Raw genomic sequence first — 144,179 nt, 5'->3', positions numbered from 1 at the left:
ATGGACTATATTTAATGGGGTAATTATAATAATATTACCACCAATTTTTACAAAATTACACTAATGCAAATGGTTAATAATAGGAAAAACTGCATTTGTGATGGGGGTGTATGGGAACTGTATATTTTGCATGAATTTTCTATAAGCCTACAATTTTTATAATGCAAAATTAATCAATCAATTAATTACACAACAAAAAAAAAGGTTTCTTTGGGATACAGTTACAGATTCAAAGGAAACCCCACAGGGGTTGCTCTGGGTTTTTGCGTGGAGCAGATGAATTGGAATCCACACTGGATGGTCATGAGAGAAAGCAGATTTATTAATACCAACAGAAAGACAGGAGATAGGGATTCTCAAATCTGCCTTCCCTGGACATGGTGATCAGGAGTTTTTTACGGATTCCAACAAGGGAGAGTAGAGTGGTTATAATCACAATGGCAAGTGTACATAGGGTGAGGTTAGTCTAGAGTAACCATAAACTGGGGAGAGACCTGTTTGGAACGATCATCACAATAGGAGGTCTAGGCTAAATCCAGCCAGTTTCAGCAATTTCAGATTTTATCCTTTGCTATTTTATAATATAAAGGTAATTATATAATGATTTTTAGCTATAATTATATGTTAATTCTTAAACTTCAGATACAGTTTCAAGTTGCCTTTTCACTTCAAAACAAATTGAACACTTTTGTTTATCAACTATTAAAACCATTTTAACGTTATGTTTTGGAGGACAGGACTAATTCAATCAAGATCCTGGTGTTTGCAGAAACCAAAGTGGGGCTGAATTCAAACTGCTCTAGTTCAGATTTAATATGAGACTAGCCGGTAAGGTTATGGATTTTTTTTTCATTTCTTTGGACATTTATCACAGACATGGCATTATTAGAATTAAATAGTGGTAGGGTTTGGCAAGTGAGTATGGATATAATGAATTTTCTGATTCTGTAAAACTTAATAAGACTACTATAGAATAGAGTTAGGTAATGGAGCAGAGACCTCATCATTGTTGTCCTCTTTAATCCTAATGTTGAACTTGGATGTGACCTTTGCAAAACCTTCTATAGATCAGAGTTAACCCCTCTCACACCAAGGTAGACCATCCTCCTTTCTGGAAGCTAAGAATTCTGGAGTATGCAGAGCAAAGATGGTGGCAGGGCAATGGAGAGCAGCACAGTCTTTAATCATACCCATAGTGTTGGTGAAATTAATTTTCTTCTAAACTGTTCACCAAAGTTTTCTTTTTTCATTGTGGGTTTGATTTTGGATATCATAACTTTAGGTTTGGAAAATTGTAATAATAATAAAAAACAACAAGAGTAATTCACAGACATACTCATTGAAATTATGGAAACCCCAAGAATAAGTGGAAAAGACTGAGCTCCAAGTATTTTCAAACCCCTTCTGTATAGAATCAAGTACTCTTAATTTCTGTTTTTGAAATACTTTGAAAGTTCCCTTGAGGGCTGTATTTCAAGTACTCGTTTTTTGTTTTTTTTTTAAAGATTTATTTTTATTTATTTAATTCCCCTCCCCTCCCTGGTTTTTTTTTTTTTTTCGGTGTCTTTTTGCTGCGTCTTGTTTCTTTGTCCACTTCTGTTGTCGTCAGCGGCACAGGAAGTGTGGGCGGTGCCATTCCTCCGCAGGCTGCACTTTCTTTCACGCTGGGTGGCTCTCCTTAGGGGGCGCACTCCTTGCGCGTGGGGCTCCCCTATGCTGGGGCTCCCCTATGCGGGGGACACCCCTGCGTGGCAGGGCACTCCTTGCGCGCATCAGCACTGCGCATGGGCCAGCTCCACACGGGTCAAGGAGGCCCAGGGTTTGAACCGTGGACCTCCCATGTGGTAGACGGACGCCCTAACCACTGGGCCAAAGTCCATTTCCCCTCAATTACTCCTTATCCCAGTGAGAGCTGGGCCCAGAGGAGGGACACTTTGAATTCTAAATATCATTGTGCTTACTGACCTGTTGGCAACCTGACCTTTTCTGGTTCTTAGTGTTTGAATTACTCTTTATAAACACATAAATATACTTTAGCACCCCATGGTGTTACAACTGAACAGTGTTCAGTCTTTTAGAATGTATAAAAACATTATCACTGCTAAAAAAGGGAACAATTTCATAAATTTCACAAAGGAACAGATGGTTATCTGAACTCACATCCATGTTTTCCAGGTATTTTTCAAAATTTAGCCATTTTTCTTCATGTTGTCCTTTTCTTCAATCAGCACTTTATAGAAGTGGTTTTTCTCCATTTAATGTTGAATGTTAAAATCACAACTGATTAAATAAATAAATAATGAATATTTTACCTAATTTTGAAAACGTGATCCTGTACTCTTTTTGCTGTTGTTTGTTTTTGTTTTGTTTTGTTTTTGCCTTGACCAGAGTAATGAAGTTCTTTTAAGGGGCCAGAAGTTTTAAGTAAATAATTATGTTCCTTGGGGAATAGACTCATGGCCAGTTCATATGTAACCAATTCCACCACATTATCAAGTACAAATTTTCACTTACAGTTGTTCAATACATGATGGAATAAGAGATTAAGGGGTAAGTGAATGGTTATCAAAAATGGTTTATTTAGAAGACTAAAGTAGTTATAATTGATCAACCTTTAATTAATTTTTCACAAGGAACCAGAAATTCATATTCCATCCCCACAAAAACATAAATATATCCACCCACAAACACAAAAGTAACTATGGGATTTGCATATTCCTATATATACCCTTACAGGAAGTATTTGGCCTTTGGACACTCATAGCTATTTGGATTTTATCTAGTCTACCAGCTTTATTTTTCAAAAATTCAGCTAAGGCTTAAATAAGGGTACCCTGCTTCTTATCTGGTACTTTCTAGTAGTCGATATTTCCAGTATTTTACATGCTCTCCACGTTCTCCTTCATTCTCATACCTGATAAATAAAGGGTTGGAATGACAAAAGAAATTCAGGCAATTAAATAGAAAGAAGAAATGAAATTTTTTTTAAACTTCTATTACTATAGATTTCAAATATCCCACTCTCTCCCCAATCAATAACAAAATAAATTCCTCACGTACTAATTTTTTTATTTACATTTCAAAACAAAACTGTCATTCTCAGGTCAAGCATTCTACTTAAAGTGACTTTTAATTTCACTTTCTCTGGGTTCTAAACCTGCTTCAGCACTTGATAGTGGTGAAAAGACAAGACGTTATTTTTAATGTCATACAGAATCTAATGCGAAGACATAAAAGTTTTCATAAACTCTGTTAACCATTATCTCAAGAGCAATTAAGGATTGAACATGACTCTGTAAATCAGAGCAAGAGAAAGGCATTCACTTTAATTCAGGAGAGGCCAGAAGAGGTGTCTGTATAACAAGTAACCTTTTAGATAAACTCCAGCTAGGTAAGGATGAACATTAACAGTGTGTGGGTTTGGAGGCTGGTAATGAGAAAGCCGGGCATAGGTATAAGAAATAGACAGTCTATGTTCATCTAATTGAGTATAAAAGTACTCTGAAGTGGGAAAGAGTTTGACTTATTAGCTAAAACTTGAAAGTCATGATGAGTTATATGGTGGGCACACTGGAGAAGTTTGGCAACCAAGGAAATATGGGTGATCTCAAAATGTAAGGACACGCATGGGCCACTACTTTAATCTCACGGAAGATGTTAAAGATTGTAAGACAGATAATGGATGCCTGGGAAAGAAACAAAAGAGGATGCTGGAAGATAAATTAGGAGGCTATTCATAGTTCAGACCTGAAATCAGTGACTTAGATTGAGATAGTGGCAGGAGTTACGTGGGTAAGGTCCCCAGGCTTATAAATCCAAGCCCTTCAAAACAGTACTGTGAAATATTGGTTCAACATTAATTACTGTGGGTTAAAAGAAACATTTTCTATTAATCTAATTATATGACTTTAGATTCAAAATAAGAGATTTTTTACCATGTACTGACTCTAACACAATGTCATTTACTTGAAATTGATCCTTTATTTCAGAGTTTTGTGTCACTCATAAATAATGTTAGTCATTCTACCCACCAAAAATAGTGACTTCGATGAATATAATTATAAATCTTCTTTGAAACATGTTTAAGAATTATTTTATCTGCCTGTCAGGCCCACAAAATATGTTTTGCTCTTTTTGCAGTTTTATTCAGAACATCCTAAATGAGACACACTTGAGAAGTATTTTAATTATTTAAAATTTCGGTAACAAAAGAATTTACTTCTTACAGGTATCCATCACTTCACATGGCACTATACAGTTTCAGCATTCCAAATAAATTTACTTATATGGGCATTGGTAATGGTTCTGTAGAGCATATTGAAAACTAAAACAAAAAACCTACAAAAATCATCAATGAGTATCAGGCAATAGTTTGCTAATTGCCTTTAGGATTTGAGTCAAATTATCCAGGTTTTTACTTTAAAATCCAACTTGGAAATGTACTTTGGAGAGCAAGGTCAGTTCAGATTAACTTATCTTTATTTTTTCTGATATCTTTGTCTGTAATGGAGCATTGAATCTTCATGTTTCTCCACAGCTCCTGCCCTTTTTAATTTGTCTCTGAGTGGTGGCACTAGTGATAGCGATTAGCCAAAGAATTTGAGGTATATCTTAGAGGAAGCATTGCTTATATTCTTCAAGTTTTTCTCAGTGGATGTGGATAAGATAGAGTTTGTCTTATGAAGAACAAGAATATTTTTAATAATGTGCATGTGTTTGGTGAATCAGATATAAAGTTGGAAAACTACACACAAATTTAAATTTCCAAATGTATACCATTTCTTATACGGTTGTATAAGTTTGGCCAGTTCATATTTTTAAGGCAACCAAAAACAATTTTACTTATGTGGTTAAAGACTCATTCTACTGAACATATTAAGATAAAAAAACAAAACTATCAAAATGAACAAAAATATTTTGTAAATCATCCAATGATGTCATGATTATTAATATGTCACAATCTCTGATTAACTGACCTAGGCTTAAAATGCTATTTTTATAAAATATTATCAAACAAATTTCCCTACTAAAATAGTAAGAATATAAATCTGCTATTATGCAGGATTTTAAATTTCATTTATTTAAGCCTGGCTTAAGTATTGGGGAAATGTTCACAATTTATGAGATATTGGAAATGTAATTACATCAGGGTAAAGTTTCTTACTAAATATATCAGGGAAGAGATATTAAAAAAAAGAAAAGACTGGATGCTGAAAGCAGCTTGATATCTCCTTTGACAAGTCATACAAGTTATTATAGATAGTAGAGCCTTAAAAATATTTTTCTTCTGTATACACAGCAAGAGATTTGTCCTATAGTCCTTTGTAATGAATTTCTGATGAAAGGGAATGTCAGTGTATCTCTACCCACATATAAGCTATCAATATTCTAAATAATTTTGTTGTTTTTTAAATGGGAGAATAATTAGATTTCATACTAAGAAGCTGAAACATGAAAATAATTCAGTTAAATCTAGGGAGTTGAATCCAAGATTAAGACATCATGGGATTGTCTTAAAATTCAAACAAAAGAGAAAAACCTTGTCTTCACAACTGAGGGAAAGAACAGTAATTGAATGGGAAGAAAAGTCAGATGAGAGATCCAAATATCTGGGAAGGTATAAACTAAAATGCAAGGTTACATCAGGAAGATGGCCAGAAGCTAATAAAGGAGACCCCCACCAAAAAATTAGAAATTTAAAGAGAGAGAGAGTAATAGCATGAGCAACAAGGCTAGAGAATCAGCCCACACACTCATACTTGCCAAAAAATGATAATGATTGAATACCTATTTTTCTCTCCCTTTCTTTGAGACTAATTAAATTTATGACAAATCATTCCATCCTGACGCACCTATTCCATACTTACTTTTGTGTATTTTCAATTCAGTTTGCTGTCCAGGCTTGAAATTCTATTTCCTTCTGGCTCATTTTCTTTTCATTGATCTTTTCCTTCAGCTTTGCCAAATCTATTATTATCCATCTACTTAAATTCTCAGTTTCAATTATTATATTTTTCATTTTTTAATTTCCAATTGATTCTATTTTTCTCCATAGATTGCAGTTTTCTGGTGAAATTCTCTATCTCATCACCTATTTTCTTGAATTTTATTAGTGCCAGCTATTTTATGTCTTATATCTTAAATACACAGGCTAATTCTGGGTTTGTTTCTATTGCCTTTAAAAAAGAGCCTTGCTTCTGTTTTTACTGATTACTCTATTAAATGCCAGTATTCATTTATCAAAACTTTGTAGTGATTCTAGATGTAGTTTTATTCCTTCAGAGTGAGTGGATTTTTCTTATCCTCTGACGGGTATCTGGAGTGGGGATAAATCTTCTCAATCTATTCTGGGACTGAACAATTTCCAGGTTATTATAGTCTTTGTACATCAAAATGACCTTTGATTCACAACCTTTTCAATGCAAAAGTCCTCCAGGACCAACTGAGAATCTGATTTTTATTTAATTATTAGGGTCCTAAATTCAAATTGTAATTTCCTAAACACTGTGAGATTCACAATAATTCTCTTTTGATTCCCAATTGTTTTTCTGACTAGCTTCTTAGCCCCTCATCACACACAGCTTAAGAATCTCAAATGTATCAAGGATGTAAAATGTCAGAATCAATTATCTGTACCTCTTGTCTTTCCATGATCTTGGCCTTTCAAATCATACTTATCTTGGAAACCATAAACTTTAGTGTTAATCACCATAGTCTGTGAGATTGCTGAAATCTGTGCTGGTTTCTCTGCCCTTTGGAAAGAACCATTTCCCTAAGTTTCCTTAGGCTAAGTATTAGAAAATACCCTGAGGAAAAAAGAGTTATGAAGAACTACGAGCTCACCTCAATGAACTTACCTTCTCTCTCTAGAGTATCGACCCTTTAAGTCCTAGATGAGTGGCATCTGAAGAGATTTGTATTGGGTATATTTTATCTAGCATCTCTAGAGGTTACCAGCATTGGTGTGCTACAAGATGCTCCATTATAATCAGTGTTACAGTAGACTTATGTAATTCATTTGCCTATGTTTTTAGTAAGAGATTCACTAGCAAATTCCCTTCTTTCAATTGCATTTTGAAACAAACTAAATAAAAAAATAAAATAACTGACTCAAGTAGCAAAATCAAGTAACTTAAAAGAATCTTTTAGACATAATTAATATCTATATATGAACACACCATCAATATCTTATACCTCCAAATTAAGAGAATTGAAGGAATTCAAGAGCAAACATGCAGGTCTGTTTGCCTCATATCCAATAAAGTTTATAAAGATTTTTAAAAAATGCAATGAGTTGACAAACTATCAATTCCATTTCCACCGATAAGAAAAATTCCACACATGCATCAGTGAATGTAAATTATAAAAAGTTAGTAATATCATCTTCTTTATGTTTTCTACAACTCTGGTCTATTTTAGATGGTACACAAATACCAAAATACCAGTCAATCAAAAAGCTCCTTTGTACCATCTTATTAAAATGAAGGAAACCACATCTGCATGTGTGAGGGGACTGCAATTTTAACTTTCATTCAATGTCAATTTAATTTCAGTATCCTTCCCACACCCAGTTTATGGTTTGTACAAATTACAGCATTGATGTGTTTGCTAGGGTAATGGTGATGATATGTCATTAATTCCCCAGAGCGTATCATATTTTCTGAACACATGGTGTAGGGAAGGTCACATTGAATTCATCTATTTTCCAATATTGAAAATATGCCATCATCACTAAGCTGCTGAAACAGAGGAAGGATATAGAGCAAAACTGAACACATTGTCATTGTGAATGTTTTATATCTCCCATAAATTATAACAATTAGTTTGTTCTTGCATAATAACTTCATAAAATATGATTCTATTGAATTTTGATAATTTTTAAAAGTAGGGGAAAGAACAAAGAACATTGGCTAATAAAGTTTTCTCAGTGTATTAGAAAATCCCTATATGCTTTGATAAGGAAAAGAGGAAGTTATCACTTGTCACTTGGGCTTTGAATTGCAACAATGACAGATTTCCTCTTTTCATAGGACTATCAAGGTTCTCTACAGCTAAATAGCATATGAATTGGAAATCTCTAATATGTTGCAACTCAGATTGAAGAGATAGTCTTTAGCTTAAACCTAAATCCAGTCTTTTGGGAAGCTGACTTGGCCCAATGGATAGGGCGTCTGCCTACCATATGGGAGGTCCATGGTTCAAACCCTGTGCCTCCTTGACACATGTGGAGCTGGCCCATGCGCAGTGCTGATGTGCGCAAGGAGTGCCCTGACATGCAGGGGTGCCCCCCGCATAGGGGAGCCCCACACGCAAGGAGTGCACCCTGTAAGGAGAGCTGCCCAGCGCGAAAGAAAGTACCGCATACACGGAAAGCTGACATGGCAAGATGGTGCAACATCTGACAACAACAGAAGCGGACAAAAAAAGAAGAACATGCAGCAAATGGACACAGAGAGCAGACAACTGGGGAGAGGAAGGGGAGAGAAATAAATAAATCTTTAAAAAATAAATAAATAGAGAGATTTTGTGATAGCATATTACCATTGAGATATTCCAATGACAGGGGTCAAAATAATTCTTGCTGGGGGTGTAGGAATGTCTCTAATTCTCCTAGTGACCAAGTAGTCACTCTTGCTTAGCTTTGCTGCTCCCGACTGAGCTATATGACTAGAATTACATTGTTTCCCACATTAGAAATTTCAGTCTTTGCCTCCAAGTTACTTCTCTCTCACCCAATTTCAGTCTTCAAGGATTTTTTAAAAATGATGAATTCCCAAATTTAATTTTTTCAGAAAAATGGAATTGAAGCAAATGAAGATACACTTGACAGCCTATTTTAGTTTTGTGTGACGATGCTTGGCTGAGAATTACTGTTGTTGGCATTCAAGGGCTTCATTAGCCAGTATTTACTTTAATGTTTCCTTACTATGACACACGAGATAGGGCCGCTCAGCACTCTTCTACCATTGTCAATGCAGTGCCACCATGGATAACTGCTACTGAGGAAAATACCTTTGCTGCATCGAGTGTGCTGTATACCTGAACAATACTTGGGTGCCTGCTTTGAGGTGACAAAGTTCCAGTTTTATACTCAGGCTGTCGTCTGTGAGAACTGAAGCATGCCCTGTCTTGGCTTCAGCACCTCTTTTGACACTCATCCTTGGATAGCCTACCATCTTTCAGATCAAAGGCATTTTTACAGAAAGAGACACTTTAGCTAACGTCTCACTGAGTGCCAAGGAGAGCTCCAAGATGCCACAGCAGTACGGTGTCAGCGTTTTATTAGCCAAAGGCCAGGCAGATTTTAAGAAGTGATTAAACTGACATCTGACTTTTGGTAGGAAATAAACAGTGATTCAAGTAGAAATTCACTTTATGTCAGAAGACCCTCAGGGTAAGTAGCATGGTCCCAGTTTCAAGTATTTGGTCAGATGTGGAGAATCAGGTTCTGGAAGGACTGGTCAGAGGAAATCAGTGCTTGCTTTCAAGGTTTATGAGGTAGGACCAGAGCAGCCTTTAGTCAAAGAATTGATACTGCCATCAGACCACTGTCTCTGCGTACTCTACCATGTGACCCATCAGCTACAAGTGCCACAGTCTGACTGGTGGGAATCATTACATCCTTGGTCCTGTACAAGCTCTGGGCTCCTCCAGGTGAGTAGTTCTCTGAGCCCAGGTAATTTCTATCCAAATAAATGCTCATTACTCCTCATCTGCCGGGCCCTCCAGTCATAAGTAAATCACAGGGCTCACCTCATTTTATCCACTCTTTCAGAAATCACTGTCCTCTCTTGTCTGATGTCCAAAATTAGAAAATAAAAAATTTTTTCCCATTGATTTTGGTTTTGTATCTTTAGCTGTTTCGATTGTCAGGATAAATGTAATTCCTATTACATCTTGGAAAATTCTTCCAGAAGAGTTTAACATATTATTTTTACTCTAAAAAACATCTAAATCTTGCCTTTCTCTAAGTTTTAATTGTCTATATTATAAATATATCCAAGCTCAAGATACATGATTTCTTTGGAAAGTAAGGAAAATGTTACCTGAAAAATAATTCATTTCTAAAACCTGCTTTTCAACCTATATTTCTTTCCAGTCCCTTCAAGTAGGTTAATTCATTCTCAATTCACTTTTTGAAGTATATAAATGACTAACTTAATTTTGGATAAATGTTATTTCCTTCTTTTTTTTATACAAAAAATTACATTAATTTTCTTCAATATAAGGTGACTGTGTACCTAAGTTAATTTGGCAAATTATACAATAAGAGCTAATTTAGAACCAGGCACTTATGAAACTCAAACTATTTTAGCATGGCAGATCAAAAAATGGTGTCCAATATTTAATATTTTATGTTGTTCCAATGAATTTTAACTTTATATCTGCCACTCTAATGTGTCTGTGTCAATGTGTTTATAAATAAGACTCCCTTGGAGACTTACACCTTTATTTTAGTGAAATAACATCAGCATTTCCTCTTCTGTATTTTTTAAATACCCTGAATTTTCTTCTTTGATTACACTCAACAATATTTTATTTTCCATTAATCATTCCACTTTATCCTTGAAATATTTCTGTTAAAATATGTATTATGCATAAATTTTCGATGTTCAATCTAAGGGCAAAGGGAACACTGATAATTATATAATATTTAACTCCTTTCTTAAAAGGAGTAATTGTTTATCTTTAATGTGCTATATTAATATAATTCTTTTAAAAATCTTTATGTTCAAATGCATTTATATTTATAAATAGGGTTTTTTGAATTATCTTTTGCCTTTATATTGACTTTTTGCTTAAATTAGATTAAAAAGAATAATAATAAATCTCCTATCTGTTCACATATACTTATACTCCACTATGAGGAGGAAGTGTCCCATCTCATCCTTTAGTTTAAAGCGGAAGCTCTTAACTGGGGAGCAATTTGAGCCACAGAGTATGTTAGGCAACGCTTAGAGTCATTTTCGGTTGTTACGAATGGGTGATAGGGGTTGCTAATGGCATCCAGTGAGTGCAGGCAAGGGATACTACCCAACTTTCTATAGTTATAGGTAGGCCTAACAGCAAAGAAATACCCAGTCCAAAATATCAAGAGTGTCAAGGCTGAGAAATTTTGACTTAGAAAGAATGATAGTTTCCAAACACAATACCAAATGACTTAAGTGGGTACTGTTCGCAGGAAGTTTACAGTATAAAACACTTATACTATTCATTATATTCATTAAGTTATGAATTTAACTGAACCTTGTGAGGTAAATATCATCTTGTTCTTTTAACAGCAAAACCTATTTTAAGAAATTTATGCCAACGAATTAAACATTTAGTCAAAAAGAGACAATTCTTTGAATAACACAGACTACCAAAAAAGTGAATAACTGGAAAAATTTTGTATCTATTAAAGAAAATGAATTCTTCATTTAAAGTTTTCTAATAAAAAAATTCTAGGATGAGGTGATTTCACAAGCAAACTCTCCTATTCAATTAATAAATAAATCTACTGAAATCTACTCAATACACTCATTCTACATAATCTCTTGTAGAACTTTGAGGAGGAGAGAAGTCTTTTCATTCACTTTATCTGGTCATTGCAATTATATTCAATAGTATTTTTGGCATTTTTTCAAACACTCTTAAATCTTTCTTCCACTTATTATGTAAATTGAAGTTTCAACCTTTTAAATAAAAACATGGTTCATTGGAAAACATCCAGATACAAGGTTTTAGTGAGTCAAATAATATTAACTGCCAGACTTAAAATCAGAACATGATCAAAACCTGAAGCAAAATAATGAATTTAAACATGGACATGACAGCATATTTAAATAACTGTCTTATATGTTCAATATTTTCACAATTTTTTTCTCATATGGTTACAAATTTGACATTAAAAACCTTCAGCATCTGGCTTAATATACAATTATTTTATAGCCTTGTGTAAAAAAACATGCTAAAAAATTCTCTACCTTTCCAATTTTCTTTCTCTGGCCACATAACAGCAATAACGTTGATGAAAATCCTGAAGCCTAATACTATAATTCTCTGGCTTATGGTCCAAAACCTACCAGCAGAAAGTCCCTTATTAGAAACTTCTTTTTTTATAAAATAAAACAAAAACAATTTTGATAATATTGATAATATTGATTAAAACAACAGCAACATCAGCAATTTTGCCTTCCTGGTTTGTGAAAAATCTGTATCTCTTGACAGTGTTTAGCCTGCATTAGATTGTTGCATTGTTTTCTGGCACTAAAGAAATTCAACTCTTGAATGCCTATTTATATACATTTATTTGATTTCATCCAAAGCAACTATTTTCCTATGTACTTAATTTTAATCATTATCTGTAAGCCGTCTTTTTAGAATTCTTCCTACCATATCATGTACCCATTAAGGTTAGGGTCGGGTGAGGCAGCAAAGATATACAACTTTAGGAAGTAGATTTTAAAAAGAACTGTATAAGTAGCTATTGTCACATGGAGCTGACTGAAACCAAATACAGCAGAAACCAACAAGATTTTTGAGAGAGTTGTACAGCCAAATTATCCATCTGCTTAGACTGAAATAAACTGTGACAGTTTAAAACTTAAAATGGCCCTTCGGTCCCCAGGTGTCTAGAGGCAGGAAATGGCTGAGAAAGTTGATTAGCCCCCGTGAGGGTACAGTCTCCAATCCAATTTAGACCTAGCCAGGGAGAAGAGTGGGGAGAAATAGAAATTGCCAGATTGATGCCAGCATCCACAGAGAAAAATAAGCAGGAAGCCTCTAGGGAGCAGAATTAAGGTCTAATCCAGGAGCATTTCTTATCTCTAGGAGAAGAGCCTTTGCAAACCCTGCCAGAGAGAGTTCAGAATTGCTACATAACAGTGACTTCTCTCTACCACCTTTTTGGGGGCTGAATCATATACCTCACATAAACCACCACTTAAATCTTAATCTGTGTTTCAGTGGTCGTGAACTCATTTGTAAATAGGACCTTTTGAAGATGTTAATATCAGTTAAAGTGTGGCCAGATTGAATAAGGATGTATCTTACTTCACATTAATGGTTGCCTTACTAAGAGAGAAAATTTGGAAGAAATCAGAGAAAGTCACAGGAAAGAATGAGAAGCTGGAAGTTAGAAACCAGAACAACAAGTGACAGAGAGAGAGAGACTCAAACCAAGGAATCTCAAGGACTGTGGCAAGCCAGCACTAGAAATCTACAGACTTTGAGGGGAAAGCATAATTCTTGCCAACATCTTAGCTTTGGACTTCTAACCGCCAACTCTTGAGACAATCAAATTCCTGTTGTTACGATAACCACTGTGTGGTATTTGTCATAGCAACCTTGGCAAACTAAAATGCACCTATTATTCTTTCCAAGCCAAAGAGTTTATCATGTGTTCTCTAACTGTTCTATTATTGTATGTTGGTTCGGGCTTTGAGAAAACTTATCTTGCTAATATATATATGTATGTCTCTAGACAAGAGGATCCACAAATGGATATGATAAAAACAATCCATATCAATCAGAGTTCTCAGAATTTGAGCTGCATCAGTGAATAGAATTTTGCATTCTCCCATAGAGGAGAGAATATGACTGGATATGATAAGGAGAGGAAGAGTGAAATATAGCCTGGGGTTGTCCCACTACCGGTGCTACGTCTCCTTCTAGGAACCTAAAATGATTTCACTCTCCCACCACAATGAAGGACCAAGAAATGTTTAAGTTCCATTTGTCAGGTCCAGGTCCAGGTGGAAATGGAAAGAACCAGTGGATAAACCATCATTCTTCGTATCCTTTATATCTCACAGTGCTGACCACAGGCACCGTTCAACATAACGTTAAACTATTGAAGTTATTTCTGGAGTGAGTATACAGGAAGTAAAGTCCCAGCCTACCCTTTATAACTTGAAGGAGATGGAATCATCTGCTTCTTTTGTTTTCACCATTTGTTTTTAAATTGCTAATATTTTGGGTGTTTTTAACTACAGTCTAATTTAGTCTATCCTCATAGAAATAACCATTTACAGAAATTTACTCACTGTATTAGTCAGGGTTCTTTGGAGAGGCAGAATCAACAGGAGATATCTGTAAATAGTATGAGATTTATAAGATTCTCTCACATGACAATGGCGATGCAAAAGTCCAGGTTCCACAGGCAGCCTGCAAACCAGGGGCTGCAAGGTAAGTCTAATGAAGGTCCTTGATGAGTTTCTGGGAGATGTTGGCTATCCAAAGATGAGCTGGGAAATTCTCTCTGAATGCTGGAGTCACTTCCCCTTATAAGGCATTCAACTGATTAAATAAAATGTCACTCATTGTTGACGACAATCTCCCAGGTTGATCTCAGATGTAATCAACCATCTGATGACTAAAGCCCATAAATGTCCTTGCATCACAATTTGCCCAGTACTTGCTTAACCAAAAGCTGGGTACAATTACCTGGCCCAGTTGACACATTAGCCTAACCATCATACTCATACAGCACAGCAATTTTTAAAATGGTGTGTATTTTTGTTCAGCATGCTTTTCCTTTGTAATTAATTTAAGCATTTTCTTTTTTTTTTTTTTTTAGGCAATACCAGGGATTGAACACAGTATCTTGTACATGGAAAGCAAGCATTCAACCACTGAGCCACATCTGCTTCCCAATGAGAGTTGGTTTTTCATGTTTGTTTGTTTTGTTTTTAGGAGGTACCTGGGATAGGACCCAGGGCCTCTTGCCTGGGAAACAGGCACTCAATCACTTTAGCTACATCTGCTCACCTTAAGCATTATTTTAAGGTTAATAATAATTTTATATTTAGCACATACCACCTTACATCACATGTAGAAGAAACTAACACAGGTGCTAATTTTTAAATACAATATTAAGGAAAAATTCATTCATTAATGTAAAAAAATTGTTATAAAAAGAAGCAAAGCATAGTGAATTGTGCTCTTGATTGTAAGTGCAAACGAGCATTCCAGATTGCCACCATGCCAGTACAACTTTGCAAGAATGTCAAAGTCGTACATTTGCATAAGTTTTCCCCCAGTGACAATGTGGTTTTTAGGCACAGAAACTATCTTACATAGTATATTTCCCATTTAAGAGTGTTTCCTAGTGAGATGCAATCAATACAGCAATTGTTATCTTGCTGCAACAATTCCTACCTAGAGAATATAGAGAGAAAAAATGTAGCTTACATTGTAGCTATCAATTTTATTGATGAAAAAAAACTACTATTCATTGGTTTAGTTTAGAAATACTTTGCTACAGATTTTCTAACCTGAAAATGTTCTTCTTGGGATTTTCTAGAAAAATGTATTGAAATGTAAAAAAGTAAGTGCTTGGACATGAATCAATCTCTAAAAGTGAGTTGCTTCCTAGGAACTGAATTTATTATTTATAATATATAGCAAAAGAAAAATTTACTAAGACAGGTCAAAACAATTTTGTGCAGTAGAGTTAGATTTAGTTTATCAGGAGACTAAGAAATTTTCAGATAGACTCTTTTCATTTGTTTCTCCAATAACATCACATGCAAAATAATATTTGAATTGACCAGGTATTTAACTTCGTTTGAAACTTCAAATGTTTTGTGATTGAGTATATATTTATAAAAGATACTTATAAAATAATTTGTTTTTCAGTAGTGTTAGATAAATGCACCCTTACATTAATGTAGTTGTAGTTCAAATTTTAATTTGCTAAATAGTAGAAATTATCAATTTCATTTGAACATGAATGTAAATGTACTACAGTATTTGTCTCTGCACAAATTTTAAATAATTTTTGGAGAATAATTTTATTTCTAACCTTGAATATTTACAGTAAATGTAATATTGATAAGGACATACTCAAAATCAAACCCATAAAGCTAGAAAACTTGATAATGCATCATGTTGGATAACCCATTAATGTCTGTCAGTGGGATTGCTCAAATGGCCCATTGCCAACTTTATAAAATATAGTGTCACAGCATTATACAGAACTGCTCTTATCATGTTTTGTAAGTTGACATAATTTTGATACTTTATTGAATATCCTGGATGCCACTAGAGCAATTTAATTATTTGTGCCATCCAACTAAGTCAAGTGCCTCTTATTTAGTTGTGGAGGTCAAATACAAATACCCAAACTAACAAATTAAGACATTTGTGGAAACTTTCGCTACATATGCGTTTTTGAAGTGTTCTATTACCATTTTAATATGAAGTGAAAGTTAAGCTGGTAAAGTGGCACTAACTGTAGTGAGAACGCTTTTGATAGTACTTGATATCAAACTAAATTGCAATAACATACTATTGAAACACTGGCAAAATCTTGGCAGTAAACTAATTGAATTAGAAGTGAATTTATGAGGGTGGAAATTCTTGCGTGCTGGAGGTTTAAGGAAAAGTCCAAGTTCTAAGATGCTTAATGTTTACATTTCCTCAGTTTTAATTCTGCATTAAAATTGCCTTTTAAGTAAAGAAATGTTTGTAGTCTGTGTATCTTTTATTTTAGGCTTAAATAGGCTTAAGGGGAAACAAAGACTCTATTTTACTATCCTCTCAGGCTTTAGCTGAAAACAAGTTCCATTCTTGTGGTCACACTAGAGTTCTGCATGAATTAAGCCAACAAGCAGCTCTACTGGTGGAATTTCAGTAGAGGGTATATGGACGATAGACAGTAAGGAAATTATTTTTGAATTAAACTGTGTTTAAACCATGCTGTTTATATAAAGTGTAATGGTGAGCAAATAAATGACTTTATTTTTTTTTAAATACTGAAACAATACTTGCTATTTAATATTTACTTTATGAGTCACTATACAGTATTTTTCACAGGGTAAAAAATAAAGTATCATTGCTTCTTGCAAACTTTTTCTGTTATGGCCATTGTATTGCCATGGAAACCCCCATGGAAACATGGACCGCCAATATATTTTTGTGCTAAGACCATGATTTCTCTAGGTTGCTTTCAACCAATGATCAATTGTAAAAGAGCCCTAGTAGTTCTGGCCCATTCTAGTGGTGAATGAGACTCTCCTATCAAGGTATTTTGACTTAAAGACCTTCCATTACTCAGGCAAAACTTTACTAGAACTTTGCTGTGGACTGATTTTTCTCCTATCAATCTGCCTCTTTCCCACTCTGCATTCACAAGCATCAAACATGCATTGCCATCTCCCTGCCTACTTCCGGTTCCTCACTTTTGTCCTTCCCAGCAACTTCTTAATATAATAAGCTCCTTGCACATCTAATTCCATCTTGCTGCCTTCCTCTTAGAAGACCCAAACCAACAAAGTCATGCGCATCCTCAGCAAACTTCTGATAGGTGACGCTTTCTTGACTTCTCATTGGCCATTGTGTATCCCAAATAATATCAGGATAGATACAAGCAAATTGTCTGGTATATAGACGGTTTATTTACCATAAAATACTTCATTATATACCATGTGATCTATGAGTGTTACTTTTATTCACACCTTAGTGGAGTTTAGTTAACTGTAGAAATACTCCTTCAGAAATCTATGCTTCGGACATGATTAGTACATGACAGCCTAAAAAGGAGCATAAAGTAAAAAAGAAGACTATGAGGGGAGATGATTTCAAGGTAGTAAGTTTATCTGTCAAGGAAATAGCAAGAAAAATGACAAGAGTCTTGTTGGAGAGAATGGCAAATTGATAAAGTTAAAAACTTCATGATATAAGAGAAAGTGATCTAAAAGGGCTCGTGCATGGTAAAGTTGGGTTTGGGGAATTAGAGTGACCATCTTTGAGTATGGCATTTCTAGAGGAATGAGAAGGAAAATGAAATTTGAGAAGCTACATGGGAAGTAGTATGCTCAGGGAGAGCTATGTGTGGTTAGAACAAACTACTGGGAAAAAATGTTTATAAATATGTATTTGGGGGATTTTGTTGATAACTCTCCTTGAGATCAAGGAAGGATAATGGGATGACAGAGTTGTGCACTAATGAAAGTCGGGTGACAGGGACAACCTAGCAGTGTTGGAGTTCTTGTGGCATGACCAGCACTGGGCAGAGTAAGGCTGAGTCTCGCTGGCTTCCAGGCAGAGAAGGGTGATGAGGCTGCCATTGTGGTAGGAGGGAACTGGAGTGGGCATGCCCAAAGCCTGATATCCTCTTCTCTTCTTCCTTTGGTGCTGAGGAGTCTGAAAGAAGCTGCCTTCATCCAGAGCATGAGGCCATCCAGGGCTTTCCTTTAGTCCTGTTGATAGCAGCGTAAAGTCTATGTGAGGAGTGGGCTTACCCATGAACCCTGTCCTTCCTTCAATCTCTGAAGGGCATCTAAGTTTATTTGAAAAATTACTTCATACAATTCTAAAGCAAATTGGTTGGGTTAATTTGAAGCACCATCAATCTATCATAGTACTGGCAGATAAAACACTGGCTTTAATCCAGGGCAAAAGTAACAGTTTGTAAGCATGAACAAGGTACCTGTAACTATTATATGTAAAATGTATAGCAGAAGAGTCACAGAAATATAGTAAAAAAGACTTCATTTCTATTTCATGGGGGACAAAAAACATAAATTACTCTTACTCATGTACTTAAAATATGAAAGCCAGAGTGAAATCTAATCATAATACAATGAAACAAATGATAATGCTAAAGGAGTGATACAAATAATAATTTCATTACTCCAACAAACCCTCTTCTATTGGAAAACAAATGATGGGAATTAGCTACTGTGATCACAATATGAAACTATCATAACATTGGTGTTAGATGATAATAAGGATACTTTACTATGTAAGGTATTGGTCTCATGAGACCAGCATTCCAAATTTAATGCAAGGCTCAATGGCAGTACCAAGAAGCCTGGAAGCTGGGAGAGGGGTTAGATGTCTCATGATGTTACAGACCACCCCAAAATATATAAAAGAGATGTCTAAATAAAAGAGATCTCTTATCAAATCAAATGCCCTTTTCAAGCAAGTTTCCAAAGCAACACCTGGCCCGACTTCGAGACAGATTGCCTCAGCAAACCTCCTTCTTACAAAGGAGTTTTGGAGTCTCCACAAATTCTGAACTGAAGCAAAAGGTAGTTCTGTTCGGTTGATCTTCTAAAAATTGTATTTAAAGAAGGAAACATTGATGAATTCAAATTTTCCTACTTATATGTATTTTCAATTTAAAGGTGCACAGATGTATATGGCGGGGTGAAATATTTGCCTTAAACATATATTAAATACCTGAGCTACATTCTTTTAAGAAATGATTTATTCAAAAAAGCAAAAGATCGACTTCAAAACAAATCAGAAAGAAAAAAATGCTACTTTCATCAACCAGCAACATAGAATAGGTTGATTCTAATGGAATATATTGACTGTAGATTATGTTGATTGGCTTGATCCAATAGTTCTGTAGAACTCTGAAGTCACTTTTCAGTTGTGACTATAAAAATGATAAAATTAGAGGAGTTAGCAAGGTCGAATCTGTCCAAGTAGAGGATATCATAGAAGCATGATTTGTTATTAAAAAACATTCAGGTTTTGATAGAGTTTTTGGGCTAAATGTTCCAAGAGAACCTGATCCACCTCTGAGTTGCACACCTTGTTCTGGTACTTGGTGCAGGTTCATGAACAGCTTTTGTGAGCAACATCAAATAAGTTACTGTGGGCAATTTTCAGGCTATGGGTTGCTCATCACTTTTTAAAAAATGAAGATCTCCAAATCACATGGTTTATCTAATCTCTTTAAAGTATACAGGTTGAAGCAAAGAAAACACATGGGACAGGCCAGGACAGGCTAGAAGTAGGGTAGAAGAAACACTAGCTGGATCATGGGCTTCCCAATATTCCTATCTCTGCCTCCCCTCTCTGACCCCTCTCTGACCTATCAGCCATCTTTGCTGGTTTTCTGCTTATGAAGGCTAGAATTTGTTGGATATGTTTCACTTTACCAGAAAGATGCAGGGCCAAGTTTGCCTGGTCTCAATGGAAGGTAAATTTGGCTTGTCCTTCTTCCTTCCCTCTCTCCCTCCTTCCCTCTTCCTTCCTTCCTTTTTGAAGATAAGATAATTGGGTGAGAATGGACATCACCAGTGGGTGACCCAATTTAAACTTCAAGCACTTGGAGATTTTCATATGCCTCCAAGTTGCATATATCATGAATATTGAGATCTTGTTGCCTCAGATACGCTTACCATATTATCAATACTCAGTGCTTGTTCATCTTTTCATCTCTTTCTATCTATGTTCAGCACATATTAAATCTTCTTTAGTTTATGTAGTTTACCAGGTCTCATTAGTTGCTACTTTATCATGTTTTTGTGAATTCTTCCTATGAGTCACAAGCTATTTGTTTTACGTAGTTTCATCTACCCTTCTTACTTATTTTCTTGCCTTCTACAAAAGACTCGATTACTGTCAAATAATAGAGTAATTATACATTACAGCTAGATTAAATGACTTCTCAGATAAATGTAAACTATAATTTCACTATGAGGTTTCCTCTTTTTTTTCTATTTTTTTCCTATTTCTTTCATGAAAATTTCTATCCTTATAACAATAAAATTTCTTTTGAAATCCTGTTGCTATATTTGAGGCTATGAGTTTGGTTAAGTGAACAGAAATATTGAAATTTTCAGGAGACTTCAGGGGAGTTAGCACTCCAGATACATTGAGACATACATTCAACAAATTGACTTAAGTCCTACAATTCAAAGATTTGCCTGAAATACAGAAGAGAAAAAATGCTTAGATATATTCTCTCCAAGTTGGCATAGGCAGCTATGAATTCGCCACATAATTTCTTCTTCCTAGGAATACAGAAAGGGCACGTTTCCCAGCCTTCTTTCAGGTGTGTTGGGGCCAAGTGACCAAGTTCTGACTAATGCAATGTGCGTGAAAGTGATATGTCTCTTTTAGACCTGGTCCTTAAAAGGCATTTTGAACAAACATTTATTCTTCTCTTCTGCTGCCACAAATATGGAAGTCACTAAAGTATTCAAGAAAGCATAGATGCAAGAGAGAAGAACCCTGGATTCTTTGGTTAAGTTTGGAAGAGAGCTGGTTAGGACAGCACTGTGTGAGCAAGAAATGAATGCATTTACATTTCAGCAGAGCCTACTATTAAACAATATTACTAATATATTCTAATTCAAACTAAACATTGTTGTGGAATATGTTAAGAATAGAACTAGTGCTGGAGAATTGAGAGTGGGGAGATTGTTCTTCAAGGTGGGGATCAGATATGGATTCACAGAGGAGATGTCATTTAGAATCATATTTGACAGATTTGGGCATGTGGAGATGGGATGAAAGGTACTGTGAGTGAGGTAGAAGTACAGATAAAACAGTATGGTTGAAAACCTGAGGTTTTTATTGAGGCCTAATAGTGGTCTAATCAGGTAATTAGAAAGAGGTATGTTTAGAAGGTACAAATGTGTTATTGAATGACGGAGTACATATTTTTGTTGAGGATATTTTGAATAAGAACAGGGAGGTATTAAGAATTTTTGAGAAAGTAGAAAATAGAGTTATTGTTAATAAAAATAATCTAATGACTTCAGGATAAGCTACATAATTTGTGGGCTTAAGTACAAAATGAAAATGTAGGATCTCTTGTGCAGATTATTAAGAATTCAAAAAGAACCAAATAGAGTTTAAACTAAGCAAGGGGTCCTTTTAAGTTAGCACCCCTTTGATATTGCTCAGGCCATACTCATGAAGCCAGTCCCACAAAACCCTAGCTGGGGAAAGAGAGGTCATCTGTTTGTTTTGTGTTTAGGTAGAGAAGCAAAAAAAAAAAAAAAAAAAAAAAGTTAAGGTGTATAAACAAAAATTGTTCACATTTATCAGAGGAAGAACAATATTTGTCAGTTAAGAAATTCTTTGATAAGCCACTAGGTATAGAGGCTATGGCCACCAGTTTTATAAATAATGTCTAAACCTAAATGTTTAAAACTAGGGCAAAAAATGTGAAAGTAAAATCCATGTCTTCTTTGTGCTTTCCAAGAGAATGTTTTATTTCGTTGTTGTTGTTTCTTTCTATATTAGTCTTATTAAATTGTATAGTGTGAATAATGTAAGAACTTAAAAAGATACCTTTAGGTGAAATGAACACTTAATTCCTCCATATGTACTCAATCGATCACAGAAACAAAAATAAGGTCGATCATAGAAACTGGTAAATGAACAAATTAGTTCAGCTGAAACATGCTATAGTCATATAAAATCATGTAAATATTAATTTTCTATTGCCATATTCAAAAGTCTTACATTAGCATATGGTCCCTTCTTTTTAAATTCTAATTCAAAATATGTTTAGAATAGTTTTTGGCTGTTGTGACATATTTAATTTCCTTCTCAATCACTAAAACATTTTCATTCTTTCATCAGTGTCATGGTAGAATGCACAGAGAATACAAAAGCCAAATGGCAGAAGTGATTTTCCTAATTTTTCTCAAGACAAAATTTGGGGATGTATGAAAATAAAAGTCCCAGAGACCTTGCATTTTCTTAAGAACAGATTCTAGGAACAATAACAATGATATTTTCCCCTAAAATCTTGCAATGTTTCTAAATACAAATTTATAGAATTGCCGTAACAGGTGAAATAGACTTTTTATTCTTTTTATTCTTGAGTTTAACAAGTTGACTTTCACCTAAACATACTTCTCATTATACAGGTTTGTGTACTTTCCAACTAGCTCTCACACAACAAACTCATTTCCTAGAGGTTGGCAATAAATTATTATGTTTTAGTCAGCAATAACAAGATCTTTTTTTATTTGTTTTGTTAACGGAAGTTAGAGAAATTGTGGAAATGAGGGGGTAGGAGAAAAAGGAAGGAATAAAAGAAAACATCTTCCCCAGACTTTGCAGATTAACCTGTGTGAGGTCTCTCCTTCGAGACTTATCCCTTAAATGAGTTTGGAGGATAGCTACAGGACAACGTGAAAGGAACTCCCGGTTCTTTCAGTGCACGCTGCATCTTGTCTTGGGCATTATGTATTTGGCCCCAGGCACTCATCCATTTGCGCAGCATAAAAGTGCTTTCTCTCCTGGGCACTGCAGTGTATGTTCAAGCAATCCCTTGGTCCAGGCATACACTTGGCTACTGTGCCCCAGCATTCCATAGGAGAGCTCTGTGAGCCACCTTCTACATGCGCGCGTTCACGTTTTGGGATAGCAGGCACCTCAGGCCACTACAGGACAGACTGGGCCAAACATGCATGCTCCTAGTATGTGCAGGAGGGTTTCTCTGCTCCCTTCAGTACCTGGACCAGGAGTCTACTCTGGAGCAGAGGCTGGCTCCTTGCTGAGCCAGTAAGAGGTAGGGGAGGGGCCTGCTGGGGTTCCACAAGATTCCACTGCTTTTGGAAGGCAGCTGTGCTAACCACTATACCACCACCGCATGATTCCACTGCTTTTGAATGGCCTTTCTCTTCATTTGTCTCTCACACTGTTACGGAAGTCCTTTAATTGTTTCCTGAAGATTTGATAGATACGTTTCTGCCAATTCTTGCTGGTTTTTCAAGATTCTGTATGGGGTCAAGGCCTTGAAACTTCTCTCTCCACCATCTTGATGGGGGCCTTTTAGCTTTATTTATTCAAGTTTAATTTACATTGCTCTTTCCCTTACTAAAGATGTTACTCTGTTTTTATCAGAGAAATAATATCCACTTTTCTCTATCCATAAGAAAAAATATGAATCAACATTTTAAACACTGAATTTATATTATTGTTTTCATATATATGTTAATGGTATTAATAAAAGCTTGTGTGGATGTGTTTCTAGGGGAAAAATACAAAGGGAATTAGTTAAAATCAGGTACATTCATAAAAGTGGAATACTATGACATCATTAAAATTCAAATTTAGGTAAAGAAATGTTGCCATCGACCACATTTACACTATGTTATTCAATGAAAAGGCAGACTCCAAAATATATATATAACTTGATTTTTTAAAAAATATGTACTTATATAGGGAACATTCAAATATACAAGTCATTTATTGTCCAGAAATAAAAATAAGGATTTCCAGTACAATGTTGAATAGGAGTGGTAAAAACAGACATCCTGGCTGCATCCTGATGTTAAGGTCAAGCATTCATTCTTTTACTACTATGTATTTTATTAGCTGTAAGTTTTTGGTACATGTCATTTATCAAGTTAAACAATTTGACTACCATTCCAAGTTTTCTGAACTTTTAAACATGAACAGATGATAAATTTTGTCAAATATTGTAATTATTTCTTCTGGAGATATTAATTTTACCTTTCTTCTTTACTGATCTGATAAATTTATTGAAGAATTTTGTGTCTATGTCTTTGCTTTGTCTGGTTTCATGGTAATTTTGACCTCATAAAATTAGTTGGGAAGTGTTCACTATTCTTCTATTTTTGAAACATTTGTTTACAGTGGGTGTCAATTCTTGCTTAAATATCTGGGGATATTCACCAATTAAGCTTCATGGAGCTGACATTTATTTGGAGGTGTTTAAACTTTTTTCCCCTGGTAGCATTCCCTGTTTTGGAGCCCACATTTTCTAATGTTAATATACCACTCAAGCTTTCTTCTGACTAGTGTTGTATAATGTTTTACTTGTCTAGGCTGCTGAAAACAGATACCATGAATGGGCTGGTCTAAAAATGGGAATTTATTAGTTTACAGCTTTGTGGGCAAGAAAAATGTCCAAATCAAGGCACCATCATGGCAATGCTTTCTTCTAAGAGACTGGCTAGTGGTGTTCCTTGGCTCCTCTGTCCCATGGCAAGGCACTTGGTGGTTGTCTTTTGGTCTCTCCCTTCTCTTCTGGGTTTTATCGATTTCAGCTTCTTGCTTCTGTGTCTTTCTCTCTCATGTTTGAATTCTGTACTACAGAACAAGAAGCTGAAATAATTGAAACCCAGAAGAGGAGGTCGAGACCAGTAGACGCCACCATGTGCCTTGCCGAGGGACAGAGATGCTATGCACCACCTGCAGCTGTTCTTCGGGGAGAAAGCATCACCTTGATTTTTGCTTTGGACATTTTCCTGGCCTCAAAGTGGTGAGTGAATAAATTCACTTTATTTATGCCAAACCATATGATGGTAATTGCCTAAGAAACTAAAACACCATGCTAATCAATAAAGCAGTTAACCAGCCTTCTACAGAGTGTGTTGTGGGTTTCAAGCTCATGTAGCAATAGACCAATAAGACTGAACTTAAAGACACTTTTGAGAAATTATTTTTTGAGTCATATTTGCAAAAAATGTCAAGAAACAAAAACAACCAAATTAAATGAAGATGTGATTAGGCAGAAATTATTTATGATGAAGACATATATGTACAATTTTCAACCTAACCGGAAGAAGGCAAGAGGATGGGAAATACAGACTAATGGTTTACCTTCAACTAAAACTTTAAGAAAATGTTCTCAGAATAGAAGGGTTTGCGAGTATTTACACTTGCCGATCCTTCATAGGATAATATGGGGTGGTTCTTTTCATATGAATAAAGTTTTCCCTTTTCTGAATTTTTCTTAAAGATCTTCATCTACCAAATCAATTAAATTTATTACTCTAGGGGATAGGTGGACCCAGGCAAAACAAAGAAGTTGATTGAGTTACTGAGTGGGTGTTTTAAATTCGTAGTAAAATCAATAGTTTTGAAAGCCAGAGATTTTGATTTGCAATAATCTAGCTCTCTGAAATTAAACAAGTTATTACTCATATAATTGTTGTTATTATTTAGCTTTCTCACTTGGAAGGAGGTAGAACAAGTATTTATAATTGTGTGAAGATTAGATTTTACATTACACAAGAGGCTGGTGCATGGAGTATAATATTTATGAAAAGGATGCATGATGAATATCGACTAGATTTTACCTTACCCTAGGTTTGGGAAAGAGCTTGGAAAAAAGGAAGAGAAAAAGCACTCAGTTGCTTTCTTTCTCAGGCTCTGCCTCCCCTGGTGAAGTCGCACTGTGCTTGGGTGACTATAAATATTACATTGTTTAGCATCTTTCAAAAACAAAGTTTTTCTGACTGACTGGGCACACTGAGAGACACTAGGATTCCAACATGGCTTAAAAATAAGGGGTCGCTTAGAGCTCAGTGGTAGAGTGCCTGCTTCCCATGTTCGAGGTCCTGGGTTTACTCCTAAAAGCAAAATAAACAAACAAAAAACAATGGCTTGTGTAAGGGCCATGCTAAATAAACCTGAATGCATACTGGTGATGTGAAACAATGAGCAAAATCTGTGCCTCTGAGCCCCATTTCCTAGAGTGTGAAAGTGACTAAAGCTGTTCAATGAACCCACATGATCCCAGGTTAGTACCAGCATTAGTACCACAATCCTCCTACTATACAGAGCAGAGAAAAGGTGGTTTCTCAGGGCCATGAGCTATACCCTCGTGGAGAAGGCTCATGAGAAGACTGATGGGGAGGAGCTGAAGCACAGGCATTCCTCTGATGTCAGGACAATATTTAAATGGTCCTAGATATTTTTATAAACATCGAGTGGGAGAGCAGTGAGAGAATACTTAGCTTAAGGGACTGGGTTGTTCAAGTGGACAGAAATAAACATTATGTCATAAGTAGAACGAAAGACCTTTGAGCTCATATAAATTGTTACAGGGATGAAAAATAGATTTTCTTTTTTTTTTTTTATCTAAAAATCTTTCTTACTGTTATGACTGTGAAAATTTATACCCAATTAAAATATGCATGAACCCAGTCATTCTAGAAAAACAAACAAACAAAAAATGTTTTCAACAAATTAAAAACTCATCCTGGATATTATTAAATGTAAATAAACTTTACTTGGCCATCAAGGTCAAGGTAATAGGAACTTGAGTGAATAAATTTAGGTAAGTAGCACTTTCTGAAGAATGGTTATTGAATGACCATCTTTGACTGAGTTTGCTACGTGTTACAAAGACAGCTAAAAGTTTACTTGGAAAATGGTAACTAATAAAATTTAGTTATTATGAATTAAAAATAAAGAAAGAATAAACCCAATATCACATACTCTTTCTAGTGCTCACTTGTCATTAGCTGCAATCACTTTCCACCATCCTTTCCTTATTATGAAAAAAACAATGGACATGCACATGTCCAATTTTATACGACTCAAGTGTCTTTCTGAAATTGGAGGTTGACTCCTCACAATAATCACATATTAAAATTTGGGGGATATTAAACTTTATGGACATAAAGTGATTTTTACTATAATAGCTTGAGTAACCATCAAAGAATATAAAAAGATGTACAAAATAATAGCGATTTTATAACAAAATATTTATAATATAAATAAAAGAATATGTATTCTAGCTATTAAATCAAAGAACACAAGAAGTATAATTTAGACATTGCTCTCTCACTCTCTATTCTACTTGATGTCTGAGCAGAAAGGACTGAATTAAGCAGCAGCCAGAAGACATAGACTTACTGTGGAAATGTTCTTCTCTTTTTAGTAACTTTTGTGCCTGCTTTCAATTGATGATTTGTTTCTCAGCTATTCCCCAAGCAGAGGGCATGTTCTTTCCACTTGTGGGATTCTCTTATGTGAATTGAATTCCCTCCTTATCACCTCAAGCCAATAAGTATGTTGTTTTATTTTTGCTTGTTGTTAGGAAAAAGGAGAAAACAAACAAACAGAAAAACAAGTGGTTAAGCAGTTCATGCTACTAGCTGAAGCTGTCTACATTTTAATCCCAGAAAATGAACGAACATCAGACTGCCCTTATGATATTTTACACAAAAGGCTCAGTGTTTGTGGCTCTACTCAGAGAACCCAAAATAGCTTTCAGTTAGCAGTGACATACTGACAGTGTTTCACTAAAAGCACAGGCGTCTGTAAAGAGGAGCAATGTGGCATATCGAAGATTTGCTGAGAAGCCAGTGGGGAAGCAAAAAATAAAAAAGAACTAACTTTCCTATTATTCCTCATGTGTTTAACAGGAATTTTGAATTTGAATTTTCACAGAACTCCTAGGACTCGAAGCTATACAGGTAAGACTGATAATTAGGCATATTTCGAATTATATAAATTACCTGTTAATGAAAATGTAGGAAAAAAAACTTGAAAAGCTGTTGCTAGCTTCACTTCAAAATAAAAAAAGAAACAAAAAAATGTTTCTAAAGCCATGCAATGTGTATTGAACTTTCTCTAAAACAAGTGTTTGTGAAAACAATTCTCCATCTTGTAAGGCAGATTGAGAAAAAAAGTTGTTCATATCTTAGGGCATTTTAAACTTAAGCTTCCTGGGATGAATGCACTGCAACTGCAACTTTTCTTTCTCCAGGACATTACTTATTTATCTTGTATTTACTTCTGTACTATCAGGTGCTATGAACTAGGAAGTGGTTATCATTAAAGATAGGAGAAAGATAATTACTTACAGAGTAATTTTTTTTAATATAATAATTTATTTCTTTTAAAATGTTATGCATTATGGAGCTTTCCACATATCTGAATAATGGCAATTATTTTTTTGAAGGGTAATCTACTATACTGGTTGACATATGATTATTTGTTTTCTTCCTCTATGCCAGGTGTTGTTTTTTTAAAATCAAGCTTTCTCTTGGTATTTGAAAACTCTTGGAATGAAAATTTTGAAATAATTAATAATACTATAATAATAGCCTTCATAAAAGTAAACGATTGAGCATAATTATGAATAAAAACATCATTAATTAAACATACACACATACATCGGATATATAATAAAAAGTCTAATTCATCGAATAAGAAAAAAATACAAAATTATAAATTAATAAAAATACAAACTATGGAAGGCATTTAATATTGTTTCAATTCTAATTTGGCACATGTAAATTTAATTAAATAACTAATTTCAATTAAATATTTAAAAGTTCTCCAAAAGGATTTAATAAATCTATAACTAGACTATAAAAACACACAGTATAGGTTCAGCAGTAAAATAGTATAAATGGAATGACAAATTTCTCTCCATTATATAAATTTATACTTTAACTCTATGAATTTATTTCTTGAATTAATATTTTTGTAGGGAAGATATTATTTAGATAAAGTATCTGCACATTTAGTAATGTGTTTATATTTTGATATATTTCCAATATCAAGTAACATGATAAAATTATATAAATTTAATATAATATTTAAATATTTAAAATGTTTTAAATATTATAAGCAGGTAAACATAGTTATAATTTTTTAATTTGAAACTATTTCATTTTCAACAAACACTGAAAATTTCTGTTTACCAAATTTCATAACCAAGAAGTGTTTCTACAAGGAATAAACAAAACAGAATTTAAAGTTCAGAATTAATCAAGTTTTTTAAATGACCACTTTCTGTAATCTCAATATGAGACCTCTTATTCTTCATATATATTTTCTACTTTACCAACACTAAATAACAATGAATGAAATGTATCAGATCATTATGTAAATTATATTTGCAGTTTTGAGATTCGTATTTTGGTAAGTTCTTTAGTCGTGGCTTTGTAAAATATTTACACTTTCATGATTAAATGAACAACACACAGACCCACTCACACAATTGCAGAAGTCTTAAAGAATATGCTATCTACTGACATTTTTTGTTTTGTTTTCCCCTTTGAAATCTTTCAAAGGCATTTACCCCAGGAAAACTTTTCTATTAATAAAATTAAGTTATCATAAGTTGGAGATGTTTTGAAATGATATGTGTACAAGCTTCTCATGCTTTCTTAAGAAATCAGACCCATCCTTTAGGAATTTAACACTGTGTAGCTAGATATCATTTGATAAGTGATATCCAAAGCTGAATGTAATTGATACTGTCCTTTAAGCTTTCATGGTCTTAACATGTACCCTTTAAACTTCCTGTTATATTCAAAGTGTTATAAAGTAGTATGTTACATGTTGTAGTGTAGTAATGCGCTGGGATCCATGTGTTTCATTGTTGAAAAGGACACCTTGAACTTTTCATAGACCTTCCTTTAGATTGGCATTTATAGTTCCCAACCTAGTGATTGAGAACCATGCAAATGAAGAAGAGAAAATGAAACTTTCATATTTTGTTTTTATGATCATTTTCTTCATTATTAATGATAATCATCACTTGTATCTTCCCTTTGTAGTAACATGATATAAATATGGAGTCTAATAATCCTTATGGATACTTTCCATTTATTAATACTTACAACTTCACTCTCTTGAGTTGCCTTTGCTAAAGTGATCAGAAAATCTTTGAACCTTCTTAAAATTATATCCTCAGAATTTTTTTTGCCCAGTCTCATCACCAATCAGTTGATAGAACTCAGCTAAAATGTCTTAAAACGTGCCTTTCCAAAAACTTTTAACAAATAAATTTCTTTTTCTAATGATACATGCACCATTGAAGATTCCAGTAAGATTCATTAAGAGAATTTTTGGCTCACTTAAAAAGTGCTCTATAATTAGTAAAGCCAAAATGTGTTTCATGTCAGAATGTTGTCTCGTTAATTACTCAATAAAAGACATTCATAATCATGAAAGTATGCCATTAGATTAAAGCATACATATAATTTTGAGAAACCCTACTTTGATATACCAATTCAAATTTAAACTGTTTTTATTGGACATTTACTTATTAAAATCCAAGACCAGTATGCTCACAATTTATCTTTTCCTTTATTCTAAGAATTTACATGATAAATAGCCTTTGTAAGTGTGCAAGAGGATACATTAAAGTGCATATACTTTGGCACATCAGCAGTCATGGATTAAAAGTGCCTATGTAATTTTCTCTATGTGCAAAATTTAGAAATGTCATTTCAATGGAAAGGATCAAACTGTACGTAAGTCACAGAAAAGGAAAACGCCCCGTTTTTCTGCCTGTAAGCTTGATTATAGCTAAATTGTTTCACAGAGTTTGCGGTCCGTTTTCTTCTTAAAAATCCTGGTAGAAAATCTATGATTTCCTTTGACAAAAATGTAATACTCCAAAATTTAGAGACAAACAACAGATCAAGAGGAAAGAACATTCAAACAAATCTTTGAATTTTTGAACAGAGTATTGTTGTTTGTCACCAAGCATATATTTCTTGACCATGCTTGAAATTGCTCTTGAAATGGAAAGTCAAATATTACCCGTTCCTCTAAGTATTTGATGATAAATAAATGGGCACAATATCACTTTTTATTTAGATATTAATCCTCTCCTTCTAAATACAACTTTTATCTTTGAGGCTTTATAAGACATTGGTTTCTAGTTGTGATATTTATTTTCTCTCTTTTATCTAGTGCCTATAGAGTATGACAACTCTATGGGCATATGAGGATTTGACTCCAAAGTAACTGGTCAATAATAAATGAATATATGTAATGCATATGTATATGTGAGTTTATGTATATATGTGTATGTGTCTAGATATAGATAACTTCAACTTTATGTATCTACTTCTCTTGATAATTTTACTGGCACACAATTATTCACTGGAGCTGTGCCATTTTACAAAATGTGAATTTAATGAAGTCACTTAGATATGCAACTTAATTTAGGCTATTTTTAAAGTTACAAGATAAAGTTACCATTGTTTATGTGCACATGTGTGTGAATTTTTTAAATCAATATTAAAAGCACACAGCTCTTAATTCCTAAGAATATTTTTAGGAGTTTATGTCACATTTATTGTAATGATATCATTGAGTACTTGGTTATGGAAATTAAAATGAAACAAGGGATACGTTTTAAGGCTGTATGCTTGTGAATTAATTATTACAAATCTTAGCAACATATTAATAGTTTTCTATATTCTGAGAAACAAATATTTTAACTGCGAGTTAAAAATAAAAACTAAGGTAAAGAATTATTTTATATAAGTACATCATCTCTTTCCTTAAAATATAACTCTCTCCCTATCCATTGACAAATTGGTGGGGTTTCATAGTCTACAAAACTTAAAATTTTAGGAACAAAGAGACTTTCAAAAATTGTTTCAATAATACATTCAGACATTCAGCAGGATTGTACTGAGTATTTCTACATTTAAGTACTTAAAAGAAAGCATGATGGGGAGCGAATGTAGCTCAAGAAGTTGTTGGGACCCAGATAGAGCTCAAATGATTGTTGGGACCCAGATGTAGCTCAAGTAGTTGTATGAGGTCCTGGGTTCAATCCCTGGTACCTCCTTAAAAAATTTTAAAAAGCATGTTTGTCTGGCATTAATTTCAATTTCAAAGAACTATAAAACTTAAGGAAAAGAGCTTATCTTTCTTTTGCATCTCAAAGTAACTACATTTGTGACTAGTTTCCTTTCTTCAATCTATATGTTTTAAAATCAACCCACCTCGTGGAGGTATGTATTTACAGTTTTCTCTGATTACAAAACACTTGTGTTTTATTTTTCCCATATAGTTTTCTTTGAAATTAAGGTGATATATTCAAATTTCTCTTTTGAGGATTATATAGCAGGGATTTATTACTCTATAGGCATGCTATTCATGTTAAATGTATTTAACAATGTTCTCTATGGGAGGTTTCCATTATTACATTTTCTAAAATACATTACTTGATTGTTATTTATACATATCTTAAAGGCAAAAGATCATAAAATAATGACCCTTGAAATTGTAAAACGTTAGTATTAAACACTGTGAAAGTAGTCCATCTAGTTTCAAAATTTGTCTTCAAATATTTTCATGTCTACATGCTTTGGATAATCTCAATAAAATCAACATTCAAAAAACTAAGTAGAAATCATATCTTTTAATTTAGTAAGCAGAAATATGTGAAACAAGGCATGCAGAGTTTTTAGCATCATATGCTTTATGTAAGAGAACCTAAGGAAGTACTGGATTTTATATTATACAATTTTGTAACTAAAATAATTTTTATCTCAAAGGAATATGCATACAAATTATGTTGCATGAAAAGAGAACTATTTTTCAATTTACCTTTCAAAACATGTCTTTGGAAATGTATAGTCCATATTTGAATACAAAATTTTATAATAATTTTACTTCAAAAATTTATGATTGCAGATTTGTAATAGATAAAATAAGTTCTGATTACTTTTTTTTTAATTTTGAAATTAATTTAAGTATGTTGGCACATTGTATATTCTGTGATATTATAAATTTAAATCTTCTGAATTTCTTTCAAGTGGTAGAGATGCACAGAGTAATAATAATACGAATATTAATACTAATGCTTACTATTTCAAATATTTTAAAATAAAAATAAAAATTATTTTCAAATACTGTATTTTCTATCTTTTACACAAATACCCAAGATATCATCCTATATCTTTGTTTTCACTTTATTTACAAATACTTTGGAAATCTTGACTACTCTTGGGCATCAGTCTGTGACCTAACAATAATGTTCTATCTGCTCATTTCTGATTCCTGATAATCACATGTAAAGTTTTTCTCCAGATATTCACCAAGTCATGCTAGATGTTTTAATTGAAGAATATCATGCAAAACCAAATCATGGCATTAAGAATGCACATTAGTTCTAAAAATAGGTGAAATGGCTGAGACTATTGTTTTGGTCATTTTTTACTACAAGCTACAAAATACATCTATTTTAATAATCAGTATTAATTTACATTATTTTACATTAATACTGATTTTAAATTACTTTATTTTACATTAAGTTACATTAATACTGATTAATATTTTAAATGATATTAATATAAATTGTTAATACTGATTTTTCCAGTTAAATAAAATATGTTCTAGAATTAAAAATTACTGATAGCCTGAGGCTTGCCATCTACTAAATCTTTCAATTACACAATCTTCCAAATATCAGTGTCCTATTTATTTCCAACATTTGATTGAGTACCTATATGAAAATTTATTCATCTAGACTAAAAATATTTTGACAAAATAAACAATGCCACAGTAAATATGTTTGCCATATTCTTCTAAATATAAATTTATGTCTTTAGAATTAAGCCTCAGAAGCGAGATTAGTAAATGGTTTTAAATTTTTAAGTTTCCTGCAAGTGTCTTCTGCCACTTTCACAATATCATTGCAAATTATTTTGCTCATATAAAATCTCTATGGATTGCCACCGTAAATAATTTTACCTTTCTTAATAAATTTCAAAAAAAACTTTATTGTTAATTTTTAATAAGAGTACCAAAAAATTAAAGTTGTATTTTTGTTAAATTGAGAAGGGGAATGATTTTCCTTTAACCCAGATCTAACTTTGGCATCACTTTAATTCTGCAGTCATTCCATTTTTTTGATGACCATGCTTTAGAGACTTTTTATTTGTAGGAGTAACTGGCTAATGAGTAGTGTAGGAAGTCTTTGAGAAATGATAGAAATGATCTATACATTCTTAGGGTACACAGTTGTGTAGGTGAATATATAAATAAATAAATTTATGTGAGTGTATATGCAGTTGCTGCATGGCAGCTTAGACACAAATAAGAAAAGAATTAGTGACTTGGAAGAAAAATAACCTGAAAATTATGAATTACGCATGTGAGCATAATAGGAAGTATGTGAATAGATTTTAGAAAATAAGGAAATAGAATTGATGGTAAATGAAGCTTGGATATATATGAGAGGGAAAGTGAAGGAAACATTAACACCTTATTCAAGTGTGAGTTTCTAAATGGACTCTGGTTCCTTTCATTGAGATATAAAACCAAGGGATGAGGTGGAGGTAGATATAAATGATAATGAATTCAATATGGCACTTGAAATATCTCTTAGAAATTGGATCTGTAGGTTTGAAGATCAGGAAAAGTTAACTATTGACTATTTAGACTATTTTTTGATACATCAATATATTGATATTAATTGTAGCCATAAAATATGGATATATTTCCCCATGTATAGAATGAATAAATAATCTTTTATGAGAGAACACCAAAATTTAAGTAAGAGACAATGAAGTGTTACAGATGAAAGAGTGAAACCAAGGAAAGGATTTTAAAATGTGCAATGCCTCTGTAAGTTTAATTACCAATATTTCTGGAATTTTGTTAAAGAAAAAGGGGGATTCCCCATAACCTTGATAGATTGGCTGGATTGCTGTAGTGGGGGGAATACGGAATTGCAATTTTTTTCTCAATGAGTGAGAGAATGCTGAGACAGTGTATGAACATCACTCTTCCACATAATTTATTCTGTAATAGCATTTCCCTCCTATTAGTATGAGATCTGATTTTTGATGTTGTATTTTTTGGATTAATCTACTATTTCCTGATATTTTATTTTTTATATTCATTCCTTATTGTTTCACTTTCTTAGGGAGTTTTCTCAAATTGATCTTTTTTAAAAAATTGTCTCTTTTTAAATATCCAGGTATTATTTCCCATTATCTAAATATTCCTTTTCAGTGCAAGCTCCATTTCTCTCATGAATAAATTATAATTTATCTTCCTAATTATTTTTGTTAAAGTTTTGGTTCTTTTCTACTGCTGAAATTAGATTCTGCTTCCTTTTGTTTATATTTTTGATGCTTTTTTGTTTGTTCTGAACTTTTTCTTTTAACTGGAGGCTTTCCCAAAACGGATCTTCATTTATATATAAGTATAAGGAATGTGAATATTTGTTTGAAAAGTTTCTATTTGGATGGATTTCATAATTGAGTATTATGTTTAAACTAGATGATTTTTTTGGTAAAGACCAAGGTGACTGATTTAGAGAGCTCTGAATATCATCATAGATTTTCACTTGAGGATACATGTATCTTCATTATAGATAAATAGACAACATCTTAGTTCATAAGGTTGCTGTAACAAAGTACCACTAAACTGGTTGGCTTAAACAAGAGAAATTTGTTCTCTCATACTTCTGAAAGCCAGAAGTCAAGGGGTTGACTCCTTTAGATTCTATTGTTTGCTAGCAATCCATGGCATTCTTTAGCATCACTGTAATCTTTGCCTCTGTCTTCCCATGACCTTCTTCTCTGTGTCTGTCTGTGTCTCTGAAGTCAAATATCCTCTTATAAGAATATTAGTCATATTTAATTAGGACACACCCAATCAAGTTTGGCCTCATCTTAACTAATGACGTCTTTAAAGACCTGTTTCCAAGTAAGGTCATAGTCATGGGACTGATGGCTAAGACCTATCTTTTGGGGACACATAATTCAACCCCTAATCGAAAGGGAGGTAGGTTCTTAGGTAGGTAAATGGATAGGTAGATGAATAGATAGATAGATTTTGAATTGTTAGAAAGCATTGTTTCTAACTTTATTTTTAGATGTGATGATGGCATTCTATGGTAGTGATTTCAATCTCCTAATATGTCTGAACTATCATAGTTCCTTTACATACTTATAACTATAAATACTTAAATTATTTACAATAACATTTCTATTTCTGTCTCCTGTAAAATCCTGAAAATTCACCTAATCAAATCTGTGCTTATCAATCTTCCATACATAAACTTGAAATCTTTGTAGATGGTCTGTAGCAAATTCTACCTGTTTTATTACTCCCTTTACTGGAAAGATATTTTTCCTGAATTATCTGAACATTTATTTTGAATGCTAATCCTTTGATTTTTTTATTCCTATAGCAATGGGGCCTTACTAGATTCTTTCATGCACTCCAGGAACAGATTAATAAGAATTTATCTAGGTAATTCTGGGATTATAAATATTTAAATAGATATCATGTTTCTGTGACATAATACTAATTACCATTTTGGACATTTGATATATTCTAGGTATAGTTCTTGTTATTTTATATTATTTGTTACAGCAGCCATAGAATTTAGAATGTTATCTCATTTTGTTGTTCAGGAAACTCAATCTCAGACTATTTCCACAATTTGCCTAGAGTCATGCATCTGACATATTATAGAAGTACAATATTTACATTTAATACAGATTTTACTTAATGGCTTATTCACTTTACCTCCCATATATATCCAAGTTTCTTCTATTTTTCAAGTCTTTCAAATCTATTCACTTACCTCCTTTTACTCCCACATGTTTATTTTATAAGTTCTTGCTTAAATCCTACATCAGTATCATAAATGATCTGCCAGTCAACAGTTCTAAATCCCCCAAACACCTTACCCACCCTTATTTCTCCATTCCATTCTCCATACTGAGAACTAATATTTCTGAAATGCAAAACTGATTATATTAGACCTTACGATTGCCTTTTGCACTTTTGTGAAGTTCCATTCTTCAGGGTCTTGAGGTAGGCAAAGGTTTCTTAAACCAGATACATAAAATCATTATCAGTATTGTAGAAAGTTCTGGTAAAGTGCACTTTACCAAAATAAAAAATTTCTGCATGTCAAAAAACACCATGAGTTGAATAAAAAGATAAATAAAGAACTGTAATAATATAATCCATATTATACGTTGACGTATATGTTGTATATTTTTTCATAGGCATACACAGTAACTCATGTTCAGAATATATAAGAATTCCGACAGATCGCTAAGAAAAAATGGAAAGTATCTAAGAAAATGGGCTAAAGATTTATACTCCAGAAATAAGATACCCAAGTGGCCAATGCTATTGATACAGTTTTCATTATATTTAATCATGAGGGAAATGTAAATTAAAATCATAATATGAAACTACAACATACCCTTAAATTAAAGAGACTGTCAGTGACAGTTGGCCAAAATTTGTGACAAGAATGCACAAGCATTGGTGGAAGTGTAAATTGGTTCTGTAATTTTGAAAATTGTCTGGCACATATTGTCTTAAAAATGTTAAATAGACATCAGCCGTTCCACACCTACTACTACTATATCAAAGACAAATAAATGCTGATATTCTTCAAAAGGCATGTACCCACAGGTAAATGGTGTTCTGTAGTTAACTCTTGTTCAAATGTAGGTGTGTGTTTAGCTTTAAGATTTTTAAAACATTTTTATAATTTCTCACTGAAACCTTCGTGTTCCTTAATCTATCTTTTACATTGTACAACTTGTATTGGCCAGTCAAAGGGGTGTATTGGCCAGTCAAAGGGGTATTCTGAATACTAGAATTCAGTTGGTTTTTATAAAGGGTATATATTTGGGGTGGAAGCTTACAGTCACCAGGCCATAAAGTATAAGTTACTTCCACCACCAAAGTCTATTTGGAGCAAGATGGCTGCTGACGTCTGTGAGGGTTCAGGCTTCCTGGGTTCCTCTCTTCCCAGGGCTTGCTTCTCTCCGGGCTCAGTTTCTCTGTTATCTCCACAAGGACAGATGTAGACTATCACTTGTTTTTCTTCCCAGCCTTTTCTCTTTCCTCATGACCAAGATCCTCTGTGTGCTTACTTCCCAGCACTCCAGCTCAAAACCCCACTCCTTCTCTGAGGTGCAGTTTCTCTGTGAGTCCCTGCCCACCAAAGTCCTCTTGACATTACCTAATCAAAGCCTTAATCATTATTCAAGCAAGTAAAAGTGAAACCTCTGAATTCAGTATACTCTAATATGCCCAAAGGGACAGATCAGTTTACAAACATAATCCAGTGTTTATTTTTGGAATTCATAAACCATATCAAACTGCTATTCTCCTCTTCCCTTAAAGCAGCATTTTGTATAATTTCTTCAAGGTCACTAATTTTATGCATATCTAATATGCCATTTACCACTTGAGTAAATTCCATCCTCACCAGTTTAATCCAATTCCTACCAAGTATTATCTGTAGGAAGTTAATTTCTATGTGCTTATTTTCAGCACCTATTATATAGAAAAGTGTGAAAACATATACTATACTATGGAATTCTTGTAAGATAATTCAATTAAAGAATGTTACTCTTTGTAAAATAACTAATACAGAATAAGCACATAATACATATTGGAGAAGAAGATGATAATGATGATCATCTCTATTTCCATTCAAATCACTTTGGAGCTTGTTAAACCACCTAACTGGTAAGTCAAAAACTCTGCTGGGGAATCTACATTTTAACAAACTTCTTAGCTGATTCTCATGAAGAATAATACCTGTAAAACTTGTTCAGAAATTGAAGGAATAATCTAACCAAAGTAATCTTTAATTTATTTAAATTTCCTCTATTCTTCTATGCAACATAAAATTTTAAACTAGAAAAAATATAGTAAGCTCCAACATGGCATATTTAAAAGTAATAATTATAATCCTTATTGTCAAATAATGTGTTTTATATGTGTAGCTCAAATGTTCATTTTCTTTTGTTTTAATTTCACTGTGTTCATCTGAATCAGATGCCATGTAGTTTTGTGATAATATATGGATTTCTCAATTTTGCACTCATTTGACACACACACAGGCACAAGTAAAAACATGAACTACATGACTTAAATTTTTTCCACTCACTAAGAACTGGTATTTGTCTAAAAAACCTGAAACTATGCTTATGGTTTCTCTTTCCTTCAACAAAATGATATTTCCACACCATTTGGCAATAGTGCTTAATACGTATTCATTTTGATAGTGGAATAAGTTTATAGACATTATAGTTATAGAGAAGATGTTCTGAAATCAAAATTGATACTTGGATAAAGAAACATTTGGATGGTATCTTTGATGAGGCATTATGTAACTACTCTTACAACATCAACAGTGGCTGTCAAATAGTGTACAAATGTGCCTTTATTCTCAGAGGCAGGGGCTACAAAGATTTTCAACAAGTGATAAATGAAACAATCTATCATGGAAATTGAAGACAAAAGTAATAAATGCTACAATAAATTATAGGGACAATAGAATACATTGTTAGAAGAAAAATATTTTTCCTTCATCTTGTCTCTTATAATGTTATATATGAGTTCAATTTTCCAAGTATTATTTATGTGGTAAAAACATAGCTATCCAAAACAATGTTTTAAGAAAAAATATCTCAATTTGTGTAATTCTATTTTTGTGGAATTTCCTACTCTGTAAATATGTGAGAACTGATGATTTTGTTAAACTGCTTTGTTTTATTTAATGGTTCACATAGTCTTCAGAAGTCTACCTCATTCATCAGTTTTTTTAAAATACAGTTTTTTATTTTTTAAAAAGATACTTAGATTACATAAAAGTTACATTAAAAATATAGGGAATTCCCATATGCCCCACTCCCTACCCCTCCCATATTTTCCCACATTAACATCCTTCATTAGTGGGGTACATTTGTTACAATTGATGAACACATTTTGGGGCATTGCTACTAAGCATGGAATATAGTTTACACTCTCTTTCACACAATTTTTAAAATTATGACAAGAAATATAATGGCCTGTATCTGTCATTGCAATGTCATTCAGGACAATTCCAAAGTCCCAAAAATGACCCCACGTTACAACTGTTTTTCCCTCTCCCTCCCCCTTAGACCCTCCAGTGGTTACTGCCTCCACATCAATGATAAAAGTTCTTCCATGGCTAGAATCACAAGTCTATAGTAAAGTACCAGTAAGTCTACTCTAATCCATCATTCGTTCCCCAGTCCTGAGGACTCTGATATGGTGATGCCCACTCCTCCTCTAATTGAGAAGGGGCTCAGATCCATGGGGCAGATGGATGGGACTACCTTGCTTGCAGTTAAAGACTCTCTCTGTTCCTTGGGATGGTCATTGTGCATCATCATCTCCTTGTTAGTTGTCTTGGGTGAATCCAATGAACTGGAGAGTAGGTGTTGTGACTCTGTTGAGATTCAGGGCCCACTGACACAAGGACAGCCCAAAGATTTAAGCCTCTTGGACATATACTTATCAACTCTAGTACTAAGGATAGGTTCAAATAGAAGGGGCAGAAGAGCTATGTGTAGAGAAACCATAACTGAGTCCAGCTCTGTCACACTGGAAGCATAAATTCCAAAGTAGGGCCCACTGGCAGGGCACCAAACTCCTGAACTGTCTGCCCTGACTGTAGTGTCTGGATGTCTCCAGAGCCCTCAGCAGGCCACTATTACAGACAGTATTTATTTTGGCAGTCAGCGAGATCCTGCTGAGATGTGCATAAATGTAGACTCTGGAACGAATTCCCAACTCACTTTAAAGTGGCTTAGCCATATAAACTCATTTGTCTTTACCTGTTCCCCCTTTAGGTGAAGGTCTTTTTCCAGTTGCATTGCCAGTTGGTAGTTGGTAGTAATTCCTCGGTGCCAGGGAGGCTCATCCCTCCCATGCTGGGGCGGGGAGAGGGGGAGATAATGCACTTATATGCTGAGTTCGACTTTGAGAGAGGTCATATTTGAGCAACAATGAGGCTCACAGAAAGTAACTTGTATATACCCTACAATACTAGGGTAAATTTCAACTTCAAAAGTAAAGGTTCATAAGTACAGTCATCAATGTCAAGGGCCCATCAATGGTCCATCCTCCTTCACTAGTCACTGCCCCTGTACTCAGTGGATTCTTGCTGATCATTAGGGAATGACTGGGCTTCCCAGGATGGAAATTTAATATTCTTTTGGTTATCGTGTGACTCTCCACCCACCGTGACAATACCCATGGACACACGAGTACATTGATATGCCTTATATGTAGCTGCAGGTGAACCTCCTCCCTTCCTCCCCATCACTGACATTCTGCACCAATGATCCTCCCGTCACAGTTGTAACCCTTCTGTGATCCAAAACATCTTAAAAAATGAAGCCAAAGCTAACCAAATACAATTAATAAGAAAATGAAATAGTAATGATAGTTTGAAAAACAATAAACAGAATACAAAAATTTTTTTAAATTGGGATAGTAAAAAACAATAAAAATATAAAATTTAAAAAAATATTGACATTATGTCTTCCATCACTGTAACTGTAAGATCTGTTGTCTTGCATGTACAGTGACATTTTCATCTGCTTATTCCCCCAGTGTCTTTTTTTTTTTTTCATTTTGTCTTCACAGAAGCTTTAGGTTACAGAAAAGTGGTATACAGAATATGGGGAGTCCCATTGAACCAACATCCTCGCCCCTTTCCCCTTTCTCCTGTTAATAACATTTTACATGTGGTTGGTACATTTGTTACAATTGATGTACAAATACTGAAACATTGCTGCTAACGGTGGCCAATGATTTACATTATGGTTTACATTTTGTACCATACACTTTTATAAATTTTGATGAAATTTAACTTGACCTGTATATATCATTGCAATATCATATAGAGCACTTCCATCCCCCAAATGCCCCATGTTCCAGCTCTTCTATTCTTCCCTCCACCTCCCCTCATGACCCATGGCAACCACCAAGCTTCACTCCTTGAAGAATAAGATTCATAGTTTATTGCAACAACATTGAGGGCTTAACATACTGGCCTAGTCTCCCCTATTAGGCACTGACTGTGCTCTCGAGAGACTCCCACCCACTCTATTTGAGAACATAACAGGACTCCCCAGGATGAGAGTCCAATATCTTCCTGCTCATTTTGTGAGTCTCCAGTGAAAGAGCATGAACCATTGACAGCTAAGAGACTTCAAAATGATTCAGGAGTTCATTTCACAGGCTACTTTTTGCAATTCTAGCAATGGAAAAACTTTTATCATTGATGTGGAGGCAGTGGCCACTGGAGGTTCTGAATGGAGGGAGAGGAAAAAACGATTGTAGTATGGGGCATTTTGGGGACTTTGGAACTGTCCTGAATGACACTGCAATGACAGATACAGGCAATTATATATCTCACCATAACTTACAAAATTATGCAAGAGAGAGTGTAAACTACAATGTAAACTATAACCCACACTTAGTAGCAATGCCCCAAAATGTGTTTATCAATTGTAACAAATGTACCCCACTAATGAAAGATGTTGTTAATGTGGGAAAATGTGGGAGGCATAGGGAGCAGAGCATATGGGAAACTCCTATATTTTTAAAGTAATGTTTATGTAATCTAAGAATCTTTTTTAAAAAATGAAAAAAGCTTATTAAAAATTTTAAAACAAGAGTAAATAATCAAGTAGGAATCCAAAAGAAAAGCTTAGTATGTCAACTAATTACCTTAAGGGAGAAATGAAAATATGTACTTTAGGAAAAATAGGCTATTTTCTAGAAAAGAAATTCATTGCCTTTACATTATAGCATTTCTTAATTTTAAAAGTTGTTGGTTATAATTATGAAGACCTGGAGATTACTCATAAGTTTGAATTTTTTATAATTAAATACCTAAAACTAATTTTGTTATTTCAGATATTGTTGACATGCATTTAAAATATCACAGTGTCACTTGCCTGAGGAATGCATCCAGATCTGAATGCATCAGACAAATGAAAAAGAGATAAAGAAAGATAAAATTCAAGAAGGAAGTATCTGAGCATTTGCTTTAAAAATAGCAAAGAAATAGAATAATTAATTCAGTACCTGTTATTACTTATTTCTTCATACCTGTGCAAGTTTTTTTTATTTTAAAATCATTCCAGAATACTACTAAAAGGTAAAATATGAATACTGACTGTCAAAATGTATTTTAAACTATGAAGGAATATAAAAACACATGCATATGCTTTTAGCCTTATCTTCTTCCTACTGTTATTTGTAACCCTCTTTTCCAGGTTATCTTCAGTGTATTGGATAGGTTGACCTTTCAATAAAGTGAAGAAAATATTCTAGAATGGGAAAGACTGAGTTGAACTCGAGAAACCAAGACTTGCCATATACCTGAGAAAGAATTAGCTGAATTGTATACTGAAAAGATTTGTAACCAGTTCAACTACCCTTAATATCTGAACTTGAAAACACCTGAGTTTGTACTGCTCTCTAAAACAATGCTTTTGAATTAATATGCAAATGCCTTGACACTTGGCACACATTTCTACGCAATTCTGACCTTACTCAACCTCTTATATTCTTTTAAGTTTGTTATTTTCTTCTCTTCCTTTTGCTTGACAAGTCTTTATACCAGCTGTAATTTATAGTTTTCCCTCAGTAGCTTACATATGGTCACTTTGATCTTCTCTTTTTGAATAGATATAATCGCATCTCTTGAATTACAAAAAGGATTAACAAGAGAATACATGGAGTAACTATTTTGATGCTGGAAATATAGTTGATTTTATTAGTCAGGGTGCTAAGCTGCATTACAGTAACCAATTAACTCTTCAGTTCTCAGCAACTTTACATCACAGATATTTATTGTGAGTCACCCAGTGATCCAGGCATGCTGGTGTGTCCATTTCCTCATAACAATACCTCCTTGCCCAATCAGGAAGAGATCATAGTCTTTCCACTTAGTTCCAACATGATATATATCATTGTTACTCACATTATATTAGCAAAACTAGCACCGTAGTTCTCCCCAATATCAAGAGGGATATTGATAATCAATAGTGTGTCTAATTCAAAGATCAAAGATTTTAGTTCCTGTGGTTGCTTGGACTTGTGTACCCCAGAAAAAAAAAAAAAAAACATGTTCTTAAACTTAATCCAGACCTGTGGGTGTGAAATCCTGTAAATAAGACTACTGATGAGATTATTTCAGTGTAGCTGTGGCCCCCCTCCCGAGTCGGGATAGGTCTTGATCCTGTTGCCAGAAAGAAAATCAGAGAGAACAGCAAGAAACTGGAAGGCAACAGAGCCCAGAAAAGAAAGGAGAAGCCAAAATAGGCCACCATGGACATTGCTATGGGACAGAAAAGCCAAGGATCAAGGATCGCTGGCAGCCAGCTCCGGAATGCCATAGCCTTCTGGGAGAAAGCATTGCCTTGATGACACCTTGATTTTGGACTTCTAACCTCAAAACCATGAACCAATAAATTCTTTTGTATACCCAATCCATTGCATAGTACATGCTTTAGCACAGAGGAAATGAAAATAGTTCTTTTAACCTCTTCTTTCAGATCTAGCTCATATCCATTTCAGCTGACTAAGGATTCAAAGATTAGGGACAGATTATGAAAGCCTAAAAGAATACAGTGTAAGGTAGGAAATCATGATTACAATTGATGTATTTCTGTTAAGCTTCAGTCTGCAATCACCAAGAATCCACTTAGTATCTTCACTTGTTCAGATACTTATTAGTATGTTTACTGCAGTGTCTCCAATTTTCTCCCCTCCTGACTATCCCTACACAGACAATTGTTCATCGAACTTGTCAGTTTGCCTCCATATTATCCACTGATTCTCTTACTCATATCAGCCCTTTCCAGGAGCCAGTGTTAGTCTGAGTACTGCCATAGGGCTGCACATTACAGTTGGAAATAAATAGTCATGGATCTTAGGGTTCTAGATAGGAGAAAAAGAAGAACCAGTGGAATGTCCTAGAATCACAGATACTTCCAAGCCATAGTCAAAGGTTTGAATAATTTAATCAAAAACTAACTATTATGACTAGTAATGGAAGAATCTGTAGCACTGATGTGGAGAAAGTGGCCACGATAATTGCTGAGGGCAGGGAGAGGGAAGAAGAGATGTGATGTGGGGCATTTTCAGGACTTGTGGTTGTCCGAAATGATACTGCAGGGATAAATACTGGGCATTACATATCCCGCCATAACCCACTGAATATACTGGGGAAGAGTGTAAACTACAATGTAAACTATAATCCATGGGGTACAACAGTGCTTCAAAATGTATTCACCAAATGCAATGAGATTGTTGATGTGGGAGGAGTGGTCGGGGAGGGTGTGGGGTATGTGGGTACCTCTTATATTTTTTAATGTAAAATTTTTTGTGATCTATGTATCTTCAAAAAAATACAATAAAAAAGTGGAAAAAAGAAAAGAGAAAAAAAACTAATGTCATATTTCAAATGATTTAAATAAAATTTAAAGTGGAAAATAAAAATTAAAATATAGGTGCTGGAATGGAAATCAGAAATAACACAATATGTAATACAAATTTTCAAAGGCATTTTGGTTGAAACATATCAGCAAGAAAAGGGGTATAGTTTTCTTTACCAAACATTTTATTAGTATTGTTTTCTTTACCTCTTTGTTTAAGTACATAAACAAGGTTTTAAACAGATTCATACAAATAAAGAGTACCATTGTTTGTATTAGAAAAGTTGTAGATATACAAAAAAAATCATGCAGAATAAATATAGTTCCCATATATCCGTACAGATTTCCCTATTATTAACATTTTGCATCTATGTGGTGCCATTGTTATAACTGATAAAAATATTTAAATTATTAATATTAGTACATTCTATAGTTTATATTAGGCTCCACTGTATTTATTGTATAGTCTTATTTTTTAAATTTTTTTATTCTAATAAAATACAAACAACCTAAAATTTCTCCTTTTAATTGCATCCAAATATATAATTTAATGATATTAATTACATTCACACTGTTGTGGTATCATTACCTCTATCCATTACCAAACTTTTCCATCATTCCAAACTCAAACTCAGTATCAATTCAGCATTAAATCCCCCTTCCCTACCTCATCTTCCCTACCTACAGGAAACCTGTACTATAGTTTATGACTATAAATTTGCTTATTATAATTATTCCATATCAATGAGAGCACACATTAATTGTCCTTTTGTGTCTGTCTGATTTCAGTCAACATGATATCTTCAGGGTTTATCCATATTGTCACAGGGGTCAGAAAATCATTCCTTTTTATAGCTGAATAGCTTTCCACTATATGTATATATCACATTTTGTTAATTAATCTGTTGATGGACAGTTGGGTTGCTTTTGGGAATTGTGAATAACACCCTATGACCATCAGTGGGCAAATTCCTAAGTCTTTGTCTTTAATTCATTGTCATTAATACATAGAATTGGGATGTCATTTAATTAATTTGTCATTAATACATAGAATTGGGATGGTTGGATCATGTGGTAATTCTAACTTTAATTTTCTGAGGGACTGACAAACTGATTGCCACAGTGACAACACCATTTCCTATTTCTCTACTTTCTTTCCAACACTTATTATTTTCTGTTGATTTTTTTTTCATAGTAGTCATTCTAATGGGTGTGAAATGGTATCTCATTGTGAATTTGATTTGCATTTCCCTAATGATTAATATTATTGAGCATCATTTTATGTGGCTTTTGACCATTTCTATATCTTCTTTGGAGAAATGCCTATTAAGTCATTTTATCTGGATTGTTGAGTTGTAGAATTTCTATATACATTCTGGATATTAAATCCTTATTGGATATGTGATTTTCTCCCATTTTATGTAAGTTGTCTTTTCACTTACATGACGAAGTCCTTTAAACCACAGAACTTTTTAATTTTTTTAAAGTCCCATTTATTTTTTTTCTTTTGTTGCTCATGCTTTTTGTGTAAAGTCTAAGAAATCATTGCCTACAACAAGTTCCTGAACATGTATCCCTGTTTTCTTCTTGGAGTTTTACAGTTTTGATTCTTATATTTAGGTGTTTGATACATTTTGAATTAGTTTTTTTATATGGTGGGAGGTAGGTGTTCACCTTCATTCTTTTGTGTATGTGTATCCAGTTTTCCAGGCACCATTTGTTGAAGAGACTATGCTTTCCCCATTGAGTGGACTTGGCACCCTTGTCAAAAATCAAATAGCCATAGAGGTGAAGATGTATTTCTGAAATCTCAATTCAATTCCATTGTATTATATGCTTGTCCTTGTGCCAGTTCCATTCTATTTTGATTATTGTAAGCTTTATAATAGGTTTTAATATTGGGAAGTATGCATCTTACAAATTCATTTTTTTCAAATATTTTTGTCTATTTGAGGAAACTTACCCTTCCATTTAATAAAATGATTGGCTTTTTAAATTTTTTTTTAATCCATGAACATGTAATTATCTTTCATTTATTTAGGTCTTCTTTGAGTTCTTTTAGCTAAGTATTGCTGCTTTCTGTGTACAACTTCTTTACATCTTTTGTTAAATTTATTCCTAAATATTTTATTCCTATTATTGCTATTGTAAATGGAATTGTTTCTTGATTTTCTTCTCAAATTGTTCATTACTAGTGTCTTGAATAGTTCTAATTTTGCATGTTAGTCTTCTTCCCCACCATTTTACTGAATCTATTAGCTTGTGTAGCTTTGCTGTGAATTTTAGAGGACTTTCTTCATGTAAGACAATGACATCTATAAATAAGGAAAGTTTTACTTCTTCCTTTCTAATTTGGATTTCTATTATTTTCTTTTCTTGCTCAATTCCTCTGGCTAGAACATTCAATAAAATGTTGAATAACAGCAGTGATAATGGGCATCATTGTCTTGTTCCAGATCTTAGAGGGAAAACTTTCTGTCTTCATCGAGTATGATGTTAACTGTGCATTTTTAATATATGTCCTATATTGCATTGAGAAGTTTTCCTTCTATCCCTAGTTTTTGAAGTGTTTTTATCAAGAAGGAATACTAGATCTTGTCAAATGCCTTTTTTGCATTATTTGAGATGATCACTCATATGTGTATTTTCACCCTTCATTCCCTTAATATAGTGCATTGCATTTATTGGTCTTACGTAAAAGTAGTCTTGCATATAAGGGATAAATCCCACCTGTTCATAGTATACTATTCTTTATTTTTAGGAGGTACCAGGGATTGAGCCCAGGACCTCTTACATGGGAAATAAGCATTCAACCACTGAGCTACATCTACTCCCCATGTATTATTCTTTTAATGTGCTGTTGGATATGGTTTGCCAGTATTTTGTTGAGGATTTTTATATCTATATACATAAAGAATATTGTTCTGAAATTTTACTTTCTTGTGGTATCTTTATCCGACTTTAGTATTAGATGATGTTGGTCTCAGATTGAATTAAGGAGTGTTCCCTCCTCTTCAATTTTTGGAAGAATTTGATCAGGATTGGTGTAAATTCTTTTTGGAATTTTTTGATATATTCACCAATGAAGCCATCGGATCCTAAGCTTTACTTTATTCAGAAGTCTTTGATTACTGATTAAAACTCTAATTATTGATTGGATGACATCTTCTCTTTCTTCTTGAGTCTGTGTAGATCTAGGAATTTTTCCATTTCATCTAGGTTATCTGTTAGCTACAGCTGTTTACTGTATCCTTTATAATCCTTTTTTTATTTCTTTGGAGCCGGTAGTAATACCCACCCCTTTCTTTTCTGATTTAATTATTTGAGTCCTCATTCCTGTTTTCATACTAGCTAAAAGTTTATCAACTTAATTGATCTTTAAAAATAACCAGCGTTTGGTTTTGTTGATTCTCTCTATTGTCTTTTTAAAATTCTCTATTGCATTTATCTCACCTCTAATCTTTATTATTTCCTTGCTTCTGCTAGGTTTGAGCATGGTTTGCTCTTCTTTTCTAGATTCTCCAGCCTTCCACCCAATAGATTGGTACTGATGTTGTCCTCACAGTGTGTGCCTAGGGGTAACTCTGTTCCCTCTAGAATGGGGCTAGGAATTCCAAATGGGAGCAAAGATTAGCCACATACCTTGCCACGGTGGAGTTAGGTAAGAGGTCAGCAAGGGTGCCACAAGATTCTTCTATCATATTTTAAGCTGCATTTTCATGATTCTGCACTTGTCCAGTTGCTGCAACCTTTTAACTGTTTTCCTGAGTTCTGAAGAAGATGACTCTGCCAGTTTTTCCTAGTTTTTCCAAGATTCTGTTGGGGAATGGAAAACTAGAATGTCTTACACCAACATTTTTGTGACCAGTCAATGTGTACTTTGTAAAAATGAATATTGTGACAATGTTTGCATCATTAAAAAATTCAATGTGTGGTCTAAAATTTACCACCAAACACATGTGCTGCTGCCTTAATTTTTATTCTTTGGAGGTAATGGGGATTGAACTTAGGACTTTGTACGTAAGAAGCTGACACTCAAATCACAAGCTAAATCAGCTCGTTATTTTTTTTTTCATGCTGCTGCTTAATATGGAATTATATGGATAAAATTCTGGGGAGGAAAAAAGGAGCAGTGTATGTTAATAGGCAATTGAAGGCTTTCTTTTTGTCCTTTTTTAAGGAATCCATTAAATTAGAAGAGAGAAAGGTAAAGAGTCTCCAACTCCTGCCTCTTCATAAATAGCACCACATTTTACTACTTATGTTCACCCTGACGTTTCATAGCATGTGTTTACAACACACATTTAGAACCCCATATGAGAAGGTAAAAATGTTTCTTTAAAATGTTGTTCAGCAACACTTTTTTAGTAACGTCTTAGAAATCTTTGTTTTAAGAGCCTACTTGGAGGTTATTTTTAAAGGAATGAAAATTCCTGACTATCTCATAGTATCATTCTTTTGATATATTATTTGGCCAAGTTTATTCCATAGTTTTCTAAAGATGGAGATATTAAATTAATTGCTACCTGCTTTTCCCATAAGAAGCTGGGCATAGTTGAGCTCAATATTTCAGCTTTCCCTAAGCTTTCCAGAATGCATTATAATTTTATAAGTTTTCACAGATGAAATAATTATCTTTATGTAACCAAGAAGAAGTCATAGAAAAGATAATTTCTAATTAGATTCTGCTTCAAACTATATAAGTGCATAGATTATACATTATATATTTTTTACCCCTTAAGTCATAATTAGACTTCTCTGAAAACATAATTGTTCTGAGTCACACTGGGATCATTATCAGTGTATATATATGTCCATGCAATCTTATGTATTGCTTCAAGCATGACAATGTTTATTTGTCATAGTCACTTAGTCATGCTTAGAAAAAATAATGGCATTCAAAGCACTTGAAAGTATGTGTGGAACACACCAATTAGGGAAAATATATCCTAATCTATTTTGCAATATTCATTTATAAAGTTTTTATATGTCTGTGCATTGCTTGAAGAAAGAAAAACTTTTCAAAAAGGAGCAATAATGATCTCATTGGATTTTTCCTACCTACCTATTGGTAGCAATTTTTATGGAGTTAGTTAACACACTTAACAAGTACTTAATATCCAGGCAAAGTTCTGGGTGCATCAACTCATTTGATCAAGATAACAACTCTATGAGTTAGGCACATTTATTAGTTTCATCATTTTTATGAGACAACTGAGGCATGGCGAGTTTAGCTGATTGAAGGTGGAGATAGTTTAGACCCTAAATCATCCTTGCTCCACAGAGAGAACTCTTTAACTACAGCAAGCTGCTTTTAGAAGGACATTTGATTTCAACGTATTAGGGAAAAAGGTTCCGGAGTCAGTAGGTTGTGACATCTTGACCTTCACTATAATGCCAAATAACTCTATTTATATAAAATATTTTGCAAGTTATTATAAAATTATGTATATATAATAATAAAATATAGAGATGCACATAAGAAAAATTTAAAATTAATTTCTAATACCTCAGCTCAGAGATATTTATTTGAATTTTAGGGCATGCTATTTCACACTATTCCAGGCATTCTTCTCTGCATTTACCTACATTTTTTTCCTTAGGTTAGTGGAATTATTTTGTAGATATAATTTTAAATGATTTTCCTTCACTTAACAACACATTACAGTCATTTTTCTATATCATTAACTTATACTACAGAATCAGATTTAATGACTGAATAATATTATATAGACATGAATTTTGAAATTTGTTTTTATTCATGTACTGCTTTTTTTCTGAATATTTCCCATCCGAATACGTTTAGAGTATTCAGAGAGTTTATGGTGTTTATTTAACCTATGTTATACATTTTCACAAGAACAGTAAGGGGAAAATTGATTTCAGAAAAAGATTTTGTGGGGTTGAATGCAGTCACTCAGAAATGTATGAATTACCTTATGAACATTCAATACCTAAATTAAAACCAGATTGCAAAAATAGTAAATGTGTTATTAAGTTCTATATAGATCAATTACATTGGCCACATACAGTGAGAGATATAATCCAAAAGGAAGTTTTATGCAAATCTTTAATACAAAAATATTCAAAGATTTAATCTGGAGATGCCAAGGAAAAATTATGTTTTGGTAGTGTGGCAGCTGGTGCAGGGGATAGGCTACTGATTTTAAGAAAATGAGGTTTTGCCAGAATACATTTCACTAACTAGAATCTACCTTTTCTAACTCTGAAAAATCTTGCACCCTCAAAATCATTTTAGTCAGTGCTTGGCCCTCTGAATATTCTGCTTCTTAATCCTCATTCCAGCCCAGGCACAGAATGGCATTTGCTGTTCCATATGCTGGTACATCACCCAAACTGTGGCTTCCAAGGCTTGCAAAATGTCTGAATATAGTGTCAGGGGCTCTTAGGAAGGCAATCTGATTCCGTATTAACTTTTCTGTAGCACAAGGCTTTTTAAAGAAAATATGCAAAGTATTTGTTTCATCAGAGTACATAAATGGGACAGTGAAAAACTTTCACATTGTAGGTCTCTGGATTGAGTGTTCTTGGAGAAAGAATTGGCCATGTAACATTACAATTATCAGTCTGGAAACTTTGCTTCCTTCACACTTACGTGTGCAAGCTGCATTCACTCAATTTTCTTTCTATATTTCTTATTGGGGATCTGAGAAAGATATTTCAAAGATTTTATGTATAGTGCCTTTCTATGCAGACTGGCAAATTTCCCTTGATTTTTAAAAGATCACAAATAGGATTAAGTTTCTATATTTATCCCATCCACATTTCCAAAGCTTCAGGTGTTATCTTCTCACACGTAACCACCAAATCCATCACTCTGACTCATTCTTTCATTCCTTTCTGAACTCAAGAATCTTTAGAACAAGAGGGGGAAATGTGCCCCAAAAGAGTACTAGAAAACATTTCATTATATCTAGTTTCCAGACTGATCCAAACATTAAAATGCAATTTCTTCATCTATATCAATTAAATAAGGCAAACAATGTTACAGATGCCATGATATATCTATATATTTTATTTCTTATGTCAAGTAAAGCAACGTGTATATTGTACAATCTATGCTGTGATGATCAGTTTTCTAGTCCTAGTTCTATTGCTAAGTTATTCATTATTGGGTAAGTCACTGAACATATCTGAATATAAACTCTTTCATGTGCAAGTGTCATGTTGGAAGAAATATAATTTTCAATACCAAAATCATATGCTTTAGATAAGACATACTGATGATGCTTGTGATAAATGCATTATACAAATATGAGCATGATTATTTTATTTAATATTGTGTTAAAATTAATACCATTTCATCTTGTATCCATTATATATTTTTAAATGTATTACATTCTACATTTTATTTAATAAATATTTATTAATGTGCCTAAGTAATGGCAAAAGGATAATAAATTTAAGCACACTAACATGAGATACAAAATTAGCCTGGCTGTTCCCGTATTGAAATGTCACACAGATTTTTATCAATGTATTAAGCTGATTGGAAAATATAACTGGAGTTGCAAAAGCAGCATGAAAATGCCATTGTTTGTTTCCCTAGGACCCATTTCAGACACTACTAACTGATCGCACTTTTTCCTTATTAAGCTGGACTCACACCACAGTGTTTCTTGGCCTAGCATTGCTGACAGCAGCCATCACACTTCAATCAGATGTGGACTATTATTTGAAATGTTTATATCTAACCACAAAGCAGTTTACATCCCTAATAAAATTAACATTTCCTTGTCATCATGTAATGCCAAATATGTATTGAATTTTTTCCAGACTTATAAAAACATTATAAAAATAGATTTGTTCAAATCTATAAAAATAGATTTGTTCAAGAATCTAAAGAATGTCCTCCTTTTACCATTCTTATTGTATCACTTCAATCTCTTCTAATTTAAAATAACATTCCTCGGATCTGCCCCTCCCCCCCTTTTTCCTCAAACCAGTTACATTTTGAAAAAATTAGACCAATTTTCTGAAAGACTAATATTGTTTAAACATCAGTGTGTTTACGGATTGCCTGTAAATTGCTATAAAATTCAGATTCTTATAGTACAACTGGGTAGCTCAATAGTAAGAATTTTTAACAAGATTCTGCTATTCCACAGATCACACATTAGAATGCAAAGAGGGAAAAAGTCAGAATCATAAAAAAATGTTCAATTAAAACCGGAGACTGCAAAAGAATAAAAAAGGAAACAAAGAAACAAAGAACAAAGGCAATAAACAGAATACACTTACTTAAAGGTACATTTTAATTCAATTATAGCAATAACCACTAAATGCGAATGGTCTAAATATAAAAATTAAAAGACGGACTATCAGAATTGATAAAAATTAAGACCCAAATACCCAATTATATGTTATCTACAAGAAACTCACTTTATGTAAAAAGATATGGATAGATAAAAAATAAAGGGATGGAGAATGATATACTATAATTACATTAATGAAAATGAAGCAGGAGTAGTTATATTAATTTCAAACAAAGCAGAATTCAAAGAAAAATTATCAGGAGGGCATTGCATATTGAAAAATGGATCAGTTCTTCAAGAAGAGTGAAGCAAAAATTCACTGCCTAGAAATGCATAAAGAAATAGACAAATCCCCTATTCAACTTGAAGACTTAAACACCCTCCCCTCCTTTATCAGTAATTGATATTTCAAGTAGGCCGAAATCCAGTAAGGATATAATTGAAATGAACAGTGTCATCAATCAACTGGAACTAACTGACATTTATTGAATACTTAACCTAACCTGAGCAGAAAAAAACATGCTTTCCAGGTGCCTATTGAGCATTCTCCATTAAAAACCACATTCTGAGCCATAAAATGTACATCTTAACAGATTTAAAAGAAAATAAATCATTTAAGTATGCTCTCACACCACAATGGAATTAAACTAGAAATATAAAAAAGAAAAATAGCTAAGACATCTCCAAATATTTGGAGATCAAACAACACACTTCTAAATAACACTTTCTCAAGAAAAATTTAAAAAATATTTTGTATCAAATAAAAATAAAAATTACAACATCAGAATTGTAGGATGCAGTGAAAGAAATAATTTGAAGGCAAATTATAGTGTTATGTGAATGTATTAGAAAAGAAGAATGATTTAAGGTAATTATTTAAGCTTTCCCCTTAGGAAACTCAAAAATAGAATCACAAATTAAGTACAAAATAAGAAATATTAAACTAAAAATTCATGTACATAATAAAAAGAAAAAATAAACAATAAAAGAGCAGAAATTAATGAAATTGAAACAGGAAAATGGCAATGAAAATTTATGAAAGCAAAAGAGATCAATAAAATTGAAAAATTCATAGCCAGGCTAATCAAGAAAACAAGAAAGAAGACACAAATTACTAATAACATACACTAAAGGATAACTTAGATGAAATGGACCAATTCTTTCAAAGATAAGATACAATCAATCTAAATTTCCAAAAGGAAAAATAAAAAATCTGAAAAGGACTATATCTATTAAAGAAACAGAATCTACAATTACTAATTTTCCCAAATAGAAAACACAAGGCCCACATGGTCTCACTGATGAACATTACTAAAGATTTCAAAAGAAGAAATGATACAAAATATTCTATAAGGGTTTCCAGAAATTAGACAGAGAACCATTCCTAACTCATGTAATAAGGCCAGCATTACCTTAATATTAATTTATGCTTTATATTTGATTCGTTTACCTTATTTACATGGGATTACTAATGTGATTAATATTATAATAGATATACCATTGTGCTATGAGTTATATATTTTTGCCATCTCTTTTCTTTTTCTTTTTTTTATCTCCTTTCCATGAGTATTATTTAGATTCCATTTTATCTCTTTTGTAGCATATTTAAATACACTCTTGTGTTATTTTAGTTGTTGTTTTAGTTTTATAATATGCTCATTTAACCTTGTGACAGTCTACTTCAAATTATACTATTTCATGTATGGTTACTTGAGTTTAAAACAGTATGTACTCTGGCCTTTGTGCTATTGGTTTCATAAATTTTGCTTCTACATATGGTATAATAATATGCTTAAAGCCCATGATAGAATTTTCTCAAAGTTCTTGTATCTATGGGTTTATCATTTTGATCAGCTACTTTTAAATTTTGTCTTTTTGTCTTTGAATAGTTTTATTTCACTCCCCCTTTCCTGTCCATTCCTTCAGAGACTGCAATTATACATGCATTAGGATCTTGAAAATTGTCCTTAAGATCATTGTTAATTTGTTCATTTTATAAACTCTTTTTATTATCTCTATGCTTTGTTTTGGAAGGTGTTGGCTGTGCTCAAAAACAATAGTTGTTTTTTTTTTTAAGTATAGTGTAAAGAGTTGATTGAAGAAATTTTTCCCCTTTTTTATACCTACAAACTTGTTTTATTTCTGATATTAGTGAGGAAACACTTGGTCTTCATTTTCAAATAAGATGCTAGCTACAGATATTATGTAGTTGCTCTTTGTAATAATATTATTTTCTATTTCTAATTTGCTGAGTTTTTTAAATCATAAATTGAATTTGCAATTTTCCAAATGCTTTTATACCTATTGAGTTTATTCCACGTTTTGCTCTTTTATTCTGTTAATACAATGAACTAAACTAATAGATATCTTAGCATCATTAATAGTGTGTTGATTAAATTTAGAATTATTTTGTTTAGGTAGTTTGCATTTATATGCATGAGGGTTACTGTTTTTTAAAAAATTAATTTTGACATTCTTGTCTTGTTTTGCTGCAAAACATTTTATATTGGCCCATAAAATGAATTGGGACATGTCCCTTTCTATATTTTCTGTAAGTCTTTGAAGACAGATTAATATAAATTGCCCAAATTAAAATACAGAGATGAAGGCAACAAAAGAAAAGATAATTTTTTTAAAAGGCAGAATCTCAGAAAATTCTGGGACAATATCAAGTGGTACTCATAAATATAACCTTAATTGCAAAAAAAGAGTTAAGAGAGAGATTGGGTTTAAAAATAAATAAATAATGTTCAATTACTTTCCAAATTTTCAGAACAATATCACAGTCCCCCAAAATACTCTCACTAAAGACCAAGCAGAACAAACACAAAGAAAAAGTAACCTAAGCACATTATACTGAAATTGCTAAAAATAAAATATGCAGAGAAAAATCCTTTTAAAATATCACCACAGAAAAGAAAAAAACATAAGAATATCCATTGAATATTCATCAGAAATAATGTAAGTCTGAATTCAATAAGACAACATACTTAAAATTTTGAGAGAAAAAAAACTGTCAACTATAAATAAGTAATCTTCAAAAGAAGGATAATATAAACCACAAAATTGGAAGAGTTAATCAATAGAGTATCTTCACCACAAAACATTAAGGAGAAAATCTCAGAACAAAGGACAATTGAATCTACATGAAGTAATGAAAAGTGATGGAAATATTAAGTATAGTATATGAGTTAAATATTAAAAGCTATTAGAGTTTATTTCTTAATGTCTAAAACTAAGCTGTTTATTCAATAACTATATTATGGGATATATAACATGCATAATTAAAACTTATGACTATAGCACAAATCAAGGGAAGGATGTGGGAAATGAAATATCTGATAATCAACTTCTTACATTGTAGATAAAAGGGTATACTAGCTATTAAACTAGAATAATGTAATAAATGATAGATACACATTGAAATACTTAGATCAACCACTAAAACACAAAACACACAAAAAAACCTTAAGAAATGTAAAATGGAATCCTAAAAAAAAATAATCGATTACTACAATAGAAAAGAGGAAAGTCAAGATACAAATTAAGTTTGAATAGCAACTCAATCAAATAGAAACATTTCAAATGAAAGTCAAAGATTGTCAGATGAAATGTAAAAATTTAAGCCAACTATAGGCTCCTTATAAAAGAAACACTATAATTATAAATTCACACAATAAGTTGTAAGTAAAATGGGTAGGAAAATATATGCCACAAAATAATAATCACTTTTTACTAGCTGAAATGACTGTATTAACATCTCAGAAACAAAACCTCAAGACAAGAAGTATTACTGAAATAAAAGGGTAATTTCATAAGCCTAAAAGGGAAAATTAATCAAATGACCAAATAAGATAAGGATAAAAAGTGAAAGCTAAAGATAAAAAGGTAAATTCATCAAAAGACCCAGCAGTCCCAAATGTGAGTGAATTTTACATCAGAGCTTAAAAATTCTTGAAACAAAAATTACTACAGCCGAGGAGATTCAAAGTCGTAATTATAAGGAGTATTTAACACATTTTCTCAATATTGATTTATCAACAGGACAAAAAAATCATTAAGTATATGGAAGATTTTGAAAGTATAGTCCATTCATTTAAAATAGTCATTAATGTAAAGTGTTGCACTAATAGCTGCAGAATACAGATTCTTTTTAAGTGCACATGATACATTCTTAAAGAATGCAAGCTGAGTCATGAAATAAAAGTATGTTCTTTTCCATCTGGTGGCAGCCCATGGTTTTACCTCAACCGTAAACCATGAAGCCTGCTTACAAGCATATCAGGGGTCACGGAGGAAGAGGGAGTCCAATGTGGCTGGCTTCCTCTCCCAGGTCTGCTGCAGGCAGTACCACCTGGTCCCACTCCACCTAGCCAGAGAAAGACCGCAGACTGGGATACAAGGCCAAAGTCATGGCATTTGGATTTGCCAGGTTCCTCGGGGTGCAGCCTACAGCAAAACTGCCATGCTGGTGTTAACTACCAAGCAGCAAGCTCGATGCCACAGTGGGTCCCTGAGAATCCCCAGAGTCTTACTGGGTGGTTGAGGGTTCACGTTCAAAGTCTTTGAGGTTATCCATTCTGTAAAGTATCAGAAGAAATCCCGACACCCTGGCAAGTCACCAAACCAGTCCAAAAGCAGGGTTATTTGTGGGCTGACACCTGAAGACAACAAGAATCGTGACCTTGGAAAAGCCACAGGGTGGTCATTCTCTATTAGTGGCTCTGACCAGGCAGCTTGGAAATAGTGCAAAACCCTCAATAACACTTGTTTGTAAAATTCATACCTAACAAATAATATAAGACATATTAATATAAGACATATAAGACATAAATATAAGACAGAGAAACATTATTTTTAATTTTTAAGATTTTTATTTATACAGGCCACTTATATACTTAAACTGTGTGCATGTGTTCGTTTATCTATGGGTGTAGTTATTGCATAAGATGATATGGCATCTTAAATTTGTTTTAATAGAATACGAAAAGTGAGGTGGGATTGGCTATGTGTTGAAAAGTGTTGAGACTGAGACTGGGTAATGAATATTTAGGGTCTTATTATATTACTTTGTCTATTTTTAGATGTTTGAAAATATTTTACTGTAAAGGTAATGAAAAGTATATCATTTACCCAAAATTGCAATTGTACTTCAGATGAGCATTAGTGATACTTTTCTAAGTGCATGTACAGTTATATACTTCTTCCTCATAAAAATTGTACTTGTTCCAAATGTTTTTATTATTCATTAGGTATCAGAAATATATATTTAACAATTTCTAAGCAATGGGCATTATTTGAATGTCAAATATTCACTATAAGGATGAAAGTCACCTGTAGTTTTCATCTCTGTTGAATTTCTTCATGCCTATCATTAGGTAAACTTGTAGAAAAGGACCCATCTCTTGGAGGGGACAATAGAGGAATCACATAATCCCCATGCATGAGAATGCCTCTTTTCCTAATTAGGTATTTTTTTAATAATGTTTCCTAATAAGAGCTGATGACTTAAAGGGTTGTTAAAAAAATACATGGGGAAGATTTAAATCTTTATGCATTAGAGTCATACAGAAAACTCTAACCAAAATCGCAACTATAGCTTTTCCGTTGATTACATGTTATTACATTTATTTTTTCAAATTTCTCCCTCTCCCTCCCGACCCCCATTGTCTGCTCTTTGTGTCCATTCACTGTGTGTTCTTCTGTATCTGCTGTATTCTCTTTAGGTGGCTCTGGGAACCTATCCTGGGACCTTCCAGAGTGGGAGAGAAGCGATCATTCTCTTGTGTCACCTCAGCTCCCTGGTTTGTTGCATCACATATTGTCTCTTCTCTGTCTCTTTTTGTTGTGTCATCTTGCTGTGTCAGCTCTCCATGTGGGCCAGCACTCCTGCACAGGGCTGCACTTCTTGCATGGGGGGGGGGCACTGCTCACATGGGGGGCACTCCTGTATAGGGGGCACTCCTACACAGGGAGCACCCCTGTGTGGAGCAGCACTCCTTGCACGCGGCAGCACTCCACGTCAGCCAGCTCACTACACGGGCAAGAGGCCCCGGGTGTCGAACCCTGGACCTCCTGTAGGGTTGGCAGAAGCTCTGTCTGTTGAGCATGCTATTATACTTTATTGTCAATTTCATAAAACTATAATTTCTTCATGAGTTCCAAACAAACAAATCCAATTTTTTTATGTAATCAGGAACCATGTAAAAGTGGGAAATATAAAGCCATTAGTTAAATATAAGTATGGAAATTACCAATCAATCCAAAGAGACTTGCTCAGAGGAGCATTGGGCAAATTGAGAGGGTTAAATGTAGAACTCAGCAAGTTGAGATTTAAGTATGTATTAAATGTATATTTCTGTAGACATATTTATTTGAATAATAGAAGATACTTTTCCTCTCCACCTCACATATTAAAATCATTCAGCCATTTTTACTCAGGTAGTAAAATATTGTCTCACCTTCTTTGTTAAGACAAAAAAAAATTCCTATATCAATGATAATATAAAAGGGTACATATCTTGCACAGTCTTTCTATTCACAAAGTGTTTTCTAGCATCAGTATAACTGATTATTAAATCCCCTATGTTTCTTAAGCTGATTTGTTCTATTGTGTATTTAATTAAATACATAAAACATCATAATTTGGAAAATAGGAACAGAAAATATATTTCTATTGAATACAAAAAGGAGAAAGATAACTTTTCCCCCTATCTTGACTTTTGCTTTAACAAGATACTTTGAGTTTTACTGAGATAGAAGGGAGGAAGTAAGCAGGTTAAATAAAAGAAATAATACGAAATCTATCTCAGTGTCAGCTGTCAATCAATGAGATTGCCACAGTAAATTTCAACCTTCAAACAGATTTATGACTACTGCTCAAAATGAATGGTGCCTGAGCAAATATTTGTAATTGTTCCAGTTAAAGTATTACTGCACTACAAAATATAATTAACTAACTTAATTGAAAGATAAATCAAAGACATATATTTTGTGACACTTATTCATGCTATTTTAAGGATGCAAAAGTTATAATCGTCTTAGCAATTACATGAAAATGCTATTTTTATAATGTCTAATTTCTTTTTTATGTTTTGGGGGTATGAAATAAACTTAAGAGTAAAAAAATGTTAGTAAAGGAATGAACGATTTTTGTTTCCAGCATTCACCGTTTCTTCTGAAGAGTGCCTGTTAGAATCAAAACAGTCATCACAATGAATTGTTGGTTATTGCTACTTTTGATGTTGGGAATTCCTCTCCTTCTGCACTGCTTTACAGCAACAGACAACTCTAAAACACAGGAAGTCAAGCAGCCAGTGGAATCTCATTTGAGAGTAAAGCGTGGCTGGGAATGGAAGCAGTTTATTGTACCAGAGGAAATGAATGCGACGGATTATTTCGTAGGCCAGGTAGTTGTTCCCCCAAAAGTATTACAATAAATGCTTTGAATGAACTGTGCATAAATAAGTTGTAGGAATTTTGGTATTTGATGAAATTCTACGTTTTCTCAGCGATACCATTGGGTGTCTCAAACACCAGCATAATTAATGGTTTCAGATTTACAAGCACCTCAACCACCACTAAAAACTCAAGGGAGAGGGATAGCTGTGGTTTTCAGTCCAGTCTCCTGTATGAGAATGCAGCCCTCATTTAGCAACATCTGGAAATTTGATGCTGTTATTTTTGGTAATGGGTCAAAGGAACCACATTAAGAACAACGTCATGTACCAACAGAATTTAGCCTGATTTTCTGTGATGCTACGTAGCTGTTAATTTACCCCTCGTTAATTTTTAATGAAGCAGAGTAATTCCAAATCCTTTTGCAATTAAGTAACAACAGGAACCCACAGAGTTAATTTAATTATTGAAGTTGGAATACAAAAAATTAGTATTTTCAATTTCTTATGAGAACATATTTTAGGAAATGTTCTGAATACAACAGAACATCTCCTGCTTATGTTTTCGTTGTTATTATTATTTGGTTTGCTTTAAACAAAGGTAATTACAATATCATGTCCTTTTCTGTAAGGCTCTTTCTGAAGATGAATAAAGTGAAATAAGTTTAACTGCTAATTAACTGGCACTAAAATTTAATTGGGCCCGAAGGGTGAAGCACTTAAAATTCATTAACTCTCTTTTTCCAGTCCTTGCAGACTGGAGGAGGGTGTCGGGCTTCCGTAGCGTTTCAGCTGCGCAGTCAGCCAAAGACCTCTGAGTACATGCCATCAAAGGCTGAGTTGAGGATTTTAGTTCCCAACCAAAAGATTTCAAAACTTTTTTTTTTTTCTGTGTGCACCACAAGTACTGTTTCTCATCCCTTGTTATTTTCTATGACTACAGATAGATCACAGACACCAAGGTATAAATGAGAACCGTAGCTCAGTGTCTGCTACCTAACTAACTACCAGTCTCTCTAGCCAGGCTTGCAATGGACTCCTCAGTTCAGCATATGCTCTCCTGTCACCGAGTGGGGTGACAGGCTGACACAGCCTGGTGGCATTTAGTAAATAAGGCACTGCAGGGAAGTGCATCAATGCAATCTGAAGGAGACTACCTCCGAGGCTCGCTGTCACATTTTCTGGTTTGTTAGTCAGTTTCTGCCTCCTACACAAATCTCCTGTTTCTGTGTAGAGTGATTGATTTTCCCTATTTTTTCGTTCTCTGAAAATCTTCATGAAAAATGCTCTAACAGAAGTTTCCCCTCTGAACACCTGATTGGTCTTTAAATAACACACAGCTGTCTATCAAATACCTGGTTAAAAAGAAAGCAAAAGTGGATGTTTTGATGATTGCAACTAAAGAGCTAATAAAGATACTTTGCTCAAGATAAGTCTAGTTTTGATATTTGGCTAAAAAGATTAAGTTTGGAAAGCACAATTAAGCTAAAGCTTAAAATCCCTAGCACAGCAAACTGGTCAATGAAAATCATACTGTAAATATACTTGAAATACTTTTATTCATTGCTCATTTTAATTTACCTTCTACTATTGCCTCAAATCTCCAAACTACCTCAAAATTGATATTATTTGGAAAAAAATGGACCAAGCATTGCTTTTATTTGCTGTTTGATTGGAGCATATATTTTGTTTTCCTTGTTTTCTAATGGTTATGGCTTGGCATAGAAATTTGCTTTTTATTTTATGAGTAATGAAGTACTATCTAATTAAATGAGCTATAATCAGAAAGTTGATATGAATGTTTATTCTTCTCAATGTGGTTTTTCAACTGCAAAGTATTATTTTTAAACACATTGTTAAAAAGCTAAATTAGTTTGTTTATATGTATTCAGATTTTCTCCTCAATCACTTAAAACATTTTGTTAATTGGTCTAGAATAATGAATTGTAAATAGAATCACCAACAAAGTGATGTGTTTTCTTTAGAATTTTATTTCATGGTTAATTTTTTGTAAATTTTTAGAGAAGCTCTTACTTGAGGAGGGACATATTCAAAATTGGTGAACCAAATATAGTACAAATTGAAAATAATTAGAGATCATGGCATGCTTCCTCTACTTCTGTAAAAATGATTTAGATTATGAAAAAACATACAAATGATGTCAATTATATCAAAATGACACTGTTAATTTTGCATGTAAAACTCAAAACTTTAAATAATACATATTTAACACTATGAATGATGAGCACATTTACTTTGTTTTTGAACAATGAAAGAATAAGGGCAAAGGAAGAAAAGTTATCCTTGAGAATTGAAAATAACATGTTGGGAAGAAAGATTTTCTGTCTAGGCTGTCTAGAATTCACGAACTAAAAGTCTATGTTACATAATGGTTAGCAAAGGAAGATCTGGTATCCAAATCATCCTTATCTATAAAAATGATTATATCAATAGCATGTATCTCATAACATTATGAAGATTAATTGAGAAAATTTTAGATTTTAAGAAATGTATTAAGTACCTGATTGGTAGTTGCTGTTATTATTTCCTCATCATGTTCCTTAATTTTTTGCCTTTTATTTCCATGTTTTTCTTTGTATTTTCAATCTAGTGAGAGATATCCACATTTAAGTTTACCTAGGTTATTATCTTCTCTCTTTCTAGGTATTACACCAATATAAATATTTTAAGCATGGTTTTAGTGACCAAGATTGTAATTATAGCACAATTCTGAACCAACTTCATTGTGCATAGTTAATGAAGAGCCTTTATTTTTCAATGATTATAGTTTCTAATAAGGATCATCTAGTTAGACTAATAATATTTACTTGGTTCTTTTCTTTTACCTGGGTATAGATATTAATCTTGAAATTAATATTTTATCATATTTTAAGTTATATGGAAATTATATAGAATCATTAATTTGGCAAATAATTAAGAGCACTAACTGAAAATCCTTAAAATTGATTTGGCCTCCCCAACATATTTGAAAACTAAATTGTCCCTTTTTGCTCTTGCAGCTAAAATCTGATTTAGACAATGGAAACAATTCTTTCCAGTACAAGCTTTTGGGAGATGGAGCTGGGAGTATTTTTATCATTGATAACAGAACAGGTGACATATACGCCATGCAGAAGCTTGATAGAGAGGAACGCTCCTTCTATACTCTAAGAGCCCAGGTAATAGACATCACTACAGGAAGGGCTGTGGAACCTGAATCTGAATTTATCATCAGAGTTTCGGATACCAATGACAATGAACCAAAATTCCTGGATGAACCTTATGAAGCCATTGTACCAGAGATGTCTCCAGAAGGTATTACATATTAATTTACATCAAAGATATATTAACAATGAAAAAATATAAAATTTCAAGGATTGTTGAATATTTAAAATTCAAAACCTTTTATTCAACCCTTTATTCCACCATCATGTGTTAGTAAATTATTTGAAAAATTAGACCATTAATTTTTTATAGAAATTATACTACACATTTATAAATTCTTTGTTTTATTAAAATGCCATCTCAGTCTTCAAAGATATGGAGTAAAAAGTTTAAATATGTTTGAGTAATTTGTAAAAGCTTTTTATCTCATTCATTACTGGTTTCTTAAATATAAGATTTTCTTATCCCAAACAAATGATGTTGTATCTAAAAACATAAAATAATTCATGCAAGATAAGCATGGAAAAATAAGAAATAACAACTTATAAATTAGAAAAACTACTATATGCATCAAAAATCATGTGACATGAAGACCACTACAAATCAAAGTGACTAAACACTTCTGCATGCCTTTATCCATTTTCAATTTCCTTTTCAAAACCAAATGCTATTTCATTAGTGCTTCAAATATGATATCTGTAGACTGGAAAACTTTCCAGAAAATACATAATTGGCTTCCTCTGAAGTCAGAACTGGCTCCGCAATTGAGGGTGGGGGTGGGGGTTGGATTGTGGCTATGCAAATTTGTCCTCTCATTCATTCTCTCAGCAAATTCTGATAATATAATGTATAGTAAAATGTAATTTATAGAAATTACTCAGTTTACAAAAGTTAAATGTGATTCAGTAATGGTCATTTTGTGTGCTAACGTGCTTTAAAACTGCTTTACTTAAACATTTGTTTCATTAGGCACTGAGTTCTAAAATATGTATTGCATTGCATATTTTCTTGATTCTTCATTTTTTTAGCTTTCCAGGTAGCAATTTAAAAGATGTCATTCTACTTGTTTTCAGACTTTAGGATTTTACATAAAGAATAGATTTAACTGTATAATATATATCAAGACAAATTATCATTAATCAGAAATAATACATTAAAACTATTCATTGTGTGGTATTTAGGCAATGAAATATTTCTTCTCTTTGCCTCTTCCTTCTTCTTCCTCCTCCTCCACTTCTCCCTTCTTCTCTTTTCAGTTCTTCTCTTTGTCCTATTACTTTTCTTCCTCATAAGCCTTTTTATTAAGGACCTAACATGTGATAGGATCTTTTCTTTGAAACTGGGGATACAATTGTAAAAGAGAAATATAAGATAACTGCTAGTCTGGAATTCATATTTTACTCATAATACAAAAATAATAAATTAAACAAATGTAATTTTTGATAATATATGTTATGAAATGATAAGCATGAAGGGTGACAATGTTGACTGGAGGAAGTAGGGGGCATTTTAAACAGTGATATTTGAAGCGAATGTGACAAAGAGAATAGTCATGCCATGTTCACGTTAAAGACCTTTCTATAGGAAATGATTAGGATGGCTTATATCAATATGGGATTTATTGTCTGACATATTTATATGTAAGGCATAGTGATGGATGAAATCCAGTAGGCAGTGGGTGTAGCTAGAGAAGAGGAAATACACCAGACTAACTCCACTGTTAAGCAAAAGGGAATTGACTATCAAATTAGGAGGAATGGGATTGGCCAGTGATTTTGGAAGACCAAATAACAATGAGAAGAGAACGTTCAAAAGAAGAGGTGGGCTAACTGTGAGGAATGCTGTGGTGAGTTTGAATGAACAAAATAAAGGTAGAATAATGACTTTTCTCTTGTCACATTGAAGCCACCTGGTTATTTTGACAAGCGTAGTTGGGATTCTGTTAAGTCCAACTTTAATATATTTGAGACTACTGCATAAATGCAAGGCGAAAAAGAGGTGACAGTGAATATAGCCAAGTTTAGAAGACAGTATGCTAAAGGAGGAAAAAGAAATATGAAACATCAGGTAGAAGGAGACAAGTATCAAGGAGATGTTTCTGTTTGTCAAAGTTTGATTATTTTTTAAGATGCGAAATTTAAAAGCATGGTTATTTACAATAGGAAATGATACAAGAGAAGAGCCGTAAGCATCACCCAAGACGTGGGTGCTCTTTTAGCTTGCTCTTTAATCCTAGTTGTATGACCGTGGCACCTGTGCTTTACTTCTGCAAAGTAAACAACATATGCAGAGATTTCGCTGCTGTGTGCTTTCATTCACTTTTAGTGCTTGCTGTGCCTATTCCTAAAAGTAACCCTATTTCTATGCCCAAGTATATCCATATCCACATCCCTGGCACTGTACCGTATCTAAGCCTACCATAACACAAACTCCAAAGGCAATCCTCTTCATCCAGGGAAACAAGAGTATCTGTACCCTTACCCTCAACCAAGACATTAGCTTACTCTTTAAATTTAGTTGAATGACCGCGGCACATGTGCTTTACTTCTGGAAACTAAGCAGCATAGGCAGAGATTTCCCTGCTATGTGCTTTCATTTCCTTTTTGTGCCACCTAGGCCTATCTCTAAAAGGAACCCCATCTATATCACCAAGCATATCCACATCCATTTCCAGGCCGCTATCCCGTATCTAAGCCTAGCATAACCTATACCCCAAAATCAGTCCTAGCTCGCGAGACAGAGTTATGTGCTGTACTGGCAAAAGGAGAACGCCTTTCTTCTCAGTGACTTGTGAAGGTTTTTTTTTTTTAACATCACATTTTTCATTCACAGCATGTGGTATATTGAATTATATACCCTGATCTAGACCCTTCTTGGTCTTGATCTGCATTTCTGTGCGTGTAAACCTATTGCAAACAGTATCTCTTCAAGATGTTACCTTAGTTAAGTGTGGCCCGACTGAATGAGGGCAGACCTTAATCCAGATAGAGTCTTTTATAAAGAGAAGAAATTCAGACATGAGGGAGAAAGCCCCGGTGGGGGGGGCGGGCGGTGGAAGCTAGAAGTCAATGGAACCCAAAGGTAAAGGAGACGACATCACCATGTGACAGGAAAGCCAAGGACCCAATGTTTGCTGGCCAGCCAGCGTGCTACTTACCCCAAGAGGACACAAGCCGCAAAGTCTCTGAAACTGTGAGCCCATAAATTCCCATTGTTAAGCTAATCCATTGTGTGATATTTGATCAAAGATATATCTGCAGGCATGCGGTTCCTGAGAAGGGACGGGTCCATGATATCCTGGGCACTAGAGGGGTAGACTCAGGTAGGGTGACACATTGGTTGACAGGAAACTTGTTAGCAAGTGATTATTCCTAGTTTATCATTTACATATGAGACATTAATTAAAAGCATAGGGGTGGAATTTTAGATCAAGAAGAGGGTTACAAAACAGCCATCTTACAGAGCTGGGGAGTGAGTTGACAAGGGAATTATTGAGTGAACAATGCAATATGGATCTCACGGCAGGCAGTGTTGGCTCATTGTGTGTGACTCAGTAAAGATCAAGACAAATGCTTTGGTCTTTGCATTCTTCGGCTACACAGATCTCTTTGTGCAATGCAATTTGAGGTTCTTGTGCAAATAATCTAATTAATCTGCATATTTCAGTGCATCCAGTGGGGGTGCCCATCATTTTTCAAACTTTGGATTGAATCATACTAAAATCAACAAGCAGTTTTTATAATAATCTGATAGAAGGAACGAGCAGAGTTGCTGCCAACTGTTCCTAGAAATATTTTCTAATATGACAATAGAATGATTATCCGAATTCTGTCACCCTTTTTGGTAATAGTTTCCATCTGAAGCATCCTGGTAGTTTTTGACCCTGCTTTGACATAAAGAAACCAATTAATAAAATTATACATGATTCCTCTGTTTCTTTCAATGTAAATATTTAATGAATGGATACTTTGATTTCATTGACCCCTGTAGAATTTTAATTCATAGTCTTCTTTCCATATTACCTGGCATCCAAAAGATTCTTGGGTGTAAACTAGAGCTTTAAAGTGAAATTGAGACAAAACACTGTTTTCCCACTTGTCACTTGATTTGTGAAGTAATCCTCCTTCTTCCATGCCTATATATATATTAACCATGGGGCATAGAGTGCTCTGAAGTTTAGGGTGATTGAATGAATGAATGATGAAATAATGAGCACATGAAAATGCTGCATAGGAGATTAAAATGGTGTGGATGTAAATGGATGTAAAAGACAGGGAGACTCCAGGGTGTGGTCTGAGCCTAATAACAACCCAAGATGCTGCAGGTAACTGGTAAATAGTAATTCACCTTTCTGGATGGTCAGGAACTTCAAATTCACTTTTATTCCTTATATGAGTAATTGAGTAACAGCCTATCAAATAATCTTACTTTTCAGTGGTGATTACATTTTTACCTAAAATATCATCATGTCAAAAAAAAGAGTGTGTACATTTGAAATATTAGATTTAGTTTGCTCTTAATAAGCACTGAATCTTCCTTCAGGGGATTTGCAAACGCTAATCCCTAGCTTACATGATAGTATTTGTTTTAAATACCTATTAGTTTCACATGATCTTTTAAAAGCAGAATACCAGGTATTTTATTTTCTGCAAAGCAGTGTCAATTCCTGCTAAAAGTATATCATGCTTTAACAAATTAGGTCATTTCCCTGCTTATAGTTAGCAAGCAAAATATATTGCCTACTAAATATTATCATTCCATATTTTTCTGTCTCCACTCTTTTGGAACTTTAATCAAATAAATATCCTTCATCCAAATTTTTCATAGCAGCAGTCACTGAGTAGTTTTCACTTTAGCGAGGATCTAACTTTCTTTATACTTACAGTGGTGACTATTGTATTTATTATAAAAAATCAGCATGCTTTTGTGGGTGAAGGAGATTATTCTTGGGTGAGATTATTTGGTCACCCTAATAGTTAAGAATACCTATTGCAGCATTTTCAGATTTAAAATGCAAATGAGTTATTTTGAACTCTAATTATGAAAGGCAAATTTTACATTGCATGTGCTTTTCAGAAAAGCATGCAGAAAATTCATTTTTAATAATCTATCATCAACATAGTATAATTAGTCATAATGTACAGCATTGTGAAAAAGATATTAAATTCAATTTAATCTAAAATACATACAGATGTAGATCATTTCAGTGTTGATTTCATGAATTGAAATAGATATCAACATTTAGCAGAGATTACTAAGAAAATAAACATTCTTATTTCCTGAAACCATTTCAATTTGTAATATTTGTGAATTTGAGTTGAAAAATCATAGGCTTTTGTAGATGTATGCATTAAAAATGACAAGCTTAGGATGAATTTGAGAGAATTCATTGCCAGAAGACCTGTGTTAAATGTTAAAGACAGGACTTTAATAAGAGATAGAAACTTAGATCCCAATGGTAAAATAGAAGAGACACAGAAAATTTTTAATCACTTTAAAATATAATAGAGCATTTAATGCAAAAGTATTCACAAAGTATTATTTTAACAAATATATAAGCAAAATTTATGGTAATACTAAATACAGATGCCAACTTGAAGAATTACAACATACAGTGTTTTTGGTTCTTATACTATATTTGAAATGTTTGAAAATAGACTGTGACAATACGAGTTCTATCATAGTGGCTGAACCAGGATACTTCATATGTAGATACTGGAAAGTAATTTGTTTTCATAATTGTGGGGGCTGAACAAAAAAGTACAAAGCCTAAGATTATGGGGCAGGCCTTTGGGCAAGGAAGGCAATGGGGAAGTACAGTCCATGAGCTCAAGACGGAAGGGAGGGGCCGAAGCTCTGTGTCACAGGCCCAGATCTATCATGTCTCTGGGAAAAGCCTCAGCCTGCTTTTGAGGCCCTCCCGCTGGTTAACTTGGGTCTACCCAGGAGAACCTCACCAATAGAAACTTAACAGATGTGGGACTTTAATTACATCTGCACCTAGATTAACGTTTGATGGAATAACTGTGGGCTATAGCCTACCCAAATTGATACATCCAAAAAGCCATCACAGGCAGTAATAAAGATGTGCACTTTACTTATTTATTTTTAAATTATATATATGTATTTTTTGAAGTGTATCATTCACACATGAATATACACATGAACAATAATTATATAGTAAAAGTTGTGAACTTCTAAAAATAAACATGCATAACATCATACAAGGGTACCATACATCATCCCACCACCAACACCTTGCATTGTTCTGAAACATTTGTTACAAACTATGCAATAACATCATCAAAATATTACTAACTGTAGTCCATATCTTACATTTGGTGTATTTTTTGTATATTTTAAACCTTACAAGGATATAAATAATAAATCAACATAATATCAATTGCAATAAAAAATTCTGTTTAGGTGACTGTATTTGTAAAAAAGAAACAAAACTGTCTGAATTTTACCAATGCAAATTGTATTTCATTAAACTTGCCATGACTGCATCAGTAAATAAAACCCATTACCATTTGTTTGTCAAACTTTTTTCTGACAGTGCAATGTTTTTCAATTGATGGCTTGTAACCCATTAGTAAATCATTAAATCAGTTTAATAGTACGTGACCAACAATTTTTTGTACATACATTAAAGAAAATTAGAGAAAACCAGTACACACAGTATAGCTATACAGTTTTGGGACATCTGGATTTTGTCACACACATATATCTGAGTATCAGTGGCAATGTAAATTATACTTTCTGTTCTAGGTCATGACTAAAATATGAAAGCCACCAAGCTAGAAGTAGCTTTTCAGAATATTAACTGATTAAAACTGTTTTTCAAAACATCAAATAGAAAGTCTTGAATTGAAACATACATAGTGTAAATAAAGTATTTACAGATGGTCTTAAAAGCAGGCCGGGAATTGCAGAAGTAGGGAGGAAGTATTCTTGAATACAGAAAGTATCCCATCTGAAAAGCACAGAGGAAAATAGGGAAGAAAAACGGAAAAGGACCTTTGTGAATTGTGGGATGATAAAAGGTGTAACATCTGTTAATTCCAGAAGAAAAGGAAAGATAGAATGAGAAAACAAACCCAAACCTGTATTTGAAGTAATAATTGGCGATTGCCAAAACAAAACATGGAGAAGCTCTATGGAAAGAAATGAAAGGGAGACATAGTGGGGATGTGTAGGGGAAATGATAGATGTTTGCATGAAGGGCAGTTCAAAGAATACATCTAATCTAGTACCAACTAATTGAGCTAATGATCCCTATGAACACGTGCATTGGAAGAGCTCTGCACAGTTACCACTGGAATGCATAAAAATACATAAAAGTAATAAGGGTCTGCATTTTGAGTGATTGGGGAATTTATTTAAGTATGACAAAGAAATAGGTATTTTATAGTTCTGCTTTTTTAATCAGGTGCAAGTATTATCTATTAAAATTATATTAATAATTTTAAAGCATCTGACTTGAAGCATCATCACCAGAAATTGTTCTTAGGAAATATGCAGTGTAATATAAGCAGTTGTTAAATTCTGAACCAAAAAAAGCAGCAAAAAATAAATGCAATGGTGGGCCACAATAAAAGTTTCAGGAATTTTATTTCAGAAGAATAGAAGGTCTTCCTATTAGAGTGTCTCAGTTTATAAAATTGCATTGTGATGTGAAAATTCATGATGCTGCTTGTAAAGAAAACCAGAGTCTGTTTGATGGTGTGCCATTCTTATTGACACAAAACTGTTATTTCAACAAACATGGATTTTCAGTGAGGTCTAAAGTGTGCATAAAGAGAATTTTTAAAACAATATTTTCAAATAAATATTTTTAACTTGAGCATTAATATTGAAGTACATAAATTGTTTCTCATGAATTTTACGGCTTACAACTGAATTTTAATGAGCATGCTTAACGATATTTGATAAGTTTTTTTACTTTTTAAAATTCTTCACAGCAAGCAGGAAGGAATTAAACAGGCAAAATATTTATGGCCATCTTAACTTGATACTCTTTCAAGCTCATTTCAAAACTCTTTATATTATGCCATCATTCTATACTTTGTCTGAGGTACAAGTCATAGTATGAATTTTGAAGGAAGGCATTTTCAAGTTCCTTTTGATTCCTCCATAATAGCATACCTTGAAAAGTTCCTGATTTACAGATAATGTATTGATTAATAGTTACATTTGATTGTCATAGAGTTACATGTTTTAAATTCTACATTATATATTGAAATTGAGGCTATTTTGTGATAGGTTGTATTCTCATTTCTATGCAGAGAGATATTAGTTTTATAACTGAAAATAAGGAGATGGATTAGTCTTTCATTTTTTATCATCATGTAGCCTGCAAAGACAGAATCCTTTACAGAGCTGAATTCATTGTTGAATGTGACACCTGTCTTAATTTCTTGTTAATATTTATATTCTCTCCAGGAACATTTGTTATCCAGGTGACAGCATGGGATGCTGATGACCCGTCATGTGGCAACAATGCTCGTCTCCTCTACAGTCTACTTCTGGGCCAACCATATTTCTCCATTGAACCGACAACAGGTATTACTGAATGAAGAAAATGACAATTCTAAAGCAGGCAAATATCAGAGCAAAATTGCTGAAGAGGAGTTGCTTACAAATATAAGCGTTAGTTGTTAAGGATTACTTAAGACATTAGGCTGATCAGGCTTTAATTCCATCACAGAATCTTGGCTGAGAAAGTCTCATTATGTTTCAGAAGTTATACCACATATTGGTTTATAGCAACACAAAATGATAACATTAAAAAAAAAAACTGTGGGGAAAAAAGCAAGAAAAATACATTCTCCCTATTATAAATGACAGACAAATATTAATTATGTGAATTAAAAAAACAGGTAAATTCAACTTGTGAGGTAAAATAAACAACATCCAAGAGGAGAGAAAAAACAAGGACTACTATAGATTTTGTAGTCAAGGCAGAATGCACTGAGACCAGAATTCTGAGGTGAGCCTGTGGCCATCGTGAAGAAAGAAGGAATACGATTCCACGTTATGGGAAGAATGGATGGGAAGTCACTGAGACAGGAAAGTATTTCAGCTTTTTAGATGAACTGGAGGCCAGAATGGAAAAGCACAGAAAAGGAGAGAGGAAAGTGGGCTGTCTGATGAGACCACACTTTAATGACCATGTTAAGCATCTTCTTTTCCCTACTCCTCACAGGCTTCTTAAATTTTTTGGGCAAATTAGCTTAAATTTATCATTTCACTGATAGAAGGGAAGAAGAAGGGGCATTGAGAGAACCTGAAAGAGAGCCAGAACACCAAAGTGGTAAGGATTGGGGTGCATAAGAGCATCTGGGAATACATACCCTTTGTTGAATCTGAAGGCTTTTAAAAAGCTGAAAAATAAATTAAGCAAATTTTACTGAAGCCCTGCCATGTGGGGAGCAAAGACCCTGTGTTCCTGTCATCCACTGTTTGACTAATCTGTAAGGCTTTGGATAGAGCCTTACGAGAACCTCTAACGTGAATCTTCTCTGCTAAGACAAAGCACAATTCTCTCTTGACTCACACATAGGGAGATGTTGGCAGCATCTGGTCAAAAATATTCAGTGGTTTCTATATTGATTCATGTGGTAGATTTTAATTGTGACATAGTTTAGTCCACAATTTAAAAAATTCCTTCACAATATGATCCAGTTTTATTATTTTTTTACCATGAGCACAATTCATTTAATGAATGCCTTTTCCCAGACTCATTTGGAACTAGCCATTCTGTCTTATATTTGGATTTATATGATTCCCCAAATCTTTAGTACTATATTCCCTTTCCTTATGCACCCATCTTAAATTCTTCCCAGGTCTTTTTCAGTATAATATATTTTTAGTAAATAATTTCATAAAAGGGACATATATTACATTCGTCACAGTCTAACATGAGTTTGAATATTTGTACATATATCATATATATTGTAATGCAAACACATATAAATACAATGTATATGTAAATATATACACTGATACAAATATGAATAACTGTAGGCCAAAAAACAGACCTTCCTCTTATCTAATGACTCAGGTAGACTTTAACATCACAGGTGCACAACAATTTTTTTTTTTACTAAATTGATGATGTCATTAACACGATTCTCCTGAATAGGCTTACTTCTTCAGAATTTGGAAGAAAAATTTTAATTGGCACAGACCGATATGATAGAGAGGCTAGGAGAAAAGCTGAGGTAAAAATAAGCTATTCCTCCTCTTTGCCTATGAATTATCTTAACATGCTTTATTAATGGTCTACCAGCATTCTTAAACCTGCGGTGACCACTGTCGACGCCACAGGCAGAGTTGGTGTTCGAATTATCATTATTATTTACTTTCTCTCCAGGGCAGTCTGGCAGGCTGGCTTACTATCTGTCAAAAGAATGATTGTGTGATAGAATGCTTAATAAGAAATTAACCTAACTAGTGAATTGTCATGGCTAATAATGAAATAATAATTGGAGATTTATTATATTTTTAAAGGAGTCATAAGAATATCTTCTAAAATGGATAGAGAGCTGGAAGAGCAGTATTGGGTAACTATTCAAGCCAGAGACTTGATCGGCCAGCCCGGAGGACTGTCTGGAACAACAAGTGTGTTAATTAAACTTTCCGATATTAATGACAATAAGCCTATATTTAAAGAAAGTAAGTAGAAAACATCCTGAATTTTCATTATAATGTAAATGTATGGAATATGTGCAAATGTCAGAGTTTGCACTTCTAAAAACACTGCAACTGTACTAGAATTATATAAAATAAGTTTGTGTTAAGATTTGTTCTAAGATGTGGAAATTTTCATTAGTATGAAAGTCCAGGCAAATTAGAGTAAGGTATTCATTCTCTATTGCTTCCATAACAAATTTTCACAAACCTCATAGCTTAAAATAACAAAACTTTACTATAATACAGAAGTCTGGTAGGGGTCTCACCAGGCTAAGATCAAGATGTCTGCAGAACGTGTCCTTTGTAGGGGTTCAAGAAGAGAATCCATTTCCTTGCTCATCCAAGAGTTAACAGGATCCAATTCTTGGGGGTTGTTGCCTGTGACCAGGGGGATACTTTACCTTCTAGACACCCATATCTCACAACCTCCACATCCCAGAATCAGCAAGGCTGATTCTTCTCACCTTGTCATCCTTCTGACCCACATTTTTGCCTCTTCTTCCACTTTTAAGAAATCATATGATTAGATTAGACCCACTTGGGAACATATTCATGGATTCCAGTGGGAATAAAAATGGACATTTGGGAGAGGGGTCATTCCTCTGCTTACCACAAGTAAAAATTTTAAAGTGATTATCTGAGTTTTGTTGTTTTTGTTTTGTTTTGTTTTGTTTTGTTTTGTAGCAAGGATAAACCACATCTGCTCTGACAAAGAAATAAATACAAACAAAAATTGCATGTTATGCTTTATAAGGAAATATTTTTGGGTAACACTTTTATGGGGTCATCTTTTTTATATATAATTTTTATTTTTAAAGAAGTTTTAGTTTATATAAATGTTACATCAAAAATATAGGGGATTCCCATATACCCCTCCACTACCCCACTTTTCCCCATTAACAAGATCATACACTTGTTATAATTGATGAATATATATTGACACATTGCTACTAACCATGGTCTATAGATTACATTATAGTTTACACTTTGCCCCACACAGTTTTATAGGTTTTGACAAAAGGTATAATGACCTGTACTTGTTATTGCAGTGTCACACAGGATAAATCCAATATCCCAAAAATATCTGGTATATGAACAAACCAAAGATCTCTGGGACATATATTTAATGAGTATTGTGCTAATTATAGGTTCAAATAATAGGGGCAGAAGAGCCATATGTAGGTAAATTATAAACGAGTCTAACTGTTTCATCAGGGACGATATATTCTAAAGTAAGGTCCACTGACAGGGTGCCAAATTCCTGAGACTATCTGCCCTGTTTATAGTGTCTAAATGTCTCTAGAGCCCCCAGGGGCCATGCTGTTTGAGGCATATTTACTGTGGCAGTCAATAAGATCCTCCTGAGATGTACATAAGCATAACCTCTGGAATGACCTCCTGACTCACTTTAAAATCTCTTAGCCATAAAAATTCATTTGTATTGAATATTTCCCCCTTTTAGTCAAAGTCTTTTTCCAAATGGATCACTAATTGGTGCTTGGTAATAATTCCTCAGTGCCAGGGAGGCTCATCCCAAAAGTCATGTCCCATGCTAGGGGGAAGGTAGTAAGCTTATAGCTGAGTTTGGCTTAGGGAGAGGCCACATTTGAGCAACAAGGAAGGTTTCAGGAATTAACTCTTAGGTAATACTAGATTAAGTTTCAATTTCACAAGAACAAGTTTCATAAGTACAGTTATCAATATCAAGGGCCTGATGCATTGGTCTGTCTTCCTTTGATAGGCACTGCCCATGTACTTGGGGATTCTTGCCACTCTGTTAGAGAATTAACAGGACTTCCCAGGATGGGAATTCAATATTCTTTTGGTTATTGTGTATGTCTCCATCCACTGTGACAACATGGCATCCATCTTAAAAGTTTAAAAGAATTTCCAGAAAAAATGAACAGTTATGACATAAAGAAAACTTGAAAGGCACAGAACAAAGAAAGGAGCAGGCCAAAAATAAATATAGAAACTCTCAACCATAGGATGAGTTCTCAGATATTGACAAAAAGAAACAAAGCTGTCATCTAACTGTTTATCTTCTCAATTTCTTGTAGGTCACATCATGACCCAATTGAAATCTCATTTTCACTGACTCCCTTTGGGTAGAATATCCCATGTGTAAGCACAGGAAGTTAGAATCATGAAATTTTGGTTTCAAATTCCACATTCCACGTTTTCCACTCCTTAAATGTATATACTTGAGGATATATATACATATATATGTGTAGCTATGTATTCATATGTGTACATATATATGTATACATGTCTAAATGTATGTGTATGTGTGTATGCATACACATGTGTGTATCTATCTAAATGGTGTAAACACTACTCAGTTCATCCAATTAATGCCAGGCCTAGGGTTTTCAAATCCTTTGACTTCTCAAGTAATATTCAAAATCTGAACTTTTAAAATTTTTTATTTTATTACATTAAAAAATATGGTCGTTCCTGCATTGGTCATTAAAACTGCTCCTTTTGTGATGGAATTTAGCCAATGTGGCAGTAATTTGTAAGCCCCATCTCTGTGTAATGAAATCTATTATGTATGCTGCTATCTCTATCTCTAGCAAGAGGAGAATGTCTAATTTGAAATACCCAGGGTTTTAAAAATGTTTAGCATACAATTAGTGTAGAAAAATGGTGGTGTGAATTCATTAACTAAATCTAGTCCAAGTTTTATTCAGATTAAAATTAAAAGGCCAGCAGAAGAATCTGGAAATCAGGAGAACTCCCAGGGAAACTTGTTGAGATTGTTGAGTGAAACTTCTGCTGCCTTTCTTTGTTCCTTTTTATTTTTTCTAACTTTAAAATCATTTCTATATTTTGCATAAACCAGAATATATAATAAATAGTTTAAATTATCTTAGTTACCTAGAGTCCTCATGTAAGATAATTATACTGCTACTTTCAGTCACATTTGTCTGTGCATGAATATGGTTTTAGTGCTATAAGTTACCCAACTCTTCAAAATTATTCTCTCACACCACTTCAGAAATGTGCAAATGTAAGTATTGGCCATTCTTCCAAAACATCAGCATGCTTGCCTTCTGCTCTTGTTCACATTACTTTCTTTTACTGAAATTCCAAATGACCTCCTGCCAATTTAAACATTCAATACATTCCCGTTCTGTGTATACAACATTCCCTCCCCTATCATTTCATCAAGGACATCACTCAAACAATCCTTCCCTTCCCTTCTCAATTTCCCTCAGTGCTATTAAAATGCAAAGGTGGTATTTAATATTCTTTTTTAAAAAGAGAGAGAAAAAATAAGCACTTTCTTGACTCCTCTTTCATATCTAACTAACAATATTTCAATTCTTTCTGTCTCTTTCAAGCAACTAACTCTTAAAGTGTTATCAAAACTCATTGTCTTCAACCACTCTTTTCACATTCTCTTGAACCCACTCCAGTCAAGTTTCATCCATGCTATTTGACCAAACTGAGCTTGTCAATTTCTTCCACCTCTGTGTAACTAAATCAATGACCAATCTTCAGTTCTTGCCGAGTTTGATTTCTGAGCAGAATTTGACAGTCCATCACTCCCTCCTTGAAACGCTCAATTTATCATTCCCATCTTGTTTTCCTTCTATTTCACTGGTCAGTTTTTTCATTCTTTTATGCTAGTTTCTCTTTGTCTTGCATACTTTAAACATTGTTGTAATTCTGAGAATTAGGTTGTTGGCATTTCCTTTTACTCCCACTTCTTGATGTGATGTCATGAAACCACATGGCTTTAAATTACTACCTTTCTACTGAATACTTCTAAATACATATTTCCAATCTGATTTTTCCTGTGAATGTCATATTGTATACCCAATCGTATTAGTCAGCCAAAGAGGTGCTGACACAAAGTACCAGAAATCTGTTGGCTTTTATAAGGGGTACTTATTTGGTTTAGAAGCTTACAGTCATAGGCCCCTAAAGAGTCCAAATCAAGGTCCATAAGAGATACTTCCTCACCCAAAATCTGTTGCCATGTTGAAGCAAGTTGGCAGGTGATGTCTGCAAGAGTTCAGACTTCCTTCTTCCTCTTAAGGCTCTGTGGGTCCAACTTCTTATCTCAGGTGTAGGCTGTCATAAGGCCCATCTATTTCCCCGGTGCTCATTTCTATCCAGGCTCAGCTGCTCTATTCTCTTCACAAAGTCAGCTGTGACCTATCAGGCTCATCTCTCTTCCCAGGGCCTCTGCAGTGTCTAATGATCTGTCTCTCTTCCTCTGTGTTCTTCTTCTCTGCTTGTCTAATTTGTGTGAGAGTCTATCATCAGCCTACCACAGCGCTTAAGGCTGAGTTGCACTCTAATGATATGGCTGAATTAAAGCCCTAATCTTAATCTAATTTAATCAGACCCCTCAGCTTAATCTAATACTGTTGCAGCAAAGCCAGGAGTTCTGAACTGCAGAAAGACCCAAAACTGGCTCTCAGGAGACGTGAAGGAACAGATTTATTATGCGCGGGCCCCAAGGAGAGTTAATCTCCAAATTCTGAGCTCCATTTTTCAATTTTCACAGGATTTCAGGTGGGATCAGCATAAATTTTGTTCATTGGCTAACACATTGCTAGGCGAAATTTTGCAAGCAGGAGGGTTACAGAGGCAGAATGCAGCTGCAAGTTTGCAGGCTGATTTACAGAAACGGGGGGAAGTCACTCATTTGATATCTTCCTACTAGGCCATTTTTTCACAGGCTGATTTACAGAAACAGGGGGCAGGAGTTATTTATTTGATATTCTCTTACAAGGCCATGCCCTCACAGGTCAATCCATAGAAGTGGGGGCAAGAGTGACTTTAGATATTTTTGCAAGGTTATGCTTTTTATTCCTCAATAATACAATCAAAGGGTTATCATGCCCAGAGGAATAGACCAGTTTACAAACATAATCTATATATCATTTTGGAATTCATAAATAATCTCATACTGCCACACCAACCATTTACTCAACATCTTCATTTTCATTTATTTATATATATTTCATATTTAGAAGTTAGTATCCACTTAAATAAGTTCCCAATCTTGGCTGTCACCTCCTCTAAATCAACTCTTTTTGCATATTTTCCTCAGTAAGTAGCAAATCCAGGCTTCATGTTGCTAAGGCCAAATACTCACTTATTCACTTTTAAACACCATCATGTGTGAAGAAATACTAATTAATTAATTAATCAATGCTCAATTAATGAGTAAATTTAGATTGCACTAGGTCAGTTCCAAGCCAGTTCAGATTTCTGCACAAGATTGGAATGATAATAAGGTCTGCACAATTCCTGATAGCTTCTGATTTTCAAAATCCTGTGAGCAAATATACAAATACAGTTATGCCTCCTGATGATGCAAAATTATTTTGTTTAAAGGTTTAGTAGTTACCTTTTCCTTTGTTTATTCTCATATCTAAAATCAATCTTCTGCAGATTCAGCTTTAGTGATCTTGTTAAAGTACAAGTCAGATCATGTCACCTTCATGTCTTTCTGTCTTACCCAGAGAAAAAGTTGCAATCCTTAGTGAGGTCTCTGTATGTTCTTAAATGCCCTGCCACCATCCAGTCTTGTCCCGTGACTACTCTGACCTCATCTAATATGCCATTCTACCCCTTGCTCTATGAAAAGCCAGCTCCTCCTGGAATTCTGTTTCCTCGGATTCTCATTCTTACTTTAGTTTTTATCCAAAAGTCATTCCCAGAGTACTTTCTTGTCATCTTATAAAAAAAGTATCCTATTCCACCACAACACTCCCTTACCTTTTAACTTATATCTTCTTTAAATTGTTTATCATCTGTGTAATCCTCAAGAATATAGGAAGTAATTTTCTCTATGTCATTTCATATTATATCCCCAACCCCTAGAACAGGCCTTTGTGTAGAATTTGTATTGAAAGAATACCTTCGAATGAATTGAAATTAACACTAAGTATAGATATACAGAAATGTATATGTTTTTAATTTTAAATAGCCATAGATTAATATAAAGTTTATAACTCACCAGTCTAAAGCATCTGTTTTCAAGTTTATTGCAGTGACACTGTTTTCTTACGATAACTTGGTAGCAATTTGTAATTTCTGTAATTAAATAAGCAATTCTTTCAATTTTCCCACAATGAAAGACTGCTACAAATCTGAATTGTTACTTCTATCTCTAAAAACAGTAAAATATTTGCAAATTAAAAAAAAATATTTTACCACATGCAAAGAAGGCAAATCACAAGGTAATCTGTGAAGTAACTTACTTTATGCTTCTAAAAGAAGCAAAAACCTCTTTAAAAATATCCTTATATATGTGTTCCTCTTTTAAATTGTAAGAAGTTTAATTTTGTAGGATATTGACACATATGATTATTTCCTACATTTTTAGCATGAATTATGAAAAATTTATTTAATAAGAGTAGTGCAGTTCTTCTTGAGTTTTACAGAAATTATGGCTGAAATATAAAGGAAAAAAGCTAATTTAGTTTTATATGTATCTATGCATTTCAAATATAACTACCATTATTTTCTCATGACCAACACAATAGGGTCATTTATGATTCCCGCATAGTTTGCTTATTAAATTCACCTTCCAACTCTGGTGGATCCTTCTTTGTTTTCATTTACACTATGATTAATCTAATCCAGAGTCAGAACCTGAAAATTGAACCATTATTCATAGAATTCATCTTCTTGCCTTTAGTCTCTCATATTTTTAAGTCATGCTTTCTCTTATGGGTAAATTTAGGCATCAGACAAAGCTTCAGTGAAATTGAAAAATTCTTAGGCAAGTTTAATTTTGGATGGTTGAAGGATACAATGAATAAAACAAATCTGTGAGTTTTGAGAAGATGCTCTTATTAATAGAAATTTAGAAATTATGCATTCTGGTGAAAGGGCTTCATATGATAGAATACATTTGAGAGAGGGTAGTAGATGCTCAGATAAGATATGAAAATTTTTTCACTTTTCACAAATAAAATGAGAAAGAACATTTAAGCAGAAATTTAGAACAAATGATTAGAAGGGTGGGTGTGACTTTACCTGCAGTTCATAAATAAAGGGTGCTATAACTAGAAGTTACTTATATTAATAGCTTATGCAAAATATCTCAACTTTTGTTTTTAAAGGTTTTTACCGCCTGACTGTCTCAGAATCCGCACCCACTGGAACTTCTATAGGAAAAATTATGGCATTTGACAATGACATAGGAGAGAACGCAGAAATGGATTATAGCATTGAAGAAGAAAATTCACAAACATTTGATATCATTACAAATAATGAGACCCAAGAAGGAATAGTTATATTAAAAAAGGTAGATATATGTCGATGATTTGCTTTGAGATCTTGCACAATTAAATCAGAAATATGCACAATTATTTTATGTAGGCAGTTGATCTTTGATTCATTAAAAAATTAAAATGAAAACCTGTGATTTATGGTTTAGGGAGAAAAGGAGTTTAGAGATTAGAGATTTCATTATTTCTAGATTTCTCTAATGATAAGGAGTGTAGCTCATTTTAAAAGCTTTCCAAATAAAGGGCAATGTATTTTAAAAGGTCTTGAATATCAGGAAATTAATTCTCAATTCCATAAGGTATTTATCCTCACAGAAGTATGCTTTCAGTCTTAGGTGAAAAATATAGTTGCTATTCTAAAACATTTTATATTAGATGCAAATAACAAAACACAAACAGGGATGATATGGAACTGCTTAATGGCAGTATCCCACAGACCCCAGTTATCTAGATGAACATGAAGATTAAAACCTGAAAAGCAAATGAGGTTTAATTTAATAACTGAAATTAAATTAAATTAAATTAATAACTAATTATACCCCTAAATTATGCCTTGGGTTACTAAAGCCATTTCTTCTGTGTACATTGTATTTCCTTACAGAAAGTGGACTTTGAACACCAGAATCATTTTGGTATCAGAGCAAAAGTTAAAAACCTCCATGTGGATGAGGAGCTCATGAAATACCATGCTGAAGCTTCCACTACTTTCATTAAGATCCAGGTAGAAGATGCTGATGAACCCCCTGTTTTCCTCCTCCCATATTATGTGTTTGAGGTTTTTGAAGGAAACCCATATGGATCATTTGTGGGCATGGTATCTGCCTCAGATCCAGATCACAGCAAGTCTCCTCTCAGGTATGTCTCCTGGGTCAATATTGCCATTTGAAATTTATTTTATGAATCCCAAAAAAAGACAGATTATGTTTGTAAACTAGTCTATTCCTCTGGGTATGATACTTTTCATTGCATTAAATTCGGCTAAGGAGTCTTTGATCAGATTACTTGGTAAGATCAAAACTCGGTTTGAGTCCCCACCCCCTTGCTGGGTCTGCTATAAAGGGACTCACAGGGACAGAGAAAGAGGAAAAAAAGGAACTGCCATATTTGATTATGCAATATGTGAGAAGGGGTTGTCTAAGCACAAAGCCCCCAGGAGGCTGGGCCCATGGAGCAGCTCAAGAGGAGACCAGCCCTGTGATATGTCTGATAGTTTATAGATGAACTTGGGAAGATAGCTGAAGAGCCGAGACTGATACAGGAGACCCAGAGGGGAAGGCGAGACCAGGCAGAGATGGCCCGCCATCTTGCTTCGACATGTGGCAGGTGACATAAGTGAGAAAGCACATCTTATGGTGCCTTGAGTTGGACTTTTTACGGCCTTGGAATTACAAGTTTTTTTTAATAAATAAATTTTATTGATATATGTTAATAAAGCATAAATCCATCCAAAGTGTACAATTAATTGTATTTGGCGTAATCACGTATTTGTGCAGCATAACTTCAACCATTCTTAGAGCACTTTCATTATCCAGTAGTAATAATAATAATAGTAGTAAACAAAAACAAGACTCATCACCTTTCAATCTCTCTATGCTTCCCATGCCATACATAGCTGCTATTCTTTTTCCTTCTCTTTAGTATAGTTGTATTTATATTTTGTAAAAAAATTCCTATATATGTAGTATCACTTATAATTGAGTTTCACATGGGGTTTCACTGTTATACAGTCCCATGTTACAGTTTTTAGCTTTCCTGCTAGTAATATACATGACCTTAGACTTTCCCTCTCAACCACTATCAAACCCATATAACAGCTCTGCTAATTATAAACAACATGATGTGATTTCACCATTTCTATTTATTTCCAAAGATTTACAACCTTTTTAACCAATTCTGCACAGATTAACCCTCAGCTTTCCATTCTCTATTCTCTTTCTATTTTCTGGTGACCTATGTTCTAATTATTAACTGCATGAGTTTACACAGTATATTTAGAAACTGTAAGTTTTACCCCAAATAAATACCCTTTATAAAAGTCAACACATTGCTGGTACTTTGCATTGGCAGCCCTTTGGCAAACTAATACTGTCAGCATTGCATTAAAAAATGAGCAAAAACAACTTAGCTTGAATGTAAAGTGTCAAGTGGCCTTAAACAAGGAATTTATATATCTATATTTCTCTATATGGTACTTATCAATTCTGTAACAGTTTAAACAAACAAGTACAGCTAGAAAGCCTCAATGTTGGTTAAGATGCAGTAAACAGGAAATTTACAAACATATGCAAGTGTAAAATAAACCCTCACCAACCAAAATTTTATGCAATCAGCTCTATTAATGAAGGTAAAAAGGTGAGGGAAGAAGGCCTAAATTACCTCAAGACAGAGCAGAAACTGTGTTGATCAAAATGTGGTTCATGTAAATATGACTTATTAAAATGCTATTTAATAATTGAGAAAGCTTTTACAATATGCCATATAAAGGAGTAAAAAATTGTCATAAGTAGATATAAATATAAATATAATAGAAATGAATAAAAATAAATTTATGGGTTGAAATTAAACAAATATTTGCCATCTATTCAAATAGTCGGCTATTTTTAGTTTCAGTGTGTTGATTTTTTTTTTTTTTTGGTATTATAGATGAAGTCAGGTGGAACATATACCACACCTTACAGTCCAGAAGATTATATAAGCTTCCATGCATTCATTAAGATGCTGGTTATTGCTTTGCTCCTTGGAGAGGCTGCTGGTACAGAGAAGGCAATCTATTAAAGTTTTGAGGCTGCAGAATGTTTTCTGCTTTTCAGATGTAATTCCCAGTCACACAATGCTGCCTTCCAATAGGTATATAGACTCCTTACTTAGCCATAGTGTTAATATGGACATAATTTTAACTCAGCGAATCAATTGTTTAGATTTCAAAAACAGTATGTCTCTAAACCTACTTAGAGTTCTTTTGAGAATTCTACAGAAGACAGAATTCAAAGAATGCTTTACTATGTTAAGGTGCTCATTACACTTATAATAAGTTTTGAAAGCAATGTAAATATCTAATGTTAGGGCAGGAAAAATGGAATAAATGATGGATAAATTTACAGTGATGCTTATGCAACATAGATAAAAACATGACATGATTTTAAAGCAATATATGATACTAAAGGGGCTATATGTCCACTACATATACAAATACTACTTATATGTAAGAAAATAGTGGAGTATATCCAAATGTTAGCAGAGGTGTTTTTTTTTTTACAGTATTGCCACTGATGGTTCCTTATTTTCTGCCTAAAAAATAATGATTTTTCATGTTTATACTGAAATTAATTTCCTTGTAAAATATATAATTGCCTTTCAAAAGTATTGTTCATAGCCCTTTACAAACTTTCATTTAGGAGTACCTTTCAAAAAAGATTACTTTTAAAATATTTGTTAGGATCACTGATGATAAAGAATTGCCCCAACATGGTATAGCTTGGTTTAGTAAAATGTTCAAAATGTATGACCAAAACAAAAGTAAATGCATATGAAAATAGCAACTTGAGCACATTTTTTTTCAGGAGTCTTTATTTTTTCTTTTGTAAGCGAAAGGTCCAGAAAATGTTGGAAAACAAAATGCAAAATAAAGATTTTGACTTCAATTTTAATTTGATGATACCTCTTTGTTAGGACTCCCACCCTAATAAGAGCCATGGAAACCAAACAGAGTAAATTTGGCATTTGTCTTCAAGGTATCCTATTTTGAGGGGGAGGGAACACAGGCACATAGTAAACAAAGGCAAATTGTACTTAGATTCATATAATTCATATAACTTAGTGTTTCCTAGTGAGTATGAATCACCTGGTGTTTCTGGGAAAGTAAGATTCTCATGCTTGGTTTCAGCATATCTGGTGTCTAAATAAACTAGGTTAACAAAATATTCTTGACATTGTTAAGGGTAGACTGGCTTGAGAGGTAAGATACGCCTGATTTAAGTTATAATAATAAAGTTTATGGCAAATGTTAAGATAAAACTGGGTATAGGGATGAAGGAAAAGTGCAACATTTAGACACGGAAGTGGGATGATACAATTGTTTGAAAAAGCTTAGTGCAAAAGGATTAGAGGAAACCAGAGACTACCAGTAATAGCAATTCCATCAAAAAATTATAAGGAACTTCATACGGAATCCCCCCTAGTATTTTTGTTTTATCTTTAAGATTATGTAGTACTATTATATTTACTTTCCAGATAAATGAAATACTGGACTTTTTACTATTACTGTGCATGATTCAGTCTTTGGGCTTTATTGAAATTTCCTATAGTCAAATTTTGAAATATTTTGCATGAGAAATACCATATATTATTTTCTGTTGGAAAAGAAGAGCAAATTAAATCCAAAGCCAGCCCAAAACAAGGAAATATTAGAGCAGAAAGCAATGAAAATGAGAACAAAATGAACCCCAAAAGTGGCATCTTTCAAAATACCATACAGTTGATAAGTCTCAAAGCAAAAAGACCAGTTGAATTGAGGTGAAATGATAAATACGTAAACAACAAAACAGTTGCCATTTCACGATTAATTTTCTGATTTTCAAGTCTAACGTAAACATAAAGTAGAAGGTATGCCTATATATATCTTATATATAAATCATGTATATACATATAATGTAATTACTTACATTAAGGCCAAGGATCTTTCATCTGAGTGTGGAGTGAAAGAAAAACCATTCAATTGCCTTAAAATAACCAGAATTGGTGGTTCTAAGAAGCTCTGGAAGCAGGGAAGGAAAGAAGTATAGGTTTCACATTGGTCTTAATATGATAGTAATCTTTGGAGCGCATTTCCTTGTCCTAGGGAACTAAGTCTGCTTTTGTTTGTAATTTTTTCCATGGAGACTGAACCCACTTCTACATCCCTAATAGATGCCTAGTCATCTAGTAGAAACTGTGACTTCTTATAAAACTTTGGTTTGGGAGGATGCATTTATAGAAACAATATACTCTAGATGTTTAATGCAAATGAATTAACTGTTAAGCTATTGTTTCTTTTCATGGCCAAATTTTCTAAGTAGGAAATGTGACCACTTGTGGATGTTTATTATATGTAAATTGCTTATAAATGTTTAAAAAAGAACAGAGTTAAAACTGAGCTGCTTTAAAGCTGAATTTACTGTGATACATTCCTGAACACCTTCCCTGAACACCAAACTACAAATTAGTGAGATATTTTTAGAAACCTGTCAATTCAAGATTAAAATATTCTCATTTTATACCACGTAATTATGGCAAACCTCATTGATGCCTCATCAAAGTCGTCAGGAACATGTGTGCAATGAGAAGCCATCACTGAACCTGAGTTATTACTCTTTAATTTTTATTATTAATCATTTGCAAGCAGATATGACATGCTGAGTACTTCAAAGACTTCTTTCACTGTGGAATATTAGATGATTTTTCAGTCTTTTGCATGAAGGAGTTTTGTGACCTGGCTTCTTTTTATGTATTATCTAAGAGGACTTTAAATCTACTATCCTTTATTTTTGGGATAAGAAGATTGGTGTGCTATATACAGATATATATTTATATTTATATTAACATTTTCTTGAAAACATGAAAGGCCCATCTGCTCTATAAAAGATCTTATGTATTAAATACTATCAAATGGTCCTCTTTAAACAAACAAAAATACACTTTTCTTATATATAAGCAATTAATAGGTAAGCTAGAAACTGTGGTTAGGAAAGAGATTAATGCTTTTGTCTGAGAATGTGTTTTACTTCATTTCAAAGGAACATAAAAAGTTTTACAAGTGTTTTTATTCCTCCTTATTTGTACTTATCTTCATTTTGCAAATGTCTTTTTGCCATTTATTTTTTTACCAAGTCATTCACCTGTTAAAATTGTTAGCAGTGAGAATGAGTGATGTGTTTAGACTTAACATAAAATTTAAATTTGAAGCCCTTATAGTTTTTAAAAAATCTTAGCTGATTTGAATCTTAAATGTATGAAAGTACCTTTCTGAAAATTGCTCAGTATTCCATTAACAATGTAGAGCATACTTTTAATAATTTGTCTTCTTTTTGAAAAGACCTTGCTGTATCATCTTTATACAGAAAAAATAACCTTAAGAAATATTTTCTTTTTGGTGCAGGTATACTATTAGAGGAAGCAAATTGTTCAGTATTGATGACAATGGCACAGTCATTACAACTAACCTTCTTGACCGGGAGATTAGTGCTTGGTACAACCTAAGTATTACAGCCGCAGAGAAATGTACGTACTCATTTGCGAGCCACATGTTGGTTCATAATATTTTAAAAACCATTTAATATTCTCTATTAGCAGGGATAAATTCTATCTTCAAATGCTGCTGGAATTAGAGTGAAATGGACTATTACATGTTAATTCATGTACATGTAATTTATTTTAAATGAACAATTTTGCTCTCTCTAATTGGAACTTATGCTTGCACACTAAATACCTTTTAATAAAGGTTTCTTACTATGACAATAAACCATGTTTATTGCAAAAAAGTAAATCATAGAAAACCTGGAGAAATGTAAAGAGGAAAACAAAACTATGACATAAAATCCATTTCTCATGTGTTTATATGTGGTTTTATATCCATACATCCAATTAAAAATGTGATATACATTTGGCAAGATTCGTTTTTTTGTTTTTGTTTTTAACTATGTGGTATTTCACATGTATTCTCCCTGGGTTCTTTTTAAAACGATGAGTTTAATGAAAAAATAAAATCTTTTAATCTTTTCCAAAACCATATTCACACTGAAAAGACAATTATGGGTGGAAAGAAGCTCTCTTATTGATTTCTTATAGCAAAAGAATTCTTTTCTTACAGCAAAAATTTCCATTGATTGAAGTACTTAATTAAAGTTATACTATGGAAATAGTAGTGAACATGTTAACTGGAAATTAAATTTTAACATAAATTAGTATTGACTGGAAATTTTTCCCATTTAACCATAATAAGGTAAGACTGACTTTACAGGTTCATGAGGGGAATATTCTAGAAATCAAACACAGATGCCTGTGCCTGATTTTTTTTTTAATTTTTAATTTTTCATTGAAGTATGTCTTTCATACATGAACATGCATAAACTAAGTGTATAGTAAAGATTGTGAACATATGAAATAAACATATATAACATCACATGGGGGTCTCATACATCATCCCTCCACCAACTCTTTGCATTGTGAAACATTTGTTACAACCTATGCAAGAGCATTGTCAAAATATTACTACCAACTATGGTCCTTATCTTACATTTGGTGTATTTTCCCCCAACCCATACTATTTTCTTTTAAATATATTTTTGTTACAGTTATTATGAACTTGCAAATCAATCATACAGATGTGTAGATTTCCCATACTACTCCACATCCTGGTGGAAAATTTGTTACAGATTATCAGACAATATCATCAGACTATTATCGCCAATCATGGTCCATATCATACATTTGCCATACTTTTTTCCATACACTTCCACTATCAACACAGTACAGCTTTGCATTGATGCAAGAATATTATGGTATTGCTGTTAACCACAGTCTATAGGTCACACCAGTTGTAGTTTTTCCATGCTTCTCCATATTCACATCATCCTGCAAGAGTGATGTACATCTGCTCTAGCTCACAGAAGGAGTCTCTTGCATTTGTACCCTTAACCACAATTCTCACCTGCCTCTGTGTTCACTGTGTTATTCAATCCCTAGATTATTCTTTAGCTTTCTTTCTATTGACATTTATTTTCCCAGACTACCTTTTTCAGTCACTTGTTTATATAAACAAGTTGCTACTCACTATAATGTGTCACTATCAACTCTATCCATCTCCACACTTTTATAGTCAAGTTAATTAAAACTTCTACATACGTTAAGCATCCATAGTTCTTCTCAACCCTCCTCTTATCTCCTAATAATCTTTACTCTAGGTTTTAATTCCATGTCTTTATTGTTTGTATTCAGTTCATATTAATGAGACCATGCAATATTTGTCCTTTTGTGTCTGGCTTACTTCACTTAGTATAATGTCTTCAAGACTCATCCATGTTATCACATATGTCCCAATTTCATTTCTTCTTACTGCAGCATAGTATTCCATCATATGTATGTGCCACATTTTGTTTATCGATTCATTGGTGGATAGACACTTGACTTGTTTCCATCTTTTGTCAACTGTGAACACCACTATGAACATTGGAGTGCTGACGTCTGTTCCTGTCATGGTTTTTAGTTCTTCTGGACATATTCCTAGTAGAGAAATTGTTGAATTACATGGAAGTTCTATATTTAGCTTCCTGAGGAACTGCCAAACTGTCTTCCACAGAGGCTGCACCATTTTACACTCCCACCAACAGTGAAGGAGTGTTCCTATTTCTCCACATCCTCTCCAGGATGTGTTATAGTTTTTTTTTTTTTTAATAATGGCCATTCTATATGGTGTGAGATGATATATCATTATTTTAATTTGCATTTCCTTAATAGCTAGTGATATGGAGCACTTTTCCATGTGTTTTTTGACCATTTGTATTTCTTCTTTGGAGAAATGTCTATTTAAATTTTTTGCCCACTTTTAAATTGAATTGCTTGCTCTTTTATTGCTGAGTTGTATGATCTCTTTATATAGAAGGGAAATCAAACCCATATTGGATAAGTGGTTTCCAAATTTTCTCCCATTGATGGGGCTACTTTTTCAACTTCTTGATGAAATCCTTTGAATCGCAAAATGTTTACCTTTGAGGAGGTCCCATTTATTCATGTTTTCTTCATTGCTCATGCCTTTGATGTAAGGTTAAAAATCTACCACCTACAACCAGGTCTTGAAGATGTTTCCCTACATTTTCTTCTAGGAGCTTTATTGTACTTCCTTTTATATTTAGGTCTATGATCCATTTTGAGTTCATTTTCATATAAGGTGTGAGATAGGGGTCTTCTTTCTTTCTTTTGGCTATAGATATCCAGTTCTCACCAACACCATTTGTTGAATAAACTGTTTTGTCCCAACTGGGTGGGCTTGTCAAAAATCACTTGGCCCTAGATGAGATGTTCTGTTCCTGAACCATCAATTTGGTTCCATTGTTATGTGTCTATCTTTATTCCAATACAATGCTGTTTTTACCACTGTAGCTAGGTAATATGATTTAAAGTCTAGAAGTGAGAGTCCTCCAACCTCACTTTTCCTTTTTTAAGATGTTTCTGGCTATTTGGGGTCTCTTACCTTTCCAGATAAATTTGATAACTGTATTTTCTATTTGCATAAAAAATGCTGGTGGAATTTTTATTGGGTTTGCATCAAATCTGTATATCAATTTGGGTAGAATTGACATCTTAATGATATTTAGTCTTCTAATCTATGAACATGGAATAGTCTTCCAATTTTATAGGTATTTTTTATTTCTTTTAACAAAGCAGTATAGTTTTTTGAATACAAGTGCTTTGCATCCTTGGTTAAGTTTAGTCCTAAATATTTGATTCTTTTAGTTGCTATTGTAAATGGAATTGTTTTCCTGACTTCCACCTCAGATTGTGCATTATTAGTGTATAGAAACTCCATTGATTTTTGCATATTGGTCTTGTATCCTGACACTCTACTGAAATCATTTATTAGTTCTAACTGCTTTGTTGTAGATATTTTGGGACTTTCTAGATATACAGTCATATCACTAGCACTAAATTGAACAACAGTAGTGACAGTGGGCATCCTTGTCCCTGATCTCAATGGGAAAGCTTTTAGTCTTTCACCACTGAGTACAATGTAGGCTGTGGGTTTTTCCTATATGGCCTTTATTATGTTGAGAAAGTTTCCTTCAATTCCTATTTTTTTATCAAGAAAGGATGCTGTATTTTGTCAAATGTCTTTTCTGCATCAATCAATAAGATCATGTGATTTTTCTTCCTTGATTTATTAATGTGGTGTATTATGCTGATTGATTTTCTTGTGTTGAACCGGCCTTGCATGGCTGGTATAAAACCCACTTGATCATGATGGATAATTCTTTTAATGTGCTGTTAGATGCAGTTAGCTGGTATTTTATTATGGATTTTTGCATCTGTATTTGTTAGAGAAATGGGTCTGTAATCTTTTTTTGTAATATCTTCATCTGGCTTTGATATTAGGGTGATATTGGCTTCATAGAATAAGCTTGGTAGCATTCCTTTTTGTTCAATTTTTTGGAAGAGCTTTATTAAGATTGGTATTAAAATCTTCTTTGAATGCTTGGTAGAACTCACCTGTGAAACCGTCAGGTCCTGAGCTTTTCATTTTGGGAGCTTTTGATGACTGCTTCAGTCTTTTTACTTGTGATTGGTTTGTTGAGGTCTTCTATTTCTTCTAGCATCAGTGTAGGTTGTTTGTATATTCTGAGTAATTCTTCTGTTTCATCTACATTGTCTAGTTTTTGAGCATAAAGCTGCTCATAGTATCCTCTTATGATCTCTTTTATTTCTGTGGGGTCAGGTGTAAGGTTCCCCTTTTCATTTTTTATTTCATTTATGTGCATCTTCTCTCTTTTTTTCTTAGTCAATCTAGCTAAGGGTTTTTTAATTTTGTTAATCTTCTGAAAGAACCAACTTTTGGTTTTGTTAATTTTCTCTATTGTTTTTTGTTTTTGTTGTTCTCAATTTCATTTATTTCTGCTCTGATCTTTGTTATTTCAGTTCTTCTGTTTGCTTTGGGATTATCATGCTGTTCACTTTCTAGTTCCTCCAGCTTTGTAGTTAGGTCATTGATCTTAGCTCTTTCTTCTTCTTTAATGTAAGCAGTGAGGGCTATAAATTTTCCTTTCAACACTGCCTTCACAGCATCCCATAGGTTCTGATATGTTGTATTCACATTGTCATTCATCTCGAGACATTTATTGATTGCTCTTGAAATTTCGTCTTTGACCCACTGATTATTTAGGTGTGTTGTTTAATCTCCATATATATGTGAATTTTCCCTTTATTTGCCACTTGTTGATTTCCAACTTTATTCCATTATGATCAGAGAAAGCACTTTGTGTGATTTTTATTTTGTGGAATTTATTGAGATCTGCTTTGTGACCCAACATATGGTCTATCCTGGAGAAAGATCCATGAGCACTTGAAAATAATGTTTATCCTGCTGTTTTGGGGTGCAATGTTCTGTATATGTCTATTAGGTTTAGTCCATTTATCATATTCAAGCTCTCTGTTTCTTTATTATCTTCTGCCCAGATGTTCTATCCAATGTTGAGAGTAGTGTATTGAAGTCTCCAACTATTATTATAGAGTTGTCTGTTTCTCCCTTCAGTTTTCCCAGTGTTTGCCTCATGTATCTTGGGGCATCCTGATTAAGTGCATACATAATTATGATTGCTATATAATATATAATATATAATAAAAGGTGAATCATCCCTTTTATTAATATATAATGTCCTTCCTTGTCTCTAATAACAGTTTTGCTTTTAAAGTCTGTATCATCTGATATAAGTATAGCTACCCCAACTTTTTTTTATTTTTTTATTTTTTGGTTACTGCATGCATTGAATATCTTTTTCCAAACTTTCACTTTCAATTTATTAGTATCCTTGGGTCTAAGGTGAGTCTCTTGCAGACTACATATAGATGGCTTATATTTTCTTATCCATTCTGCCAGTCTGTGTCTTTTGATTGGGGAGTTTAATCCATTAACATTCAATGTTATTACTGCAAAGGCAAACTTATTTCATCCATTTTGATCTTGGTATTTTATCTGTCTTTTTATATTTGACACTTTTAGTTTCTATTACTGATACAGTTGTCATTTCTAGACTCTATTCCAGGCTTCTCTCTCCTGTCTTTTCTTTTCAGGCTGTAGCACTCCCTTAGTATTTCCTGCAAAGCTGGTCTTTTTATTATAAACTCTCTCATTTTCTGTTTATCTGTGAGTATTCTAATCTCACTCTCATTTTTAAAAGATAATCTTGCTGGGTATGAAATTCTTGGCTGGCAGTTTTTCTCCTGGAGTATCTTAAATATATCATACCACTGCCTTCTTGCCTCCATGGTTTCTGATTGAAATCAGCACTTAATTTTATTGGGTATCCCTTATATGTTGTGCATTGCTTTTCTCTTGCTACTCTCAAAATTCTCTCTTTGTCTCTGGCATTTGACATTCTAATTAGTATGTGTCTCAGAGTTGGACTATTTGGATTTATTTGGGTGGTAGTATGTTGTGCTTCTTGGACACGAATATCTATGTCCTTCAAAAGGGTTGGGAAATTTTCCACCATTATTTCTTCAAATATTCCTTCTGCCCCTTTTCCCTTCTATTCTCCTTCTGGAACACCCATGACCTGTGTATTTCTCTTGATGTCAATTAATTCCGTGAGATCCTGTTCAATTTTTTCTATTCTTTTCTTTATCTTTTCTTTTGTTTGTTTACTTTTGGAGGCCATATCTTTGAGCTCACCGATCCTTTCTTCTGCATCCTCAAATCTGCTGTTATATGCCTCCAGTGTATTTTTTATTTCATTTATTGTACCTTTCATTCCCATAAGGTCTGCTATTTTTCTATGTATGTTTTCAAATTCTTCTTTGTGCTCATCCAGTGTCTTCTTTTCTTCTTAATATTCTTAATCTCTTTAGCCATCTCATTGATTTTATTAAGGAGATTTGTTTGAACATCTAAGATTAGTTGTCTCAACTCCTTTGTGTCATCTGCAGACATATCTTGTTCCTTTAATTGGACCATCTCTTTCTCTTTCTTAGTATGGAATGGTATGGATTGTAATTTTTGTTGGTATTTCTGCATCTGGCTTGTTAGATATATTTATTCTGGGTGCAGTTTCTCCCTTTAGTTTAGGGATTTCTTACCTTTTCTCCCTTGCTGGTTGTGTAGTAGGAGTCAAGGATGTGGTTGGTGCTATAAGCTATGGAGGCTGAAGCTGCCCACGTTGCTTCTCTCACCTTTCTCCTCTGTCAGGAGTAGGGACAGAGCTGCAGCCATGTATAATAATCCAAGCTGGGCACAACAAGACTATCTGTAGTCACCCAGAGACACTGATGACACTTCATACCCCTTCCTCCCCTACCTTAGGCAGTGCTGGAGCTATAGTTTTGGTCAGCAGTCTATGCTGTGTGGGTCCAAAATGACCATAGCTGCTCAGGTAAACTGATGTAGCACTAGACCCTCTCTCTTTTGGGGGTGGGAATGGACCCTCTGAAGTGCCCAACAATCTAATGTCTGTGTGCCAAATATGCCTACATTTGCCCTGAGAGGTTGAGGGAGTACTGTCCCTTCTGCCTTTTAGGGGGTAGGAACTGAACCACAAATGCTCAACAGTTCAGGCCTGTAGTCTGAAAGTACCCACCATTGCCTGGAGAGGCTGAGGAAGCACTAGTTCCCTCCTATCCTATTGTGTGATAGTAGTGGTTCTATGGGTGCTTGACAGTTCAGTCCTTTTAGGCTGAGAATACCTGCTGTTGCCTGGAGAGGCTGAGGAAACACCAGCTCCCTTCTATCCTCTTAAGGCTTGGGGTTGGATCCACGGTAAACTGACAGTTCAGTCACTGTTGGCTGAATGTACCCACCACTGTCCAGAGAGTCTTGAAGACACCAGACCCCTCCTATCCTATTGGGGGTGGAGGTGGATTCATAGGCATCCAATAGTCTAGGCCATGTAGGTCAAAGATCTGCTGTTGCCCAAAAAGCTCTGGAAAGACCAACCCCCTTCTTTCCTATTGGTAGGTGAGATTTGGTCCATAAGTATCCACCAGACCAGGCTGTGTGGGCCAAAAGCACCTGCAGGTACCCAGAGAGGCTGGGCAAAAATGGTCCATCTCTTGTCCTATTGGGGATGGAGGTGGAGCCACAGGTGCCCAGCTGTCAGGCTTGTGCAGCCCAAAACTGTCTGAAGTTTTCCTGAGAGGTTGAGGCAACAACAGCCTCCTCCTGTCTTGTGGGGGGACAGAGGTGGAGATGGACTCATAGGCACTTAACAATCCCATTTGTGTGGGCTGAAAACTCTTGCCATTGCTCAGAGAGACTGAGGATACCCACCTCCTCTACTATTCTCTTGGTGTGTGGGGATGAAGTCCCAGATGTCTGACCATTCAGTCTATGCCAGTGGAGAGCACTTGCAATTGCCTGGAGAGCCTAGTGCAAGTCCCATCAGCTACCTCTCTGCTGGAGGTGGGGCTGGAGCCTAGGCTAGGGCTACAGTCCAATCTTGGTGGAAAGAAGCCAGTCCCTAACTTCACTGGATTGCAGTAAGTCAGGCTGCCTCTCATGCCAGATGGGGGGATTAAAAATGGTGGCTACCGGATTCTTTCCCACTTGGTCGTGCTCAGACACTATCTAGGACTCAAAGATTATACTTTCACCAGCCGAGTCCACTAATCAGTACCCAAGGTCAGCGGACAACTGTCACTTCCTCCACCATTTATGGGAAATGGAGCTTCCAACTCCAGCCACGGAATAGCTCCTGCGGTGGCTTGCGCCCCTAAAGCAGGATGGGCACCTGCCTCGGTGTCATGGCTTGCAGCTTCCCAGAGAGGTGGTGCAGATCCCCCCAGCTTCCTCCCTGCTGGAGGTGGGACTGGGGTTTAGACTAGACCTGCAATCCAACCTGAGTGGAAAGAAGCCAGTCCTTACCAGGACTATGATTTTCAGTCAGCGCCACTTCCCCTTGTGCCCAGGGTGGAGTCAAAATGGCGGAGGTCTCCCTCTGACCCTGATAGGCTCAAAGTTTAGTTGTTCCCAGGATTCTACTTCAGCCCACCAAATCCACTACTCAGTAGCTGAAGTCTGTGACACACTGTGTTTTCCTCCCATTTTTATTGGGGGAAATGGAACTTCCATCTCCAAACACAGAATAACACAGAATAGCTCCTGAGGCGGCTTGCACGCCATGGACACCAACCTCCATGGCGTGGAGTGCTCTACTCACAATTTCTCTATGCAGATGAGTTGTCTCCTCCTTCCACACTCTCAGGGATGTTGCAAGCTACTCCTCTGGTCTCTTGGGTCCTCCAAACAGTTGCTTTAGGTAGCTCTGAGTGATCACCACCTGCACTGTTTGATGAGCTGACTCTAGGAGCTCCTTACTCTGCTGCTATCTTGGCTCCTGTCTGTGCCTGATTTTATTTCTAAGATAAAATACACATTACCAGAAAGGTGACACACCCTGGTGTAACATTTCAAAAATGAGGCAATTTGAAATTAACCACACTTCAATGAAATTATGGGGAAGGATATGAATGTTTCAAACATACTTTCAATGATTGTCTATACATCCCAAAATGGAATAATGCATTTTCAGATTAAATTTGGTTTTAGCTATGCTGTATGGTCAAATCTTCACTAATGACTAACTAGTAATTGAGCAGGCAGAAAAATCCTTTTGCATATTGTAAAAATAGGAAAAATTATCCTCATTTATCACTTCGATATTGTCTTGAAAATTATGAGACAATCAATTACTCAATTTGTGGAATCAATTCTCACTTAAAAGAATAGATATAAGATAATAAGAAAGATTACCAAAATCTTCCCCTTTATTTAGTAACAGTAGTGCTGTAAAGGATTAAATTTGAGAATATGAAGTATTCTAGAATGCCTGTCACATAACTGATTTTGCATATAAATTTCAATAATCTTGTTTGCTTCCCTGCCTTTTTTATTGAAGGCTTTTAAATATATATCTGTCTCATTCCTCACTTTGATAGACAGTTGTCAAGTGATATTGTGGAGTGGAAAGCATCTCTCACATATTTTTTTTCATACATTGAGTATTTCTAAGGAAACTGCAGGATGACTTTGGTCTGGATTTTGAATTTTCCTTTTGACTAAACAATAAAGGATGGAGGAGCAAATGTTAACAATGGAATAAATGTCTGCTGTAACAGAAGAAATGCCAAGGCTTTCAGTGTCAGAAACCACAAAGATGTTTATTATAAAAGCAGGAAACTTTTATTCATTGGGTATTTCTAAGAACAAATATATCTATAATGCCACTTTTTACAAAACTATTGAGGGCAATAATTCAAATCAGTTCAAAGACTATGGGACATCTTTAAAAAATATATCTCTGAAAGTACCTTTCAGCTATAAAATGATCATGTTTTAATGACGTTATATAAGTTAATTCTGTACTTTAATCTTATTTTATAAAGAGAATATATTTTATAAATTGAATTCCTAGAAAGCAGAATCTTTAAAACATTGTGTATATTCTTAGACACAAAAAAATCAAATCTTTTATGAATAAATAGAAAATGAATGTATCACACTAATGAAAGAAGTTGTTAATATCGGGAAGGGTGGGAAGTATGGGGCATTAGAGCATATAGGAATCCCTTCTATATTTTTTATGTAACATTTTATATAATCTAAGTATCTTTTAAAAAGAAATAGACATGTATTTTCAAAAAAGGATAACTGAATGATTGTCCTGAATAGTTTGCAAGATAATGTATGTCCTATCTCATCAACTAGATGATTAATAATTACAGCAATGTTATTCAATATCGTTAATAGAATTTTGCAGAAACAATTCTTTTGAAAATTTTTCCTACTTTTTTTAAACAGTGAAAATGAGTGGCAGCATAACAGAGTAAATCAGAAATTTGTGTATTTACAAATATGTCATAAATAAAGTAAAGATCTAATAAATGTAACTATATCAAAGTGTTTTGTGTACAAATGTAATATTCTAGATACTTAAATCACCAGGCCAACACAACCTCAGTAATCAGACTAGACTTCAGCGCTTAAACTGTACTGGTGCTTACCAGCTGACCAACAGCCTTCCTACTGTTAAAGAATACGTGGCTCCAACTACTCTTTATAATTGTTCTATCTTTACAATTCAGTCGATAGAAGTGTGTCTTTGAAATATATCATTTCAAAGATGATTTATTCTGTGGGCTTGCACAAAAGACCATAGCTATTCTAATGCTGCTTATGCTTGGAAAATCCAACAAAAACAACTACTACAAAACCTGAATATCTTTTAGACACATTGGGAATAAAATCTAGTCCTGTCTCTTATTGTATTTTTAGATATTCCTTTATAAAATATCTGTTTTGAAAGATGGTTGTGATCACTGGGGAGTTTTGAGATATTAACACCTTTTAAAATAGCCTGACCCCTAAATTTAAAAACCAGGGATCAATCACAGTTTTGTCCGATTCCAAAACCATATATATGGTCTTAATTCTATAACACACTGCTTCTTGTTGAGAATATGAGAAAGGGTACCTGCTCTCCGTCAGTGTTTTCTGATTTAAATATATCCACTATAATCTTAACCAAAGTTTTTCTTTCCATTTTTACTCCTAAAAGACCATAAAATGTAATTATACATTTGTTTTAATTAATGACTCAAATGAAGGGTCTAAATCAGTTACATTTATGACTATGTCAGGTCAAACAATTAATAATCTCAGCAGGTTGCTCCCTAAATTCTGCTTCAGTGCTTATTATGACTCATCCCTGAGGTTTGTCCATCACACTTTGATGTTATTTTGTCCACATTCACATGACTATGGAAACATCTGGCTGATAATATTATATTGATTTGGGGGAAGTTAAAGAGAGACTGAAATTCTGTAAGTTTTCAAAACATGTCTCTGACTTTCTAAAGTATGCTAAAAAAGTCCTTTTAAAAGTCATTCTTCTCCTGAAACAGTACAGTCAGAACATTTGTGTGGAAATTATCATTTTATAAGTAAAAGGATAGGAAAATGAAATACAAATAATGCAAAAATCAAAAAGCAAAACAAAGAAAGGATCTTGAAAGCATTTTACTTTTCTTGAGGAAAAGGGAGTAAATAATCTGTCAGAGCAAAGTTAGGGGAAAAAATAAAATTGAACATGAGATTTAATAAAAACAGGTATAGAATATTAGTGAGTTTTAGAAAATGTGGTTAGACCAACGTTGCAAGTGAGCATTTGAAGCAGGAAGCATCAATTTATTTAGTACATTTTAAATTCAAAAATTATTGTTCATTATACAAAAAAACATTAGAAACACATATCTTTAAATACAAGATAAAAGGAAAGTTAAGGAAAACATCTTTTTAATCTCTGAAGGCAAGTTGAAAACAAGCTGCATGTATTTATTTTATATGTAATATAATACTTAGAAGTTAATTATTGGTTCAGGAATCAGTGATTAGAAATACTATCAATTATAGATATTAATCAATTCACGCTGATCAGTTTCCCATGCTATATAGTGTTTATTCTGAGTTTTCTTAAAAGTAGAATTAATTTTAGGTAAAAATAAATTTGATATTTCCATCACTTTCCTAATCTTAGGGCAGGCACGTTCAAGATGGTGAGTTAACTTCCAAAATAAAATGTAATTAGATAATTACTCCCAGAAAGCTCTATTGTTAAGATTTAACTCATTTCTGGAGATATAATTTTGGAAAATCTTGTTTTACTGTTAAGTGAATGTTGGTTACAAAAAAACTTACGTGAAACTTAGTAAACAATTTTGTGGATTATTTTAAAAGTCTACATTCTTAAACTCACTTTAGAACAGTGTTAAAGACAATATTTTTAAATGCTAACTTACTACCATGTTATCAGTACTGGAAATAATTACCTTGGGCCATTTTAACTTTGATAATAATATAAACAAACCACCTGGAGAACAGGAAATTCAATAACCTAGTATTGTTTTCAAAACACATGTTATGCAAAATCTATAAGCTGCTCATTAAAATTAGAGTACCGTATTTCCTAAAAACTAGCTATGTATGTTAACTACCTTGAAAGGTTTGCAAACATAAAATGGAGCTGATTAAAGGAAAGAGATGTTTGAGTTTAGCATTTTTTTCCTAGCAAATGAAGTTCATTCTGTTCTTTCCAGGAAAGCTTCCCAAATTATACAGCCAAGCTCTTTATCATTATACCAGTTGAGTGAATAAAAGTAAACTACTTTTAAATAAATCTGGGAAAGTATATGTACATTTTTCACAATTATGGCAGAAGTTTAATTAGAATTTAATTGCAAGCAAATTTTTCAGAAAAAAATAAAAACTTTAAATGGATTTTTAATTTTCCTTAAATTTATTTGTACCTAAATTGTATTTTGCTATTTCATTTACTTAAGAAAAATAGATGTTCTATGGTGGTATATTGTATGTTTAAGCCATTAATAAAAAGTATGTACAAGCCTCGTATTTTTTATTCATTCCATTTGAAATCATAAAATATAGTTTTTAATTTAATGTTTTATTTATATATTTTAATCATGAATACAATGCAACAGGGAAGAAATTCAGAATTAATTCCTTCATGGCTTCCATATTTCCTAAAGGCCAGGGATTTCTATTTTTTATATTTTAAATAATTTGCAAATGATAATATTTAAATAATTGAAACAGTTTCTTTTATAATGGCAATTGTAATTGCAATTACAAATGTAACAATTTTCCATTAACCAAATAGTATATAAATTATAATTAAAGAGATTAGGACAAACAAAAGAAGCTCCCATCACCACTCTTTAATGCTACCTTTCTGAGTTAATGGCATTGCATGTTTTTTTCCCACAGTTCTTTTAAAGAAAAGTACTGAAATGGAAAGATATAAAATAACAGAATAAAAATATACAGAATATTATGCTATAACTTGCTTTTAAAATTTCACAAAATATAAGGATTCTCACTTCTGATTAGGAGATAAAATAATATTTAATATAAATCACTCACTTATATCTTCCCAGCTCATATAAAATGTCATCTTGACCTACTAGTAATTATTTAATTTCAATATATAATTGTTTTATTTTTTAATACTTTTTTGTCTTTATTTTTTTTAATGTTACATTAAAAAAACATGAGGTTCCCATATATACCCCATCCTCCTCACCCCACTCCTCCCATAACAACTAATTAGGTTTTAATTCTCTATTTTTTGTTTAATTTTGGAGGTATACCGTACCTTGAGGTATACCTTAAGAAAGCTAACCGAACTGGCTTCTTTCACTATAGCCATGGCCTTAGGCAACCCATTTAATTATAATCTGTCAGCTCAAATGGCTTTCACTTTTCTTTTTAGATAAAGTTCGGGACAATAATAATAATATGTGCATGAGGGTAAATGAGTTAACACAGATGCTTCAAAGAGTTCCTGGGCTTTAGCAAGCTTTACTACAGGTGCTCATCAGCTTCTTAACAAACAGTTAATAGAGGGTACATGGCGCGCAATAAATATTGAGTTGAAAGTGTTGAGCACAACACTTTTCTTTCTGGGATGTATTGTTGATAAATAGATTAATCATATGACCATCCTGCTCTCTGGTAGCTTTTTATACAAACAAAATCAATATATATCACTTAGACTGTGATTGTAATTTTTATGGTTATTTTTTCCTGGAGATAGAATTAAAATCCTTTATTTTCATTCAATTTTATTCCATTTGCAGACAATTTACAACAAGTTTCTGAAGTTCCTGTGTATGTGCAAGTTCTTAATATTAATGATCATGCTCCTGAGTTCTCTGAATACTATGAGACTTACGTGTGTGAAAATACAGGCTCTGGTCAGGTAAGAATCCACAATAAAGAGCTGAAATCTGAACAGGTCCGTTCTATATTTATTACAATGTTTGCTATGTATTCATCCCACTTACAAAATGTTTTGACTGTATTTATCATATTTTTTATACTGTGAGTTCTGTAGAAAAATTTAATTTTTTTTAATAAATGACATGCAAACCTAAGTTTCCAATTCCAAATTCCTCAAATATTTTGAAAATACTCTGCTAATGGTAGCAAAGTATTTATAATTTGCCAATGCAATAAGAAAATGTCTTTGTATTTCTATAGAATAATAACATTTTTAGTAATTTTTCTTTCAATGACCCCATAGTGGTGATAAGGGCAAAATGGTATCTAAGCATAAAAATGTGGAGTGATCAAAAATGTTGAAAAATTGTCCAGACCTTGTAAACACTATTAAATACATGAACACAACTGAGTTCCATATAAATTACTAATTATGCAAAGATCTATGAGAGCATACTCATTTCAAAATAAATTTTCATTACTTCATAACTTATTCCACACATTTTCCCATCAGTAGCTCAATTTCTTCACTTGTAAAATGCAGAGTTTCAGTTATATAGCTTTTGGATATATCTCATCTTTACACTACACATTTTTAAGTGAGAACTTAGAAGCCATAGGACATTTTAAGGAATGGTCACTTATCTAAAAAATGTTACAATATAGTGTTCAGTAGATGGAATACGTCTATATGTGCTATGAGATCAATTATTCTATATAGATTTGAATTTAACAATGCTATTTAAAGACCATTAGGATTGTACCAAAAGTGAAAATTATATTTCTCTACTGATAAATAGTTATGCTTTATGTCCAATTCCCTTAAAAATTGACCATACCATTAATATACTACGCAGACATGGAAAATACCAGTGAAAACTACTGCCTATAAAACTGGCATTTCTTTGAGAAATGATCAGGCAAATTGAATCGCTATACACATACGTGCATACATAAATAATTGACGTTTTAGAAATACAAAAGTTATACACAGTACTAAGTTTATCTCTCATAGTTAGGATTCTACCATGTGAAAGGAAAACAATAATAAGTGAGGTATATTTAATGTGAAAAAATGTGGTGGAAACCTAATTTATGTGATTCCCCAGTTATGACAATTTCCAGTTTACGTGAAAGAAAATCATAAGAAAATTACATAATATACTTAAGCATTTCAGTATTTACTGACAAAATGATTTAATTCAATTATAATATAGCTCCATGATCAAAGGAAAGACAAAGTTTTCATTAATTAGTTAGTAGCTGAAGTACAGTAACAATGGTTTGTGGTGTGGGGAGGAGGGAGCAAGTCGTATATCTCCTGTTTTTTGGATTCTAAACTATTTTATACAACATTTATCATATCTAATTTTGTTATTCTGGATAGAATAGATGAAGGATGGATTTACCCACATCACATGGCTCATATGTCTGCCTCCAATGCATATAGTTATTCTTGAATCCTGAATCTAACTAGTTTTTCCAGAAGGATAATAAAAAGTGTTTGAGGTAGACAGAAAAATTACCTATGCAAATAGAAAAGTAAACACAGTCTGATAATATTCTAAGTTGACCAGTTTTTCAAAGATTCCAAATATATGAAAGCTCTAATTTTGAAACTGTTCTATTTAGAATATTTCAATGCGATGTAAAATTCGTAGTGTTGAGTTTTGGAGTTTGTATATCTTTTCTTACCTTAAATCATGCTTGACACAAGTAAAAATGATTTTGGTTTTCCTATGAAATGCTTTACAAAGTTTACATGTTTTCCTCATAGTAATTTATGATTCTTTTTATCATCTAAATTAAAAATGAATCCACACAAACTATACTTATATGAAAATTTCCAGTTTCCTCAACACCGTTATTTAAAATACTAAAAATCTTGAACGTATAGCAAATAATCAATAATAGCAAATAAAATATCTGATTTACACATATATATTTTGCGTATTTATGAATCACTAAATTTTCATAAATTTTAAATGATTTGATGGTGCATACAATATTTTAAATGCGTGCCTCATGAACGATAACGTTTAATAAAAACTAGTTTGTGCCGAGGATCCCAGGCAAACCTGTGCTATTTTTGTCATTTAATATGCAGCTGTCCTAACTTTCTTGTTAAAAATGGCAACAAAACAACACAAAAACTAAAATAAGACATCTGCACATAGACAGTGTGTCTTGAATTTCTTAGATTTACATGTAGCATTGCCAACAAGCCAAATTCTCTTCAATATTTTGGGAAAATTTCCTTACGATGAGCAGTGGGATTTGATCTTTTCCTCTCTGTCCTTTATGAAAATGCAAAAGTGTCCCCAGTATCTCCCACTTTCTTTCCTAAAGGACTATCTCATTATTTCAAACTTGTGTTCTCTTTTTGCACCTTTCAAATGTTTTGAATGTCCTTTAAACATTAAAGAATTTTGTGGGGAGAAATAGTGGAGAGTGTTACACTGAGGACTATTAATAGCTTTAAATGCGACTTTAGGAGTCCTTGTTCTTAGAAATCCTTTAGCCTCTATTACCCAGGGATTATACTGCCCACTTGACCTTTCACCACATATCTCATCATGCTTTCCACTTTCTTCTCTTTGAATCTTTGCAAATCCAATTTTTTCCCATATGTAGAAAACTAGCTCTATCTACTTTTGTATATTTTACAATACATTTTAACAGGTGGAAATGTCCTTGAGAGAAAAGAATGGCAGGTAAATACATCCACATTGTTAGACAGCAAACTTGAGGATTAGGAACATATTCAATACCACAAAATGAGTGGCGGAGTATAAATTAAAATTTTTATTTCTTAGCCATAACTCCAAAGTCTCTCACCTATGGGAATGTCAACTTCAAGGCTATATAAGATTAGTTGAACGTAATTTTTATTCATGTTTGCATTCTGTCAGAAATTTGTTGGTTCATTATCCATCTCTCCATTTTTTTTTTTTTTTAAACAAAACTGTTGTACTAGATACTGGGATGGTAAAATCGGGGTGGGCAAACTATCACCTGTTTTTGTACAGTCGGCATGCTAAGAAGGCTATTTATATTTTAAATAGTTCACCAAAAAAAAGTGAAATACTTTTTTGTGAAATGTGAAATGATATCAAATTCGAATTTCATTGTCCATAAACAAAGTCCTATTTTTATTGCAATCATCTATTTATTCTCTATGGGTGCTCTGGCACTATAGCAGCAGAGTTGAGTAGTTATGCCTGTAACCCTAAAATATTTACTATTAGCATTTTACAGAAAATGTGTGCTGACCTGTGCTCTATAATAGTACTGTCTAATGCAGCAGCCACTAGTCAATGTGTCTATTTAAATTTAAAAGTAGAATAGTCACAATAAAATAATAAAACATGCAATTCCTCAGTAGCCCTAGCCACATTTCAAGAGCTCAATACCCATATGACTGTGAGTTCCCATATCGGACAGCACACATGTAGATCATTTCCAAATTTGTGAAAAAATCTTGGACAGTATTGGTCTAGAAATTTATCTCACCAAGGAGATGGGCAAAATCCTTTTCTTGTTTGTCTGTTTTTTTATTATTATTATTTAAATAGTGAAAATGCTCTAATAATGACTGAAGTGTTGAACACATAACTATGTGATTATATCAAATACCACTGATTGTACATTTTGATGAATCATATGCTTTATTAATGTGTATCAATAAAATTAACTTCTTTTTTTAAAAAGGGGGTGCAAAAAAACCAACAAAAACAACGAAAACTTTATAATTCAAGGTAATCACATATGTGATGGAAACGTTTAACCTGGATACATAACTGAAGTCTATGGGAGCAATCAGCCAGCTTTAATAAAAAATCTTAACAATTACTGATAATTTAATCTTCCTCATTTCTCTTGACCCCGTACAGAAATGGTATGTTTTAATTGTTGTGGATCATTCAATTGTAACATATTGGAAAGAATTCATCAATGGTTTTATTAAGTTTCTATGCTCAAATATGCTTTATTCTGGCAATGATTCTCAAATTTTGCCCTTAAAAATTTCTAAAAAATATTTTTGAAAATAATAGAATGATTATAAATATGCAAATAACTTTAAATTTTAACGACTTGTTTCTGATAATGTGGGATCTAGGTTTCTTGAGCAAGTAAAAGGTGAACATAAACATTCAGAGATGTTTCACTGTGCTGCACTACTCCCTAGTTCCAAAATTAAACTGATCAGGAAACATATGGACATTCGATATAGAACAGAAAGTATCACTAAAAGAGAATGTGAACGAATTGGGACCCATGACTCCGAAAGAAACTGACTTAGATGTTTATTTGAACGTGGTATTATGAGTAGATTATATACTTAGAAAATTAACATCTGATTTTCTCCAACATTTCAAATACATCTGCATGTCTGGATGCATCAACAAATACATTAAGCAACTTTAAAACATTTACTTAAGCAATCCATGTAAATCTAGCAAATGATACTTTAAGTAAGCAAGTTTCCTTAAAATTCAAATAATTTTGGAAATAATACATCTTGCAGTTTTCTAATTAGTGTATTTACATATTAAATATAAGTTATATTTTGTAATTAGTGTAATTATGATTACATTTCATAGACATTACAATTATATAATTAAAATTTAATATAAAAACTAGTAGAGAAGATTATTTTATATGATTTACATAATATGAATGTTTTCAGATTATCCCTGATGATTAGACAACCTATTTCCAAACTAAATCATCTTCTATACACTTATTACACTCCATCTTCTATACACTTATTACAATAATTGACCAGGATTGCAAGGACATTTAAGTAACCAAAAAAGTTGCTTACTCAGCAGGCTCCATTAGGCTAAGGATTATTGGCCAGAAGATGTGAAAAGGCAACTCAATTATATAACAAGATGCTTGAGACCAGAGCACTAGATTTGGGTGATAACTACTTCTTTGTCTGAGACCAATGACCACAATGGACCTTTTCTTCTAGCTCCCTGTTGTTATATCAGTGTGAATCGCTAAATTTATGGCATTTAGGAAGTTTGTTAACTCTGGACCATGAGTCCATGGTTCTCTTCAATGTTTATAATAACCTCTTTCAACTTTTTCATGATGTGAAAAGATAGCAATTTACATTTTTAGTAGTAATTAGTTTCTCCCATTATATCGCATTAAAATCCATTAATACCTTCATGAGTGGATTGCTCATACTTTTAACAGATATTGACTCATAGACACAACTCAAAAGTCCTTATATCTTTAAGATAGTAGGGTAATTACCTTTTTTAGAGAATGAGTGTTACATTTTTCTACTCACTGCACACAAAGTGCCACCCTCAGCATGGGACACTCTGGGCATTAAGCACTGATGAATTAATAACAAAAGGCAGAGAAAATTAAAATTCCTACCATAAAGCTCTCTGATTCAATGCTCAAAAACTTCAGTGATCTTCCCAATACTAGTATATAAAAGTGCAAACACTCAGACCTGGCATTTAATACACTCTTTGATATGGACATGACTTTATCTAACTTTTTTAAAAGAATTTACTTCTCAACTTCTCCTTCACACTCTGAAAGGCCTTTTTACCAAAAACATTGAATATACCTTTCCACTTTGTTTTGTTCATATCAACCCTTCCTTCTGAAATATCCCAAGGTAATCTTGTTGACATTCTAACATTTTTGGAAAATTGAACACAAATGCCATCTAAAACATCAAACTTTCTTTTAAAAAAACCGACATATAATGCTTACAATGTCCTAGACATTGTTCTAGCTACATTATAAACATTAACCCAAAAAATCCCATGAGGAAACAATGCTTCATTTTACAAGTGAATAATTGAGGCTCAGATAAGTTACTTCCTGCACACACAGAGAGATTGCTATGATGCCACTCTATCACTTTTGTGCTAGTTTGATTTTATCTCATTCATTTTGTCCAGTAAGTCTTCTATAGTCTTCATTTTACATTATTAAACTGCATATTTTCTAGAGCATCTTCTTAAAAGTTGATGAAATACTTTTGGCAACAGAGTAAAACAAAACAAAACAAAAACACAAATAATTATGCTATGGTGAAGATTTATTACATTATTGTATTATCCTTCTTGGCAATTCATCAATTTCCTTATTATTTTAAGTATTTTAAAAGCATATTTGAAAAGAGTTATGAGTAATGTTGAAGTAATTCCCAAGGTGATGAAATAGCACAATGTTCAAGACATAAGAAAATATTATGACTAAATTCCCATAAGTCATCCTACATTTATAAAAGTGTTTATTGTGCCCTTGTAGCAATTAAAGGTAGAATTAGCTTCATTCTATTTTTAAAAATTATTTTCTCAGTTTTTGGTATACCTCTAAGAAAGAAAAAAATAATGAAATCTCAATCTTTTCAAATAGGCAGGACTTCTCAATAAAGAAACTAAAATACTAAATTTTTGGTAGTGTACCCTGATGGTATACAAGATTTAAACTCTGTTGAGGAAGTTCTATGGATATATTGGCAATGTGCTCTCTTACAAACATCTTAGAATTTAACTTTAAACTTTAAACCCATGTAGAAAAATCTATGAAATAATGTATTTTGAAAGATTTTACAGATGTTTATATTAAGCTTTAAAAAGTTTAGGTTGCTTATAGTGATTGAGCAAGGATTGTAATTTGTATAGAACTCCAAAAACTATGATTATAACAATACCATATTAATTTTAAGGGCTATCTGTAGATTATTTGTACATTCTAAGAATAAATTTAAGGATTTTCTCTTTATATATTCAGGAAGTAATTCTATTTACAATTTTAAGGGCGAAACTAAAAATAAAGTCAATATGATAGACTCTCACCTCCTATTTGGGATATATACAGCTCAAACAGAGTAAGTTGCATTTGGTCAGCCTAATTTTACTTAGATCTTCCGAGGAAGAAGACGAGAAATCATCAAATAATTCTTAGGAGGACTTGCAGATATCACTGCTGAAATCTAGAACTTGGTCTTATTTCTGTAAGTACAAAAGACTATTATGTAACATTACATGGCTAACATATAACGTTTCTGTACTTGGATCCAAGGGAAAGTAAAAATTCCCTCTAATCCCACCACATGCATTATGGTTTATGAATTGAAATCAGTGCAAGAGGTTATTTGAGTGCTACCAAATACTATATGATAGATCCTTTCTGCTTCACTCTCAGCAATGCCATCTTCTAATGACTGGGACCTCACAGATTTCATGGTTACTGCATTGTCACTTTCTGCCATCTGGTTCTGTGAATGTTAATTGTGGAGCCAGAATCACTTGGGTTCAAATTTCCAGTTTGTAACCTATTAGGTAAGCTTTCTTTAAGATCATTGAAAGACCAAGCTCCTAATATTAATATTTGCCAGGCAAAGTGCTACTAAATATTTTTTAAAGAGTTGTTAATCTCTAACTCATTCTCATTCCTAAAATTTAGATAATAATATGTGAACATTACTTAGGGAGTAAGCTCTCAAAAAAATTTAGCCAGAAAAAGTAACAAAACATATTTCTCATAGCAAAAATGTTTTTATACGCAGAAGCCATAATTATTTAAAATTCAATAGTTAAATATTACAAAGGTCATAAAAGTTATTTTATACAAGTGGCCATAAATATAGTTCAGGACATTGCATTTTTTAAATTTCAGGAGAAATGCATTTTACTCTGCTTAAAAAGAGAGAAAAAATAGTTACTTTAATAAAATAAGTGGCTACATAATGAAAACAAATTTTGAAATATATACATGCCACATGATCTAAATTATGGACTAAGCCAAGGGAAGACTCAGAACCAGCATGCACTTCTTCAGATCTCAAGCAGGGAACAGATTTCCCACAAATATGTTAATTTAAGTTAAATCTGTAACTTAAGAATTGTTAGTGTAAGACATATACAACTTAGTGTCAATATCTGAGGGAAGACTTGGAATGAAGGTAAAGGGATGATGGTCTTGTTGGGACTGTGTTCTTCGTGCTAGGAACCTCAAAATTTACTTTTTCTTCTTCACCACTCCCTTCATCCCACACTACTCTTTAGAAAAAAGTAGGACCCTTTGTTGTTCAAAACAAAAACTACACAATGCACACATTTTAGTCTTTGGCTGCTTTTGTGTTTTCTATATAGCAATATGTTCTAAATTCCACCATTATCAATTTATTGCTTCTCAGCTACACATCCATCCTTCAATACCTCCTTAAAAAGAACCTTTGCTGTCACAAAGGATTGGTTTCTTTAGAGAATTTCCCCTTTGTACTGGGTGCAAGTTTGGCCTTGTCAGTAGAGGGCACTGGATGGGCATTGCAGAAAGAAAGGGACTTCTCTTTCAAGTCCTTGGCGTGTGGCTTTGCTTTTCTCTTCCTCCTGCTGCAGTCTGCCAGTTGTCTGGATGTGTGGGGATACATGTGGAGCTTTTCCCCAGTCACATACTCAAAACGCACAGTCCTGCACAGCCACACAGCTCTGGCCAGGTCCAGTGCATGGCCACCATGCTGCAATCCTTAGGTGTGGACACTGGTTCTCCAGGCCTCACCCCTGCAGGGAAAACCCAACTCCCCCTGCATTTCCATCCACCAACGGAAGCTGCCTTGTATTGTAAAAGGCTGTTTCTGCTTACCTGAAGGAGGTGGGCTGGAACTGGTCCCAGAAGCCCAGGGCCTCAGCCACAGTGTGCGGAAGCCATACCTCCTCCAAGGGATCTGCAGCTAGCCTTAGGGAGAGGGCTTCCCTTCCAATTTGTCAGTGCTTGAATATTTTTACTGAGCCCTGGGGTACTCTTTAGAATTCTCTTTATATCCTTATAATTACTCTCTATTATAGACTAATAATGTTCTATGTTAAACTTCCTCCATTTATATTACTCTGTGGTTTCTGTCCCTTGAGTGGACTGATACATGGAGTCGCCATTTGTATTTCCTGTCCCAGATTTAAGACCAGCTATTTTTCAAGTTTCTGGATACCTTTTAGTGGGGAGTTTCATTTAAAGACCACAATTGGAGAAATAGGGGTTCAGTGCTATTGTAGTTTCTTCCTTCCAAGTTTGATTTTTTTTTCAGGATACAGAGTTAGAAAATAAGTAACATTCTATCACACAAAAATACCCAATAGATATGTTCCTCATAACTTTTCATATTCTGTTACCATTTCCTGAGTGGTTAATTAAACAACGTGCTTTCAATGAAAAGTAAATTCTTCCCATTTTGCTCTTACGAAGCGACACAATGAAAGATTATTGGTGTAATTAATTTTATGTAATTGGCAGGATGATTATGTGGTTGATTTCAAGAATTAATATTAGTTAATCAATGGTACATATTTATAAAATTTTGTTAAATATTACCAGACTCTCTTTTCTACACTCACACATTATTCTTTTAAAATAAAAATATTTACTACTAATTTTCAAAAGGAGGACACATTTTTAATAAATTTATTTTTTAAAACTGTTTGATGACCTATTTGTACAGCAATTTTAATAAAGTGACTATGTTAGAATAAAGGATTTAAAAATTTAAGCATAAAGATGGTTTAAATTAACTAATGAATAATAACCAAGGTAAAGGGTGTTTTGAATGCCTTTTACCCAGGTAAGCACCCAAAACACAATTAAAAAAAAAGAAGTCTTTGAAATTAGATATTAGATTATTAGAGCAAATAGATTAATGAGTCTTGCAGTACCAAATGAGGCAATTAGTTCTCAGAACAATCAATAGCTTATCCTATAAAAGACACACTTTCCCTTATTTTTTTTTTAACTTTGAGATGATCAGATTTTTTAAATTTGCGTTTTCAAATAATCAGGGCAAATTATTTGAAATGTGAACCTTGTTTTTATAGCTTGTATTATGAATATGGGTTTGAGACTTTTTAAGATTGTCCAAGAGTTTTGCTGATTTATTTTTTATAATGAAACACTAAATGTGGGGAGGGCAAAATTTAACATTTTTAAACAATTTTATATTCTCCAAAAGCATTTTAATGAAGATATATGTATATACTAAAACCATGTTCTACTGTCTGTATTATTTTCTTGACTATTTTATGTTTCTGAAAATAATTGGTAGTTTGTTACTGGTGATTTTATTTTGGGATATTGGAGATTGCTTAACTGTGATAGAATATCAGGAATCTAAATAGTAAGTATTTTCCTTCTACCTAATTATCATTCTTGGTTCAAAACTGACCAGAGAGTCAAAGAAGAAGATACGTGTTTAGCAAGTTCAATTTTCTCTATTTTACTTTGAGTGGCATTATCTACTACATGTTTAATTTGGTCTTAAGCCATAAATAGAAAACAGCTTTCCAATAAAAGCTTAGTGTATCTGTGTGAATTTGATGGATGTGCCTCTTTTACCCTTCGAGATGAAAGAACTGATAGTAAAATAATTTTTGTTCCATTTATTTTTATCTGTTTTGACCTTTCTTTGTTTTTGTTGCTTTTTGTTTTATTTTGCTTTGCCCCTGATTTTGGCATGCAAAATAATTCTTTATAGGGGTTTGAAATGGACAATTCTTTCTCCTAAGTTTAATTCAGGGTAGAATGACTTCCTGCTTTCTCTCATCCCTTGTAAGGGCTGATTAGTATTCTTGGTTATTGTCTTATAATTACATGTGTAAGAAACCATGCACTTTAATTCAATATGTTATCCCTGATGTAGGAATTAAACATCAGTAACAACAACATTAAACAACAGTTGCAAAAGTTGGCATAGTACAATGGTAAGAGCAGTCTTCCTGCATTCACACACTTTCCAGTTTAGATATCAATTCCTTCATTTGAAAAATAATTATACAACTTGTGCTCTAAAATTTCCATTTTATAAATATTTTGTAAGATAAAATGAATTAAATGAGAAAAGAGGTAAAATGTGATTTTGCTAAAAATTAATTTGCTAATATTGTCAGTAACATGGAGTCTTGTCACAATGTTAAGGTTAAAAGTTCTTAATAGGGGGTCCATTCCTTTCTAAAGAGATTGAGTCAGATCTCAATCATCTACAGATACTTGATATTACATAGAAACAACACTGTTATTGTTTATTGAAGATGAGAGTAGATACAAGAAAAAGATCTTTCATCAGAGGTTTGAAGAAATACATTATTTAAAAATAAAAATGAAAAGGCAAAACTCTAGTATAAAGGTATTCTTAAGGTTGTTTTTATTGGTCTTTTGATTTTGGCAGATTCTGGATTTATTTGACTAGTTAGCTACAGATTAAACTATTATTTTAAAATATTTTTAGAGCAGTAAATTGCATTAGCTAGTTTCCTTTCTAAAGTAATTTAACACATTTGTTTACTGGATTGATTTTATTATAAAACCATTGTTCTAGTATATTGCTTTAAATTTAATTAAGACTGGTGATGGGATGGAGAACCGTATTTGCCTAGAACATGTTTAAGTTTAGCGGGTCAGGGTTTTGAGGTGTGGGATTATTAAAGTTTTATAGAAGACTCTATTTCAGGAAAGAGGCTTATAGTGAAAGGAATCAGGTAACTATTTTGACATGCTACATGGATCAATGAGGAAACTTACAGCATATTAATAAAAGATGAAGGATAAATATCTGAACAAACCATTTAAACAAAAAATTGGATAAAGATTAAGCATACAAGGAAACACAAAAATAAGGAAATTATAAAGATAATTTAAAAATCATATAGGAAAATGATTTCTTAAATATGTAGAAGTACTTTTTGGTAAAAACAGTAAATGTGATACTTTTGAGGATGTTATTCAAAGCAAAGGAAAGAATAAAAAGCAGTGAGAAAATGAATTTATATTAGATAAAATAATACGAATATATTTTATATTCCATTTAATGGAAAATCTGAATGATATGAACAGTATTGAGGAGAAGATACATACATACATTGTAAAATGATGTTGTCCTCATTTTTTTTTTTCCCACAAAATGTGCTTGAGCAATTGGATAATCATGGGGTGGGTTGGGAAAGGTAACATGACCTAAACTTCACAACTTATGCATAAATTAATTCAAAATTGATCACATCTTCAGATGTAAAAATAAAACAATAAAACTTTTAGAAGGAAACACAGGGGGAAATTTTCCAGGCCTAAGGATAGGTAAAGAGTTCTTAGATGTTACACCAAAAGCATCTCCCTTATGAGAAAAATTGGTAAGTTAGACATTATCATAATTTAAAAATTGTGCTTTGTGAATATTCCTGTTAAAGGCTAAAAAGACAAGCTCCAGACTGACAGAAAATATTTGCAAACCAATGATTAGTCAAAGGAGTTGTATCTAGAATCCATAAAGAACTCTTCCAACTCAGAAGTAATAAAATAAGCATTTCAATTAGAAATTAGGCAAAAGACATGACCAGACATATCACTGAAGAGAATATACAGATGGCAAGTAAGCACATGAAAAGATGTTCAACATCATTAGCCAATTAGGAAATAAAAATTAAAAGCACAATAAGATATCAGTACACACAGAATGGCTAAAATAAAAAAATGCTAATGACTCCCAATGCTGGAAATGATATGGAAAAGCTAGTTCCTCATAAATTGCTGATGGGAATAAAACATGGAAAATAGCTTGGCAGTTGGGTGTTTTCTTATAAAACTAAATACACTCTTACAAAAGAGCCTAGCAATTGCATGCTTGGGCATTTAGGCCAGAGAAATGAACTTATGTTCACACAAAAGCCGATATATTATAGCTTATTAAAACTTTATTTATAATAGACAAAACCAGGAAACATATGAAATGTCAATCCGTAGATGAATGATTAAACAAATTGTGGTCACTCGTGATGACTGTTACGCAGCAATTAAAAGAAACAAACTACTGATACATGTACAACATGGATGGATCTCAAAGAAATTATGCTTAGCAAAAAAAGCAAGTTTCAAAGCCTCACATACTCTCTGATTCCATTTATATAACATCCCCAAAATGACAAAACTACAGAGAGGTGAAGCAGATCAGTGGTTGCCAGGGGCAAGGACAGGGTGCAGAGGTGATTGCATCTTTAAAGGTGTAATACAAGGAAGCTCACATATGGTGATGGGACATTTCCATATCCTGATGGCGGTGGTGGTAATACCAATCAAATCATGTAGAACCGCGCGCGCGCACACACGTGCATGCACCCAAACTTGAGTGCTTGTAAAACTGGTGAAAACTGAATAAGCTTTGTAGTCCAGTTAACATTATGGAACTCATGTCAAATTCCTAGCTTGATAGTGTGTTCCTCACATGAGATATGGCCATTGAAGGATTTGAGGGGCACTAAGCACTATTTTTGCAATTTCCTGTGAGTCAACAATAATTTCAAAATAAGAAGTTAAAAACCCATTAGCCTGGATAAAAGGAAGTAAGATACAAAACAAATGATGTAAGAAAAAAAGAAAAAGAAAATTAAAACAATAAATAGTAATGTTATCCAGAATATAGCACAGAAAAGCCCCCAAAGAATATCTTAGGCAAAGCAAGATGCAAAGTAATTTCAAAATTGTAAATTACAAAGTACCCATGCTATATAAACTTTCCAATAGAATTCAAAAGGAGAGAAGACTCCCTAAGTACATTAAGTAGCTTACTCATTGCAAAAAATTACAAAATTACATACCAACACACATAAATTCAAACCAAAGATTTATTAACCTTATATAAATTACATATGCAACTTATTATTTAAAATGAAATCTGAAAATATTAAAACGTGATAGCTAGGCAAAATCATGTTAATAAGAGGGTTATTAAACAATATTTTGAATTCTATTAGTATTTTATATTATATTATTAGGTCAAGTGAACAAAATGATGTGTACAGGTGTTTCATTTGATTTGAATTTAGTTTATCAAATTCGAGATATACATAAATCAAGTCAAAAATACAAACCTTAAATATAGCAAGATTAAAGTTCTATAACCAGTACACAAACCAATAGTCAAATTATCACTTAATACAAAAACAGTTGTAGTATAATTTAAGACAGTAATGAAAAAGAAATGCCTGCTTTCATAGTATTGTTTCATAGTGATCTCAAGGTTAGGTCCATACAATAAAATATAAAATAGATATGAAATAAAGTTATTGAAAAGAAGGAAAAATATTTGAAATAATAAGATTGTGTAGTATATTCCTGCCAAATAAATATAATAGAATATCAATTTTTCTTTTATGCACATTAAAATGTAAAAAAGGAAAGGGATAAAATTAATTCTAATAAAGTTTATTTAATCCAATATATTCAAAATATTATCAGGTGAAATTAATTGGAGAAACATTAGTGAAATATTTTACTATCTCTTCCCATCACTATGAGAGTTTGACATAGCACATTTCAGATTGATATTTCATTGTTAGTAAGTTGCTCCCATACTGGCCAGCATAGGTCTCCAGTAACCAAATCAATCAACTAGAAATTAATTAATGTATAGGAAATACTTCTGTAATATGACCTGAAATAAAATGAAAATTAATGTTTAAAAAGTTGGATCTTACAACAATGTATAAAATAGTGTCCAAAATTCATTTGAGGATGTGAAGAAACTGCGTGTATGTAAGTGTGTATGTGTGTTTAAAATCTGTTATAACATTTTGCAAAAAAAATTACTGCATCCATGAGCTACAGGTTGAGTCCTTGTAACACATGAATAACCATTAAAAATCTAAAGAAAAATGCCTTTGACAACAGGAAGAGGTCTACAAATAACTAGAAATTAGCTCAACAAAAAATGCCATATATACATAAAGAAAACTACAGAAAGTGCATAGAGGATTGAAATAATAATTAAAAATAGAAACGAATGCATTACTGGATAAAAAGAATGCATATGTGGAATTGTAATTTTTTCTTCAGTAATTTAAAATTATTATGCAAATTGGAATAAAATTTCACATGTGATTCCAAAGTACAAGTGGAAGTAAAATTTTTAAGAATAATTTAAAGATAAATGTACAAAATGAGGAAGGAACATTTGCCGTAACAAATTTATAATTTCTTACTAATCCAAAATTATAAAAATTATGAAACTAATACAAAGTTTGAAAGTCAAATTAGCTGAACTAGACTCTCATTCATTCACTCACTCATTCATTCATTCCCTTAACAAGAGTTTATTAAGCACATACCCTGTGCTGGCATAAAATGCTCAGTATAGAGAAGATAATGAAACAGACAAAAATGCTTGATATCATGCAGCCTACAACCTACTGGGGAATCATAGGAGAAATCTGATATATATTCAAATCGTGTATGCAATAAATGTGGTGTGAAGAAAGAATGATGTGGGAAGCGGACTTGGCCCAATGGATAGAGTGTCCGCCTACCACATGGGAGGTCCGTGGTTCAAACCCCGGGCCTCCTTGACCCGTGTGGAGCTGGCCCATGCGCAGTGCTGATGTGCGCAAGGAGTGCCCTGCCACGCAGGGGTGTCCCCCGCGTAGGGGAGCCCCATGTGCAAGGAGTGCACCCTGTAAGGAGAGCCGCCTAGCGCGAAAGAAAGTGCAGCCTGCCAAGGCGCTGCACACACAGAGAGCTGACACAACAGGATGACACAACAAAAAGAGACACAGATTCCAGGTGCTGCTGCTAAGGATAGAAGCGGTCACAGAAGAACACACAGCGAATGTTCACAGAGAGCAGTCAACTGGGGGAGGGGGAAGGGGAGAGAAATAAATAAATAAAATCTTCAAAAAAAAAAAAGAAAGAATGATGTAATTGGTAAAACTGAAACTATTATTATTAGAAAGGTAAGTTTATGTATTCACTTTACACCAAAACAAAGTACTAAGTTTAATTAGAAAATAATCTTGAAATGCTAACATAGAAAAGAATATAAACAAATGCCTCTGATAATTGTCCAGAAAATATTTTTATTGCATTAAACATGCATAGAAAGCACAGAAGTGAAAGAATCAATATATGCAATTATGTAAGAATTATTCCAGGAAGAGCAAATTTGGCTGTCATATCTCATACAGGAATTCTTGAGATAGTCAATAAGACTAAACAGCCATTATTTAACAGTATTCTGAAGCTCAGCTCCATAAAATCTATATTGAATAAATATGGCATATCTTTATTGGAAAAATTGAAAGAGAAGTTCAGGAAAAAAGTTACATGAAATATAACAGAACTTGTGGAATATCCAATCCCTGATAAAAACTGGGAAATTTCCTTTCATGACCTTACAAATCAAGGTCAATAACATTAAACTCACTTTTCTTTTTTATATTATAATTTATAAATACATTATTCATGAAAGAGCCATAGTAATTAATTGTAGTTTACACTTACAGCACGTTTCTACCTGTGTCGAACTGCAGCTTTGACATTGCTATTTGTGTGAACTTGTGAAATTTATTCTATTGTGTCTGTTTTCCAATCTGTAAAAATGGGGATAAAAATACTATCTTCTCCATAGGATTCTTGAGAAGATCAACTCAGCTTTTACATGAAAATACTTAGCATAATGCTTGGCAAAGAATAAATGGTTAAGATGGTGCAGGTAATTAGTTAATGCTGTGTAATGAAATACCCCAAAACTTGTTCATGAGTGTAAACAGCAGTTGGACTGTTCTGCTGATCTGGGGCCAAGCTTAGTGCTTCTCAGCCTTTTCATTTATGCATCTGCAATCAGCTGGCTGGCCAAGTGCCTTCAAACTGGTTGAGAAGGACTGACTCAAGTTTCTGGCAGTTGGAATACTTTTGGGTGAGTCATTGAGGATGACTGGGGTATGTACAGCTTTCAGCTTCCCACAGGCTAGCCATGGTGGTATCAGGATTCCAAAAGGGAGAAAAGATGACAGAACATCTCTTTAAATCCAGGTTTGGAAGTGACACATTGTTATTTCCATAGGATTCTCTCCACCAAAGTGAGTCCAAAGCCACCCAGATGCAATTAATAGGGAAGTAGATTTCACTCTTGCAGTGGATCTGTATTATCATACCACAAAAGTTCAGGGTCTTTGGATGGCCAAACAAAAATGGTCCCAAACAGAGTTCTACTTGCCTAGTTTCAAATACAGTTTAGAGTGTGTAGAGGGACTAATGGACTGTGTTGTTACTTTCTTGCAAAAATTTTCCAGTTATTTATGCTCCACATATTATTACCATGTTCAACACATTAATTCACTAGTGTGAATTAGTACAATTAGGAAAGGAACCTTGTGACATTTTATATTTATTTTAACAAGGGTGTCAATAATGCTCAATATAGTTCACTATTTTCTTCATGAGGACTCACATGAGAAATATCTTTCTGGGACCAGCCCCAAATGCAGTTAGGCTTCTCTGAAATAAGTGATTTGCTTTTACCTGTAAATTCTATAAACTGAGGCAGTGATTGTGCTTCCACTTTTTAATGCGAACTGAAAATATAAGAAATAGTTGGCTTTTCCCTCACAATTATGCAGGTCCTTAAGGCAAATATGTGTAAGCCTAGCTTTACTCATGGATACAGCCCATTCTTCCATGATTTATCATCTCCTTGTTGGAATTTCCCCTGAATTTTTAAAAATCACTCTGCATTATATAATTCTTGTAAACTGTCCTGCATTTGGAGACTGCCTTTGTTAATCTGCAGCTCCAGAGTCTTTCTTCTCCAGCTTCCTCCAGGTAATCATGGACTCTGTGTTTTGGGTCTTTTCTGGTTGCTCACTGTTTCCTGTCTTTGAAGTTTATTTGGGGTCTTCTTTCTCAATCCATGACAACCTTCAGGATCATAATTTCTAGTTGATTCATTACTATGCCCTAAGCTTATAAATGCCATTGATTTCTGAATATCAATGTTTTTTATGCCAGTGATTTGTCTCTAATCTCTGTATTGAATGAATATAAATTTGACACCAGAGGAAAATACAAAATAATAATGAGAATCACTGTTTCTCTCAAGATTTATTTGTATCTCATTTCCCACCGGTTTAAACATCTGGACAAAATGGCAAGTTAAAAGATGTCCTATATTTATTTTCTATGAATCAATTAATGCATTCATTATAAAAAACTAGAATCCCAGAAGAGTTGCACTCTATTTGGGTGGAAACCAGACATTTCCTCAATGATCCATGTGGGTTAAAAGAATTTTTGTTTTTCTCTTTGATGTCTAAGAGTTTTGGGAGAGGAGGAGAAGAAGGAGACAACTTTTAGTAGTTTGCTATAATATATAAATATAATAAATGAGCTGACATTAGGGTAATTTGCCTTTCCTGCTTGGTAGAAATAGTTATCATTTTTCAAATCAAAGATTCTCATTATCTTCACTGATATTAAATATCTTTTCCACAAGTAAAATATAATAGCAATTTTTAGATTCTGTCATTCCAATACCCTTGCCCAATATCTCCATGTAAAAACATCCTCTTGCCTAAGTTACTGTGATTCTACATTGTGACCTCCAGTTTTCATTTCATCTCCCTTCCCGTCTTGTGTCCCCTCCTTTTCATTTTTTCTCAAACACACTCTTTCTGGTTTGTCACATATCCCTAAGGCTTTATTATATTTCATATGTGAATGACTTCTATATCTGTTTGTCTAGCCAGTTATTTCTCCTATGTTATGAACTATATATACAAGTAACTACAGAAAAGTTCTACTCATATGTTCTAAAGTTACACCAAAGCTGTTTTCAAGCCTGGTCTTTTCTCAGCATTCCATGCAAAGTTACTCTTATTTACCAAGTTGTACAAGAAAGGCATGTGGACATCAACCTCGATTCCATCTAGTTTTTATTCTCCTCCTGCAATCAGCAATTACGTTCAGTGGATTCCATCACCTAAAGATCTCTTTCCTGTGTCAATCTCTATCTTCACCCTTGCTGCCCTAGCAGGAATGAGCCATCTTTTCTGGAGTGGACTTAAGGGAGTTCCACTGTGGGATGTTCTTATAAAAGCAAACTGCCTCATCCAGTCTCACAAACAACACACCGATATATACTGTGGTTGTTTTTCATCTGTTATCTTTATTAGGTAAGGCTGTAGGCATGTAGATAGTTTCCATGACAGTCACTTTATAGTGGTGGGATGGTGAACAGAATAATATATAGCATACTTCCTTGGGAATGGTGAAAAGATCTTAAAATGGTGACATCACAAACAGCTCAGTATGCCATAGAGAAATTTTGGGACCAGAGAAACTGCATCTAAATAAAAGAGCATGTTGCACTCTCTTGAACTTTATGAGAGCCCTACAATAATTTATGTTGTTTATCATTAAAAAATAACTTACATATTATAACTGTGATTGTTGGTGTGTGCTTCTGTCTGTCACGTCAAAAAGTTTTGATTCCCAGGCAGTCACTCACTGGGATCTTCACACCATTTCCAAGAAGCCCCGAGAATAAGCATTCTAAAATGCAGATCTGATCTTGCCTCACATGAGGTCGAATTTGAGTGGCTTTCATTACAAAGTCCAAAGCCTACTACGTCCTCCTTGAATATTCATGGACTGCCCTCTGGTCAAATCAGTGTTTATTCATCAAATTTCAGTTTATATGCCAGGTCCCCTGTCCCCAATATTTTATTTTAGGTAATATGTATTTTAGGATTTTATTAGGTAATTTTATTCTGATTTTGGGTGTTATGTTCTTATTCAACACTTTTTGTTGAATTTGCAATTCTGCTTGTCACTCTCCTCCACTAGAATGAGAGCAGTGATTGCAGAGACCTTCTTGGTTCTCTCCACCAAGGGCTTGAGATTGTTTGGCATGTACTAAGTGCTAACAAAACATTTGTTAAATGGATACATTTGGGAGATTAATCAGATATTTTTATTAAAAACTAACCTGTTTTTTATTCATATATGCTAGTAAATAATTCCGTGGTGTTTTATATGAAATTTTAAAAATTATGGCATTCCAATTAATGTAGGAGAAGAAAATCAGAATATATATTGAAAATTGGAAAATACATATCAGAAAATATATCAATATACTAATGTCTAATTTGTAACTAAATAGAGGTAGATTTCTTAAATAAGCACAACATTGTAATTTCTATAGCAATTAAAATTATATCATTTTGCTTTAAGTCCTTTTAGGAAACTTGAAACATCTCTTCTATCTGGGAGTAAAATGTTAGAATATCATTAGCTCCTCAACATTTTATTCTTAATATCAGGATAAACAAATAAAGAAAACAAACACGCTACAGTGTAGATTTTCTTGTTGACTCAAATTTTATTATTTTAATAATTTGCTCTTTCACTTGACCACATATTTGATAGCCTTTTTGAAAATATATGAGTTTATTTTGTCAAAACAGGTCCAAAATTTGGAATAATTTTTTCAATGCAGTATAAAAAGTGACTGTCCAATAATATTTACAATAATTTCTTGAGAGTTGGAGAAAGAATTTCATATACATGTTAATTCAATGTACAAAGATCTAAATAAACTAGATAAGCAAATAATGTAGATGAGATTATTTAAGTCTTTCAACTTACTCATTTATTGCAAGTCCTACTTTATCTTGAACATTTTTTTTATTGTGTGAGACAATTAAACCTATTGCAAAGAATTGGTCATTTATATCAATTGAGTCTCACTATCTTGTATATTGTTTTATACTTTATAATGCAAGTAAAGTTTACAATCTAACAATTTATTCATCTACTAAGTCTGGCAGTAGGTTTCATTGCTATATGCCATTGCAGATGAGGAAAATTAGCCTCAAATATGTTAAGTGATTGCTTCCAATCACAGTGTGCAACAGTTGTTTCTTTGGCTATTAGTAAAAAAAAATCATGTTTAATAACAGTCGTAACTATCATTCTTGGAGAAATGAGTATTAGACTGATTTTTTAAAATAGGACAATTAATTTGGGAATTTAATTTAGTAAGATGGACACATCTGTGCTCTCTTTTCTAGAATAAAGACACGAGGAAAAGTAATTATAGCAGGAAAATAACTAGCTTTCTTCCCTGTATTATCTTTTTCAAATACTATATGTCATTCCATAAAACAGTTGAACTTAAGGAAACGGCCAATATTTGACCACTTTTATCTACAAAATAACAATTTATCTTTACCTAATGTATGATTTTTCTTCCTTCAAGGTTTTTACATGCTTTTCTTTTGCCTGAATCACACTTCCCCAATCAATTCATATTTTTAATTTAACTATGAGCCCAATTACTGTGCTAGCACACTGGGAAATCTTTTCTTTATCCCACTTTAAAATTCAGATTATTTTCTTCTTTTATCCCTGTGGTTTTTTCTTTTGATCTATATTTATTTTATAACAACTATAATACTTATTATAACTATATTTCCCTGTCTTTTATGAAGTATGCTTTTGTTTGTCTTTGTATTCCCATCCTTCACAGTTTCTTGGTATGCTCACCTGCCTGGACAAAAATGGCCCTAGAGCTTGAACAATGAGCCCTGGGGATCATGTGGATGGCTCATTGGCCAAAAACATGTCAACCAGCTGTGGCGTCAGCTTTCTTTCAAATTCTCTACCAGTAAAGTTACTTGCCTAAGATATTTAGGTAACTTAAGTCTTAACATTATACTTAAAATGAGAACAAGAGTATAATTTATTAAATATGATCCATATATTAGCTAAGATAATACAAGAACTGTGCCTGGTCCATAGGTAAGTTCCCATTAAAAGTGGTTATCTTAAATTCCCTAGGCAAACACAATGTCTTTTCAAAGTCCGATAAATAGGAAATAGAATGTGCTGAGAAAGAAATTGGACAGTTATTCCCAGAGAATAAGAAGAAAAATAAAACATTATCATAAGTTAGAATTATCCTCGTTGCCTATTTCCCACTCCCTGAGACCATGGCTGTTTCTTATTTTTGTTATTTTAATAAGGCTCTACTCCTCTCATGAGTGCATAAGGCCAGTGATAGGTCCCAGTTAAGGAGATAGAGGTAAATAGCTTAGATATCGAGGGCATTGGGCCCTCCTGCCTTCTTTCTTTCTTTTCATACATAGAGCAGATAGAGAATTTTCTTAGGATTTTCTTTGAAAATTAAAACAAAAATCATTTCTATGGTTCTTTTAAAAAGAATAATGAATAACCCCTGGAAGAGATTTCTGGAGTCATTTATGATTACCTTGATGACCCTGTGATAGTTCTGTGTTTTCACAAAAAGAATACATGATCAAGGTTAGTTTAATGGAATCAATTATATCTGATATGTGACTGAATCTTTCATGTCAGAGGTTTTCAATTTTGTATGACAGTGAGACCCAACAAAACACAGGGTGTTACCAAAAGCTCAATTTACAAAGCAAATAGAATGCGAGTTTTGTTCTTGGAAAGGAGGAAGAGTGATGAAATTCTACCTCTTTAGTTACCTGTACATATGTATGGGGTAGTTAGAGTAATGAAAAGTATTTGACTATGTTACATAGTCAAAATATCTCCCGTAATCTTAAACCTTCATACATGAGGGAGACATTTCCAACATTCAGTCTGAGGTGGACTTCAGTACAGAATATAGGTAGTAAGATAGTGTTTCCTTATCCAAAAATCAAGACTGCATATGCCAACAAGATAAGCATAGATTTCTAAATTTGCATAATCTCAATTCATCAATGTACATATAATGAGATTTGTTCATAATGTTCAACATTTGCCCTTTGCAAATCCCAAGAGAATGTTTTCATAAAGAAAACACCAGTACGCATGCTGATTATGAGACAAACTGAAACCATAAAAGTTTAGCCCTAAAAATGCATTCTAAAGCAGAAGTATACTATGTGTTTTATTTAAGCTTTTAAAACCAAACCTCAGAAAGAACAAGTAAATGTCCTGAGATCATAGATCAAATAAGTGGCCAAGCCGGGATTCAGACAATCAGTCTGCCATGCCCTTAGCTTTTACCCTCTTGATTCAAAATCTTGTGATAATCCACCGGGAAAGCATAACCTCTGATATTATACCATATTCCACCTTTATTATTTTAAGCATGGATTGAAAGAAAACATGTTATTCGTTAGATTAGTTAACTGTATTATGATTTAATTAGCAATGTGCTATGAGGAAAAAGACAAATAAGTGTAGAGAAATAATGCACAAATTACATTAGTTTCACAAGGCTTTTTTTTTCATTTGCAGAGATATCTATTCTTTAAAGTATAACAATATAAATTTGCATCTGTCATCTTGCAATTGAGGTTATTTTTGTTTGACACATTGTTCAAAGCTTTTCAATTCCAGAAAATTCAAAACAATCATTTCTATAATCAATTTACTTTAGTTTCCAGAATTAATTAAAGTCTCACTATGTGATCTTGACAGCATATCTCTTCTTTGACGATAGTGAACTACTTGAGTGGCATATTCATGTCTTAAAATGAAAGAAATAATTGAGAATGCATTTGTTCATGTGTGCATTCCTTCATTTTTTTTTAGGTTCTGGGATACAAAGAAAAACTTTTTTTGATGTGGAACACTTTCCTTTTTTTTTTTTAATTTATTTATTTTTTATTGACTTTGTAATAATATTACATTAAAAAATATATATATATGAGGTCCCATTGAACCCTACCACCCCCACCCCACCTCTCCCCCCCCCAGCAACACTCATTCCCATCATCATGACACATCCATTGCATTTGGCAAGTACATCTCTGGGCACCCCCGCACCCCATGGTCAACGGTCCGGAACACTTTCCTATAATCTTTATGGGTTGACGGAAATCATGTACATTGCCCTAAGCTTTAAATGTATTTCCTCAAATCAATTAAAAACTCATTACTTTAGCAAATACTTTAGTAAGCCAATAGCTCGATCACAGTTATTATCAATATTAGCAGGCAATATATAACTTCAGCAAACCATGAAAGCTGCCATTCACATTTGTGAGGACAAAGGAATGAAGGAAGGAAGGAAGGAGGAGTGTATGAATAGAGGAAAGAAGGAACCCTTGAAATGTAGACCGCAAGGTTTTGAGAAATTCTAACGAGGTTAGTGAGTGGAACTCACTTGGTCCTTGAAAGGAATTTATACATCTATGAATATAATAAATTCAACTCTTTTTAAATGGGCAAGCAATACTGTTTTTCACCAGAAAAAGAGACTATGATATTCTCTACCAATTTGATAGTTACCTGCGGCAAGATCCCTACTGATTATGGTAGAGCAATTACAATAAAACAAATATAATATAATAATAATATCAGTGACCTGTTTCCAAAATGAAAATACTTTCCTTATGTTCTTTTAGGTAATTCAGACCATTAGTGCAGTGGATAGAGATGAATCCATAGAAGATCACCATTTTTACTTTAATCTATCTGTGGAAGACACAACGAATTCCAGTTTTACAATCATCGATAATCAAGGTAATGGCATTCACTCATACCGGTATTTGATCCATTCTGTAAATCATGTTTGACTTTGATAGAATTTATGGCATTAATTTTATACTGTTCTTACAAGGTGATACTTTTAAGAAGTAGAGCAAAGGAGTGACAATGAAAAATGGGAAACAACACCCAAAGTTAAGTCCTGAAAATGCTGGCCCCGTTTCTCCCCCCTCTTCAGATTGGAAACACTTTTTAAAGTCGTTGGTGATTGCCCAGTCCGAATGACCGGGCAAAGATAATTGCAGTTCTGCTACAATGTTCCTTTCACATCTCTATAGCTCAGACCTCAATCTACGTCTGGGGAAGAGGAAGATGTATATTTAATTTACGGTCATGCTAGCTTCATTGATTCAAAGATACTTAGAGTCATTAATGAGGAGCTATAAATATATGAAATTAGTGAGAGGTTTTTCTCTTTCCTTCGTACGCTGGAAGTCATTTTATCACTCCACAGAGAAAAGCGTTCTGAAGGAACATGCTTGGAGAGACAAGATTTCTGTACCTGCCTTGTGGGAGTGGATGAACTTTGTATAAAACCACCCTCTTCCTTTTTCCATAGCTTCAGTGAAGGACTTTAGGTGCCCTTCTATGGATTTCTATTTAAATGTTTCTTTATATCTCAAAGATTTGAAAAATTATAGCTGTTGTTACTCTGACTCTGTAAACAAATGCCATGCTGCCGTCCTTCCTTAAATCTATCTGAGTTTAACTTTAAGTCCAAGGGGGAGCTGTTGTGGAAGAGAAAAAATGTGTAACTATTTTTCTCCTTTTTACCCTTGTCAAATTCCCCAGTGAAAGGAACACAAGCATACCCAGGATAAAAATGCAAATATTAGTACATGAAATAAGCTACAACTTAGACTTGTTTTATATTAATATAAAACAATTATTGGGGCATATAAATATATTGAAACATAAAAATAATTGATTTGCTTTAATATTTGTGGTTACAACTAATTTCATAAAGTATATATTCGAAACAATCGCAACTGTCTCTCATGTCTTAACTCTGCCTAGTAAATAAAATCACAGAATTTTATAGTCCTTGAGAGAATGATAGAGAATTGTTCTTAAAAAGGTGATTTGGGAAAAGTCATAAATAGGAATACATTTTGAAAGATTCCCATTTCTCTGCATTTTACTGCAATTGTCTCCCAAAGTTGATCTGATACATACTGAAAATGTTTTGGGGGAATGATGATGATAAAAACAAAACAAAACAAAAAAACTAGAGAGAAACATAGTTCTGAGGCACAAGAAATTGTACTGAAAGGAGTATTTACTATATTCTGGGAATCATGGAAGAACAACTTTAAATGTGCTTGAATATACATTGTTCATTTTGGTTAATTTTTTAAATATTCCGTCTAGATGAATTAATCAATATGACTAATATTTAAGTATTCTCTAATTTTTAAATAGAAAATGAGTTTATAATATCAAAGTGAAATACAAGATTCTAATAGGATCTTTTCTAGCAGGTAATTTTAACCTTTTTGTGTCTTTAGTAATATATTGAGATCATTTATTGAGGTAATTCTGAAACACTCATGTATTTGCAGTATTTGTGAAAATAACAGGTTCCAACTATGAGAAAGAAACACTGTGTTGCATGTGTATTTAATCAAAATGAAACTGATACTGGCATCATAAATCTAGGACCAGTATTTCCTCTAAATATTTAATTAAAAGGCTCTTTTAATTTTTGTGTTCCACACATATGGTCCCTATCTTTCTCAAAAGACATGTTGGCATTGATTTAAATAATTATTCTAATGACATAATTGGCATTTATTGTAAAAAAAAATTAAAGTTTTTTGGTATCTATCAATTATCTTATTATCAGAAATTTCTTCTTCCTGTCATTTGGCCTTATTTGATCATATCTCTGCATTGTTGCCTCTAGTCCATATGACTGCTATGAATTCCCTTCTATTGTAAAACAATTATGAACATGGATTTTTGTTTTAGATAACACAGCTGTAATTTTGACTAATAGAACTGGTTTTAGCCTTCACGAGGAGCCTGTTCTCTACATGTCCATCTTAATTGCTGACAATGGAATCCCATCACTCACGAGCACAAACACCCTTACCATATATGTCTGTGACTGTGGTGACAGTGGCAGCACACAGGCCTGCAGTAATAAGGAACTGGTGCTTTCCATGGGATTCAGGACGGAAGTCGTAATTGCTATTCTGCTCTGCGTCATGATGGTGTTTGGTAAGTAGTGCTGAACTGAATACCGCCAGATGACACATCTGTAGACTAGTTCATTCCCATAGAGCAGTATAGCACATATGTCTCTATGCATGTGCAGTATGAGTTTAACTGGTCTTCTGAATGCATTCAAATTCTTAAGCCAAATGGAGTAAGTGAACAATGGAGTGGATAAACAAACAGTTCAAGCTGAAAATCAAAGATCCCTGAATTGTGAACATCTGTTTATGTTCATTGTGCATTGCAAGAAAATAAGTTTTAAAAAAAGTAGTAATAATCATAATGACCAGTCTCTGTTGAGTGCCTATTACACTTAGGACTGTCTTAAGTGCTTAAGTGCCTTATGCAATTTAATCCTCACAGTAATCTTATGAGTAGGGACTATTATCACCTTCATTGTATAGATGAGAAACCGAAACTCAAAGAACTATGTGTTCTGCCAAAGTCCACACAGTGGATATTGATGTGCTGAGATTCCATGACTACAACACACCATTGTGCAGTAGTACAATGCAGCTCACTAGAAGTAGAATAAAAATAAAAGTAAAATTTAGGATCAAGGAATGCAAATTTTAATCAAAGTGCTGAACAATAAAAAAGTCTCTTAAAACTGCTTCATTTGTCTTTGTTCTGCTTTGTTTTTTTTTTCATAAGCAGATATTTTACTCATTTCACAGATAGGTAACTGAACCCCAAAATGGCTTTCAAGACTATGAGTGATTCATCCTAACATGACCCCTTCCCTGTCTTTAGAACACCAATACATATAATATACACCCTGCTTTTGCATCCCTTGTAGCTTCATACCAAACCCAATACAGCAACATGGGTGTTGAAAGAATTTTATCAACCACTGGGTCTGGAACCTCAAACTTTCTGTTTCAAATTGACATAGATAACTTTTAGGACTTGCTTTGTCTTCATTCTTCTCAGCTTTCTCAGAGCTTCAAAAACTGCACATTCCTCTTTTAACAACCAACAGTATCATCCTTTGTTTCAGTTCCAGTTTCAGGTTTTCCAATTTTTTTTTTTTTTTAATAATGCTTCCCCTCTCCCTGAGATGGCTCCCTCCCCTTTTGGCTTGTCTTTGCTTTTGCTTGCACTTGTTTTCTGCTCATTGTTTTTGCTCATTGTTATTGCTCATTGTCTGCTCATTGTTTTTTGTTCCTGGTCTGTTTGTTTGTTTTTTTTTTTTCTTTAGGAGGCACTGGGAACCAAACCTGGAACCTCTCATGTGGGAGGCAGATGCTCAACTGCCTGAGCCATATCTGCTCCCTGCTCATTTGTTTTTGCTCATTGTCTGTGTCTTGCTCATTGATTCTTTATTCCTTATTGTCTGTTCATTGATTTTGTTCCAATTATTTTTTAATCCCCTTGCGCCCTTTTGTGTGCTGTCTGCTCTCTGTGTCCATTCACTGTATGTTCTCGCTGTGTCTGTATTTTATTTTTATTTCCCCTCCCCCCTTGTGGCTTGCTTGCTGTCTGCTCTCTGTGTCCATTCCCTGTGGGCTCTTCTGTGTTCTCGCTTGTCTCCCTTCTTTTTGTTGTGTCACCTTTGTGAGTCGGCTCTCTGCAGCATCCAAGCGAGCCTGCCTTCACAAGGAGGTCCTGGGACGGGAACTGAGGGCCTCCTGTATGGTAGACAGGAGCTCATCTGATTGAGCCACAGCCGCTTCCTGATTTTGCTCCCATTATTTTTAATGATCTATAATCATAAAACTGAATTTAGAGCTACAAAACTCGACAGACACAAGAAGCAATAAAAACACATAGTACTTGGGGGAGTGCAAGTTATGAACTGGTACAGGTTCAGATTTAAACCAAGCCCTGGTCCCCTCAAACAAAACCAGCTTGGCAGACAAAGGCCAGAGTACGATTTAGAGGGTGAGAAGTATGAGTCAATGAATACTCAAAGTTCCTGTGAAAGTTTCATCAGTCCTCTCTCTACTTCACAGTTGGGAAATTATTTATTATGCTTCCTATCAATGACATCTCTCAGATGAGTTTTAAAGCACACTACCTGAATTCAGACATGATGATGTTATTTGATGTTATTTAAGAAAACTGTTTAAATATTTACATGTAATTTATATAAACTATAGCAAAAATAATTATGTGTTAGAATACTAATTAGATTACATCATGTATGCTTCAATTTCCACATATGAAATTCTGAAGAGCTACATGAGATCCAAGGCTGAGGGCAGGTTTGATCTCTTTGATACACACACACCTGAGTGCTCACACACAGACACAGGTTTCTTTAAAAATAAAAAATTGTTCTGTCTCCACATATTAAAAGTATTGATTCTGGACAAAACAGTGTTATAATTTTAAAAACTAAGCATTTGGAATTTCTGAAGGGAATGCGGTTCCACAGATCACAGGCTCTGAACCCACTTTCTGGTTTGGCCTCAGGGTTTTTGTTTCCTGTGTGACCCGGGTCATGTAACTTCATGCTCGATCCGATTTCTTCCTCTTTAATAAAGGACAATAGTAGTATATGATCCATAACGATTAAATCAAGGAATAAATGCAGAGGTTTTTAGAAGAATGCCTGGCACACCATTTGTAGTCAATAAATATTAAATAATTTTGATGAACTTTGACTCAAGGATGAATATCAAATTGACATGTCATGCTTATCTCCTATTCACATGGATTATTGGTTATTAAAATTGACAACTGTGCACAGATTAGAAAATACCCCCCTAATGCACATTTATTTTACTATGTAAGAATAAAGCAAAATTTTTAATTTATTATTTAAATTGATCATCAAAAACAGCTCTCTATATTTATACGGTGTTTTTCCACTAAATCTTCAGCCGGGAAGATTGCTATACTTCCTTATGTCGTTTCGTCAGTCCCTTTTGTAAAATTTCAACAGAAAATATATGTATTTGACTTATAATCATAAAATCCCAGCTCAGTATATCAGGGTTCATGTCTTGAGCTTGTCACAAAAGCAATGTTTGTAGAGGTTATAACGTTCCACATGCGTTCATTCAATACCACGGTGTGCTTTCTTTGTCAGGCTTTATTTTTTTGATCCTGGGTCTAAAACAACGAAGGAAACAGATTCTACTTCCTGAGAAGGGCGGAGATTTTGGAGAGAACATATTCAGATACGATGATGAAGGGGGTGGAGAAGAAGATACAGAGGCCTTCGATATTGCAGAGCTGAGGAGGCACCCCGTGAGGAGGGAGCGCAAGGCTCGGAGGAGCGCCACCTCGGAGATCCGAAGTCTGTACAGGCAGTCCTTGCAGGTCGGCCCAGACAGCGCCGTGTTCAGGAAATTCATCCTAGAAAAGCTCGAAGAAGCTAATACCGACCCCTGCGCCCCTCCCTTTGACTCCCTACAGACCTACGCTTTTGAGGGAACAGGGTCATTAGCTGGATCCCTTAGCTCCTTAGGATCAGAAACCTCTGATCAGGATGAAAGTTTTGATTACCTTAATGAATTGGGACCTCGCTTTAAAAGATTAACATGCATGTTTGGTGCCACACCACCGTCACATTATTAGATTTTATTATAAAAATCGTATAAATGCTAATATGTGTGTTGTTAAATTGGGGGTATCTTGGTAAATAGGTCAAGGACAGAGCACGGTAAAATCCCCGGTTGTGTGCTGGTAGACCAGTAACCTGGAGGAGGAAACCACTTATTTGTCACACTTGCTGATTTCCTTGGAGTGAAGGCCTTGTCAAACTACCCACACGATATCACTGAATGTCAGAAATGGCAACATTCATCTCTCATGTGCAAGTACCAGCCAGCTAGCATGCCAGTGAAGCATTGCTTTATTTTCTTTTCAATATAATCCAACCCGAAAGCTTCAGATTTTTGAGTGGTAAATATGGGAAAGCCACTAAGTTAGTTCATCTTATTTCATTTATCTTTTATTACTCTTACCAAGTAAGAGTAAAATATTTCTATGTGTGAAGTTCCTGATATTACAAAAATAAATATCTATGAAAATCTGGGTGGCTATGTAAAAGCTTTTAAATAATTTACTATATGTGAATAGGTAGGCTTCTGACTTCCTCATTTGATATTTAAAATTTCTGTTTATGTTAGTTACCTGGGTTATGGTAACTAATTAAAAAACTATATTCCACAAATTTGTGTTATTTTTTATATTACACCTTTGAATTGAAAAGACCTGAAACTATATTTAAATTTTTTCTTGTATTATATTCATATACTACCCAGATGATTTTTTTATGTCAAAATGCAATGACAAATTACATGTCAACATTTGTTTTCATCATTAAATTTAAACTTTCTGAAACTGTTAGAAAATGTGTAAAATCTTTAAGTTGGATTTTATTGCTATAGCAAATGATATAAAAACCTGAAAGGAGCAATGGATTCATGCTTGAATGAATATTCATCTTAAAATATGATCAACTGTAGTATCTATCTTACCATAACTAAAATAAAAATGATGCAATTTTCAGCATTTCTTTTTTCATTAAGAGCTTTGTTTATGACTGAACTTTGAGTATCATTTTTAATATGAAATATAAATTTAGGTGCAATATTTTATTTTATTGTAACATTATAGAGGAAGTAAACGCTAAGCTGATAGACATAAAGCCTTGTAGCAGCATTAGATAATAAGATAATAAAACATTTTGATTTTAATCGAATCTTTTAAAGATTGATCCTTATTCTATGCAAATCAAGGTGGGATTCAAAATTAGGTGTTTGAAAAAAAAGAAATTAGTAAATAAAATGTTTTCAATATTGGTTTATATGATCATTTCTTATTAACTGTATGTATGCTTGAGTTGAACAAAATTGGCCATATATGTTTAAATAAAATATTTTAAATATTTTTGAGGTATGCTTACAGTAATTGAATGGGTACAACACTTTTTTTTCTATTCTCTGTATTTTGGAATTTAAACATCCATAGAATGTAATAGAATAGAGTTTTTCAAAGATCTGTATCAGATACCATTGTGTTGGTGACCCAGATGTCATTTTTTTAAAGCCAGAGAAAATCTGAATGAAATATAAAAATTTAGGAAACTATTTAAAAATAGATGGAATGACATAAGCTACAATAAATCCTTATGCATGCATGTAGTTATTTATTTAAGATCATGTAAACAACTAAAAAATGAATACCTTTAAGAGATCTTGCAAGTAAGTAGAATTATATGAGTTGAAAGATAATTTAATATTTCTGTTATGTTGATATACAAACTAAAAGAGTATAGTTAAGAAATGTGTCATGAACTATTCCACACTGTATTTAAAAGGTAGTGCCATGTGAATTTGGCTGAAGAAATGGAAAATATGATAAACAGCACATGAAGCAATCCACAGAATATGCCTTAGGGAAAAAATGATTTTGGGGGGCATCATAGTAGATTCTGCCATTGTTTTAAACCTCATAAACAACTTAGAAACTTGAATGTTAAGTTACTTTACAATGCACATTGATGCAGTATTTCCACCAATCAGTTTAATGTTTGTTTCCAATGGTTCTAAGCAAATGTGTTAAAATAGACTCAGACTTAATGTTAGGAATATTGCTCATATAACACAGGAAAAGAGCATAAATGGTTGCATATTTATTTACTAGTCAGCAAAGTGTTCTTTTAAACACTGTCTGATTCTAGTTGAGCAGTTGCAATTTCCTAAAATTATTCTTGGTAATATTTTAGTAACTAATTTATCTTTTTTCTAGACACATAGGTGTCACAGGAATACATCTAGCTGTGTCCTAATAGCTAAAGGCATGACATTAAAAGTTTACACTTTGTAGATTTTAATAAAGGCTAAATCAATGGAGATATTTATGAAAACAGCACAGATTCACTTTAATACCTGCGGTAGTCAAACACCACCCTTAGTTGACTCACAATTTTATACGGAATCATTAATTTACTAATGACTAAAGCTTGAAACTATTTTTAGCCGTTATGGAATGGAACAATGCTAGCAATAATAGTAAGTGCATTCAGCACCTGAGCTTGAGCCTCACAGACCTGAGTTTGAATTGGTTCTCTTCTCTTAAAATGATTGCATGGAAGAATTGAAAGCAGGGTGTCAAAAAGATATTTGCACATTGATGTTCATAGCAGCATTATTCACAATTGCCAAAAGATGGAAACAACCCACGTGTCCATCAACAGATGACTGGATAAACAAAATGCGGTACTTGCACCGATGGAATACCATTCAGCCATTAAAAAGGAATGAAGTCCTGATACATGCAACAATATGGGTGGACAATATGGATGAAACTTGAAGACATCATATTGGGTGAAATAAGTCAGCTGCAAAAGGACAAATATTGTATAATCTCACTGATTTGAAACAATTAGTATAAGCAAATTCACTGAATCAGCATCTAGAATGTAGGTTCCCAGGGGACAGTACTGGGAAAGGGAATGAGAAGTAAAGGCTTAAAATATGCAGGCTTTCTACTTGGAATGATGGAAATGTTTTGCTAATGGAGCGAGGTGGTGGTAGCACAATATTGTGAACATAATTAACAGCACTGAAATATATATCTGAATGTAACTAAAAGGGAAAATGTTAGATTGCATGTATGTAATAGCATAACATTTTATAAAAATCCCAGGGAACTACACTATTCTGTAAACCCTAAATTAAGCATGGACTATAATTAATAGTACCATTATAAAATTATGCTAACATGAATTATAATGAATGTTCCACACCAATGCAAGGTGTTAATAATAGGGTGGTATATGGGAATCCTGTATTTTTACACGACAGTTCTGTAAAACACAATTTCTCTAATAAAAAAAAATTAAAGAAAATAAAAATTACCGCGTGAATTTATCAAGCTGCCTAATCTTTCCAGGCTTCAGATTTTAAGCTGTAAAATGAGCTCAATCTACCAATTTCACATGGTTGTTGTAATGAATAAATAATAAGATACGCAAAACCTGACCTGAACCCAAGTGCTCCCTGAATAACAGGGCACCACTTTAACAACTGAGGCTGCTCTGTTGGGAAACCCTGCTCCTTTCATTTCTAGCGACGAGAGGTCCCAATGGCTCCCTGGAATATTTGAAACTGAAATCAGCCTCCTGACTGGGCCCATCATTAGGCTGTGTCTGATTGTGGCTTGTTTCCCTTTCCCACTCTCACTCCCAGTCACTTTTCTCTAGGTTCTTGGGGACCTCACACAAGCTGGTCCAGTGCTCATGGCTTTTAACAGGCTGTGTGTTGGGCTTGAAGCAGTTTTCCCCCAGACACTCATATATTTCATTCCCTCACTTTACTCAGATCTATCCTCAACTTCATTCCTCACAGAGGCCTTCCGGACTCCTGTTGCCTCCTGTGGCCCTTGCGAGGCCTTGCTTTCCATCAAATGACTGAACCACCTGGATTATATTATTTATATATTTAATTTACTCCTTGTCTTTCTCCATTATTAGAGTGTAAACCTTAAGTGGACATGGAATTGCCCATATTGTTCATTTGTTAATGTCTAAAATTGTTTCCAGCTCATAGTAAGTTCCCAAAAAATATTTTGGGAATGAATGTAATAATGAAACTCAATCTATGTTATTTATAATCATGGGCAGAAGTCACCTTGACACCTTTTAAATGTAAATGTGGAATTATGTATTTATCAGAATAGGTTTGCAAAATATTTTGGGAATGAATGTAATAATGAAATTCAATCTATTTTACTTACAATCATGAGCAAAATTCACCTTGACACCTTTTAAATGTAAATGTGGAATTACGTATTTATCAGAATAGGTTTGCAGTGGGTAGCTATTGGGTACAATAAAGATTTTTTCAGAATCTTTCTAGAAATTACATGAGTTTGACATTTCAATTTAGTTCTGCTTATTTATGTTATATTTAAAGATAAGAGATTGAGAAAGTTATACCATTCAGCCAAAACATGTTCTTTGATGATTGCTGTAAAACATCTTCCCACATGAATTAATAAACTCCTGTGAATCAAGATGAATATGAAAACATTCAAGATAATGAAGACCCTATCTGTATCCCATTTAGAGTACAATGGGTTAATACACGCACTGATGTGCTTGCAGAGCTACTCAAAATCTACAAAGCGTCTTCAATTTCTTCTATATGATGTAGGGGGATATTAGATACCAAATATGAAAAAGGCAGGAAGAGTAATAAGAGAGGAAAATGGAGGAAAGGAATATGTGGTATTGTATATATACAAATATTTATGCATGTACGTAAGTGTGTTTATCTATCAATCTATCTATCTACCTATCAAAAATATGTTATGCTAGAAGAGGAGAGTCTAGTATCACAGTCACAAGGCAGCCCTTGGATGTGCTGCTGCCTGTATTCCTGGCAAGCTCTGAGCCTGGGAGCTGATCAGTCTGAAGGCAGGCAAGAAGAGGGCATCAGCGGAGCCAAATGCAGTCCCCAGCCCTCAATATGGCAAAGCTGCATGATTTTCTCACAAGATGAGTGAGTGATGTGTGTCAGACTACCCCAACCATGTGCTCCAGCTAGAGGGCCAGCTTTGCATGTCTGTCATCAGAGAGGACCCTGGCTGTTAAATTATGGTAACAGCAAACACCAGCCATGTTTACTTTGCCCCTTACACTCTCATCTCTCCATCCCCACTCAAATGCTAGAAGCAAAGAGTGAGTAGGAAAGGTATGAACCTCACATTGGGTATGAGGTTGAAGGTAGATATATGTGCATGTATAAGTATATATTTATATATATAAATGTAAGTATAAATAAAGGAATACATCGTATGTATATAAAGGCATACATATATAAAAGTATGTGTATCTAGACGTATATATAAAATACGTGAGAGTGACCAGAAGCTGTATTTGAGGTTTGGCCAATGTGGGCACCAGAAATATCAATGCAAACATACCCAAAAACTGTTTAAAATGAATCACTTTTCTGATGTTTCCCTGCATGTTACAAACTAATCAATAACCTGGATACATTAGCATATCAAAACAATTTGGCGTTACATATAGTTCAATTAAGAATTTAAAATCCCATTTTCTAAGAGAACCCTCAAGCAAAAAACACAGAAGTAAACATAATTTATAATGTTCTTAAAACCTCTGAGAACATATTAAAATGGTTTGTCCCACCTTATTTCATTCATTGCCTTTATGCTTCTTTAATTTAATATTTAAAATACAATATGTGTTTATGAACTTCCACATTACTAAGTCATTTACCTCAGCTAAATTAAGATTGACCATGGCATCTACAATATTTTCATGAATATATTGAACAACCCTATAGAATGGTCTATCCAGAAAACAGAATAGAGATGATATATGTATGATCATCATGTATTAATTGTATCGCCTAATTTGCATACCAGGGAGAGTAAAGAATCTACGAAATTAATTTTAAATTATTTTCCAGTGCTAACATTTCTTTGCAGTGTAACCTTGGACAAGATGGTTATTTAGAACCATCTCTCTTGGTGGCATCATCTGTACAATGGGATATTAACATGTTACTCATAGGACTGTTGAAGGATAATTGAAATAATGCTCATAAAGAAGTTGAAGTCATGCCAAACAAATAGCAGGCACTTGGTATTTTTAGCTGTTGTTATTATTGTTATAATCATAATTATTATTGCATTATTAATTTTACCTATAGGAATGCCTATAGTTATTTCTATTAATACAATATTAGAATTAATAAGGAAAAGGAGGAAGAAGAAAATCAATTAATCTAAGAAAATAATTAGATTTCGGTTACTTACTCCATCTTCTACCTTAATCTCCAGGGAAATGTTCTATTTTTAAAAAAGGAAGAAATTAATTGGATGAGTTATACATTATTAATTAGATTTTCTGATTGCCACTCCTTTATTGGCAATTGTTTTGACAAAACTCCTGCATTAAGTAATAACCAACTTCTCATGGCAATTTGTCTAGCTATAGAAATTTTAAAAGAAAATCTGTCCTGAAAGAAAATATTAGGTTTTATCAGTTTTTCATAAATGAAGAAAACATTATTTCTGTTACATTAGAACAACATGTAAGAGAAAAAGAAGCTAATATCCCCAACAGAAAGTTTTGCAAATCTGTTAAGATCTGAAATCTGATACCAATGCTTCTAATTTTATATCAAGAAATTAAATCACAAAACAGATTGTTTTCATCACCTCTGACAATACAAAATGAAAAACTTCACCATGAGTTCCTATATGTTTTTCACTGTTCTCTCTCCTTTTGAAAACAAAAAATTAAGGGCATATTGCCATATGTTCTCTGTTCAAGTTGTTAACATCTCTCCTTCTCGTATCTGAGCCAATATTATGGTTCAGGCAACTTCTAGGCAATTGTCCAGCTCAAACTGACACCTCAGTTTTCAGAAACGTTCTTCTTATCCCAAATGACCTCTACATTATTCCAGAAGCTTCCTCTGAAGAACTAATTACCTAATTGTAACTCTCTTTAAAACTCACATGTACCTGCATGTGGGCATATTAAACGTACATACAGATGATTCCATTCAATTATTTGAAATTATTTTAAGTTTTACTAATTCTTGAAAAAATTAGCTTATAAATCACATAGAATATTTATTTATTTGTAGTAACTAACGGTTATGAAAAACCATTCAAATGGTTTGTCACAATAACATGGTTTTCAACAGCAAAATCTCTCATTATAAAATATTATCTACTCTCATATTACTTTATTTTCTGCATAAAGACCGTAAAAGGAATTCTGCATGAAGACATACAAGGAAAACATATGAACTATGAAAATTCTAAGAGTTTATCACACTGTTTTTCACTCATTCAGAATAGTAAGTAAATAAGAAACATCGAACATTTATGCATCAATAGCGTTTTCTGAAAATCTCCATGTACAGTGCTATGTTATAAACTCTGGATAGATTATCAGGAAATGGACTATCTATGCCCTAACCCAAAACAACAATGATGAGAAACACTCAGAGGAGAAGTGAGAGATTTTACCTAGGGTAAGAGGTTGTTCCAGGCATCTTGGCACGGAGCTCAGATCCCCTCTACAATTTGCAAATATATAGCTGCCTCTTATCAGTCTTTACCGAATTATATTCCTGGTCAAAACCAGGAAAATATTAATGATGAGAGAATTTGAGTTCCTTGCATTTTTCCCTAAATATATCAAACAAGGCTGTCCCTTTAAATCTCTCACTTTTTATTTAAAGCACATATATTTCCAGGTCCTATTCTACATGTGTGTGTGTGCACTTTGAATATTTATTGTGCTAACATACATACATCATAAAGGTCTACATTTTAGCTAATTTCAGATGAGATCGGGCACATTCAGGGTGGTATGGCCGTAGCTTAACTACTTTTAAATATTCAGTTCAGCGAGATTAATTACATTTACAGGACTGGGCTTCCATAACCATAAACCTTTATCAAGCCTTGTCTACTACCCCAAACAGAAACTCTGTACATATTAAGTATTAAATCTCCATTCTCACCCCTCCCCCACCCCTGGTAACCTATAATCTAGTTTTTGTCTCTGATTTTTCGTATTTTGGTTATTTCATATAAGTGGTATCATACAGTATTTGCCCTTTGGGTATGGCATATTTCACTCAACATGAGGTTTTCAGGGTTCTTAAATTTTGTTGCACATATCAGAACTTCATTACTTTTTACTGTTGAATAATATTCCATTGTATGAATATAGCACATGCTGCTTATCCATTTATTCACTGATGGACACTTGGATCGTTTCTACTTTTGTATAAATAATATTGCTATGAATATTGGTGTGCAAATAGCTGCTCAAGTCCCAGCTTTAAATTCTTTGGGTTATATAGCTAGATGTGGGATTGCCATGTCATATGGAAATTCTACACTCAACTCTGAGGAACTGTCAAACTGTTTTCCACAGCATTTTCACTTGCTACATCTTCTCAACACTTGTTATTTTCCTTTTTTTTTAAAAAAAGAGCTGTCCTAATGGATATGAATTATTGTGGCTTTGATTTGCATTTCCCTGATAGCTAATGATGTTGAGAACATTTTCATGTGTTTATTGGCCAATTTTATATCCTATCTGGAGAAATGTCTATTCAAATTCTTTTAATAAAATTACCTTAAAATGGATCAACACCTAAATATAAGAACTAAAACTATAAAACTCTTGGAAGACTATATAGAAGACTATCTTCAGGACCTTTATTTAGACCATAGATTCTTAAACTTCACACCAAATGCATAAGCAACAACAACCAAAATAAATGAAATGGAATTCATAAAAATAAAAAATTAAAAAAAACTGTTGTGCACCAAACACTATAAGCAAGAAAGTAAAAAACAGAATGTCTAGAAATGGTTAAAAGTATTTGGAAACCATGTAAATGATACAAGTTTAATATCTAAAAGGAGAGAAAATATTTGGATTGCTCAACAACAAAAAGACAAACAACCCAATCTAAATATTTTTAAGGGTTAGCATATTTAATTATCTGTATGAGGTGAGTACTATTATTATCTCCATGGTTCTAATGAAGAAACTGGGACTCAGAGAGACTAAACATTTTGCCCAACTTCATACACCTAATAAGTAGGAGAGTTGAGATGCCAGTTCAGGCAATCTAGTTGTAGATTATGGGCTTTCAGCCATTATACCATGTTGATTTCCCTTTATATCATCTCCTTATGTTATTAACCTGGAAGATTTATTTACATTTGGTTGGCAATGATTTTTTCAAGTAAATCATTATTCACAGAGGATAGAGTTGATGACTTGCACTAATTATTCAAAATATATTTATCCATTATGATGATGACTGTGATTGTCATTAAAATGAAACCCAAAAGTTTCCTATTTCAACTATTATTATATATTATTCAACATTGCTACAAATCAAAAATAGAAATGCCACAATCAGAATATCTAGGAGAACAGACAGAACTTTCACTATTCTAGGACATTTATTATTAAATTACCATTATTTAGGCAAGGGCATGCAATACCTACAAAACCAATCCATTTAATATTCTTACATTTTTCCTTTCCATAGTAACCCACCCTCCCCAAAGGGCATGTAGCGTATTCTTGTTTGTGAGTTTTACGTTGTCTTGAGCAAAGGAAAAAATAAGGCTCAGACAAGAGTATAGAAACTGACAACACCAACATTCACACAATTAGCAAATTTATCTGATATTACTAGGTAACATGTACTAAGACTGCACAAATAATTTCCTGGGTGAATTTCCAGCAATATTCTGTGCTTTAAGAACCAGAGCAAGATAATAAGCTCAACATCTACCCTTTACTTGCCCTGTCTTGGTATCAGACCATGTGGTTCTCTATCAGAAGCACATGGTCTCTGTCATTTCAAAGACTTCAGTACACCTCCATTAGGAACACAGGCAGTGACCACTAGAAGAGTCCAAATCTCAAGATGATAAGCATCATCACTATTCAGTGCAAGGTCAGTTCTGTTAGCTTGGCTAACAGACTCCTTCCCTTTCAGTCAGCACAAAAACAAAGAAGAACATTATATTTTCTTTATAGCAATGTGTGAAAGAGAATGAATAAATATCAGGATTATTGTCATGGTATAAAATTAACATGGTCACACCTGAGAAACATATAAATCACCCAATTTAAGGAAGGATGGAGTCATAATTTATCAGAATTAGACAATGATTACCTTCAACTTATAATTTTTAGAAACTATTTGCATGTAAGCAAGCAAAAAATCATAACTTTTCTCAAATTATTTAAATAATGTATTTTCTAAGCATGTATTACTAAAGCAATCCATTAAGTTCTAAGCAAACCAGAGTTCTCCCATAAGAAAACTGGTTTTATTAAACTTGTTACTGCAGTGTAATACCCTATATATGTGTGACTATAAAAAGATAATAAATAATAGCAATAGATTTTTAAATTTTTTAGAAATATGAGCAGTATAGATTTTTACATTGTTTATGGGAGAAAATGCCTTAGTACCAACAATGGAGATAAGTTTCCTAGAATTTTCCTAGTGTGGTCTACAATTCTACATAATAGGCTCTCAATGTAATTGCACCCTTGGACAATGTTTTCCTCCTAACAAACAAAGATGTTTTGTTGACATCCTAAGAGTCCTTTCAAGCATATTCTTATCATTTGCAGTCAGTAAAAGGCATAATCTTTCTGAGATATTTTCTGATGTATCATTAAAAACCTATTACACTTCTGTTTGCAATAAAATAATTGCTTTAATTTATGATACTTTGAGAAAACCAGTTGAGAGACCTAGGCAGGGCTAGGGTTTTTTAAGAACTTGGCGAATGGGAATAAAATTAACACTATTTTATTATGCACAATAGTTGAATTTTTAATATACTTTCAACATTCACACATTCAATGAATGAAATTAAGATTGCTTTTGTTTTAGGGAAATAAAAATGCATGTGTCTCTTTCGGGCATAGAGAGTTAGAGATTTTTCTCTCTTGTTTTGAGTTACTTTCTAATGTTGAAAGTAGATTTATTCCAGATCTTGCCTTTCATTCTTCTATGTCCTAGGCTTCTTTTGTTTACATTGCCACACTATTGATGCACTGAAAGAGTAAGAAAGATTATTATGCTTCTAAAGACTAAAATACAAAGAAACATCTTGCCCAATTACTTGTCTGAAGAGAAAACATCCAGAAAAGTAAATAAAAAAACAGGAAAGGAAGAGGAGCCAGGATATACTCTGGTTCAGACCATTTAAAAATAATAGTCATGAGTCTAAAGCTGGTAAACAGAATATTTCGAGTCCAAGCATTATGGTTATTCTGATTACATGAATTATTTTTTATGAGGAAAACTGCAAAAGTAATGCATCTTGTCAGG

The 144,179-nt window shown here is 33.5% G+C and overlaps 1 protein-coding gene across 5 annotated transcripts; it reads left to right on the top strand.

Moving 5' to 3' along the window:
• The first annotated feature begins 27,386 nt into the window (after positions 1-27,386).
• CDH19 (cadherin 19) lies at positions 27,387-136,156 on the top strand. Of its 5 annotated transcripts, XM_071208581.1 has the most exons (13): positions 27,702-27,926; positions 59,476-59,553; positions 60,912-61,158; positions 64,167-64,461; positions 72,757-72,876; positions 74,827-74,991; positions 82,104-82,288; positions 82,873-83,126; positions 88,405-88,526; positions 102,660-102,781; positions 126,981-127,098; positions 129,094-129,345; positions 132,380-136,156. In XM_071208581.1, exons 3-13 carry the CDS (start codon positions 60,964-60,966, stop codon positions 132,868-132,870), a joined length of 2,319 nt encoding a protein of 772 aa, XP_071064682.1. In that variant the 5' UTR covers positions 27,702-27,926; positions 59,476-59,553; positions 60,912-60,963; the 3' UTR covers positions 132,871-136,156. The 5 variants fall into 5 exon arrangements, with proteins under 5 accessions (XP_071064681.1, XP_058133857.1, XP_071064682.1 ...); XM_071208580.1 differs by lacking the exon at positions 59,476-59,553 and having other exon boundaries at positions 27,387-27,926; XM_058277873.1 differs by lacking the exon at positions 59,476-59,553 and having other exon boundaries at positions 27,733-27,926; positions 61,028-61,158.
• The last annotated feature ends 8,023 nt before the right edge of the window (positions 136,157-144,179 follow it).

This window comes from Dasypus novemcinctus, chromosome 16 (genome assembly GCF_030445035.2).
Source record: "Dasypus novemcinctus isolate mDasNov1 chromosome 16, mDasNov1.1.hap2, whole genome shotgun sequence".
NCBI lineage: Eukaryota > Metazoa > Chordata > Mammalia > Cingulata > Dasypodidae > Dasypus > Dasypus novemcinctus.
Note: the sequence above shows the minus strand (reverse complement) of the source record. Positions and strands in the feature narration are given on the sequence as shown.

Excerpts from the sequence above, each read along its gene's own strand:
- CDH19 (XM_071208580.1), top strand. The coding sequence starts at position 60,964 with ATGAATTGTTGGTTATTGCTACTTTTGATGTTGGGAATTCCTCTCCTT. Across the intron at positions 127,099-129,093 it reads TACAATCATCGATAATCAAG|ATAACACAGCTGTAATTTTG; the intron begins GTAATGGCATTC and ends TTTTTGTTTTAG. Across the intron at positions 129,346-132,379 it reads CTGCGTCATGATGGTGTTTG|GCTTTATTTTTTTGATCCTG; the intron begins GTAAGTAGTGCT and ends TTTCTTTGTCAG.